Source organism: Pocillopora damicornis, chromosome 6 (assembly GCF_964200805.1).
Source record: "Pocillopora damicornis chromosome 6, jaPocDami1.2, whole genome shotgun sequence".
In the NCBI taxonomy this organism is placed as follows: Eukaryota; Metazoa; Cnidaria; class Anthozoa; order Scleractinia; family Pocilloporidae; genus Pocillopora; species Pocillopora damicornis.
Window position 1 is genome coordinate 10,557,558 of NC_142675.1, and position 132,443 is coordinate 10,690,000.

At 37.4% G+C, this 132,443-nt stretch overlaps 10 protein-coding genes and 3 pseudogenes across 17 annotated transcripts in view; 7 read left to right on the plus strand and 6 right to left on the minus strand.

The window, feature by feature from the left end:
- The first annotated feature begins 14,295 nt into the window (after positions 1–14,295).
- LOC149043892 (lachesin-like) lies at positions 14,296–19,473 on the plus strand. Its single transcript, XM_089209132.1, has 3 exons — positions 14,296–14,451; positions 14,590–14,934; positions 19,199–19,473. The coding sequence occupies exons 1-3, from the start codon at positions 14,388–14,390 to the stop codon at positions 19,471–19,473; spliced, it is 684 nt and encodes a 227-aa protein (XP_089065258.1). The 5' UTR covers positions 14,296–14,387.
- On the plus strand, positions 19,324–50,906 carry LOC113684745 (hemicentin-2-like). Its single transcript, XM_089208936.1, has 25 exons — positions 19,324–19,465; positions 19,859–20,119; positions 22,264–22,509; positions 23,239–23,505; positions 23,846–24,091; positions 24,445–24,711; positions 25,238–25,483; positions 25,837–26,103; positions 26,630–26,875; positions 27,387–27,653; positions 28,201–28,443; positions 29,283–29,546; positions 30,036–30,278; positions 30,449–30,691; positions 31,661–31,906; positions 32,383–32,493; positions 39,025–39,140; positions 39,511–39,566; positions 40,596–40,744; positions 41,071–41,139; positions 44,048–44,167; positions 44,671–44,701; positions 45,702–45,876; positions 47,813–48,133; positions 49,188–50,906. Exons 2-24 carry the CDS (start codon positions 19,882–19,884, stop codon positions 48,116–48,118), a joined length of 4,662 nt encoding a protein of 1,553 aa, XP_089065062.1. The 5' UTR covers positions 19,324–19,465; positions 19,859–19,881; the 3' UTR covers positions 48,119–48,133; positions 49,188–50,906.
- On the plus strand, positions 34,678–36,230 carry LOC149043893 (uncharacterized). The gene is made up of 2 exons (XM_089209092.1): positions 34,678–35,475; positions 35,696–36,230. Exons 1-2 carry the CDS (start codon positions 34,812–34,814, stop codon positions 36,106–36,108), a joined length of 1,077 nt encoding a protein of 358 aa, XP_089065218.1. The 5' UTR covers positions 34,678–34,811; the 3' UTR covers positions 36,109–36,230.
- LOC149043894 (uncharacterized) lies at positions 36,217–38,171 on the minus strand. Its single transcript, XM_089209125.1, has 3 exons — positions 38,056–38,171; positions 37,843–37,886; positions 36,217–37,255 (listed from the first exon to the last, which is right to left on the minus strand). Exons 2-3 carry the CDS (start codon positions 37,863–37,865, stop codon positions 36,517–36,519), a joined length of 762 nt encoding a protein of 253 aa, XP_089065251.1. The 5' UTR covers positions 37,866–37,886; positions 38,056–38,171; the 3' UTR covers positions 36,217–36,516.
- A 2,632-nt stretch (positions 50,907–53,538) lies between the features above and the next one.
- LOC149043895 (uncharacterized) lies at positions 53,539–67,665 on the plus strand. Of its 2 annotated transcripts, XM_089208972.1 has the most exons (16): positions 53,539–53,728; positions 56,933–57,322; positions 58,022–58,387; positions 58,891–59,157; positions 59,566–59,802; positions 60,290–60,390; positions 60,507–60,562; positions 60,878–61,086; positions 61,561–61,728; positions 62,549–62,579; positions 63,114–63,274; positions 63,980–64,253; positions 64,649–64,812; positions 65,060–65,230; positions 65,642–65,748; positions 66,343–67,665. In XM_089208972.1, the coding sequence occupies exons 1-16, from the start codon at positions 53,632–53,634 to the stop codon at positions 66,511–66,513; spliced, it is 2,970 nt and encodes a 989-aa protein (XP_089065098.1). In that variant the 5' UTR covers positions 53,539–53,631; the 3' UTR covers positions 66,514–67,665. The 2 variants fall into 2 exon arrangements, with proteins under 2 accessions (XP_089065098.1, XP_089065099.1); XM_089208973.1 differs by lacking the exon at positions 56,933–57,322 and having other exon boundaries at positions 53,554–53,728.
- A 2,309-nt stretch (positions 67,666–69,974) lies between these two features.
- LOC113670427 (uncharacterized) lies at positions 69,975–87,760 on the plus strand. Of its 4 annotated transcripts, none has more exons than XR_016187484.1 (21): positions 69,975–70,142; positions 73,948–74,265; positions 74,612–74,884; positions 76,384–76,677; positions 77,855–78,103; positions 78,595–78,891; positions 79,454–79,756; positions 79,871–79,900; positions 80,201–80,461; positions 81,023–81,175; positions 81,797–81,815; positions 82,152–82,188; positions 82,393–82,684; positions 84,240–84,350; positions 84,554–84,744; positions 85,390–85,512; positions 85,749–85,819; positions 86,117–86,279; positions 86,526–86,622; positions 86,962–87,061; positions 87,464–87,760. XR_016187484.1 is itself a non-coding variant. In XM_089208962.1 (21 exons), the coding sequence occupies exons 1-21, from the start codon at positions 70,019–70,021 to the stop codon at positions 87,527–87,529; spliced, it is 3,450 nt and encodes a 1,149-aa protein (XP_089065088.1). In that variant the 5' UTR covers positions 69,978–70,018; the 3' UTR covers positions 87,530–87,760. The 4 variants fall into 4 exon arrangements, 2 of the variants coding, with proteins under 2 accessions (XP_089065089.1, XP_089065088.1); XM_089208962.1 differs by having other exon boundaries at positions 69,978–70,142; positions 86,117–86,157; XR_016187485.1 differs by lacking the exons at positions 86,117–86,279; positions 86,526–86,622; positions 86,962–87,061; positions 87,464–87,760 and having other exon boundaries at positions 85,390–85,587; positions 85,749–85,812.
- A 510-nt stretch (positions 87,761–88,270) lies between these two features.
- Positions 88,271–106,024, minus strand: LOC113670428 (uncharacterized). Of its 2 annotated transcripts, XM_089209060.1 has the most exons (12): positions 105,611–106,024; positions 104,696–105,043; positions 94,687–94,941; positions 94,331–94,576; positions 93,635–93,753; positions 93,475–93,533; positions 93,176–93,366; positions 91,552–91,584; positions 91,261–91,320; positions 90,746–90,796; positions 89,746–89,772; positions 88,271–89,000 (listed from the first exon to the last, which is right to left on the minus strand). In XM_089209060.1, exons 1-12 carry the CDS (start codon positions 105,693–105,695, stop codon positions 88,897–88,899), a joined length of 1,578 nt encoding a protein of 525 aa, XP_089065186.1. In that variant the 5' UTR covers positions 105,696–106,024; the 3' UTR covers positions 88,271–88,896. The 2 variants fall into 2 exon arrangements, with proteins under 2 accessions (XP_089065186.1, XP_089065185.1); XM_089209059.1 differs by lacking the exons at positions 88,271–89,000; positions 89,746–89,772 and having other exon boundaries at positions 89,804–90,796.
- LOC149043896 (uncharacterized) lies at positions 100,559–101,886 on the minus strand (annotated as a pseudogene).
- Positions 102,367–103,529, minus strand: LOC149043897 (uncharacterized; annotated as a pseudogene).
- Positions 105,781–121,503, plus strand: LOC113670426 (fibroblast growth factor receptor 2). Of its 2 annotated transcripts, XM_089208996.1 has the most exons (20): positions 105,910–106,025; positions 106,133–106,230; positions 109,526–109,873; positions 110,312–110,569; positions 110,891–111,133; positions 111,224–111,342; positions 112,145–112,203; positions 112,623–112,831; positions 113,314–113,415; positions 114,293–114,311; positions 114,633–114,678; positions 115,204–115,501; positions 116,323–116,427; positions 116,554–116,744; positions 117,065–117,187; positions 118,634–118,704; positions 119,104–119,144; positions 120,256–120,352; positions 120,592–120,691; positions 121,052–121,503. In XM_089208996.1, exons 2-20 carry the CDS (start codon positions 106,182–106,184, stop codon positions 121,115–121,117), a joined length of 2,544 nt encoding a protein of 847 aa, XP_089065122.1. In that variant the 5' UTR covers positions 105,910–106,025; positions 106,133–106,181; the 3' UTR covers positions 121,118–121,503. The 2 variants fall into 2 exon arrangements, with proteins under 2 accessions (XP_089065123.1, XP_089065122.1); XM_089208997.1 differs by having other exon boundaries at positions 105,781–106,230; positions 114,636–114,678.
- A 1,321-nt stretch (positions 121,504–122,824) lies between these two features.
- LOC149043898 (RING finger protein 151-like) lies at positions 122,825–123,971 on the minus strand. Its single transcript, XM_089210803.1, has 3 exons — positions 123,910–123,971; positions 123,174–123,641; positions 122,825–123,063 (listed from the first exon to the last, which is right to left on the minus strand). The coding sequence occupies exons 1-3, from the start codon at positions 123,969–123,971 to the stop codon at positions 122,871–122,873; spliced, it is 723 nt and encodes a 240-aa protein (XP_089066929.1). The 3' UTR covers positions 122,825–122,870.
- A 4,278-nt stretch (positions 123,972–128,249) lies between these two features.
- On the plus strand, positions 128,250–132,413 carry LOC149043899 (uncharacterized; annotated as a pseudogene). Its single transcript, XR_016188021.1, has 3 exons — positions 128,250–128,455; positions 128,793–128,939; positions 129,094–132,413. The product of XR_016188021.1 is annotated as an uncharacterized LOC149043899 (transcript).
- The window catches only part of LOC149043900 (uncharacterized), a 2,349-nt gene continuing 686 nt past the window's right edge, over positions 130,781–132,443 (minus strand). Inside the window, exon 1 of the mRNA XM_089209065.1 lies at positions 130,781–132,443. This exon is cut by the window's right edge and continues 686 nt beyond it. Coding sequence (XP_089065191.1) covers positions 131,475–132,443 — 969 coding nt within the window. The 3' untranslated portion in view covers positions 130,781–131,474.

A 132,443-nucleotide genomic window follows, 5' to 3' on the forward strand; every position in this document is an offset into this window, starting at 1 on the left:
ATGAGAATTTTTGAGCGTCTCGTTTGCAAACAAGAAGTATCTCCCATCCTCAAGTCAGCGATTGGACCTGACCAATTCGCATATAAGGGACACAACACAACTATGGCCCTTATTAAGTGCCAACATTTTTGGCTTGAGCGACTAGACCGAGATGCGGCTTTTGTAAGAGCCTTCTCATTCGACTTCAGTAAGGCTTTTGATTCAGTCTCCCATCGAATTCTATTCAGCAAGTTGGCGTCGTATGACATCAATCCATACATTAAGAACTGGATAATAAGCTTCCTGTGTGATCGCCGACAGAGAGTAGTGGTTGATGGAGTGGTTACCAGTTTTCTCAACGTCAACAGAGGGGTTCCCCAGGGAACTGTGCTTGGACCCTTATTGTTCTCTATCATGGTGAATGATATTAAACCGGTCAGCCCCCAAACCCTACTGATCAAATATGCTGATGATATCACAGCAAGTGTGCCTGTCACAACTGGCTCTAATCTTACAGATTCATCACATTATGAAGTAGAAAATATCAAACGTTGGGCGGATAAAAACCTGATGACACTAAACATGAAGAAGACCTTTGAGATGGTTGTTAAAGGTAAAACCACAATGCCCCTTCCAGAGCCCGTGGACGGAATAACTAGAAAGAGCGAACTAAAGCTGCTAGGAGTTACTGTAAACGAAGATCCATGTAACTGGGACGTTCAATTTGAAAACATGTTTAGCAAAGCAAGTTCTAGACTGAACATCCTCAGAGTCTGCAAATACTACGGCTTCTCACTACAAGAACTTACACTGCTGTTTGACAGTCTAATTATGCCACTTTTCACTTACGCAATTGAGGTGTGGGCTTCTGCCCACTACAGTAAATATCTCTATCATATTGACAAGTTTTGTAAGAGAGCTTTACGTTATGGCTACACTAGCAAATACACTCCTATAATGGATGTAATTAGAATGAAAGACAGGCTTCTTTGGGACGAGATAACCTCTGACAGCGCAAATCCATTACATGAACTTTTACCAGCTCAGAGAGCTAGGAGCCTCAGGAAAAGAGGACATAATTACATCTTGCCTCCAGTCAGAACCGAACGCTTTAAAAGTTGCTTTTTCAATAGATGTCTTTTCGAATTTGTGTAGTTACTTAGTCTTGTATATACATAATAGATAGATATATGTAGGAAATTGTAAGTCCAGACGTTTTGTTTCTGGACATGTTTCTTTTTAATAAAGATCTTTATTATTATTATTTTTTTTTTTCTTGGCAAAAGTTATTTCTGAGGCAAACGGCCCCATGCAAGTTGACCCAATTTGACCTTTCGAAGGGATTTTGTTTCACCAGGAAATGTAAAACAATTCGACTAGCAAATAAAATATATTAAAGTTCGACTAGCCTTAGCTCGCTTTCTGAGCAAACCATTGAAAAGCCCTGCCATTTCCCATTGAAAATGCCCAGTAAGCCTGTGATAATACTTCGATGACAGCTTACCTTCCAAATGGGTGTTTGAAGGCAAATAACTTTGATGTTCTTCGCTAATTTTCCCGTGTCTTACTGCCGTGCTCAGCCACCGGCCTTTTTATACGGCTACGGCATTTTCTGAGTGTCACCTTTAGTTTCTCTGGTTTGTGCAATATTTTTGCGGGACCTGGATCCATGTCTTGCATATAAAGCCTCCTCTGAGTATATATTGAGTTTTGTATCGAATGTTTCTAATGAAAAGAGGCAAGAAGTGAAGGAACTAATTGAACTGAAAAATAGACCCAGATCGATGTCACGCAATCTTTACATCTAAGTGATCACGTGCCGCAAATACATCCGCATGGATATTTTTGTCTTGCTTTTGCTCATTTCTTCATTTTCTTCCTTACTGGCATACAACGTTTTCGTTTTGGTTTTTTTTTTTTTTTGTTATCACAAGCCTATTTTGAAGGAGAGTTCTTTATATGCAATACTTTGAAACGGTGTATACACACGCAACAAATTTACTTTTCCCATTTTCCAGTGATTGTGCAACAAACCAGAAATCCAATCTTGTTTTAGCTCCAAAATTCAAATACCTGGGTAGGTCCATTGCTAATGATTTCCTAAGGCTAGATAAAAGGGAATAGTAATGTATATCTGAAAAAGTTACTGGCCGCAAAGCGAGTTTATTTGTATTAATTATATTTACCAATTTGCCCATGGCTACGGTGGCCCACAGGGGACAGCTGCAAACAAATGTATATTGGTGCAAACAAATATATGTGGATGTAAACAAATATATATTGATACAAAAAGAATAAAACATTACGTAAAATTGTGGGATATTGATCAAATGAAGCCTTTAAGTGCTACTGTGGTTCTTTCTTTATTCACTCCGAGCTTTCGCCGTTCTACGGCATCATCAGGGAGGACGATAAAATATTTGCGCTATGGTTTTAAACGTTGGAGGTGCCACTGTAAATTAGCATAGTGTAAAACTAGCCAGTAGGACGCATGAAAACTAATGGCGTGATAAAATGTTCTAAAATATGTGTTAAAAACAGTTAATTAAAAAGCTCATTAAAATAAATCATTAAAATAAATCATTAAAATAGAAGGTCGTTAAGTTCAGTGCATTCCTCACGGGAGTTCAGTCCCGGCTTGTGCTTTCTGATATAATACGCTTCGTACAATCGCAGATTGACGGGGTCATTTTCACGCGTGATTACTTTGACTTCAATGTTATGGCTGTTGTTGCGATGGTGTGTTGTGAGATGTTTTGTTACCGACGAGTTGTCGTTGGTCAAGTGTTCTTTTGTTCGATCATGTAGGAATCGTGTCGTGCTTCCGATGTAATATTCGCCACAAGCTTTGCACGTGAGCTGATAAACGGTGTTTCTCTGTAGGCATAAATTGGTGTCTGCGATGGGGCAGTTTGGTCTGTTGCATTTCCTTTCTGTTGTGTTGTGTGAAAGGGCTTGTCTCAGAGTGTAGGACTTGTGGGCGATTCGCACTAGGATGTTTTCTCTCTTGAAGATTCCCGAATTAATGAATGTTGCTGCAAATTAGTTGAAGCTCCGACAAGTGATACCAAACGTTACGGCAAATTACTAAACGCTGCTGCAAACAAATAAATGCTACTGCAAACAAATAAATGCCGCTGCAAACAAATAAATGCTGCTGCAAACAAATAAATGCTGCTGCAAACAAATAAATGCTGCTGCAAATAATTAAAAGTTGCTGCAAATAATTAAAAGTTCACTGCAAGCAAAAACCAAGAATCTCTGCGCGCGCAGGAATCGGGAGAGAATGGCGCTAGCAGTTCAATTTCTAAAATGGCGGGAATGGCGATACTGTGAGGATCAGACCAAGTGAAGATGTTTTGTACCCATTGCGCTGCCGAGGTTCTTTCCAGCGCCGCCAACTTCTGTTATTCTTGTGGTAAAGAGCTTAATGAAAAAGTGGATGAGCCACAATCTCAAATTATCCAATGAAGACTTTAGAAAGCGTAAATGAGTGGTTCGAAGTTTTGTAAGAAGGCTAAAGGAAATGCCTTGAACTCCAAAAATACTAAAGCAAGTGAAGTTACAATACAGATTGGGGTGATGATCTGGAAAGATAGAAAGCTAGCGACAAGGAGAGGAAGCAGTTTTCCTTTGAAAGTACCTTCCAACGCGATTTCTGAGGTACTAAAAGATAAAGCAGTGGCGAAGCGAAATCGCTTCAATTCCAGTTTAATCAAGAGCGACAAAGCGTTAGGATACAAGCTCCTCTATCCCGACAATTCAGAAGTACTAAGAGATTTCACATGGCAAAAGGATCCCGAGTTTACACTTGGGAAATACAAAGAAGAACTCGGGAAACCATACTCGCGAATAAGTTTTTATCTCTGCAGCAACATTGACTACCTGAGTTACGTTGCGGATGGCGTTGATTCCTCAGATCAGTCTGAAGGTCAGTCAGTTGAAGAATCTGATGATAGTGTTGGACAAAGGTCTTCAATGATTTATATAGCGCAAAATACAGGGATATATGATCTAATGCGCTTATTTTATTCCCAGTAATATTCTGAATGAATCTTGCTCCTACCTCTCATCATTTGATGTTAATCATTTGCTCAGCAGGTTTTGTTTGTTTGCTTGTGTGATTTTTGGTATATCATTACAATTTTATAGTGTATGCGCTGAAGTGTAATGCAAATTAATTCGTTGCTAGTAACCTTAGGTTGATGTCCCAAGTTACTTACCTTATCCAAGTGAAAATACAAGTACAATTACTAGAATTACCAGTACAACCTCAAGTACAAGTACAAGTACAAGTGATGCACAAGATGCACAAGAATGTGATACAATTTGTGTTGAAGATGGTCAGGTAATCAACAGTTAATAATGCAATGTTTTTTAATTATAGATTTCCTATATTTTGCATGACAAGCTCAACCACTGGACCAGTAAGTGTTAAGATCTACTTTTTAATGAGTGCATAATACTTACTGTCATCCTAGAGAAGATAGCTAAAGCCAAAAACTTGCAGAATTTTAATTTCTTGACTTACTTATTTGCTCCCTCAGAAACATACCTATAATTCCAACCCAAGGTTCAAGACCCTAAGGGATCTGTTCCAAAATTTGCCTCTCAGATATTGTTTATGCATGGAAAGAAGGAAAGGAATCAATAAATGAATGTGCCAACATTCTCTTGAACAAAGTGATGTCAATGTCTGATGTCCAATAACTGCAAGATCAGTATGCATCTTGCCTGGAATCTGATATCCATGGTGGTGATGATGATTTTGATGAAGACAAAAAGTATTCCAATGTTAATACCAAAATAAATACCCTCATAGATGTGAGGATCCTAAAAGAGGTACTTAAACATAAAATGCACATGTAGATCTTAGTTGTTTTTCAGTGCATGTAGATTTTTGCCCCCCTATTTGTTTGTTTGATAAGGTTAGAAAATACCCTGTTTGTGAAAATTCCTTCAAGCCTTAGTCACATCAAGGTATAATCAATGATTTTCAGGTTTCAACTAGTTGATGGATTTGATTAATCTTACACAGGAACTTTCAAAGATGGCAAGTGGCTTTCACAAGGAGGAGTATCTCAGAGTGAAAGTTAGGAGAAAATGGGCATGGAAGGACTTCAAATCAAGCTTGCCAAGAGCCAGAGAATTGAATGTACATGTGAAGGTCCAATTTGTTGGAGAATTGGCAATTGATGAAGGTTGACCAAAGTGTGAGCTCTTTTGCCTTGTGGATCTTATGGTATCAAATGAGTTGATAGAAGATGGCCAAAAACTTTCCTTCATAACATGCTTCTTCTTCAGAAAAATGAGTACCATCACTATGGACAGTGTGTAGTAATGGCATTGCCACAAGGTTCACTAGGTCCTCAAGTTTTCTCCAGAGCTGTAACAATACATTTTGTATGGAGATTTGAACCAGGTAGACCCATCAGGAAGTGAAGTTCATGATCATGAAGAAAGAAAGAAGTTAGAAGAACTTGAAGGAATCACTAACTCTGAAATGTTTGTAAAGGAGGCATCTTTCAATTTCCCAGAGAGATTTTCTGCTGGATATTGTAAATCAGTCATCAATGTTGAAGATAAAGAAGAATTGATAAGATATGTGGCTCTTCACTATGTAGTTTCTTGCTGTCAAGCAGAGTTGGATAAGTTTATAAAGGGTCTGGAGTTGCATGGAGTTCTCAATCTCTTATGGGCACATCCCAATCAAGCAAAGAGAGTGCTACAAGGCAATCTGAAGTTACTAAGTGCAGAACTGATTGATGAGATTTTTTAACCTGTCCTTCCTCCTGTAGGAAACATCAAGAGAGATCATGAAGAGGCAATCATGGTAAATTTTAACCATTTTTAAGAAGTAGAGAATAGACTTGTTCATTACATTGGTGACAAGAATGACTTGCTTTTAACCCTTGGAAGTGTTCTTAGCCTCATTACTGGGGCAACAAACATCCCTGCTATGGGTTTCAGCACTGCTCCTAAAATTTTCTATGATCATGAAGCACCAATAGGAAGAAAGATGACAGCAAATACCTGTGGCAGTGTTATAACATTTCCTGCTAACAACATTTACTTGGAGTATGAGTTGTTTGAGAATGAAATGATCACCTGCATTCAAGACTGTCAAGGATTTGGAATGGTGTAAATAAGCTCTTAAACTTACTTCTAATTATCACTGACAGTCACATGTTGTAAGACTGGTTTCCATAAACCTGCAAAACTGAAACTAGATCTTTGTCATTGTGTACCAACAGTAGATCAGTTTTGCATATTTAAGATTAAAACATAGAGTTAAAATCCTGAAGGATAGAGAAGGTATTGTTAACCCTTTAACTCCCAATATCTCATTTGTTATTTTCCTTATTGTCTGTCATATAGTTCCTGTGATGTTAGCGTGGAGAATTTGGTATTGGATCTACTAATAATCCCCTTTTTAGGACTTTCGTTTATTCTCATCACTTGTCTGCTTGATATTGTATTGATAATTTGTAAGGAGAAATTCTGTTTTGGTCACTTGTGGGAGTTAAACGGTTAAGGTACACCACATCCTCGGAGACCCAAAGGCTGTGAGTCGATTTCAAGTCAGGGTGGAAGGGGGCTCTTCCACCTTGACTTGAAATTAACAGCAAATCACATTGATTTTTTTAAGCTGCAATACAAAATATTTTAAATTTAAATTACTAGATTGTTAAGGAATCGAAAGCTTTCTATTCAACTAATAACCTAAATGAAATGAAATAACTAGAAAACTTAGCTGTAATACGTAGTTCTTCCTATTGGACTTCTGATGTAAATTTAATCACTTGCTAGTATACTGCTTACCAACATGCCAGCAAACATTTGGTCCTGGAGATACATAGTTTCGTCTCATCAAACGTCTGAATCTTCTGTCTTTCACGCCATCTGGATCGATTTTTTCATCAAACAGGCAATCAAAAAACGAGGGATATGCACCTGGTGTCTTAAATGCCAGGCATGCCAGATATTCTGTAACCTGCAAGTCTTCCTACACCTTCGATTTCTCTTCTAATTAGTAATTCAATCTCGGATTCGTCCATTTCTGTTTGTCCTTTTCTTTTCAGTCCTATATCAATCAGCCTTCTTTTCTAGTGTTCTCAGGTTCATCTTGTAGCAGTTCTTCTCGAGTAAATGAACAATAACATCGTGACGGTAGCCGCGATGGAACATTGATGTTATTGAATCATTTGCTGACAATGCAGACGAATCATCACTCATCTCAGATTTTGGCTCATCCGTTTTTTTATTAAGCTCTTTGCCACAAGAATAACAATAGTTCGCGGCGCTGGAGAGAACTTCCGAAGTGCAACGGGTACAAAACATCTATACTTGTGTTAGTCATCACTGCATCGCCATTCCCGCCATCAAATTGAACTGCTCGTGCAAGTCTCTTCCAATTCCTGCTCGCGCAGAGCTTTTTAGTTTTTGTTTGCAGCAACTTTTATTTGTTTGAAGTACTAAAATTTATTTGTTTGAAGTGATAACATTCATTTGTTTGCAGCAGCATTTATTTGTTTGCAGCAGCATTTGTTAATTTGCCGTAATGTTTGCTTTTATATGTCGGAACTTTTGTTAATTTGCAGCAACGTTTTATTAATTTTACATAATGTTTTATTATTTTTGCATCCATATATATTTGTTTACATCCACATATATTTGTTTGCACCAATATAAATTTGTTTGCAGCTGTCCCCCGTGGGCCACCGTACCATGGCAGGTGGACACGCAAATAGGTCCTCTTCGTGGTGCATCTAACTTTATAGGAATTATGTTCAACAAGATACCTTTCGATGCAGAAGTAGATGCACGCTTTTATATGATTCTTCGACAACTATCCTTTTGGAAACTGAAAATGATTTGCTTTTGGGTTCGCACAAGACATGTTTCTTTTCGTACGACCATAGAGCACGTAAAACTGTTTTGAGGGTTGCCATCGAGAGAGATCTAAGTTTAGAACAGATAATTACCAAACGCAAATAGATCTGTGGCAAACGCTTTGTTTATCTCTAAAAAAGTTCTTACTATAGAATTCTCACAGAGTTCGAGCTGTTATCTTTTAAAATCGAACTTTTCGATCGCTTGCCCGCTAAGCGAAGTTAGCACGTGCGAGGCTCCTAACTTTTTCTTAAATTCAGCAAACCTTATTACGCGGACAAACTCCACTGGAGTAAAATCTTTACAACTTTACAAAGATATGTGCAGGAAAATGAGTTTAGGTCTGTTAAAGTAAATTGTATTACTTAAGCACTAACTTTGTCAAAATAAAATAAAAAATTAAATCAAACATTATTTACAATTCGGCATCCCGAGTAATTAGGACGCATGTGTTTACTTCTGCCGAAATTGAGTCATTTGCTCTGCGTCATCGGGTAAAGAATTGAAAAATTGAGAGAAATTGCTCGTTTCAGCGGCTAGTTGGTGGCCAATGCGGTCAAGACCGTCGAGGCACTAAAGTCCAAGATTTAGTTCCCTTGCTAACTTGTAACAAGGATATATCACGTCACAAAAGCTCTCTTGGGCTGATGACCGGTGTCCCAGCGGATTTGGACCCCCCGGTCCAAAACCGCTAGCGGATTTGGACCCCTCTCCGCGGATTTGGACCCCCCAATAAAACCGAGTGAAAACATCTTCCTTAACGTTCTAATAAAAATGGATGATACTTTACGTTCCAGAGCGTACTAAAGTATGTTTTCAATTCAAAACATGCGTATCGTGAATGCATACGAACTGGCACCCTGTCGGATGTTTCTTTTGACCAAGGGAAGATGGGCAAGAATTTAGTTCAATGTCTGAAGAGAGGTCGTTTTTGAACCTTTTCCGCGATAGTCGAACACCGTTAGATTCAATAAGAAACAAACATGTGACACTAATTTATTTTGTCATTGTTCAATGCTCGAGTGTTGGGACGACATGATACAGTGCGAGGGATTTAAGACTGCCTCGGAGGACGAGTGGCTTTGCATTGTCTGCAGATTGCCAGACTCTAGACGTCTTCGTAATTGTTAAAGTGTTATTTCGGATCCCTCAACAGTTAATAATCGTTAAAATTAGAAAATAAGATTGAGTTCGATGTGATAGTCTCCACTTTTGTTAAGACTTTGACATTAACGTTGATTTGCATCTGAAAATAAGCTGAGAGTTCCAATAGTTCAGAATAGAAACATTTTTACTTATCATAGGCTTTACGAAAGACTTGTAATACGAGTAGTTTCTTCATTCTTGTTCAAAAACTGTTTAATGTTCTTATTTTAGAAAATCAGACTGTTATTTTTGTGACTGGACGCAATAGTCTCCACTATTGTTATGACGTTTCGTACCAATGTTGATTCGCATCAGAAGAAGCAAAGATTTATGGCAACAATTTCAATAGTTCGAATGCAGTAGTTTTTTCACATCTAATTCTTGCGTATATTGTTCGACTCGCTATAATGAATGCGGTAGAATTGGAACGAAATGGCTGTTGTTGTTGTTTTTTTACCTTTATTGAGGAAATGTTGTATTGTGATTGAAAAGAACATCGACAAAAAAGTTTGCAAATAGAATTAGTTACCAAATATGATAAAAAGGATGCTTAAAAGGAAAGTTTGGTAGGGGGGTCCAAATCTGCGAAGGGGGGTCCATATCCGCTAGCGGATTTGGACCGGGGGGGTCCAAACCGCTAGCGGATATGGACCGGGGGTCCAAATCCGCGGGGGGTCCAAATCCGCTGTGACACCGGAAATAAATGAATTTCATATCGAGTTTACATGCAAGATAATTTAGCCTGTAAAAACGAGCATTTATTTCCTTTTTGTCTTTTACTTTACATGCATCCCGCGCTCCTAAAGAGGATTCATACACACACAAGTGTCGTGCTGCGTTTACATTATACAGGTACAAAAGGTCGTCCGGAATGAGTTTTTCGTTCTGGAATGAAAACCCTGAACTTATTCAGAAATGACTCGTTTCGAATAGATTTTACTCAGGTATCATGTGGCAACCGGTATGAACTCGTTCTTGAACAAAACTCATTCCGATATCAAGTAAAAGGCCCCTAAAAGTTTTTATTCCCCGAGCATCACGCTTTGCTCTCCCGTCTGAATACTATACTATCGTAGAAGCAACAACCCACTTTTAACCGCTTCGCTGCCAATGAAACAACGATTAGTGACTACAAGGAGCACATATTCTAAATTTATTCTAATATTTTCAATTCAACATAAACAAAAATCTTTATACAGGGTAAATATTTATTTGTGCCGGTATCAATTACTGCGTGACTAGCTTATGATATAAATGGGGGAGAGGGAAACACAACGAAAAACTTGGGATCCTGTCAAAAAGTAATACCCAAGCGTAATATAATAATCGAAACAGCTAACAAAATAATAAATAAACAAGGTAAGAGTGTTATGTAAATAAATAAACAAGGTAAGAGTGTTATGTGATTTTTTACAAATTGTAGTGATTTATGCCAGTTAACGGTGGCGACAAGTAGGTTCACTATGTATATTTCATAGTTGCTAGCAGATAAATTTGCCAGACTTTGCGTTCGTCTCAAGATAGAACAACGCAAATACACAAGGAAATTTTTACAGTAACCTTATAACCATTGTTTTGTCGTTAAAAAGCTTGAAGCTCAGTAGATTCTGTCATATCAGTCATTGTTAAAACTGTCTTTGTTTTGATGTTACTTTTTGACATAGGAAAAGTATGTCGGACAAAAATATTCACCAAAAAATAAATATTGCTTTGCCAGCTTCAATACTGACAGGGGATTAAGTTTAGGTGATAAAAGAAAGGATTATGCTGCTAGAAATACCGGAGGTCAAGTATATTCGTTACATGAGGTCACAACTCGGGTAACATTCACGGTGAAAATTTGCATATTTGAGCGGTCGAACGAAAAAAAATCATTTCTCGAAAACTAAACATATTTTCCTAAAAAACTACATCAAAATTATAAGGACGTATTGGGTTACAAAATATTAAAGTGGGAGTGAATCGAATTTTGGGCGACTTGCCAAAATATTTCAAATTTGTTCGATAGATGCTGACATCCTCTCTTAAATACATAGTCAAAAGATTTATCGTTTATTGCACCAGTGACCCCATGGAAAATTAAATAATTTAATTTTAAGTTTATTTCATTAAAGCAATAGACTGCACTTCCTATCGGTTTACCGGCGCTATAACCCACTTGCAAACTTTTCTTCGTGTTCTATTCTATGCGGTCTATTTCTTAATTATAACACTGGAGTGCGCTGCCTGATTGGTATATGTAAGCGTGGCGTAACACGTAACATTAACATGAAATCCTTGCACTTTTCGTAACGAACAATGCATATCCCAAAAGAGTGCAAGCTAAAGCCATAAATTCCTGGAAACATGCAAGTCAACAGGGCGAGCTCTCTGGTCATGTTGAAACTCATTTGATGCATTTTAATTGTTATAGGAGTGTTAGTCGGTCGTTTAGTGTGACTGACTCGGTGATGATGCTTGTAGGTCTGATAAGGACTCTGGCATTGATTGACGTTTAAAATCTGGGCGGAAGTCATCTCTGGTCGTCGTCAGAGCTAAAGTTAAGTCACATGAACCGTGGAGTTACATAAAGGACTTTGATTTTAAATTCTGCTCTGAAAGGAAGCTCTCACCACGATACTAACTGTTTTTTCGTTTTTGTTTTTCTTTGTTCGTGAAGGTTTTGAATCTCTATGCATTCATGCATCTGGATTAACCCGGAGATTGAATTGAGGGTTGACGAGACAAATAAATCTTTGCCACACGAAATTGCTGACACATATTGATCCCTGATTAGTCAAGTGTATCAAATTTATCAGATGGTTGCTTTGATCTAAATAAGATGCCAAGAGAGGCATTTTCACGCGATATTCAGTATAATCTTAAAGACCATCGATCCTACCTTAAGATAGGAAATCAACTGGCAAAGAAAAAGCTCATTCAACATGGACAAAGTTGAGTCCTCTGCCCGAGTTTGTTTAGGGCAAACCCGAACAAAGGAACGGGCTTCAAAATCCTGCTCTCGCTTGGCGTATGAGGAAGCTGTGTCGCTACTGTTCACTTTAGCCCGCAGACTTTCTCTGTTTTAACTACGTGTCGTTTTTATTTTTTCTCTTTTGGAAAGCAAGGGTTATTGACGACTCGTCAATTGTGAATTATACAGAATATGCAAAGAGTCTCCGGTTGATGCCTTGCCGTGCGAGGAGAAAAAACTTCATGAAGTTTGTGACGGCTTTGCCATGTGCTTTCTCAAATTCAGTGTTTTCCTGCGCCATTCTTATGACGGTGTTCGTTCATATTATTTCCCATTTACACAAACCTGTTTTGTTCAACTTAGTAACTGCACAGTCACCAAGCGAAGAACTTGTCACTCACGTCATCTCAGTTATTACCTATGCCATTTATGCAGTTTTTTTTAAATTTCCTTTCTCACAATCTACGGTTATTAATATCTATGGATAAGAGTGTCGTCCTACCTGCAAAGGGTAAAATAACCAGTGATACGAATAGAAATTTGACGATAGACATCATCTACTTCCTCTTAGTGAGCTTAAATGGCTTCCTGTTTGAGCTGGCTTGACCGCTGTGTAAGTTAATTTAATCGGCCTGTGAAATATTTACAATGTAGGCCAATAGGTCAATAAAAGAAGGTGCAGCCTATCAGTGTTCAATTGTTTCTGTCCTAACACTGCCTCACAAAAATTTCACTCTTTCACCGCCGAAGTAAGAAAATGATTAAGAAGTAAATAGGTAACTCGATACGTTCAGTTTATTTTCGAAAGTTGTATAGACGATGCCTTTGTTTCTATACACTTGGTTACTTCCTTGCTCCGTAAACTTTAGCAAAAACATAAGCATTGTTTTAGTTGTATTTCAAATTGCTGTAACGTTCTCGTCCGGTATAGCTGTGAGTTGGTGGTCTTCCCTTACTTTTCGATCGAGATAGACCTCGAGATACTCGGTGAGGAAAACAGTGAACATAGACGTTGTAAAAGCGTCGAAATTAGCTTTGGATTAGACGAAAGTTTGATTTCTATAGTGATACTGAACTCTGACACCAAGTAACCCTCAGTGTCATTAACACCATTCAATAGGTCGGTAAGCATTTTTGGTGTAAATGTTGATACGCAAAGCATTGTTCTTTGGAAGATTTTAAAAATGAATCAAATAACCTTCAACAATTTCAACACAACGCTACACAGTTTTCTGGCCGTCATGCATGGTAACCAGCGTTCCAGCATGGTGAACCTATAGTGCGGGTTCCGTATGCTCAGGATATCTGTAAGATTTCTACTTCTAACAGCGTATCTACCACTGCTTTGTCTCGACACATTTTAGTCTTGATAATTTTTTTAGTGCTTTCTGTTTAATTTCGGGTAAGGTGTGTTTATGGGCGGCCGCCCATATTATATGAACCCTTTCTTCTGTGACGATGAGTGATACAAATCGGTCCCTTAAGGAGTGATGCACAACCGATGATATGTCCACAGTTTCTGCCGGAGTTCCCGTGATCTTGCTTTTCCTAACAAGATCCCTCAAGGAGTTCGAGAAGAAAAGTTGCAGCTGAAAGACCTTTGGATTTTTCTCAAACAAACTATCACTTGAGCGAGGGATTTCCTCATGTTTTTCATCGCTTATTTCATCCTTTCAGAGAGCAACAGCTCGGCAAAAATATTTTCCATCTTCGAGGAAACGACTTCTCTCCTTAATAGAGGTATATTTTCAAACGTCGTAATTTGTTCATTATATACGTTAACAAGCATGGAAACAGGCAGTTCATATCTAAATCCAACTGAAAAGACTTAAATGAGTTATTTCCTAGCGATTCCTGGCTAGTTTTGTAATATTTCAAGACCATTGCGTCACAATAGACCTAACGCAAGGAGAGAAGTTTTTCGGTGTTTTTTATAACATATTTCGTAGTAATTGCAACAAAAACGTACACTACCCTCGTATTAACATATCTTTATCCATGTATGACAAAACTGCGGCATAAAAGTCATAATCTCTCGCAAAATCGCTTTTTTGGACGCCAAAACAACCTCTCGCCATACGTTCCTTTAGAGCGAGTTACAGTGTTTGCCCCGTGGCGATCCCAGGACTCTTTATGCAAACGCAAGGATCTGATTACTGGCAACTCATTCGTTGTTCTCGGTTACGCTTCGGGCAACTCTTTTTTGCGCATGTTTCGTACCCTCCCAACTTCCCGCATGTTCCATATCTGATAGTTGAGACACGAGGCGGTGCAGAACACATTACGCGGAAGAAGCCCGATGTAGCCGCTGGTTTACAGTTCGTGGGCCCCTAATTATCACGTCCGCTTATTATTGCTTTACTTCCCCACCGTCGTATCTTGAAGCGTGGTTCGCCTTCACGGCGCAGAAATTGCAATGTTTTCAGTCATATCCAATGTGTCTATATTCTTATGCTTGGTTTTGTTTATTCGTAAAGCAGGTAGGTACACGAATTCATCTCTACTGAGCGAGCGTTTCCGTTGGCGCGAAAAACAGCTTCGCAATGGACTGTCGGGTTATATTTCCAAACTGTTCAAAGGTCTGTGCTGTTTTCATAACTTTTTGGTTTGTTTTGTAGAATTAGTACCAAGATTTACGACAACTCCTCCAGATCCGTTCAATGTTTTGGAAGGCAACAATATCACCTTTGTGTGGAAGTACAACGTTAGTGGAACGTTTGACAGAGTTATCTTTCGGTTCATCAGCAGCTCTCCCCCTCGCACCATTGTGACCAAACCTGACTTAGACCGCGACGCAGTGGTTTCAAGTGATTACCGGGGTCGCATTCATGAAAACATCAATGCTACACGAGCAGAAATAACAGTCTTTGCATTGCTGCGATCTGAGAGTGGAGAATACGAAATTATCTTGACCAACAGCAATTTCGATACTACCAGCGACAGCGTGACTGTTCAAGTACAGTGTAAGTAAACCACCAAAAGTTTCACGAATATTATCTCTACTGGTTCCGTTTGTTAAAAAATTCTGAAATCATACCGTTAAGGTGAATGTCGTTTCGTTGTTGGATATTTCATTTCATTTATTCTTGACGCAAACTGCTGCTATTTTACGAGTTGCTTCAGAAGACATGAAGTACAAAACAGCGCAAGGTGGTCGCTGAATTGCTTCAAAAATAACTTTTAGCGCCGATATTCACCAAATATGCGGCAAGAAGTCGAGACTTGCTGCAGTCTCATCTCGAAACAGGTACGAGACCTACGTTTTTAAATTACACATATTTAATTTAGACAATGAAACGCGCAGAATGCGGCACTCTTCGGCTCCTCGAGCGGACATACCCCGTATTTTCGCTCTCTGTCTGTCATCATTTTTTTTGTGATTCGTAAAGGCTCAAGTTACATTTAAAAAACGCTTACAGGGCAAGTAATATCAGAGAAAGCATACCTTACACCTTTTCAAAGGATATGCAATGCCAGAATAGGTAAACAAATGTAAACCTGCGTGGCTATCGAATGCGGCTTAAATTACGTTTTAAACGACTTTTTCATCAACTATTTAATAAGTGGAATATTTTCAAAGTCGTCGCTTTTTTCAAAGAGAGGGCTAAGCGTACTTAAGCTTAATATCCTCCGTTATATGGCCAGTTCGAGAAAACTCACTTTCAGTTCATTTGCATTTACCGACTCTATACATGTTTAATGATTTCATCAGATAACTATGTAAAGTTTGAGAGGACGTCTTCTATTTATTGTTTTTTCTAATCATTCAAAGATTTGCGATTTCAAAAGCGTAATACTTTTCTCCTGTTTTTAAGTCAGTGTGTATATCTTGATAAGTTTCAAAGAGCTTAAGTTCTGTTTACAGGCAGCGAGTGGACGATAATGGTCATTTTTTTTGTCGCATGAATCATTCATATTGCTTCAACATTTTAAGTTGTTAAGTCACGTCCCGAAATAGCGCTCTGAATGTTATGGCTACACTATTTAGATATTGTTTGTGTAAATAACCAAAACCATTCGTTTTCAAAAAAGTATTTTTCCGGCGAAAGTGCAATTTTGGAAAACGGTGTTTCTAGACTGACTTCATTCCTTTAAGGCAGTGAAGGATAACAAATTTCGTTTCAGCGCATTGCATACTAATAAAGAGAGAAATAAATTCTCTAAACCAATATGTGGTTTGTTTCTAGATAGCAGTGTTTGCCAAAAAATACTTATATATTTAACAGAGAGTATGAGAATTCGTATTGTTTGTAACTCAACTGTTCTTAGGTTTGAAAACGAACTTCACTCTTAAAGTTATTTGTAACTTTGGTTCCTCTGGCGTAAACAAAAGCTGGATATTGGTTTGGTGATAGACATTTGCAGTGACTTAGTCCTGAATTAAAACAATTATTAGTTAATTTTTTTATTTCTTTTGTGGGAGGCTGTGTCCAATTTAGTTATAACAGACAAGCTAAAAACATCTTTTCATCAGGCACACAACCAGCATGTAGGTTTAGTACCTCCTTTCTATTGTGTGAAATCATGACAGCTTTTGAAGTTGTGCATAGTAATGGTTGTCTTGAAATACATGGAAAACTGAATTCTCAGAAAAATTATTTTGACAGTTTTTCAAGTTATCTTGGTCTCTAGAAAAATAGTTTATTTTCTTGTCTTAGTCAGCTCTTAGATGCTAGCCAGAGGTTTCAGAAAATCTGTGGATCATGTTCTTGAGAAAAATGCATGACAGCATTTGGAAAGTAAAACTGAAAGTAAAACAATTTGATAGGACTTTGCACCAATATGCTACTAGTGGTTGATGATACACTCTGATCTCATTAGCTGAGGCATTGTTCTAATTTGTAAGACCTCTCTGTCCCATTTCTTCGTGTATTTTACATCTTTGTTTAAAACCCCTAACTCAATTAAGGTTTACATTTTGTGAATATGCAAATCCTGGCAGAAGTAATGTTTGTGAATTCTGTTAATGCTTTTAAACATTATCAAACCAACTGTAGTCCACTATCATCATTGGAAACTGCAGTTTTTGTCCAAGATAATGACTTGTGTAATTTTACTGAATTTTTTCAGTTTTGATGATTAATTTTGACTCCAGCTGTCATAGTTCACTACTGTATGATCCTGCACATCCTGGCAACAACCGATTATAGGTTCATGCTTGATGCTGTCTATTAGAAAGATGTTAGCCTCTTTTGTGAACATTTATCATCCAAATAGTGCTTTTTATCCACTTGTTAGTGATACCCATCTTGGGTTGGCATGTAGCAACAAACAATAATATTGTTGAATCAAATGTAAACCAAAACTGCACATGAAATTTTTCCTCTAAGGAGAATTACTTTGAAGAAGTGAAGGATATCTAAATTTCTTACAGCACAATGGTTATTATGATGAAAAGCAATTTTTTTTCTTCAAGACTATTTTGGTCTTGTAAGGAAAACAATTTTGTCTTCATGATGTTATGTCTCAAAAATGCTCAATTGTTCCTTTTGACAGTGACTGTGCAAATTCTCATCATTTTTCCCTCCTTGTCTATTTTGGGTCTTTATGGGGAAATTGCTTAAGCTTAATGTTATTTGCATTTTTACTTCCTATGGTGTAAACAAAAGCCTGATATTGATGTGACCAACAGACATCTGCTCTGATGTAGCTAATATTACATTGACAGAAACAGTTATGCCTTTATTTTGAATTTCTTGTGAGGGAGCTTTTGTGCAAATTACTTTAATGAAAAGAGAAATTTAAAATGTCTATAGCCACAAGGTACCCATCTGTTAGAGGTTGCAGTGCCTCTTTTGTCATGTAGAGCAATTAAAACAAAAATTTTTCAAATTAATGACTAATTAACTTTACTGTAGGTTGTTTTCAAAAACTCCCACAAAAATTCACTCTTGGTCATATTGGTCTTTGGGAATAAATTTTTGTTGTCTCTCAATTTATGGCATATGATTCTAGAGCTTTCACAACATGTGGGAGTTGTTTATTGGAGACAAGTTGTTTACAGGGTGGTATTTTAGAAGAACATCTGAATTTCAAATAAATGTACATGAAGGACTTTGAACTAATATATTATTTGAGGTCATGAATCATATTATACTCACTTTGTATAATTCATTAATTGTTCAAAGTCTAAGAATCACAGACTTCATCTCTGCCTCTATCTCTCATAAAGTTAACATGTTTTCATTAAAACTTGAACTGAAAAACATTATATGCATAATTGCACAATGCACAATGTATGTGGTGTTGTTTTTTGAAAAGCCATAATAAAAGTTTCTGAAATGTTTTATTTGATATTTTGAAATTGCACCAAACCAACCACCAATGTTATATTAACAACACATTCAATATATTTTCTAATTCACAAGATAAATCACTATTAGCAGATACAGTGTGTACTAAGTATAATGTAGTGTATTTTACTAACTCTTGTCTCATGAATTGTGGTTTATCTGCCAGATGGCAAGATACAGTTTTTATGGATAGCCACTCTGAGTTACATGTACTACAGCTACATGTTGGCACATAAAGCATTGAAAAATAAATTAGTCTTTAAATCTTTAAATCATCAATCTTCAGTTACTTCAGGACTTTTGCTTTTAGTTCATTACTTAAGGTTTGTCCCTTTATTCTTTACCTTATCCACTGTACATATACACTGCTGTATACTTTTTTAATCAGTGATCAACATTAAAAAAAAGTATTCTTCATGCAATGAAGGAAAAAAAATATATATGTACATGTAAAAATATCCAATGGCAAATATTACTGGCAATTTTATTTGATAATTGAGCACATGTATTTGTGAAAAGTTATCTGGGATTGGACAGGTTTGCTGTGATTTCTCTCACATGCAAATCTTGTGCAATTCTTTCAACCAATCATTGGCAGATTTAAACATTCATGCTATTTGTTTGCTAAATAGAAGTTTCCATGTTTTCACATTGTATTCATTGTCAAAGACTTATGTTGGCATTTTCCTTTGTGCTGTTTGGTTGTTGTGGTTATGTACTTGAAGATTAAGTTTGGTTTTTGTAACACTCATCACTGGAGGAGCACTGTAACTTCAGTTGTTTCCAAGAAAGTTATGTGACTCTCTGCTTTAAACATCTTTGTTTTTAATAAAACTCAGGTTATTTTTGAAAAACACATCTATAGAAAGTGTATGTTATGTTATGTTACTCCAAACATGTGTACAACATTTTCTGTTTGTCATTTATTTAACAGATCCACCAGAATTCAACAGCTTTAGTAGTGATGTAGCTGTTGTGGAAGGTGACCCAAGTGTTACATTAGAGTGTATCGCAGATGGTGAACCAACACCAAACATTACCTGGACCAAAGTCTATACCAATGGCAATGACAGTGATGTACTGGGAACTGGGAATCAGTTTGTCCTTGAAACCAACAGAATTAACAATGGAACATATCGTTGTACAGCATACAATGGAATAGGAACAGCACCAAATCGCACAGTGAAAGTAGAAGTTAATTGTAAGTAGATAATTGTATATTGTACCTATTGTTGGTTTTTTTTTATTTTTCACAGAATGTAGGAATGATTGTCATGGTAGGTTAAGATAATGTAAAATGAAACTCCAAAAATGTGGGCACTTTTATTAGAGTTGTGAGGATGCAAGCAGGGTATGAAAAAGCCATGCAACCTGGCAGAGGGTGTTGTGAGATTCAGGGTGAATAATAATATTAAAAAAGAGCTGCAAGTCAGAATAAGAAAAAAAAAAAGGGAAAAGAAAGGAAAGGTGGAGCAATCAGTCACCTATGGCATTGGACTGGAAAGAAAAATGTTCGGCGCTTGCAACATGGTGTACAATGTCACGTGCTCTTATATCAATGCGTTATCAAATATTGTTGTTTTCTTCTCTTTAGTCAAACCAGAGAATGTCAAGTTAATGGTGAATGACTCAGTTGTATGTAAAGGTGATGTTATCAGTATCACCTGCTCAGCAGATGGTAAACCTGTAGTGCACACTTATCAACTGTTTGAGAATGAAATACCAGTTAATGATGGAAACAGCTCAGTTGGGGTATGGATGAGAAAAGATTTAATAGAAGGAGACTTTAGCTACAGTTGTGTGGCTAATAACACTGTTGGTACAACTGAGAAGACTGTAAATGTCACAGTGAAAGGTACAATATGAGAAGTAGTTGTTATCTGTCACAGCCATTAGCTTACATATGGTAAATGAATACTGGTGTAGGGTGTAATGCTTTAATACCATTTTCCCCATGATGTATTGTGTATTTAGCTGCAAGTGGCAACAGCAAATGAGTATTTTTGTTGGTGAGGTTGCTTTTGATATTGTGTATTAGTTCCATAGTTTCTTTTAGTTTACATTATAATGAAAATAATAGTTTAACTGCAGTACATGTAGGTGTCACTTACATGTGAGTCAAAAAAATTCAACACCTGTCCACTTCAAGTGGAAAGAAATCACTGCAATTTACAGTTTTGTCTTATGAAGGCTTTTGTATTCTTACTCTGTTGAAACAATCCTCTTTCTTCAACTGTTAATTGATGGCTGTCTGGACTCAATCCTATCCAGGGTTTTAATTGGAGGGCTCAGAGCAAGAACGATCCCTTAGTCCCCTAGTAGTTGACAACTACTTCTGAACACTTTCAAAAATGGCCGAAAAATCAAGGGATCGTTCTTGCTCTGAGCCTTTCAATTGATAATTGGTCACCATAAAAAAATAAGAAAAGAGAAAAAAAATTTGATCACCCCATCCACATTCCATATTATGCTGCATGAAAGTCTACTAGTCTTATGATACTGTACACGTGCAACACTTTTGTTTGCCAAATTGGCAAGTATGCTTGCTTGCTGATTAAGGGAAGAGAGTGAAGAATTTCAGTGTATTACTTAGCTGAGAAACATCTCTCATTTGAAGTGAGCTGAAATATTCATATTTATAACTACCATATTGAAAATAACAATGACAGTTCAATAACCTGACAGTTCATCACCAAACTTCCAAATGCAAAGTTGATGGTTAGACCTAAATGCTGCATGTACAGGATTGTTATATAACGTAACCAACGACATAAGTGCCACTTAATTACCACTCACTTTAAGTGTTTGGGTATTTGGGAGTTATGGAACTGCAAGAGGGGAAAAGAAAAAGACAGGGGATACAGGCATTTATTTCTTTCATAATTGGACCAACAATCAAGAAATTTGTTGTTTTTGTTTTTCTTTATCTGGTGGTCGCTAATAGACCACTTCTGCAGTTCAGTGATCTGGTGCTGAAATTACGGCACAAGGGTAAGGCTAAGAGTGAAGTCAACTGTATAACAAATTAAGTGCCATGGTGGTTAAAATGAGAGAAATGGGAGATGGTATGTCCAAGTAATAAAAATTTTTGATACTGGAAATTTGCCCTCACTTGTTTGTAATTTGTCTTTCAACAGCTTTTTGCAGTCTTGAGCAGAAGAGACTATTTTGATCTGCTTCATTGTTGTAGCTCTCTTGCTTAAATTAAAAAGTTCTGCTTTTTTTTCTTTGCCACCATCACTTGTAGCTGAATGTCTCTCTCCCACAAATAATTTTTTGCTCTCCCACAATTAATTTTGAGAAATTTTTTCTTATTTTCACCACCATGGTGCTTAATTCTTTATATGGATGAAAGCAACTTCTCACTGAGCCTCATCCTTGCACTGTAATTTTGGCACTAGATCACTGAACTGTGGGAACTCTGAAGTGGCCTATTGGTATCTTTTGTTGAAATTTTAGTCCAAAAGATACATTTATTTTCACTTAAAATAACTTGGGTGCATCTTAGGCCCTGTTTTAGTGAGTTTTTTTATATGCCATTTCCTTTATTTACATGCTATATTCCCATGGTACACAGCCCTCCCAATCTCATGGCAACTGTGGCTGAAATGCACATGTACAACTAGAAATCACATTTTTCTTAGCCAGTGTATTTAGCTGGAAGCCAGCACTTACTGAAAACCCTAATGAAGGAAAGAGAAATTGAAACACATCTGAGTCTTAGAATAAGTTACATGTAATCTCAAAAGTCATAGGCTCAAATTTTGATATTACATTTATTTTTAATTATTTTATTTGTTTGTTACTGGGACTAATGATCCAATAAAGAATGATTTTCTTCTTGTGAGCTGAACTCAAACTATAAAATTTCCTTATTTCTTTAGAATGCTTTTGCATTTTGAAAATGCATTTTAAAATAAATGAAGATCTGATGAGTGCATAGGTTCATAAACATGTATGTGTATACTTCTAATCATTTTTATCTTTTGTTCTGTGCAGTGCCCTCCAAAGTTTATCCATTGGAGAACATCACAGTTATAGAGGGTGAAAACAAAACTTTAACCTGTAATGTTTCTGGAAGTCCTTTGCTGAATGTAACATGGACAGAGGTTAGCAGCGGGAGTCTGTCCAGTGGAGTCATGCGTTATCTTACAAATATCAGCAGGAATAATGATGGTGAATACAAATGTGAAGCTACAAATGACTGTGGAAATAGCTCTGCCAGCACTTTCCTCACTGTGCTCTGTAAGTGATTGCTATTTAAATAATAATCATCAGGTAGTAATATGCATTAAGGTCTAGAGTGTTCATCTTGTAGCCCACTTTCCACTTGTTGCTAAGTGTGAAGTGCTAGATTCTTGAGCTGTCAGGTATTCCTTTCTCTTTTGAGATTAAGAAAGAGTAAAAAGCACTTAGGAGGCTGCCTTTTTTTTGAATAGATAATAAAACTAGATATAGAATTTCTATTGAAGTGTCCAACTTGATATGATTTTTATCGAGGTCCACATGAGAAGACAAATTTATATCCATAAGCAACCATGCTCTATTTTGTTTCTTATTTTAACAATCTCAGTTTGGTTATTAATCAAAAAAATTTGACAAAAAACCTTGGATTGAGAATTCTGAATGCTTTTTCAGTCATTTATCAACCTGACAGAATGGTGCAAAAGGCAAGTGATGTTTTGGCAGCTTATTGGCGATATCAAACATGTAAAAAGTTATTGTAAATTTACAATCATATACAGTTACAGCTTTCCCTAGGGCTAGAAATCGTTGTAAAAATCTGCAGTTTATGCAACAAAACATTTTGCCTGACAATTCTGGAGAACTCTAAGTGACACTTATAATGCAGTGAACTGTGGCATTCCATTTCTTACAGATAAACCTGAAATGTTCAAGTTCATATTAAGTAAAATTAATCAGCTGTGTGCCAAAGAGATATTGTTTATTAATGGTCTCTGTCTTCTATTCTAGACAAACCAGAGAACGTCCAGTTAATGAGTTCTGCCATGAATGACAAAGCATGTACAGGAGAAGTCATCAGCTTTAACTGCTCAGCTAACGCTAATCCAGGAGTGATGTCATACCAGCTGTTTGAGAATGGAACTGCCATTTTAAACACAAGTGCTTCGGGAATGTGGAGCAAGACTTTGGAAAGTGGAGGAGTGTTTGTCTACAAATGTGTGGCCAACAACTCTATAGGATCAGAATACAGCATGAGTGTTACTGTCACTGTGAACGGTAAGCAAAATAGTCCAAGTTATGTTTGAGAACAATTTGAAAAACTGCACACATAAAGACAGCATTTGCATGAATGCACAGACACTCAGGTTATTATGCAAATTTTTAGCCATAAAGATGCTGGGTCTCATCACTTTATTGCCAACTTTTTTTTTTAGTGTCAATGTTTTTGCAAGCGAGTGTATATGTGCGTATTCTTATGTTCTTATTTGTAAAAGGCAATGGAGTTGAAGAGGACTAAAAGCACATTTATATTAGGGAAGCTATGATCTATGTGCTTAAGCCCACAAGCCAATGGCAGGCTGCTATTTACACCTGTCCTCATTTTCACATTTTGCAGTTCCTTCTTCAATTGTCCAAATAACACAAGATCAGAATGTAACTGAAGGTCAGAATCTGACTCTTATGTGTAATGTATCTGGAATTCCTCCACCAATGGTTTCTTGGATGACACCTGATAGTCGACGTGTTAGTGGATACAAGTTGAACGTTACAAACATTAACAGGACTCAAGCTGGTGAATACAAATGTGAAGCCAGTAATGAATGTGGCAATGCAACAGAGACAGCAAACATTATTGTGCTGTGTAAGTTTGACAGTTCCTTTTCATTAAAAGGTTACGTTTATCTGTATGTTAAGTAAATCCATACACTGACGGTGGCTATTATTAGATGTATAATGTACATGTGCACAATTTGTATGAATTGTGATTAAGGTATTGGTAATTTTACAAAGATTAAGGGATGTAATTTGTATTACAGTCAGACCTCTCTTATGCAAACACTGAAGGGTCATTAAAAAGTAATCTCTTCATCTTACAAGTTTTATCATATCACATTCAGTCTTGTTCTGCTACTTAGTACTCCTTGGCTACTTTGTAATATGTAACTTACAAAGGCCAATTAAATTGTATTTATAAATTGTGTCTTTTGTCTTTAGACAAACCTGAGAATGTCCAGTTAACGAGTTCTGCCATGAACAACAAAGCATGTAGGGGAAAAGTCATCAGCTTTAATTGCTCAGCTAATGCTAATCCAGAAGTGACGTCATACCAGCTGTTTGAGAACGAAACTGCCATTTTAAACACAAGTGCCTCAGGGATGTGGAGCAAGACTTTGGAGAGTGAAGGGACTTTTGTTTACAAATGTGTGGCCAATAACTCTCTTGGATCAGAATACAGCATGAGTGTTACTGTCACTGTGAACGGTAAGCAAAATAGTCCAAGTTATGTTTGTTTGAGAACAATTTGAAAAACTGCACTCATAAAGGCAGCATTTGCATGAGTGTACAAATACTCGATTATAAAAATGTTGACACTTATAAGACAGGATCCATGATTGATGAGACTCAACGGCCTTATAGGAAATGTTTGCTCAGTGGCATGCCATTATTTATGGCAAGTCTCTATTGATGATGATTCTTTTCTTTCATGAAAATGTTAAGGCTTCTATCATTTGCTTCATGTAACAATATGTAAATAAGGTTATTATGCAAATTTTTAGCCATAAAGATGCTGGGTCTCATCACCTATTGCTAACTTATTTTTTGGGTGTCAATATTTTTGCAAGCGAGTGTATATGTGCATATTCTACTGTTCCTATTTGTAAAAGGCAATGGAGTTGAAGAGGACTAAAAGCACATTTATATTAGGGAAGCTATGATCTATGTGCTTAAGGCCACAAGCCAATGGCAGGCTGCTATTTACACCTGTCCTCATTTTCACATTTTGCAGTTCCTTCTTCAATTGTCCAAATAACACAAGATCAGAATGTAACTGAAGGTCAGAATCTGACTCTTATGTGTAATGTATCTGGAATTCCTCCACCAATGGTTTCTTGGATGACACCTGATAGTCGACGTGTTAGTGGATACAAGTTGAACGTTACAAACATTAACAGGACTCAAGCTGGTGAATACAAATGTGAAGCCAGTAATGAATGTGGCAATGCAACAGAGACAGCAAACATTATTGTGCTGTGTAAGTTTGACAGTTCCTTTTCATTAAAAGGTTACGTTTATCTGTATGTTAAGTAAATCCATACACTGACGGTGGCTATTATTAGATGTATAATGTACATGTGCACATTTTGTATGAATTGTGATTAAGGTATCTGTAATTTTACAAAGATTAAGGGATGTAATTTGTATTACAGTCAGACCTCTCTTATGCAAACACTGAAGGGTCATTGGAAAGTAATCTCTTCATGTTACGAGTTTTATCATATCACATTCAGTCTTGTTCTGCTACTTAGTACTCCTTGGCTACTTTGTAATATGTAACTTACAAAGGCCAATTAAATTGTATTTATAAATTGTGTCTTTTGTCTTTAGACAAACCTGAGAATGTCCAGTTAATGAGTTCTGCCATGAACAACAAAGCATGTAGGGGAAAAGTCATCAGCTTTAATTGCTCAGCTAATGCTAATCCAGAAGTGACGTCATACCAGCTGTTTGAGAACGAAACTGCCATTTTAAACACAAGTGCCTCGGGGATGTGGAACAAGACTTTGGAAAGTGAAGGGACTTTTGTTTACAAATGTGTGGCCAATAACTCTCTTGGATCAGAATACAGCATGAGTGTTACTGTCACTGTGAACGGTAAGCAAAATAGTCCAAGTTATGTTTGTTTGAGAACAATTTGAAAAACTGCACTCATAAAGGCAGCATTTGCATGAGTGTACAAATACTCGATTATAAAAATGTTGACACTTATAAGACAGGATCCATGATTGATGAGACTCAACGGCCTTATAGGAAATGTTTGCTCAGTGGCATGCCATTATTTATGGCAAGTCTCTGTTGATGATGATTCTTTTCTTTCACGAAAATGTTAAGGCTTCTATCATTTGCTTCATGTAACAATATGTAAATAAGGTTATTATGCAAATTTTTAGCCATAAAGATGCTGGGTCTCATCACTTATTGCTAACCTATTTTTTGGGTGTCAGTGTTTTTGCAAGCGAGTATATATGTGCATATTCTACTTTTCCTATTTGTAAAAGGCAATGGAGTTGAAGAGGACTAAAAGCACATTTATATTAGGGAAGCTATGATCTATGTGCTTAAGGCCACAAGCCAATGGCAGGCTGCTATTTACACCTGTCCTCATTTTCACATTTTGCAGTTCCTTCTTCAATTGTCCAAATAACACAAGATCAGAATGTAACTGAAGGTCAGAATCTGACTCTTATGTGTAATGTATCTGGAATTCCTCCACCAATGGTTTCTTGGATGACACCTGATAGTCGACGTGTTAGTGGATACAAGTTGAACGTTACAAACATTAACAGGACTCAAGCTGGTGAATACAAATGTGAAGCCAGTAATGAATGTGGCAATGCAACAGAGACAGCAAACATTATTGTGCTGTGTAAGTTTGACAGTTCCTTTTCATTAAAAGGTTACGTTTATCTGTATGTTAAGTAAATCCATACACTGACGGTGGCTATTATTAGATGTATAATGTACATGTGCACAATTTGTATGAATTGTGATTAAGGTATTGGTAATTTTACAAAGATTAAGGGATGTAATTTGTAATACAGTTAGACCTCTCTTATGCCAACACGGAAGGGTCATCACAAAGTAATCTCTTCATGTTACGAGTTTTATCATATCACATTCAGTCTTGTTCTCCTACTTTATCAAATTTTTCCTTAATTTTGGTTTTATTATTACACAGATTTATGTACATTTAATTACCGACTCAATGTTTTACATCATACAGAGCTGTAAAGTATGTTGTTCTATTCATTCCTTTGTCAACGCCCCATACACATATTCATATAAACAATAATAAAAAAAGCCGCAGTGAGCTTTCTACCGACCACAATATTTGAGACAATTTATGACTATGACTTTTGATTGTGTAACTCTTGTAGACAAACCAGACAATGTGCAATTGACAACATCTGTCATGGATAACAAAGCATGTAAGGGTGACATGATTGGCTTCAACTGCTCAGCTGATCCAAGTCCATCAGTGACGTCATACCAGCTGTTTGAGAATGACACTGCCATCTTAGACACAAACCCTTCTGGAATGTGGAAAAGGAACATGTCAAAGGAAGGAGTGTTCATGTACAAATGTATGGCCAACAACTCTTTAGGATCAGAAGTCAGTTCACCTGTTATGGTCACAGTGAATGGTAAGCTCTTAACTTTACTGTTTGGGCATTGCCTTTGTCCTTATCAAATGATCCTGATTAAAAGGAAAAAAGTATGTGATGTTGAATCCGTTCCTTTTCTAGTGATGCGTAGTTCCGCACATTTACTTCCACCACGGTTATCCGAGTCACCTAATCAAAGAAATGGAGCAATCTGAAAAGCTATGACACCAATTAAATTGTTTTTATTCCCAATAATTGCTTTAGACCAAAGAACGCAAAAATGACGGATGCTTTGGATAAAATCATTCAATTGAGCAATTTAAAAAAGCTATGACACCAATTAAATTGTTTTCATTCCAATAAATGCTTTCGACTTAAGACGGCAAAATTGACGAATTCCTTGGATGCAATCATTCAACCAGATTGTTACAAGGGACCCCAGCAACGGCGATTACACATTTATTTTAAGATGTCGATATAAATATGTTTGATAAATGTAAAGTTTGATGAATGGAATGTTTACACGAATATTTATTTACTGACTAAAGGTTTTGGTACAGGTATTTAAATTTGTGTTTGTCTGCAGTGCCGTCAAATATCGAATCAATTAAAGATCAGAATGTAACCGAAGGTGACAATTTAACTTTGACATGTACTGCATCTGGAATGCCTCAACCAAAGGTGTCTTGGATTAAGCCTCATGGTCAGCGTCGTAATGGACATGTATTAGAGGTTACACACATTAACAGGACTGAAGCTGGTGAATACAAATGTGAAGCCAGTAATGAGTGTGGCAATGCAACAGAGACGGCAACTATTTATGTGCAGTGTACGTAATTACATATAGATTGAATTTATAACTGGTGAATGCTTGTGAGTATTTAAATTTTGAAACTAAATTAGTCACTGAGAGGTTTTTTTAAGAACCCACCTGTTTTTTACTTGTCCTTGACGTGTGTACAAAGATATAAAGAAAAGTTAATGATATACATACATAGTCCACGTGTATCAAGTTGGGATTATTGGAAGTTTCAATTAATGTGACATATCAAAGTTCACATGGCAACCAGGTGGACAGTAAGACATGGTTTGATGCTACTCTGGTTTAAAGATTTAATGAATGTAACCGAGAAGTTACACTTCTTAGCCCTAACCTTTCAACACTCCTGTCTAGTGCCTTCATTAGGGGGGATCTAATCGCTGCAATAAGAGGCCCTTTTTATATGCTCACTAATTAGCTGCCCTTTTTTCTGATGAGGTGTAAATAGGCGTCAGGTAGTAAGCTGCCATCATCATGATTTAAAGGAGCGTGGGCGGAGTTGATATGCCAGTTGATCACGAGTATATCGGACTGACCAAACGTCAGCGTGGTACACGTATGAAAGAGCATCGAAAAGCGGTCTTCTTTTGCAAAATAGAAAATTCAGCTTTATCGGAGCACACATGCCTAACTAACCATACAATTGAGTGGGATAAGTCTAAAATTATCACCCTTAATGGACGTTAACATCAGCGCCATTTGTTTGGAAGCCTGGTATATCTACTCCGCCCACGCTCCTTTAAATCATTGTATATGTAACTTCTTGTTTACATTCATAAAATTTTTAAACCAGAGTAGCATCAAACCTTGTTAAATTAATGATTGTCATCTTTTTGTAACTCTTGTAGACGAACCAGAGAATGTGCGATTTACAACTTCTGTGATTGACGAGAAAGTATGTCAGGGTGATACCATTACCTTTAAATGTTCAGCTGATGCTAAGCCAGAAGTGACGTCATACCACCTGTTTAGGAATGACACTGCTGTAGACGTCAGCCTTTCAGGGATTTGGAGTGAAAACTTGACAAGTGAAGGAGTGTTTGTCTACAAATGTGGGGCTAAGAACACTTTAGGAATAGCAAATAGTACGGATGTTACTGTTACTGTGAATGGTAAGCCTTGATCTTTGTATTAAGTTATGCTAATGCTCTTGATTTAAAATACTTGCTGTGAATTTTATGGCAGCAATCTGTTCTGTAAGAAATGTTTCATGTGTCCTCTGGACCTTTTTTAGATTTCCATCCCATTTTCATACTTAATGGACCACTTTCATAGCTGTGAAAAGTAAGAAATTATCACCGTTTGTCTCATTTATACTCACTTTCGACGTTTCGAATGCACCCTACCAGTGCTCTCTTCAAAATACACTCAGCCAGTCTTCTGCGAGGAATACAGTTGCCTGGGCACAAAGTTATACACCTTATCAGGTGTCAAGTAGTGAACAGTCGTTATGATATCAGCCAAGCTCAGGTCCGGCAAGACTGTTATTTGCGCTTTTCTGCGTTAATGGTTTGGAGAAATGAAAAGAAGAGTTATTACCACAATCAGTTTATCTGCTCGTTGACAGACAAATGCTGATTTCACGTTACTTACCTTTACAGTGCCTTCATCCATACAAGCAACAGATAATAAGACGGTCACTGAAGGTGACAATGTGACTCTGATGTGTAATGTATCTGGAATGCCTCCACCAATGGTGTCTTGGATGATGCCTGGTGGTCAGCGTCATAGTGGATACATGCTGAATGTTGTAAACATTAATAGGAGTCGAGCTGGTGAATACAGATGTGAAGCCAGTAATGAATGTGGCAATGCAACAGAGACCGCAACCATTGATGTGCAATGTAAGTATGTGGATAGGTTATTGCTTTTACTATCGTTACTTTGAACTTGAGATCTTAATTGGCATACTTTAACATTACTGCTTCAGAAATCTGACAGCATTTGATGTTGTTTTGTATTGGAAATAAAACCCTTTACAATCTTATGACTTTTCGATTTGTTCCTTTCAAAGATGCACCAAGAATTACAAACATTTCTGGTGAGCAGATTGTGAATAAAGGTAAAAGGGTGAGTTTGTTTTGTGTGGCGGAAGGTAATCCAGCACCAAATATAACTTGGACAAAAGTTACTGATAAGAGTCGAGTGAACTTTCCTTTAACCGTCCTTGGTAGTCAGGATGAAGGACTGTACAGGTGTACTGCTGAGAATGGTGTTGGGAGCCCTGTGGAAAAGGATGTCAACATTACAGTGCATTGTAAGTGTCATAGTTATGGCTGTTATGATTCTGTTTTATTTGATCTCAAGCTTTCACTCAACATTGACCAACATTGGGTATCGTTCAGACTGATACTTGAGTTTTGACGTGGAGCAATTTTCAATTGAGTGTCGAAAGCAGTCCGGGGTTGAATTGGTTTTACGTAACTCAGCTCTCTGGTTGGTCCAGAAAATTCGCGCCATCCTCTCAACCAGTCAGATGCAAAACTAAAACCAATCACGACTTGGTCATTCGCGTTTTCCCATGCCTCAAGAAGTTTGCTTATTTCAATTCGTGTTCTCACTGGCTAACAATAGTGTTAACCTTATTGGTCGCTGTGATTATTTTTGTTTTGGTTTTTCGACACGCGATTGAAAACTGTTCCTAAGTAAGAAAAGCGCCAAGTCCTTTTTTGCCTGTTTTTGAGGCTCGTTTAGCTTCCCGGCGTAGCGATTAAAACTTTTGTTGTTGAATTATATACATGCACGTCTTTTGGTAGTGTTCTGGGCCCAGTGGTTTAAAGGTCAGATAACGTTATCTAACGGATAAATCGTTACCCAGCGGATAAGTGATAGCAAAACGTACTACGCTAGCCACCGAACGGAGATTTATCTAATGAATAACGTTGTCCAGCCTTCGAACAACCAGGGCCTGGTAAGTGTCACAGATACATGCAAGTGATGGTACGTTTGTATAGCGAAATTGTGGGCAACAGTCAAGTCACCACTTACCCAGAGTACAACTGGAAATCCAAAGCATATCTAACTGATAAACTCTAACTTGTGCAGGTACAGGTAGGAACTAATTCGAGGAGGGTTTAAGAATTGGAGCGGCAAAAGATCATGAGAAATAGTCCTATAATTTCTTTTCATGTATATGCAGGTTGTGTCTGGTATATGATTTTATGCTAAAACTGCCTTTTTTAACTAGAGGACTGCTAACTTTGAATCTTTGTAATGTGCCTTATAGTTCCAGCTGCAATTGTGGCCATGGGTAATCACACTGCCGTTGTTGGTGGAACTATTGAACTTTATTGTAATGTGTCTGGAACGCCACCTCCTACTGTCATGTGGACTCGTGTAAAATCAGGCGAAACATGGAACCAGAAAAAATGGAGTATTAAAGGTATCCAAGCAAAGGAACTTGGAGAATACAGGTGTAATGCCAGCAACAAATATGGAGGAGATATTAAAAGTACCTTTATCTTACTTGAAGGTGGGTGAGTCAAGTTGATGTGGAAAATGCTTCTCCTACAGAATTTAGAGAAGTTGTTTGCTGGTATTGCTGGGTGATAAGTAAATACTTGTTTGCTATGAAATTACTTGGAACCTGATTGGCCCGAACCAGGCATGGGGAGTGCTGGTCCCTGAGTCCAACATATTTTCGATGTGAATACGGCTCTAATAACTCAAAAATATTTGATACATAATTTAGACATTCCGGAGAAATATGAAGGTTATTCCAAAACTCTGTCAAAATTTTAAAATTAAATTACAACTCTAAACTGCTTCTTAAACTTAAAATAGTTTATTTTTATCAATTTAGAGTTTTGCTTTGTTTTGATTTTTTCTTCTTGAATAAATTTAGCATCTGTACCTCCCCTATGATTTTTACTGTCTCCAACGAACGTAAGCATATTTAGAACATGGAAATGTAATTTTTTCGTGATTTTCAACTCTCATTCTTTACAGGTGGTTTTTGTGAGAAACCATGTACTGATGGGAAATTGTGTCTTAAGTTTGGAGCCACGTACGTTTGTATCTGTCCTGAAAGGAAAACAGGAGAAAAGTGTGAGAAAACAGGTTGGAACAACTTTTAAATTTGTTGCAGAGAAAAAGCCACTCCCGTTGCATTTGATTCATTTTGCCATCTTCCCAACAACGCTTTCCAAGCTATTTTGTGTTTTCCAAAATAGCACATTTTTGGATAAATTAATGATTTTCCTCTGCAAGTTTTGGTAATCGCTTAAAAATAATCAAATCTAGCGGACAAAATTTAAAATAAATTGAAAATTTACATTTTCCTCTGCAATATTTAGCGTGTCAGTAAGAAACTATGTGTTAATGGACAATCATTAAAAGATGTAGGTGGTAATCCGTCTAATCTGCTAACAGTCAGTCACTGAATGTTGCAGAAATTCTGCGACCTCTCATGCACTGGGTGTCGCAGAAATTCTGTGATAACTCATACGCTGGGTGTTGCAGAAATTCTGCAACCACTCATTCACCAAGTGTTGCAGAAATTCTGCGACCACTCATTCACCAAGTGTTGCAGAAATTCTGCAACCACTCATTCACCAAGTGTTGCAGAAGTTCTGCGACCACTCATACACTGGGTGTTGCAGAAATTCTGCGACCACTCATACACTGGGTGTCGCAGAAATTCTGTGATAACTCATACGCAGGGTGTTGCAGAAATTCTGCAACCACTCATCCACTGGGTGTCGCATAAATTCTGCAACCACTCATTCACCAGGCGTAACAGAAACACTGTGACCGTTAATACACTGGATATTGCAGAAATTCTGCATCCTCTCAATCAATAGATGTTGCAGAAATTCACTCATGGATACAGGAATATAACAATCTTTCTCTAACCAGTCAATAACAGATGTCACAAATATTCTGTCAATTAACTTTCATCAGAAATTATGTTCCTAAAATAGCACATGCCTTAATGCCACATGATAAAATTCGAATATTAATATGTTAAAAAAGTAAGCGATACAACATACAATTTAAGTCATATCATATTCAGGGTTCTCCTTATCAGGCGGTAGCCGGTAAAATTTACCGCTTGTAAGAGCACTTATTACCGCCTGAAAACGCTCAAACCCTTAAAAATACGCATCTATGGTGATAGGTGATATGGCACATCTAATCAAGAAAAAAAAATTGTGTAATTGAATTTTTGTACACATTTAGGATGAGCTCCTAACAAATTTAAGATTCTTTTAAACGTTTGTTTTCAAGTTTTTTAAAATTTCGCTCAATCAAAGAAAAGATGGAAGTAATCCTGTCTTAGGATATGGAGAGCTCATCTGTTGCAGAATAAGATGATCTGTTCATTTTCAAAGAAATTTAAAATTAGATGACCTTGGAATGAGGACACTTAAAGCCGAATTTACGTCACCATCACTGAGTGACGATATCGTCATTAATTCATATGAGATAAATGGCATATCGCTGGAAAATCAGCGGTGTCAGCTACAAATCGCATCGCTATGAAATCGAATCACATCGAATAGCTGAATTCGTGTTCTAATCGTCTCAAATTCAGAACTTTTACGCTTTCAAGAGATTTTATTTTCAAGGCTTCTTTCAAACCGTTGTCTGAAACACATTTCAAGTAGAAGCCGGCGATTGTAGAGCTGTCAAGGCCGGTATTTCTGGCAATTGGCTGCTTTTCCATCGCTAATACGTAACCTTTGTTTTCTTTACCCCTAAAATTCTTGTGAAGATTACCAGCCACTCTCCGTAACCTCTTGTTACTGGACAGAAACGACAGCATTGTTTGCTGCCGTTTCATCCTGGACTGAAACTGAACAACTAACCAACACCACATTTGCACGTGCAGAGAACTGACAAATGTCATGAGATTTAGCAGAAAGCCCGCAAAAAATCCCCCTTGCTACGAAATTCGAAAGGTACCAGTCAGTGTTAGCTGACTAAAGCGCACGTAGATCTACAATAGTGCACACTTTTGGCTTGTTATAACACTTTCTTACCAGATTAGCTCACCATAGATGCGTATTTTATAAGGGTTCTGAGCGTCTGCAGGCGGTAATAAGTGCTCTTACAAGCGGTAAGCGGTTTTTTTTTAGACTTTATCGTTCCATTCTCAAACGTGCAGAGCATTATGTGCACTTTGACCAGATTTAACAACCAACGCAGTAAAAAATTTAATATTTGTATGAGTAAAATGTATCTACGTTTAACTTTCCGTTGAATTATACAAAATAACGAGCTTAAGATCCGACGACGGCAGACACCTAGGACGGCAGACTTGGTCGAGGGGGCTTGGGGAAAGGTCGCCGTTCCAATGGCGCGAAAAATAGCCTTAAGATAGCGCGCGCGACGGCGGCTGTAGTGGCTTTCCTCTTCGAAGTTTAGGAAAAGCGATGGCTACCTTTAGAAAGGCTCGTGAATTGTTGATCGCAAGTTTCGATGATGGTGACATTTCAGAAGATGAATTTTTACTGTTGTATGATGCCAACACTTCAAAGAATCTCGATTATCCTTACCAGAATTACGAAGATTTTTACCTGGAAGGACTCGGTGAAAGTGAGTGCTTGGCAGAATTTCGTTTCCGAAAAAGGGACATACCAATTCTCGCAGACGTAATGGGGCTGCCTGATTCGTATCGATGTGAACAAGGGACTGTATGCGATGGAATTGAAGGCCTTTGTCTTTTGTTAAGAAGATTGGCGTACCCTTGTAGGTACAGTGACCTAATCCATCGTTTTGGCCGCCCAGTACCAGAAATTTGTATGATCACTAATTATGTAATGGAAACTGTGTACAGCTTACATCATCACCGTCTGACAGCATGGAACCACACCTTAATGAGCCCCCCTCTACTTCAGAGATATGCTGATGCCATACAAAGGAAAGGAAGTCCCCTGCCGAATTGCTTTGGCTTCATAGATGGTACAGTAAGACCCATTTGCCGACCACAAGAAAACCAAGGAATTGTGTACAACGGACACAAAAGAGTCCACGGATTGAAATACCAATCTGTTGCATTGCCCTGTGGTATGATAGCCAACATGTATGGGCCAGTAGGTAATGGAAATTATTCCTTTCAAGTTTTAGCTGGAGCCCAAGTAATGGGCTCCTGGTTTTAGTCACATTAGAACCATCTGTCACGCGGTAAATCCAAACAGAATGATAAATAGGTGAAAGCAGTTTTTAGCGTGAAACATTTCAAGTAGTATAAATAAAATATACATTTTTTTAAAATTACAGAACACAATTTTCAATCAAAATGTGCATTTTCTTCCAGAGGGCCGCAAACATGATGCTGGAATGTTAGCTGATTCTGGCCTTCTGCAAGTCCTTGAACACCATGCTTTTTCGCCGACTGGTAACCCCATGGCCTTATATGGTGACCCTGCTTACCCATTAAGAGTTCACCTTGTTGTGCCATATCGTACTGCAGGTATCACTCCTCAGATGGAAGAGTTTAACAAGTCGATGAGCAGTGTCCGCATTTCAGTAGAGTGGCTTTTTGGGGATATTGTTAACTATTTTAAATTTGTTGATTTTAAGAAAACTCAAAAGATATCATTGAGTGCGTTGGGAAAGATGTATATTGTATGTGCAATTTTAAGGAATGCCATGACTTGTTTGTATGGCAATTTCACATCAAATTTCTTTGACATTGACCCACCAACCCTTCAGGATTATTTTTCCTAACAATTAAAACTATTTGTACCCTGAAATGAATTTCAATGATAAATTCATGTGAAATACACAACTAGTCAATAAGATGTAACAGTGTATGTCTGCAACCTGCCAATAAACTACTGTTTAAAGTTTTGGTATTTATTCTTTAGTATTTGTAGTCAGGTCAACTGATGTATAACAACAACTATAATTAATGTAAGAAGGGTTCAGAATCCATTTCAGAGGGTACAAGGTATAATAACACCAGGGTGAGAGCAGAGGAGAATGGGGAGCTTCCCAAAATATGCACAGAGAATGTTCCAAAACTGCAACAGACCCTCCCCCCACCCCCATATCAATCCTCTCTAATCATACAAAAACGTAGTCAAAAGGCCATAAAATTTGAACAAAACAACAGCATTTAACGCATTCAGTTACTCAATGCTTTTCTAAAAGTCTCAAAATGATTTGTGACTGCTGTTGTTGCATGGCAACAAACATCTGCTGAAACTGTTGCATTTGATTCTGTTGCTGCTGGACTTGCTGGGCCATCATTTGCATCATTTCTTGATGTTGCTTTTGAGACTCATCTTGCTTTCTTCTCTCTATGTCCAGGCGCTGCATGTGCAATTCCAACTCTTCAGCTTTCCATTTCTGAACCATATCATTCTTCTCACGCAGATACGCCACTGTGTCCCCACCACTCCTCCTTGTGACTTTTCGCTTAGGTTGTGCATTCTCTACATCCTCGACTTCATCACCATCCTTCCTTTTCTGTGTTGAACGCATGCTCTCCATTGCTCTATTCCGCATCTCGACAGCTTTGGCACTATCCTCTTTTTTCTTGTCAACTTCCAGACTATTTTCAGCATCAGCCTCCTTTTCCAGTATTTCCTCCAAAGCTTTCTCAACATCATTCATGTCAGTCTCAATGCCACTAGCCTTTTTCTCTTCTTGTAACTTTTTCTTTAATTTTTCAATGAGTAGTGTGTAACGCTCTCTCACTGAGCGCTTGTTAACTTTAAATCTTGGAATTTTCAAGGAGTTGAGATTACTGGCAATTTTTTCCCAGATCTGCCCTCTTGCGATACTTCCCTTTTTAGCTTTAAAGGGTTCTAGAGCCAGAATTTCTTGACAGAGAGAGTGGTCATGATCATCTGTCCATTCCATGTTAGATCTACATTTTAAGAAAATATAATATGGATATTTAAAAATCCTGGTGAGTCTGCTAACTAAGCTTCAATTCCAACTGCTTAGTTCAGTCAAGAACTCTCCAAAGTAAATCAGAGCAGTCTTGTTTATGTGTGTTGTGGTTAAAATTTTTGTTTGCGGGTTTAAAAATGCTCAAACCACGTTAAGTTTTTGTTTCCCTTTGTCTCAGGTTATGGTAATAGATGCGAGAAAAAGGATAATAACAATAAAAACAGAATAAAGAATGAAAAATGGTTTAAAACTTTTTAAATTGACACTGGAAAAATTTGAATCACAACATGGACATCTATGCAAAGCAGCATAATACAGGTATAAACTTATCATTATGATAAATGTTTAACCAATTTCCGACAGCAAATTTTTCACGCTTAATCTAGGACGTTTCTTTACGGCTTAAAAAACATCACCGAAACTGTTGATTATAAAAACGTTCTCAGATGATCCTTGTTGTTGAACTCGAGAAAAGACAAATGGAATAATATCATGGCCATCAATTTATGCACGAAGAAGTCTACGAATTTTTAATTGAAATAAAGAAATTATTAAACTTACTGGGTTGCTTTCTTTCTTGACATTGAGCCAATACTAGTAACGAACTGTTTATGAGAAAGGCAAACGAATAAAGTTAAAATTTCCTCGAACAAATAGTTTATTTTTGCTTGGCTATTTCACAGACATCCTCTCATAACAATAAACGGTCAAAATTGCCAACAATTTTCGCTCAAAGTAAGTTCAAACGGCGTTATTTTGCAAAAGTTTACTCACGTTTTAGCCGCGACGGCAAAATGGCCTCCTTCACGTCACAGACGAGGCCGCTACGGCGGGAAACCTCACAACAACGGCAGCCGGAAGTAATTCTGGCGGTAACTTCACTTCCGCTTGCTGTCCCAGATGTCTGCCGTCGTCGGATCTTAAGCTCGTTAATGTTGCTCTTTTGAAGCAACACATTTTCTTAATCCGTGAAAACTGAAGCATTTTCCTTTTATTACATAGGAGAAATTTCCGTGTTTTTTTGCCTAAATAGTGCTGCTTTGAAGCCAACTTTTCACTTTGTCTGGAAAAAAGCACGATATTTTGCGGAATCGATGCGAAAAATATGCCTAAAAGGTCCATTTTTCACGGAAAATGCTATTTTGGAAAACACAAAATAGTTTGGAAAGCATTCAACCGTAAATTAAATGCTTGTACATTTTAACTATACTCTTCTTCTACTGATATCTTCGTTTTACACGCGGTTGTGCCTATGTATTTAGTGATACCCCGCATGAAGATCATTGTTTTAGAAACTTGAGTATACCTGATATATATGCTACATTTACATAGACAGATAGACTGATTATTCGGACTTGATGCTGATCTCTAATGAATCAGTCTTTAACACTCCAAAGTACAGACTTTAACTTAGCCCAACACATACTTTGAAAATTGATGTTGGTCCCTATTGAATCAGCCTTGAAACCCTCCAAAGGATAGACTTATATTTAGCCATACGCATATTTATTTAAATTTTGTACATTTGGTTTTTGTTGCGACTACATGCCCAGTGGAAACCAAATTGCCTATCTTGCATTTAGCTGAGTAGGGGTATTTCGGCAACGTGGATAAGTTCGTTCGATTTGTCTGCTGTGCAAAGCTTTGAGATAAACTGAAGGTCTTCGATGTTTTATCCCTTTTTGAGGTGTTATTTTTTTACTTCGCTTTTTGTAATGTTCATGTTTCTCTTGCTCCCAACAGATACACCTAAGAAAGACTTTGTTGTGGGACTTAAACTCAAGGGAGAGTTCAAACAAGAGTATGAGAACTTGGAAAATCGAGAGACAAAAACGCTTGTCGAAAAGATTGAAAAAAATGTGAGTGCTTTGGTAAAAATAATTATGATTAACTTGAAGTTAGTATTGTAATATTTTAAGGAAAGAAAGAATTATTTTAGAACACAGCCCATTGCATATCATGATTTAAAATAGATTAGTAAGGTGTACGTATGCACCAGGCGACTGCAAGGCCCCATCCGATTTCTACACGGACACCTTCTCACTCAGAATTAGGCGAAGTGTGGTGCTTTTCATTTAGAAATTAATTTTTCTTGTATTGGGATAAAAATATATTTCGTATTAAGGGCTTCGCTCCTAATGTCGTTTTAAAACATCAGATTGGGGCATAAATTTCTCCTTGTCAGTACATAGAAAGTAGAGAACATAGAAATGGAATTTTTTTTTCCAGATGATGGAAGAATTCAAAGGCACTGGTCTCGCTAGCGTTAAGGTGCTCAAGCTGAGGTAATACGTTTTCAAACTTGTGTACGTTAAATCAGAAACTTCCAGGTTAATTTTGTTCATCGTGTAGTCTTTGCGGTACTGATGCACAAGAAGCGCTAAGGGCGCAAACCAATCATTATTTTTGCGTCATAAGATTATAAACTGACCGAACTATAATCTCTTTCTTAACTTACATGTCGTACAGGGGAGTACGTGTGATGCTGGATTATTTATAGATCACTTAGAACGTCCTTCTTAAAGCTGCACTTTAATTTGCGAGTAATATGTCGCAACTCAATGTATAGAACAGGGTTTGTTAAGAATTACAGTGAGTCATATGTGTACTTTAGACACCCAAGATAATGAGCTGTTCTGGAGAACAAACCTTTTGATAATATTTTGATAATAATCTACAGTTTGTGAGCCAGATCCTCCTGGTGATTTTTGTTGTTTTAAGATTAAAATAAATTTAAAATTCACGAGGAATTTTTTTAAAGACAAGATGATGACGTGACTCATGCCATCATCAGTTTATTGTGTTGTATCATTTAACTTATATTTTAGACGTTACATAAACAGTATGCCATCCGTTTTAATCGGTAGTTCAATTGGTACCGTTACAATAGTTTAAGTAAACACTCGTGCGCGCAAATGTAACACTTGGAACGTTAACTTATTTTTTTCTATTTTTTTGGAAGTGAAGAGAAGTTATTTTGCATCTGAGTATTCAGCTCAGGTTTCAAGCGGCTCATGTGCAATGCCTCCTTAATTTTATGCAATGAGTTGTTTTGGCTGAGTCTAGAATCTTAAATCACTCAGCTGAACATTTTTGACCTAGAACTAGGAAGAGCACTCAACTGCTTGTGAACACGTTTTACGATTAAAATGAAATATCAAAATTTGAGTATTGAAAGGATGGAAGACAAGATTGGAAGGAGGAGAGCTAGAATGTTTATTGAGGAAGTCCAGGTTTAAATTGCAGCGCCTAAACACATTACTATTTATTTGCCTTTTTATCTAAAAGCGTTTGACTTCTTGCTTACCTCTCAGGCAAGGAAGTATCATTGCTGACTTGAAACTAACATTTAACGATTCTGTCGGAGAAAGTAGTGTAAATGCATTGCTGACACAGGCAGCGAATAGGGGAAAAATTGGTGATATGGAAGTTGAAGAGTTTATCGTTGGAAAAACTTTCTCAGGTTAGTTCTTTTGTCTTCGTCAATCGCTGCTGTTTTGAAGATCACGGCACTTTGCTTAGTTACTCTCCATTATCTGACAAAGCCAGATTTTTGGAGACACAGTTGATGACTTTGTACTTTGAAAGCTAACTTTTTGAAGTGTTTTGAACCAACTCAGAGTTTATCATTTCATCTCGCCGGCTTAACCGCATTTGGAATTACTGGGTCCGGGATTTCTTTTCCCTTAAAGACCCGTAATGATGAGTGAAAATGTGCTTGGGTGGCTAAGCATTTAAAACTGATTGAAATGAGGCTTTTTTTTTGGTATGTTTGTATGTATGTTTCAGAGCCAACTACAACTTCAGTACCACCCGAGGACTGTGGAACCTTCTTTGAGGGAGAAGATTGTAAAAAAGGTAGGGATTAATTTTTTTTTTCCAAAATCAACCTATTGTGTGAAAATATTATGTTAGTGATAGTGTTTAGTAGATTTTAGTGAAAGGGGAGATGGTCATGATCTCGGAGCGGAATCACGAAAGACAAGATTGGCATGTAAATTGTCAACTATTATTTTAATGATATAGCGTACTGATTGACCAATCACAGGGCGCGTATTTCATTTACCACGTTGGTGATTTCACTCAAAAAGACATTCACCGATTGTATAACAAGTTCAAATGATTGCAAGCTTATAACGTTTTCCAAAATTTTTTATGTTTTCCAAAATAGTACATTTTTGGATAAATCAATGGTTTTTCTCTGCATATTTTGCTAATCTCTTGAAAAATCAATAGTCAAATTTTGCGAATAAAAAATTAAAATGAATTCAAAATTTATGTTTTCCTCTGGAAGATTTAGTATTTCCGTAACAAAGTTTGTGTTAATGGTCAACTATGAAAATATGTATGAGGTAATTCGTCTAATCTGCAAACAGTCAGTCACTGGATGTTGCAGAAATTCTGCGTCCACTCATACATTGGATGTCTCAGAAATTCGGCAACCACTGATACACTGGATGTAGCAGAAATTCTGCAACCATTCATACACTGGGTGTTGCAGAAATTCAGCGACCTCATTTACAGGCTGTCGCAGAAATTCTGCGACCACTCATACATTGTGTGTCGCAGAAATTCTGCGACCACTCGTGCACTGGATGTCGTAGAAATTCTGCAACCACTCATGCAGAGAGTGTAGCAGAAATTCTGCTACTACTCATACACTGAGTGTGGCAGAAATTCTGCAACTACTCATACACTGGGTGTCGCAGAAATTCTGCGACACAATTTCAGTCCTTTGAACAATTTTAAAAGATTTGTATGTGTCATGAATAGAGCACAAATATATCATTTAAATCTTGCATTGACTTGCATTGAAATCACAAGGGAAATTAATTCTCAACTAACTAATGAAAGCCTTAGACCCTTCACTATCCAGAGGAAAAATGCTAAATTGACAGAATCACAGATTTTAATTAATATCTCCACCAATGTTTACAATAGGGAATTATGTTACATGTGTATCTCAATTAAAAGGGCAAAAATAAGCTTTTAGAAAAAGTGATCCTCGTTCTCAGTTGGCTGCAACTGCTTCCAAAATAAGAAAAATCAAACCGTGCAATGTTGCTCAATAAGTCACAAAATTATGAAAGGGAAAGTATGCGGTAGACCCACTCTACAAAGCCATTTTGAGGGCGCCATCTGGTTTTTTCCGGGTTCTACACTGAAAACAACAACGGACTCTAAAATCTGGTCAACTCTTGTCGCTGTTCTCCGCCATTTCTCGAAAATAATCGGTGTCGAATCTTTGAAAGATATTCCTTTGCTGGACCCTTTGGAGTATCACCTCCTGAGAGGAAACTTAAGGTATGAACAAACTGGTGCATCTCTAAGGGTTTATACATGACTCGTGATTAAGACCAAAATTAAATACGACGCGTGAATTTTACTGAAAGGTTAACGTTATTCGTAAATTTATGAAACTGTGTAAGGCGAGATTTGATATCCTGAAGTATACTTGAACCCTGAAGTTTTTGTTTTGATGTTGTTGTTTTTTTTCCCATTACGTGAAAACCTCAAGATTTCATTAAACCTTGCACACAAGATGAGAAATTACAAAATTTCCCTTTTATATCCGTGACGCGTGAACTGATTTTTCGAAAATTCGCCAGCAATACCTTACCGGTCCTCTTTCAGCTCGAATTATTTCCAACGAATTCCGAATTGCGTTCCAATTTGTTTCAGTAAACTCATGGCCAATGCTATTTTGGAAAACACAAAATAGTTTGGAAAGCGTTTGATATGATACACACTCTGTTTTCTGTACCTTGCGCTCACTGCGATGTCATCATGATAAAATTAGTGATCAGGTACCCTGGATGGTGTAGTGATGAGAGAGCCTGCCTGTGGCCTGGGTTTGATTCTCGGAAAGTCTTGATAGTTCCCATTCGACAAGCAGGTTTTATTGTGTTTGCTGTGTTCACATTCGACATCGAGGTATATAAAAAGTGTAATTCGAACAGCTAAAATTTCGGGAAATTTTTCAGCTAGTAGCCTCATTATTAATCCATAAGTTTTGATTTTAATCAAAGTTTCGAGCCTGTTTTGTTAACGTGACTATCGAGAAACCGGAACCAAGTTTCCTTTTTTTGTTAAAAGTTTCGTTCGCCCTCATTCTGGCGAGGATACTTCTCCTCGTTCTCCTTCCTCCAATCCCCACGTCAAACTCCAATTTGACCTGGAAACAAGGAATGGGAAGGGCTCCCATGCTCATATCCACTCGGAACTTGATCGAATTTGATAATCAATTTATCAATTTTCTTGTAAGATTTACTGGAGCTTATTACGTCCATTTTGAAATCACTGGTGGTCCTGGTCGGCGCGATTTATTTACGCATCGCACTATTGTTTGCTCTAAATCGCATCTTTTCCTAGTCAATAAGAAAGCTCTCCTAAAACGCAATGACCAATCAGATTTCATGGCTTGTTTAAAGTAACCAATCAAATCGCAACAAAATAAAAAAGGCAACAATGAATCATCTACAAACCAATCATTTAAAGTAACCAATTAAATCGCAACAAAATGAGAGGCAGCATTGAATCATTTACAAACCAGCTCAGTACTGCGTCAGTAGAATATTGGTTACATTTTGCGCTTCATAAACGGATGTAATAGAGCTGCAATTGAACTCCGTGTTGTGCAATCTTAGTTGTGATTTCAAATGACGGGTACGATTTCAGACCAAATTGCACCCCATTCACTTCAATTACAATTATAAACTGTGCTAGGCCATATAACTCCATGCTATTTATTCGTGATCTTTTCCAGCGAAGCCTGGTTTGATTGTACTCTGTGTGATTGGAGGTGTGGCAGTTTTGGCAATCATCGTAGCAATAATAGCTTACGGTTTGCACAAGAAAAAATCAAACGTTGCATCCTTTTCAAATGGTAAGCTTATCAGAATTCTTTTTTTTTTTTCTAGCGGTGATTTTTTTTATTTATTTACTTTTTACTTTTATCATCATTTCCTTTTAGTTCTGGCCTTATTGTTGATGATGTTTCTCTTTCTCTCTTTTTTTTTTTTTTGAGGGGGGGAGGGGACAGAGGAAAAGTTATACTTTTTTATTCCCTGGAGAAATAATTCGGTACCGGCAATCTGTTTGAGATTTGGAACAAAATGCCAGAAATCGGACAAACGTGAGTGTTCCTAAGGGGAAATTAGTTCTAATAAACTAACTGGGATAGAAACAGCTGGTAAAAATGGGTAAGAAATTGTTTTCTTTTCCGATTCGTTTGGGTTGTTCCACGATGCCGAAACTGTAATAATGGATGCCACAGAATTTTGAAAAATAATAATTAAAAAAAAAATGAAGGGAGAAAAAAAAAAGAAACAGATCAATTCTGTTCTGGAAGTAGAAATGACCGTTTTTGTTTTTGTTTTTGACTCGTAGGTAACTATACACCACGGGCCGCTCCAGACGGGTGAGACATTTGTTTTGGAAAATGATTTATAATGTATAGTTGCCGCAATGTTTGTTAAATACGCAGTACTGGTAAAAACTGAAATCGTCGTGCTCTTTTGTTATGTAAGCCTGCTAAAGCAAAGCAAGCGCTCCTTTAGGCCGTTAGCAAGATCACAGACTGCGATATATTTTAGGAGGCGTTTGATCAAAGGTTCCTCTTCATATTCGTACATACAAACAAACAAGTCAACACCCCCCCCCCCTTCCTCCCTCAAAAAAAAAGAAAAAGAAGATTGAGCGACGAGTTTAACGTAATAATCGTTTTAACGTAAGATTGAAGACCACCTTGGGTTAATTATCTCTATTTTTGGTCTTGTTTTTCTACCAACTTTCCCGTTCTTGACATTTTGGATTGAACTAAAATGTTAGGGAATTAGGGACTTTATTGTTGTGAGAAAGGAATGCTACAATTAAAAGAACGACGTAAACTTACAGGTACATGGTAACTTGTGATAGGGGCAGTCACCTTCGATATGGCTCCGGCCTTGGCTTTCTGTGAGATTCTTTGTCTATTTCGTAGCTTTTCTTGATATGAATTGTGAAAGTCAAATACAAATGAATCTTCTATATAGTCAATTTCCATAAATCTTCTATCCTAAGTCAGTAACATACGTGGACTTTTGACGACGACAAATTAATTTCACTAGTTTATATATATATATATATATATATATATATTATGGGAGGAAAAAAGGACGTAACTACGTTTCCCGAGAAGCCTGTTTCGTGAATCGCTTCACTCTTCAGGGGTTTAATTAAACCCCTGAATTAAACCCCTGAAGAGTGAAGCGATTCACGAAACAGGCTTGTCGGGAAACGTAGTTACGTCCTTTTTTCCTCCCATAATATTTATTCTGCTCTACTTCAACGTATTGAGCACTGTCCCACGCGAAAATCGACTCGCAAACTTCCTATATATATATATATATATATCAACTTGCCTCTTTTTGGTATGATAGCACTGCTGGTTCAGAAGAGAGGACTCTTCAAGGGAACAATTATGGAAATGTGAATTCAGGATACGAGTATGACAAAACGAATGGCCAGAACCACTCCACTGAAATGGTAACATTTAAGGGGACAAATCCAGCGCAGACTCCTGGGATTGCAATCAACGACTCCAGTATGACAAAGGTAAGGCAAGCTCAAAGTCATGTAGGTTCTACTTTTGTTGCCCTATGTACAGCACTAGTTACTTCAATCTCATATTCGTGAAAAAGTTAATCATAGTGGATCCTTTTTCGGTTTATTTTAGTTTTTTTTTGTGCCTGTGTGTGTTCTCCCACCTTGAACAACAATTATTTTAAGACTCGTATTTAAAATGCCGTAACTTTGCGGTGACCTACTTATGCCCACGTCTGGTACACTACTCAGGGATGTCATAAAGCCTCTACTGCACGCTTTTCACTCCGAAACTCATGTTTCATTCGTATTCAACTAAAACCTTAATTTGCAGTTCATTTTGCAACAAACGCATAAATTGAGCCATGAAATGAAAACGCATTAACTTACATCTAGCGCTAGTCTAGTTTAAAACAAGCCTGGAAAAGTTGTCGTGTCCGGAAAATTTAAGCAATCAATAATCAATGAATGAATCAACGTTGTGCAACCGCATATTACAATTCTCGTGAATGACTTTTAATGTTAACTAAACTTCACGCTGACTTTGAAAACTTAAAATGGCTAATGATAGTAGCCATCTTTAGATAATAAGATATGCGCAAGAATAACGCTTCTGTGGTCAGGATCGCCTATTCCCAATCAAGTAAGAAACTTTTTACTGAATTGAACCCAGTCTTCGCATCCAAGCAATAATCAGCTGGATACCAAGGCACAATAATGGCTTATTGGAATTAAGAGGATGACAATCACCGAAGCAGTCCAAAATGTGTGACTCAAAGCCCCTAAGCACACATTTCTGAAGATAAAATGCCAGATTGGAGCACAGTTCTTTCTATTCCAAAAGCTGGAGGACCTGTTCTTTTCGTAATGCACAACACAGAAAGAAGACGAGATTCAGAGCCAGCACATAGGGAGCAATTCATCTTGTGTTCACAATGCCACTCGACAAGATTCAAGATTTGTTATCCACTCATGATATAACTTCCGTCACTATTTAAAAAAAATTGTTGAACAAGAATGAAGATAACATGTAACAGCTCTAACTTAAGTTTTGAACCATTAGATTAGCAATAGTTTTTAAAAATTCGATTAAAGTTATGAAAATAAATTTTTTTAGTACTAAAGGTCAAAAATCTAAATTCAGAAAAGTGCACTGCCTATTTACTAAAAAATGCTGAATATTACATTTTAAGTACTATTGTCGGATTCAGATTTTATTCAGGGCCTACGTGAAATAAACTGTTGTTTCTTTCAGTTTGCTGCCTCAATATATTGATAAATACTAATTGCAGTCGAGAGTCATCAGCTAATTGTGAAGTCTTGAAGTGCAACATAACTATCCGCCAAAGAATCTAATAAAACCATGCGTTTTCATACATTGTTCATTTTCATTTGTGTTCTTACTTGATTTCCGTCAAAAACATATTACATTTACTGGTGACCTTTTGAGTTTTTAGGTTGGTGTCGTAGGATCGAAATAAAGAGCATTAAAGTTCAAGCCCGCTTGCTTTTAGCGTTGGGGTTATTTCAGAGCAGTTTGATCACAATTTTGGATTGGCACTCAATTATATTAAAGGATCACTCATTGCCAAAGGCTCTGTTTATTTTTACCCTTCCAAATTCTACAGAGAAGTGAGAATTGTCGTTAAATAGTGCAGGTGGTCACAGTTTATAATTAGGAAAGGAGTAGACTACAGAAAAGTTGGAAGATGAAGAAGGAAGATATATTCGTGTAGCTCGGGCTCAAGATAGAGAAGAATCGCACCCTTGACCTTTTTTTTTTTTTTTAACTGTTTGGTTACTCCTCTATTTAGTCCCAGGGTAAGAGGAAGACCTGCTAGACCCAGAAAACTTTAGAATCACTGATCGCTATAGCTGTGTTGCGAAAACCTTTTAGCCAAAGATGGCCGCCAGGGGTCATATTAGTCCAACTCTGTTTTATCTACAGAAAGCGCAACCTGGTGAAGGGATGTACGCTGATCTTGGGGAATTTTATCAGAAGGCACCCGCCCCTCCAACCACACCGGTTAAAATGCCTCCTGAATACGAGACAACAGAATATGCAGAAATAAGTCAATTCCTTCGCGGACCAGTCAAGACAGATGAAGAGAAGGAAGACGAATCAAATAATGACGGAAACTCGTCCCCCGACAAAGATTCATCCCCTGACAAAGGCGAAGATCCATCACCTGATATGGGCGATGCTGGTGACAGAAACAGTAGCGGACCGGTAGAATTTCTCGTGGACATTTAATGGAAGATGACAGTGGTAAGATGTTGGAATTTGCTTCTCTCTCAAGTATTTCAGAGCTCAGTATCGACGTAACCGTTCTCCTGAGGGATGTGTTAGCTATTCCAACATGAAGAGCACTTGTGCATCTGCTATAATAAACCATAGTTAAACTGTCGGCATTGCTGTCGTAGCGCCTGCAAAAATCGCAAACCTTGTCGAATTTCTGTCATTTTTTGCTTTTCAGCAGCCGCTTGCCTTCCTCAATGGGCTCGAATTTAGCAGTGTAAGCAAATGACGAAAGCAGAATGTCTTCATAGCTCAAATTATAACTTTACCTTTAGTTGCCTTTTGTATCTCGTTTCAAATTCATCACGTTAGCTCAAGAGAAAGAGTAATTGAAATTCAGACTTAGTTCATTTTGAATTACAACACACCTAACGTTTCGTACATTTTGGTTTATGTTGACGTCCATCTCCTTCACTTGTTTATTCATGTGTGATTGTTTACTTTTGAGCCGGCGTTTGTCGGTCTTACTGATGAATTGTCATTATTTACTTGAGGTTGTGGCTGAATTTATACCCTTACTGGTACAACAAACCACTTTATTCGATAATTAACTTATGATATTTTTTGTTTTGTTTTGTTTTTTGTTTGCTTGTTTGTTTGTTTGTGTGTTGTTGTTGTTGTTTTTTTTGGCATTAATTACTAAGTCGCAAGAGTGTTGTGAATCAGATAATTAACGTACTGTAGTCCTGATGTACCTTAGCTATAATGACCCATTCGCTCAGCGTTCTTCTTGAAAGAACAGACAACACTTGGCAACCGATAGCAGCAATAACTCAGGGTGGCCTTGTTTGTTCTATTTTGTTCTACCATGTTGCAATGAGAAACAGATTACATAACAATGAGGAGTAAACCACGAACAATTGTCAAATAGTCTTTATTCTTTAGAGTGCAGCTATTGTAATTCTTGTCTTTTATGAGGTTTTGAGTGGCTCATCTTTTCAAAATTGAAGAAATATTTTTTCTTTCGTAAGCAACTGTTGTTGGGCGTTGTTACTTCTTCTTACACATTGTATTTTCCTTGCAGTGAGCAAGAAAGACGAAGCCAGTTCTGGCTTGGCAGATAAGCAGTTAACTCTTAATAAACCGATCTTTAGAGTAATATTCGTACACCCTAGAAACAATTTTTAGAATTTAAAAATGTTCTTAAGTGGTTTAGCACGTTTGCATAATTTTTACTTTTTGCAGAAATGAAATGCATTTTGTAACTTAAGTTAAGTCATCAGTAACGTTATTTCGAAGCAATGATATAGATAAATGTTGGATAAGAAGGCACATTGTTTGTTAAAAGTGAGAAGTACTTGCCTTGAGTAGGAATAACTTAAAACTAATGATTAGAAATAAAAGGAAAAGAAAAAAAGGACGTGTTTGTCGAAGTAGCGAGATAGAGTCGGGTCCTAGATGGACAAACTGAACAATTTGACTATAAATCGCAACTAAATCTACCGAGGTAGTATCCATATACGAGGCATCGTCTGAGAAACCTTTCTTGAGCATACTGAGATATTTTCGTAGCATGTGAGTAAGTATTTTTCTAGGTTTAGAATCTAAGGGCTTCTGTCTTAGTTTCGTTTCGCTCCTTGTGTTCTTTTTTTTCAAGTAAACATCAAATTACATCTTTTTGCCAAATTTTAGCACACGAAAATAATTCAAGATTAGTGTTTGTAGAGTAACCACTCAACTGTGCGGTGTGTGGTGAAGTTTGAGTTTTAACGAGCAAGCTACTGTATGTTGCATTCCACTTCATTCACAACTTTAGTTCTCGCAAATCATTGTCTTTTTCATGTCTTAAACTTGATGTTTTATCTAGCGATATAAGTGTTTTAAATCTTGTGGGTCGAATAAAATCTTACATGGTTAATTTTCATTGGCAGTCCAGGCCACTAAAATTGTGATCGTAAAAATTTTGAGATAAAAGTAGCTTGAACTGATGGTATAATGTCAAAGGAATAATGCCACAACAAGATAAGGTCTAGTTTTAACGATAGCAATATAGAAATAGCTTATTGCATTTTAATAGGATATTTATAGCATTTATTTAATGAGTGTCGTAGGTATTATTTATTCAACTAGTCGCTAGGTGGTAATCATAATTTAGAAGGGAACACGACATAATTTTTTTTCATTTACGTAACAGTTAGATTATGAAAGCTCTCCATTTCTATAGCGTGATAGTTGATGAAGGAGAGGTCCAAATCCATTATCGTGCATAGTAAACGATATTGTTTTGGTATCAATGTACCAGTGGTTCAAACCTTAATAACAAGTTAAGCTTATGTTTTCATTGTAATTTGTTTGCATTCGCGCACCAAAAGGCTTCGAACTGTACTCACTATCTGTATATCATTTAACAGATAGCGAGTATTGTAACCGATCAGATTGCAACATTTGCGATGAAACAGCAATAAAATTATACTAAAATGTTCAAAGTCGTAACCCTTTTTTAGCTGTATAGTATTTGTGCATCGGCACGATAACATTTGTGGTAGTTAAAACATAATCATAATTATGATCATATAATGATATTATCCATTTTTAGCAGTTTTCTCGGTGAATGATTTTTAATCCTAAGAGGAAATTATAAAGAAACTTACTGGTCGACGATTAAACATCTTTACAGCGTGGTGTGTTTCAAAAAATATATCAGAAGTATTGTTAATTCGTTAAACATCGAAGTAAGTATATTTAGCTGATTTTGTATCATTAAACTTGAGATTCGTCAATTAATTAAAGCAGTTTAAATGCATCTTTTTATGTTTATTTGTTGAGGGTTTTGGCATAGATGCTGTACCTTTTAAATGTGACCTGTGGGTCTGTAATTGTTGTTAAGCTCAGCACTGGCCATTGACTTCGTTTTTTTTGGTTATTATTTTGCATGCCTGTGTTCTTCGCAGAGCGTGAGTTAACCCTTGGACCCAAAGAGTGACAACCATTTAATTTCTCTTTGAAATATCACCTTTAACCACACAATAGAACACGAGAGGAAAGGAAAAGGAAGTGATTGGTTAAAAAATTCTCCTTTTCAGCACCATAGGTAATGTATAGAGCACAGCATAGAGACTATGCATACTGATGTTCGAGTATAAACGGTGACGAGTGAGGGGTTTTGAATATATGTTCAACTTTTAAGGAGGTGACATTTTGATAAAATTGAGTCTTTCATCAATCTTTTTGTTGCCTGTTTCAGATTTCACAGGCTCCGCATCTTGAGATTGTTTTTTTCCACCCTTCATTTCAAAAATAGTACGCGCAGTTACCAAAAGTAAGGAATTTTTTTAACTGTGGAGAAAGGGCCGTGTTAACTATTTAATTCCCGAGTGGCTAGTATCCAATTTCCACTCACGATATCGCCGTTGAATCCCAAGGAGGCTGTGTAGTTAGGGCGCTGGTCTTGTGTCTGGTGGTTTCGGGCTCTAGACTCCTGGCCCTCCATCCTGCCACTCACTGGATTTGTTCTCGGTTGCCCCAAGTTCAACTCCTTGGCTGCACTTTGTACACATGTACAGCCAACTGGCCTGCCTCCTTCCCGTTGGGGTTTTTTTAAATCAGCACGGTTCGTTTGCTTCCAATTTGTCCATATTGGCCCTTAAAAGAGGTCAGTTAAGTAAACTTACATATATACGATCAGGGTCTCGAGAGGAAACAGAATGAGAGCCATTTAAAAAGTTACGACTGCTTTAAAAAAACAAAATCTTTTTGTTAGTCACACAGGGAATGTGTAGGGAACAGTATAGAACATATACAGGTATGCAGGTTGACGTCAGGATGTTTAGGGTAAATGGATTTGACAGATCAAACAATTTCAACAATAGTATTTTCAACCATGTTTGGAGCTTTTTAAAACAGTGCGAATGGTAATCGCGGTGAGGCCGCAAAGTGGAAAAGGAGGAGAGGGCAAAGAGTTATAACATGTAATTTGCACTAAAAAAAAAAAAAATTAGCCTCCCCCCTGGAATCTTGTTAAAATTCTTGCAAATACTGTTGAATGTTGTTGATACAAAAGGGGCTTTCTTTATCCCTGTCCGGTGCTCTAGATCTAAGGCCAAAGCTTTTAGCAAAAGCTACACAGCAAACTCTCTGCTAATGGCCAGCTCTCTGCAGCCATCTCATTATGTCAAGTCACTTGTAGATTTACTTTTGGTATGATTCTGTTTCTCTAATATTTGTTTCTTCGCAAAGCTTGAAACGATTTGTGCACTACTTAAATAAGTCTTTGTCAGACTTTCTTAAATGGAGATATACGAAAACGACGGCGGGCGAAAAATGGTGGGAATGGGGCCGTTTCCCAAGATGACCATCTAGCGTTGTTTGCCCGCCACCGACGAAGGGTTTAGAGGAGATTATAACCTTGCGACAGTTGCCTGGCAGTAAAGCTGACGTGTTGCAACATGCGATACCCTGCGCGAAATTGAGGGTGATCCTTTGGTATCGTCTACTGTTCAGGTCGCTTTGACAAAGTTGGATTGATTCAATGCCTTTTGCTGATTCTTCACCACCAGTCTTCCAGTAGGTATAAGTCTCTTGATACATTGTTTACGACTTTACATAATAATGTATCTGTGTTTATGCTGTAGCGTCCTTTGTGTGGAAATCTTTGAGGCGCGGTTGTCGTAAAGGAGGTTGAGATTTCTTTCCCTTGGCCTAGATCCTTTGTCCATATCGATAACTTTAAATAGATAAAACAAAAACCTAGTTCATTACTTCATGTCAGTCCTCGTCAGAACTACATGCCTTCTTCTTTCGGTTAAATTACCTAACGTGTCTTAACACTTTTTTTCTATCAAGATAATCTGTTTTAATGGGATATGGAAACGTATGTGTAAAGCGTAACTAGGAGGAGAAAAAGCCAATTACACTTTGTTGGATGGTTCAGAACGACAATCAAAAGTTCTCTAAATACAACTACCTTTTCCATCAATGATGGCACCGGCTGGAATGATCTAGGAGTTATATGCCATCCTGGCGATAACATTGTGATACATGATAGAAATAATTAAAAGACGCTATTTAATATCAATAGAAGTGATGAGGCCACCCTGATAGTTTAAAAAGTGACTGAAGATGAACAAACGATATTCCAGTGCTAGCTCTCCACGCTAAGAAACTCTTGGACCTACAGGATTTTCCTGAACTTTACAAGTAGGTATCAGTTAGATGGAACACATCTTTTCATAGCGGTTTATTTTGGTTTCCTATGATTTGGACACACTTTTTAAATTTTGCCAGGCTTTTATTTTGTTAAGATGAAGGAAAACGTGTGCGAACGAAAAGTAGCGGAGATTTAGCCCTTTCACATGGAAACCACCAAGCATCGCTCACAAGCCACCGACCCAGCACCTTTGACAGGCCACGCGCGCCTACTCGCTTGACGCTGACGGTTGCCTGGCAGCTAAGCTGTTGTAAAAGTAAAATGTGATACGTTGCACGCCATTGAAAGTGATATGTCGTCTTGTATGCGTTTGTTGTAGAACATGGCCTCGGTTAACATAACTTCGGCTCTTAACAAAATTGGATTAACAAGGTTTGGTGGAATATTTCTCTGGCTGATTCTTCATCGACAGTTTGTCGGTAAGCTTAAGGCTTTCAATGCCTTGTTTATCACTTACATGGTTTTCGTATCTGTAAGTTTTTGTGATGTAGCTTTGATATCAGCGGGGATCATGCTCCAAACAGGGTCGCGAGCGTATGGCTGTTGAGACGGTGTAAAGCATATAATTCTCATCTTGTGTACTTGATTCATACATAAGATCGTAAATATTCGTAGATCACATGCATTTGCGATTCATAGTTTTCGACTTATCATGGGGAGATAGATTCTGTCGAAACACTGAGGATGTCTTAATGCAAGGTCCAATATATTTTGATAACAATTACATTCTTCAAAGCAGAAGAAAACTAGCTCACATATAAGACGCTTTTTCCTTTAATTGTATGATCGTTGAGTCATAAAGGCTGGCTGGCTTTGTATTTATGTTATCGGATTTCACCCGTGAAAGTCATGTTTTTGTTTAGTTAAAATATAACACTGACTCACAAGGAGATAATCTGTTTTATTTAACGGAATAAGGAAACCGAGAAAACTTAAGCAAAGGGGCTAGGAGCCGTAGATTGATATATTACTCTTAGTGATCAACTTGATCAATGATTCGAAATGACGACAATTTCGTCGAAACATTCCAGGTTCCTTTGTGCAAATTAGGATGCCATCTGTGGATGTAGACATAAATAAGGCGAAGATAGGCGTAGAACTGTTATTATGTTTAAATTTTACGACCAAAATATGACACAATCCGCTGTCTGGAAAGATTGAAGCTCGAAAAGGAAAAACGAATATACACATTGGGTTGTTGAGTCTTGCGTGACTGATGTTATGTTACGCGTGATTGTTGTCATGCTTTTAGCTTGAACACGATTATGGTTTCTGTGATCTGTCAATTTCCCTTTCTTCTATTGGGCGAATTGTTATTGTGCGTAAGATGATATGTACTCTAAATCCATAGCATCGCTCGCGATTTTGAAAGATGAACTCCAATGTTTGCTAACGCTTTCACATTTGTTAATGTTTGTTTATACTGAGGTTCTGCTTAGAGTTAGTGTTAAATTGTTACCAAAAATAGAGGTAAGCTTTGTTGTCAACTGCAGCTTTTCCGTGCTCAGCACTGCAAATGCTAAATGAGCCTAACATGAGTTTTAGTTTTCTTTTACTATTTTTAACTTTTTTGATGTTACGCAGAAGAGAATTGACTACGTAACGTGCTTTCATTTAGCACTCGCCTAAGGGAGGCTTACAGGCGGAAATGGTTCATTGGCTTTTAAGAGATCGACAACAATGTGTTGATAACAGCTAAATATTATTGTTTGAGGTTTCCTGCGTAATTGGAGGTGTAAACTTAATAATTAATTCTTAGAATCATTGTGGTCAGAAATAAATAATTTAGTTCTCTGGCGTCTTCACGTCGACCACATTAATATCCGGAGTGTTTGGTTTGGCGCTGTGTCACAAATGTGAAATGCAAAAGCAATGCCGCTAGCAATGTTTTAATGTGTCTGCCTTTATTGTTAAATTTGAAAAGATCCGAGGCTGTTCTTGATCAAACTGATAAGAACTTCAGACAGGCACAAGGAACTGAATTGCCCTTTGTACTAAAAACCAAAAGAGAACGTAAGCTGTCTCTACGAAAAGTTTTCCTTCTTTCGAATATTCAGAGCCTCAGTTCATTTTTCTATTGTTGTTATTTTATATTTTTTAACTCCTTGGACATCCCGAGGGCAAAAGACAAGAAAGGCTCTGGAATGCTCTTAATAACGCAAACATATTGCGAGGGCTTTTTTCTGCCAGAAAATGGCTTTATTTTTAATTCATAGATATATTAATTTTTGCAACGTCACCCTCTAAGTGTGCCTAATCAAGAAAAACCGGCTATTTTAATTTCCCATTTATGAAAGGCTCTTTGTCGTTGTTAAAGTGTTCTAGATCTTACTGATTGCCCCTCGATCGACACCTCTCGCAGTCTGAGATAATCGCACGCGATAAACGTCGAATAACTTGCCGTCGTGATTCTTGCCGTACCTCTTTAGTTTCATACAAGTTGAATACGATGTCGTCGCTTTTATTTGTAAAGCATAGTTTCAGTTATATTCAACTTGAAAGAAAAATGGAAGGAACAACATCCTCAACTTCTTATCACAAATCATTCTTCTCTCTACTAAAAATTCTAAAATTACTAAGCTATCGTTACAAACGAGAAAGTTGGTTTTTTCTTTTCCTTCTTCTCCTCTAAGGGCAAAATTAGTCTTCCTGCTAATGAATGTTTTCTTAAGTGTTTTATTCTTTAACCCCTGCCCGTCTTTAAACGTTCTTTCAGTAACGGCTTCATATTTTCCTTCACTCTTACGATAATTTTCAACTTAAATTTGTGAATTTTTTTATTTTTGAAATTGAAAAACAATTGCTGGACTGACAAGGACATCTCTTATTGGGGGGAAGGGGTGGGGGCTTTTGGTAAGAAGTCATATTGTATAAAGTTCTCAAAATGGTAGATAAAATTTTTTGGGCGTGCAGTGATATTACGTAATATCTTAAAAGTGGCTGCTACTTTGGCTTACAAAAAGGAAGCAGTTTAGAGATCAATAATTTTACCACCCCTCTGCTAACACAAGATTCATGGAAATCAAACTACACCATTCTAGAAATGTAGCGAACGAATATTTTAACAAAAGTAACTAGAAGTGATCGAATATTTTGCAAAAATAAGTGATATAGGGTTATTCAGTTTAAGTCCATTCTTCAAAGAACAGTTACCTCTTAGTTCAGGATAAACAAAATTTGGAGTGAGTGAAAAGTTATATTGGTGGGAACACTCTTACTGTTAATGTCAATTTTACGTTCGTGCAGCTGAGACAGGAAAAACGAGTACTTAGAGGGAAAAGAGGGCTCCCTTGGCACTGCCATAACCGTTATTGTATCTGTCAGCTTGGGAAGCATAGCATTGGGATTACTTCAAGTTGCTTTGTAAACAGGTCAATTGAAAAAGGAAGTGTGTTTACACTTTAACTCTCATGAGTGATTAAGACAGAATTTCTCCTTCTCCTTAATTGATCCAAAATTCAATTTTCCAAACTGACGTAAGGCAAACAATAAGGAGAATTCAGTCCTTATGAGATCTTGGGTGTGAAAGGGATAATAATATGGTTACCCTCTAAGGAGGGTAACCGTTACTCTTCTCTGTATGATAAATTAAAAGGATTATGTCTTACTTCAAAATGTTGTAGCCACTACAGTACTGTGGACAAAACCAGCCCCAAGTTGGACCCAAACGGATTCAAATGACATCAGAACAGTTGATATTCAAGTATTGAAGGGCAGCACCCACATACATCTCAGTTGGAATTACACTTTGTCAGAAGGTTCAGATCTGAAGACAACAACTTTTTCCATCAATGATGGCAGCAGCTCGAATGACATTGGAGTTATATACCATGCTGACAATGACATTGTGATATATAACAAAAATAATTACAGGACGCGATTTAATATCAGCGATAGTAATGTGGCCACCCTGATATTAAAAAAAGTGACTGAGGATGAACGAGCGATTTTCCAATGCAAGCTCTCCACGCAAAGTAACTCTTGGACCTATAGTATTCTCGTGAATTTTACAAGTAAGTGTCAGTTCGGTGATATCCATCTTATTGCATCCGACGCATTGTGTAAAACTGCAGTCTTAAATCACTCTCGTTACTTTTTATTGTTTAATTTACCAACCATCCCAACTGTGTCTCTTTGATAAAAATGTCTGGTTTTGGTATCCGTACTTCCCCTCTGTATTCAATCTGTCCCAAGATATACTATTACCATGACCCAACTTTCAAACCCAGTGTCGAGCTTTGGAAGGATTTCCTATTTTTGATCTACAGTCAAGACCCTTTATAGTTACAGTAGCTGGTAGCCCCACCAAAATGTTATGGGGTCTAGAGTTACCCGGAGTGATCAGCAAGCTACAGTTATAGCACGCACAGCTGTTCGCATGTCTGAGAAAGTTGACAGAAAAAGCGCCCAATTTTTCTTAAAATGACCCCAAGTGCCCCAAAACTATGCAAAACAGCAAAACCCAAAAACCAGCTTTAGAACATTCTTATAACCACGCCGGTAAGGCAATGGTCTTTGTATTATCTCCTTTAGAGAGATAATACAAAGAGTCAAAGAGTCAAAGAGTCAAAGAGTCTCAAGTGGGAGTGTACGTCACATTAAAAGTAGAACCATGTGCAATTTTCGCTTTAAAGGTGCAATAGTCTGATGTATGGGAAGAATGGCGGTTTAAATTGATTTAGAATTGACGATTTTGGGTTTTTTTTTGCCAGAACGACATCTGAATTGGGTGGAGCGACCGTTATCTGTTGTTGCTGTTGAACGTCACAACCTCACCCTTCGGTGGACCTATATGAAAACACTTGGCCTAGCGTCGTCATTTCGAGGAGCAGAATTTACTAATCTTAGCAGCAGGGAAAAAACCATTGCAGAGAAAGTGTTAAATACTGCACCAATCGTACATACAGCTTATAGACCTCGATTTCATGTGGATTATATACAAGATACTATGGCGTCTATAACAATTGTTGGATTGAAAAGATCAGACAGAGGAAGATATAGATTTGATGTTAAAACCCTCAGGGAGGACATCAACGAATTTAACACGCTCTCCAGCATCATGGAGCTCACAGTACATTGTAAGCAAACAAACAAAAGCTGTGTTTGGTCATGTAAGATGTGGCCTATATCTTTAAAACTAAGGTGTTTTTTTACTCAGTATAATGCGTATCATAACTAACGTAAGTTGCAACTTCATTGGGATGGATCATCATTATTGTGATTGTGATTATCGTTATCCTTTTTGCTTCGTTATTATCGTAAAGGTCATCGACATCATTATCGTTACTGTCGATTCTTTTCTGCATTCATTTTTTTGTTGTCGTCGTTGCTCAATTCTTTGTCTTCCTCCTGCAGAAAGTGACAACGTCTACATTTTGGGTGATACTTGTCGCTGTCAATTTAGGATCATTATATATATACGTAGCTTTTGCCAGACAGCTTGTTATATAACTTTCTCGTATGGTGTTCTTTAATTTTTGTGTTAAATAAGCGCGGTCGCAACGTGTGGATTTGACTTAAACGATAGTTTAGTCGTTCTCTCTCTACTTTTTCTACCTAGTAAAATGTGATTTATTTTCAGATGCGGCGAGCATGGCCAATGTTAGCGACCACCAAACTGTGCAAGAAGGATCTTATCTTCAACTGTTATGTCAAGCATTTGGTAATCCAACCCCAAACATAACGTGGACCAAAGTGCTTGAAAATAGTAACGATAGTAAATTGCTGCATCATGGAACCCATTGGAATTTAACAAAAATTAACAGAACTGCTTCTGGTTTATACAACTGTACAGCTAACAATGGAATTGGAAATCCAGTGTGGCGGCTGATAAAAGTCAATGTTACCTGTAGGTGTATCATACCTTGTCACCGCTTTGATTAGCATTGAGAATTTTAATTCCCATTATTTTTCCGTCTCCCAAAACAACTGGTAAACCAAAAAATGCCTCGGTTGACGTTCAAGAAGTATGAGTGATAAATATCTTCAATAAGGTACTTCAAAAACCTCTTGACCGGGTGAAAGCATTTGTGAAAAGTACTGTTGTCAGCGTCAAGGACTGACGTTTCGACGACATATACAGAAACTGAAAAGTTGCTCGTCAAAGATAGGTGAAAGGAATATGGCAAATGTTCGGCCAGTTTTACTGTGATCTTGTTTACTACAAAAGTTAATCAGCGTCGGTAATTCATCCTAACAGCAGACGCTAGCTGAAGTGGATTATTTTTACTCTTCTCTGCTTGTTTTTGTTACTTAGATTCTGCTAAGGTTGTTAAACTCGCTAGCGAACATCACGTTGCAGTACAAGGAAGTGTGCGTCTTCACTGCGAAGCCGAAGGAAATCCTCCGCCTGCTTACACGTGGTTCCCTTGTGATTCAAAGACCCAAGCATGTCATGAGAGCACACTTACTGTTTCCAACGCTCTTAACGACGCTGTGTACTCTTGCAATGTGGCAAATGTTTTGGGTAATGATACAAGAGAGACCAAAGTTGGTAAGTTTTAATTAAGCGATGCTAACTTAGAGTTATGAGGAATTTTTACATAGCTTCCTTTATGAAAATTTAATAACAACTTCACAGATCTCCTTTGGTATAGCAAACGATCACTGAATGCAACTTGTTCCTACATGTATTTAAACCTGATCATCACCTGCAAGTAATTATATATATTCAAGGAAAGTTGAATCATACTCAGCCAAGCACTGGAATAGCTAATATTATGAAATGATTAAGATTTCACGGGGTCATAATCAGTCATATCTTTCTTTGTGGAAACCCATAAGTCATCATGCTAGCCATACCATGCTGACGAGGCTCAGCAAGACTGAAATAGCTGACATAGTTGTTAACTCGGTGTCTTAATTTTCCCGCTTATTTTCTTTGAGAAAGACCTCACTTGACTTCCATTGTTGCCGCTGTGTCGCCTCCAGTAGCATAACACAGCTTTAAACTAATGTTGCTTGTTTGTTTTATCAAACAGTTATAGCAGGCAATGTGATAAATGTGACACTTTTCATCAGTGAACAGTGTCCTAATGAAAATTTATCTGAATCCGTGTTGTGGAAGAACCTCGAACAAAAGGTAACTATTAGGCATGTGACACCACCACACACGTAAATAGATACCTTTATTCAGCAGAACGGTGATGATGTGGATATGGGATTCGCACTGTATAATTTTGCTATCGTTTCCTGTAGATCGAAGACCTATTTAAAAATGAAGGATACAGGAGCACAGAATTAACAAATTACAGGTATGTAGTCGAAATGAATTATTACCTGGGTAATCTGTCCTTTTTATGTATTTAGAAAGATGTTGCTGTGGATTTACTGTGACTTAGGCAAAAACATGATGTATTACAATAGCTGGAATTCCTACCCTACTCTTTACGAAATGTGTGCAGGTTATTTTTCAGTCCTCTGTTGAACTTATTGCATTGAGGATGCACGAGAAAGGGGCCTAAGGTTTGCAGCCAGTTACCCTGAGATACTAGAAAGTCTTAGGATTTACAGCTGTTCTTATAAGTAGACCTGTTTTTAAATTCTTGTTTTTGTTCTGACCCTCCTAGGTGTGGTAGCGTGATTGTTGATTTGGCCTTGAAGTTCAATTCCTCTGTTAAAGAGGAGAAGGTGCTTTCAATGCTAAAAGATTCTGCAGAGAATGGAGGGCTGAAAGAGTTGGGTGTGAAAGCTTCAGAAATAGTAGGTTGGCGACCCGGAAGGCCAACTGAAGGACCCAACAGCTCAACGTATGGCACAAAAACTACTGAAAATGCATGTAAGTAGGAATGAAAAGCGAGGATATGACTAGGACCAGTCCAGGACATTATTAGTTGCTGTAAGATGTGGTGTGTTATAATTTTATTAATCACCTTTTAAAGTTGATAACTTACAAGTATAGATAAATCGATGCCACTATTGTCTCCGGAGGGGAATCGATTCGTTGGTAAGGCAAGCTCCTGACGTAATTATATTTGCCAGGATATTCCGAAGTGTGGCCAACAATATCAATTTTAAAAACCACTACATGATGAACGATTTTTTTTTTCTTCTGTCAGATATAGTAATGTTAAAAGTAGAAAACATGAAAAACTGCTGAAAGCTTTGGCTACTTAACCTTTTTCAGCATTGTGATTTGCGACTCGTGACTCTTTACATTCGCTAGCCAGTGAATTTAAACTTGTTTGTGCTTGCATTAAATTGAATGCCTCAGCTTTACATTAGTTACATTTACATTACTTCCTTTCCTCAGCATCCGCTGTACCTTCCGAACTCCCTGCTCAGAGCGGGGATAACCAAGGTCTTAAAGATTGGATGATTGCTGTTATAGCTGGTGCTTCTGGTCTTGTCCTCCTCTTTGTCGTTATTTTCTTACTTTGTTGGATCAGTAAAACTCAGAAGAAGAAGAAGGGCTCCGGAGGTAAGAAAATCACTCTATAAGTATAGGAAATCGTATGAACGCGAGTGCATTTCGTGATTTATGGGCACGAGTGATGTTTTGAAAGTTCTCAAAATTGCACGAGCCGTAGGCGAGTGCAATTTGAGAACTTTCAAAACATCACGAGTGACCATAAATCACGAAATGCACGAGCAGGTTCATACGATTTTTTATTTATTATATTCTCGATTTTTTTATAATTTGGTGTTCAAATTTGGCGCTTCCCCGGTGTTTCCATGGCAACTTCTCCGTATTGCACTCTATAACCTCTATTGCACTCTATAACCTATTTATGCATTCATCATTGACCAATCAGAAACGCGATATTTTGTTGAGTATATAATAAGTATTACTATTAGTGTAACACTGACACCACTATCGTTTCATTTCCCGCGATTTTGAAACCTTTTTAATTATCATCTCCCACCCCCCCCCCCCCTACCCCGAAGGTTCATGTGAAAGTAAAAGCCGCTACCCGGTCAAAGCTGCTTTCCTCGACGTTGAACATACATGTCCAATGTACTTGTATAAATCAAGTTGGTGTCGATTATATCAAAAGCTAAGAGAAACGCGACTTAAGTTTGTGCCTGGTTTTCTCTTTACTTTGGGTGACAATACGAGAGATGGTTCCCCTTTGCTGATACTCCACGACCACATGAGCTTCATGCTAATTACTTTCAGACCTCTTTTTTATTATGAATAATTTCTTCGAGTTTACGATGTAACATAGTTTAATCTGATGATAGTAACGGGCATGTCATATTAACAAATACTTATACATTTCTTTTTGCTTTCTTTCAAGATGAAGCCGTTGACATGTCGACTACTTCGAGGTAAATTTTACTTTTTTCTGTTGTGATACTTTTCATGCGAAAGAGCGCTGTCAAATCTGCTTTCGCTTTTTACAGGTAAGGTAAAATTGGTTACCGGGTTTGATCGACTAGTTTTATTAATTCACTAACAGACGCACCAAATTGCGGTAATTACAACGTTTGGCTCGCAATCAACAACTGATTACGTTTGTGTAGCTCCAAATAAGCGATCAAACGGATCACTAAGAGATGAAAAGTACGACCAGGTCGCTTAGCTAGAGTGACATTGGCGGCGTTGAAGGGTAAATTTCCCACTTTCAAAGGCGAATTTCATTTGGTGAGGAGGATCTCACGCTGATAAGAACACTCTTGAGGTTACTTTGTTATACATCATTTACTTCATGCAAATTGACGTTGGCGGAAGGCAATGTTTGACATCTGTGATTGTAGCTATTTGATACTGGAGAGAGCCTTTTTGTTGGAGTCAAACACATTCTCCAGTTTTTGTGATTCGCTTTATTCATTCGTCCGTTTCTTTTTTCTTTTTTTGTTTAGGTACGTAAAGAATGGCCCCCACCATTCTGACAAGCCTAGCTCTAGCAGGGAATCTATTGAGGATGATCCATTCATTGCTGCGTCCACTTATTCCCAGAATTCAGTCGATAGAAGGGACAGGAAGAGAGATTCCAGTGTCAACTATGGATACCAACCAGACGGTAGAGAACTTAGACTTAAGCCAACATTCTTGATCCATATGATGCCTTATAAGGCTAACCGTACAGAGTTTTCTTGGTAAAGTTGAATGTGGCTGTAATTAATGTAAAGTGTTTTCATAGGAACATAACTTAAATCGCAGCCATACTTTATTCCGGTTCCTAAAGCGTGAAGTTAGCCGGTTTGTTGGCTGCTTTCTGTGGATGGGATGTTAGCTCGTTGAAGTTATCCCCTTTACCCAATATTTCGTCTGGTTTCTCTGACTATTCACCGGTTATCCTGTGTTGTTATGTAGACAACTGCCTGGAGAGGGGTACCGCGTGAAGTACGTGTCTTACCTTAAAATACAACACATTGACACAGACCATACTTTGAACCCCAACCTTTTGATTCTCTTGGGTTTTTTTAAGCGTTACTAACGTGCCTAATGTAAACGGAAAAATTGGTTTGCCTGATCAACCATTCGCGTAAACAGACGGCTCTTGTTGCTGCCATCTCGACACTATATTTCTTTTCTTTCTTTCCCACGAGGTTGTCAATTTAGAAAATAGATTAAAATTCTTTATGTACAAATAATGCATCATGGTGTAAATACTCTTTTACAGTCGAATCTGGTTTTTGCTAAATATCAAATTCGCAAGCAGTTATAAATTTCTCTGTTTTCTTTCTCTCTCCCCCCCTCCCCACCACCTTTTTGTCAATCTTAGATTCAGATCAACCACAAGGTGAAATGCTGCTAAAATCAGGCCCCCGTCTCCCCAAAAATGACCGTCTTACGGAAAGTACAGGAGAGCTTGATGTGACCTCCACATATCTAGCGAGAGGACCACAGAGAGATTGCAGCACACTTCCCTCCTACCACAGACCACCCTCTTATGAGGAAGCCTCGAAACAGAAAGATCGAATAATGATGACTGAACCAAGGCCGAGTACATCCACAGGCGGCAGGCAGAAGCGACGGAAAAGTCCCCCGGAAGACAGGTTTCTGTATCACCATGTACTACATTCACGTACTCTGTATAAGTACCTCTATTCAACTCTCTTTTCTAAGACCACTCAATTTTTTGCGTCGCAGTGAGTGGCTTCATTCTTCCACGCTGTGCTTTGCAGTGCTTTGTTATGCTTTGCTGTGTTCTGTTGTGTTTGCTCAGGTCAGCTGTACTCCGCTTTTTCATGCTCTCTTGTGATGTGCTCCACAGGGCTGTGGTAGGCTGTAGCTACGTAAGCCAATCTGCTATCACCGAGACTCCCATCAATTTTAGAACATACCATCCCAATGATCTTCCAATTTTCCTTCACAGACGTTAGGACAACGTCTATCATCTCTTGGAATCCCTAATGCATATGTCGAATTATGATTGTCATATTGTACACAGGGCGGAAGAAGCCAGTGTAGCACCAAGTGAAATGAGGTCTAATCAAGACGGACATAGAAGTGACAAAGACAAAGGACCTCTTGATCCAACGGCGATATATGCCATGCCAGACAAGAAAAAGAAGTTGGATAAACAAAGTCCTGCATCCCTTGAATCGGTTTTTGGTAAGATGAATTGAAACTAAAAAAAAAAGTAAGATTAAATTGAAAATTAAACATTTTAATAGTGCTGGAAGGAGAGCCTACTACTCAAAGGTGTATGGCAGACGTCTTCTCGAATGCATCAAACATTTCCCTCTGCCTGGTGTTGCTTATTTTACCCACTTTTTACTTGGGTCGTCTTACTTACAAATCTTCCTTAAAGAATTTAAGATGTTCATGATCGTTTCCACCTACTCTTTTTTATCGCTAGACCCTTTCAAAGCGAAGGACAAATCTGCTAAAGGACCAATTCTACATAATCCTGGCAACTTGGATCTTGATGGCCCCGCTAATGCATCTACAAGTGAGGGGCCAAGAAACTTAATAATCCCCATTGAAATGTTACCTAGCAACCGCCAAACGCCCCAAAAAGATGATACAGGTAGGTAACCAAGTGCTAAATCTACGGGGTCGACTAAAGAACTAAAAAAAAAAGGGAGAGAAGTTCGAGAGTATATTTCCTGCGTCAAGAAATATCATATGATAACCTCGAGCTGTGGTGTTATAACTTAAAAAATCTTTTCCATGGCCTATCTGTTCTTTTCTGGAGCCTTCCGTGGTCGCGTGAGGGCTCTTGACCAACAAGGGTCAGTGTTATAAAGACGTCGTTTGATATCATGGTCACATATGACACAAAAGTGAAATTTTTCCATTAAGGAACGATCCACATTTGCAGTCATACTTCCGACTTTGCAACTACAAAGACACAGTGTGTGATAACTAAGTGTTATTGTTCTTCCTTTAGCCTTGACAACTGAAAAGTTTACTAACATCTAGTGTTATTTCCACGCAGAAAATGAAAAATCAGAGCCTTCATCACCTCTTAATTTCACTTTGGAAAAACGTCCACGGAACAGTTCAAGCGGTGCTGTACGTTATCAGCCGGAGCGGAGTAAACTGGTAAAGTTCATGGAATAAGATAGTTTCTTCATTTCCGAAGTTAACTTTTACTCCACATACTCCAAAATAATCATGTACTTTGAAGTTGATCAAACATAGAGACGATTCTCTCGTAAAAAACGACATAGCTTTGACATACGATGCTCTGATGTTTATGATATACCAGCCAAACAAGAAGAGAAAATTCTATTTCTTTCCTTCACCCACTGCGCAAAATCTTGCGTTTAGCCGGCAAGCTTCTCTATTCTATGGACCAGAGGAGACATACTTACCTTTGTAAAAATCAGTTTATGAAACATGGAGTGTATGGAGGAAAGGAACACCAATTTTCTTTTCTGCGCGTATCATAAAGAAATAGTTGGGGATGATAATTGTTCAGCCCTGTTATCCTCGTGAAGGGAAACGCCTCTTGTAATGCTTTCAAGGTTTTTCTAGATCCTATCACCTAAATTGTATCCGAACAATTGAGTCCTAACACTCCAGGTCAAAGTAACCCTTGTTCTTTTGTTGTGGTAGGATATCGCATAAATTTGCTTAATTATTGTTGACATGTTTTTGTCATAAATTCCGATCTTTTTCCCTCTAATACTGCAGCCATATAGGAATGTCCGTGGAGAACTTGTGAGACCAGATACACTATCACGAACTTCACAAGACTCGCACGACATAAAACCAGAAACACTTCCAAACCAGTCGAAGCCCGTTGGGTCCCAGACTCACAGTAGGGAATCATCGGATGCAAGCTACATCACCTACGTGGTCTGATGGCGCGGCAATCTGCCTTCCAAACAGGTCACTGTTGTTGCTTTGAACCCAAGACATCTAATTAACTTCCATACAAGTATCAATAACAGCTATGAGCCCATCTGAGTACATAGCTTTCAGAGCTGCAGAATGACTTCATTCAAGGAAGACAACTTACGTCCACATGGCCAGCCTTAAAATTCCATCTTTGGACCTGATTCACTCAACTGGCCCGATCTAACGAAGATCTAACGAAATTCAAAAAAGACTTAACAGTAAACTTAGACATACTTACGTACAATAGAGTTACCGTGGGAATATTGCTTGCCAATATATCCCACGTAAGTGAACGGTGAATTTCGTAGAATGGCTAAGTGCTGGTTACCGCTAAACATTCCGAGTGTTTGCCGTTACACAGACGAATACAGCGGCTTTGGGGTATCACATTTTTCAACCAAGGGGATACAATGCATTTTGACCTTTCCGTAAGTTAAAATGTTTATATTTGTGAAAAATGCTTTGTGTCGCACATAAATGCGTAACAACATCAAAATATACAATTAAGAAGGAAACCAACAACTGAAGAAAAGGTAACATTCATTAAGTCCATCAATTTATGGAATTTTCGGTTTCATTAAAAGACACATTCTTATTCTCTCGGTTGTCAATATTAAAAAGAAGCTTCCAAATATTGTTTCTCGAACAATTTGACTCGAATTTTGGTGCACTGTATGTTAATAGTAGAGAAGTGATTAACTTAATTTTGTAGAGCGTTTCTTTCTTTTGGCAGTTAGTATCAGGCTTTGGAGGCCGTGGTGAGTAGGGAGCAATTGAGAGAAATTCGACCAAGGGTTTTTTTTTTGTTATCCGTTTTGCTACTATTAAGTAGAAGCAGTATGTATTGAAACAGTTTATTCACCTCCATGTTGTTATGATGATGGATACATTCTTCACTTTTGGTATACATAATTTTGATAGGAAGCGTTCGAAGGCAAATGCCTCAGTAATATTCTGTCAGCTGCTGCTGAAGTTTGTTTCAATCACACTATCAGTTAGAGATAACCATAGGTAATTTTATGAGATTATATTGCTTAATAGGAAATCTTTATTTTTGATCAGTTCGAAAAAGGGCTATAAATTTTAATAATAGAAATGAAATATTCAGAGTAAAAATGTTGTCACCAGACTCTTATTAATAACCCCTTAATCCTCTAGAAAAGTGATATGAGGGAGGGACGTAGTTCAGTATGATTAAGTCATTTGTTTATCTCTAGTATTTCGATGCAATTTGAATTCAAAATATGAAGTTATTTGGGTTCAAGTTATCGCGATAAGTTTCCTGATTGCGACAGCCTTGTTGTGTTCTACGTAGAGAACGCATACCATTCATGTTCTTTTTCAGTGTCACAGGTTTCATGATATCCCGCAGGTATCGATCCGAAGCCAGACCGTTTCAGCTTATCGACGTCATTTTGGACCACCTCAATTTCATGCAAGAGCTTTAGATCACGCTGGCCAAGTGAGGTTCCGCAGGTTGACTCGCTTCGGTTTTGACGCCTTGTAGTAAAATTGCACCCATTTGATCAAACGACTAGATTCATTACAAAATTGGGCTTTGAGCCACGCCACAATTTGCTTTACGCAAGTATAATTCCAAATAAAACAGTAAGGAATCACACTTATCATAAAGTTCTTGTTTTGGCTGACGCAGTTAGAGATTTATCCGGTTGATTGGAAGCATTAAGTAAGTTGTTGTTCTTTGTTAGATGCTTGTAAAAGTCTTAGGGTTAGTGTTCTGAAGTCAAATTTTTAATGTTTTAAGGTCATTTGGCCAGCATGCCCACTCACCCACGGATAGTGAATACCAACGTGTGTACGTAAGAGTGAGTGGTCGGTGAGAATCATACAGAGAGAGTGATCGTTCAGAGTTATGAATCGGTCGACCAGAGTTTCCCGAAGTAAGTAAGAGATGAGGAGATTTTATCAGTAAGTCAGATTCAGTGATTAAAGGAAAGAGTGAAGCAAAATTTATGTAATTAGAATGGTATAGAGTATAGTGATTAAAAGCCTAAAAATGGCAGGTCGCGAGCATTCGGTGCCTTTTCTAGGCGTGGTGCGCTCTGGAGGCAGTTTCTCTCGTCAGTGCGACCCAAAACAAGTTAATAGTGAGGGAAAAAGGAAACTTTTGGATACTTATACAAAATCTTGTATAAGTATTTCTTTAATAAACAACTGGACAGTGCCGGGCTAACGCAAGGTATGACAAGCCTGTATACGTAATTGGAGATTCTGCGTGTCTCAAATGTACAGAACGGAATTTAAAATCTTTGATCATGAGAAGATGAGCAAATACTGAGAGAAGAAGTATGCTAGAAACTGTCTTCCCCTTTTTCTTTTGATTTTTTATTTTTCAGCTTTAAGTCTCCCTTTTTCTATTCTAACATTCCACCCGGACTTTGACCTTTTTGGGCAAAGTTTACTGTTTTCAATAAATTTACATGAATGGTTTTTCGGGAACAGTGATATGCCTAATTTAAGACCCGCACATCGGAATTTTGGAGGAGTGATATTGGATAATTGTTGGGTGAGATTCAAAGTCAAAATAAAATTTTTCCACACGGGATCCGAAGGTTTTAAGATCCAAGAAAGCCCTACTTAATGTACAGGAAAAATCAAGCTCTTAACTTAAAAGAGCGGAAGTGGCCGTTTCAGTTCAGTTTTCACATCTTGTGAGAGGTCTGGTCGAACTCACATATACGTGGAAGGTTCACCAGTTTGCAACACATTAGCCATAAAAGATCGTTCTTAATAAGTCCCGCGATCGAAGGAAATAAGGGACTTGTCAGAAATTAGCAGGGGGGGAGGGGGGTGGAAACAGAGGGGGGGGGGGTCACAACTTTTTGAGCCTCAGAAAAGGAAGGGGTCATGAAAAATGGGCAGTTAAAAGGGGGAGGGTCATGCAAATATATGCCCGTGATCATGTAGAGGTTCACCCACAGAAGAAAAAGGAAGTTCTTTTTTTGGAAGAGGTGGATGATCATGATGAATGTGAGGTAGATGAAGGGGATGAGGCATTACCCACTTGTTCTAGTGATGAAGACTTTGTATTGGGAGAAATAGGAGAGTCGAGTGATCAGTCGGACTCTTAATGCTGTCATCGAAAATGTATGTATGTAGCATGACAAAGAACAGATTAGAAATATATTTTGAGTTTTCATAATACTGACGCACCCTAGTGTATTGCAAGAACTAGATTTTATCATTTATACAAGAGGGGGAGGGTCATGATATTTTAGGCCAAGCTCAAGGGGAGGGTTAGCAAATTTCACTCCCATTGCAGGGATGGGTCACCTAATTTCCGAACCCAAATTTAAAATTCCCACCCCCCTCCCCCCTGCTAATTTCTGACAAGTCCCTAAATCGGACTCCTTAAGCCTTCCTTAAGTATAATGCGTAGCATAGCATAGCACAAAATCACCAAACCGAGGTCGACCCCAGGGTTCGTGCCGCAGAGACAAATATACGTATGCATGGTTATTTTCTTGTTGAAAGCAGCCGTAAACAGACATTCGGTAATCTAAAGCCTATGGAGTTCCTGACAGGAATATGCAACTTTTATCTGCTGTTACATATCCTTGTTCGGGAAGTATGTAAGTATCTTCAACTTGTAAAGCAAATACGTGCACGTAATGTGAGACCCTATTCAGACGCCAAACTTTCGATTTACACAAATTCAAAATGTAAGCCTTCTGACTCAGAAGCGAAACTTAGGAAGCGTTCCCCAATCGATCCTCATACATTTCTTTAATAACTGGATCAAATTATCTGCTAATTTGTGAATTTACTTTACTTCGACACATGAAAAGTTCAGTTTTAACTAGGCTTGGCCTGCTTCAGATTTCACTTCATAGGAAGTGACAAAAACATTCTCAGATACTTTATCGTTATGTTTCACATTTTTTGCAAGAAACACTATCTTATCCCGTGGAGTTTTTCTCAAATATATCACGCGATAATTACAAGTATGCGAGGTAAAGTAGGGAAATCGTTTTATTTTACTGTGGCAAAGTAGATGCGAAATAACAATTAGTGTCTTTTTATATCTTTTAACTCAGCATATTATTCCAAATAAATGATTTGCTGCAACAGGAATTGTTGATTATCTCACATAATCAATTAAGGCCATTCACAGAAATCTGTGTTCAAAACTGCCGTTCATTCGTGTGATCGTCGCGAAAGTAAACAGTGAATTATCTCGTATGGTCAATCGATGCAGTTCACAGAAATCTATTGATAGTCACGAAACGTCTCACAAGAGTTTCAAACATCAATCGAGTTTTGACGCACTTTTTCTTTTTAGTTAGTTTTGCTTTGCGCTTGGCTGATAGAGCTTCATCTATTGTAAAGTTTATTGGATGCATAAACGACACAATCTTTTTTTTGTAAAATGAATCAGACTTTCAAGACTATGACGTTCAGTACGCTCCAATCTTACGTGGTGTGACCAAATAGAATTCGTAGTTATTCCGTCCCGCATGACGGAAATACCATCGAAAATTCTTGGATTTTAAAGGCTAACGAGAGCATACTTTTATTTTCGTTGCTTGGAAAATACGGTAATAAATAGTCGCTTAGGGCTCTCAAGCTGCGTCCATGGTAAGCAAGTGCTTCGTACTTCAGTATCGAATGATCACTTACGGAGTGAATGTCAGAAATGTCAACTAAAAAAAAAAAAAAAATAGTCTTCGTCACACCATTCAACGAAAGGTGTCACAAATCGACTTTTGCCCATTCCATCGAAAAACCACGTTTTCCATCGGAATCTATTGGTGTGTATTGGAAATATATGGAGGAATGATGAATAAAGAGACGTAGATTCGACCATGAAAATATATTGTAGAAACCTAGAAGTAATACCTGGATTTCATTTGTCGCTCAATCTAAAACACGAGGATATCAAGAGAATATCAACTGTTGATATTCTCTTGATGTAAAATAAATTCTATTTCAGCCTCGACATTGGTGTTGCTGACAGATTTTCAGGGCCGGATATTTAAGGGAGGTCTAACCAAAACCACGGTTTTACAGAGGCAGTGAGCCTTAGGCCTTCTCTAGCAATAAGAGGGTTGATTTCATCAAATGAATGTCCCTGCTCTGTTAGATTTCGGCCCTCTTGACTCTGTTCATAAAAATATATGTTTAGGTAAAAGGTTCAGCTAAATTGAAGATTGTTTAAAACATGGTTTTGTTAAACCACAGCTAAACTTTGTTTAAATAACCGACCCAAGGTGTTTGGAAATGATGATAAGAATCAAATTTTAACCTACAAGCAGTTTCCCTCAACCAATATCTGAAAAGATTAAATTCCATTTCCGAGAGTTTTGTGACTAAAACTTTCAATTTGGGAAGAATGTTCCTGTAATTCAACTGAGACACTTTGTTTGTATTAATGATTTCAAATGGCACTCCATTCATTAAATATTTTTATCATGTAGTTTTGGTTTGTGGCCAATATAATGGCACTCTGATCGGCTAAGAGCAAGATCAGAGCAAAGCATTATACAGCGGTAATGCAGTAATGCCCAAGGGCCAATTATCGATTATGTAAATTAGGAAGAGCTATTCAGTGGCCATCTTCTGTTTCCTAAAATTTGAGCATATGAAAATAATGAGGCTCGATTAAGAGTGTGAGAGAGTAAATTTAATTACAGGTAATTGTGAATTTTGAGGAACAGGGTAGATACAGTTTTTAATTTCCTTAGAGATTGTGCTGTTTGTGGACAAGGTGGACAAATGAGGATACATTCAATCTCACATCTAATACTTGCATTGGAAAGCTGTCATGGACAAGATAACACTTCAACAAGATTATTGCTTAATACATTTTGTGATTAAGTTTTTTTTTGACTTACCAGCTAGTAACCTTTGCCCTGTTGTATACAGAGCCCCAATCACTCGGTTTATCTTAAATGTATTGTCCAGCAGTTATTTGTTTGTTTTAGATTCAAGAGCATCTCACTAAGTCTTCTTCAAACTTGCAGTGAATTTACACCGAGTCTATTTTGTATTTGCCTTATGCAGCGTGCCTTTAACAATAGCGACAAATTTAGCAACTGAGGAATAATTCGGTGAATAATTATATATTAGTTTATTTGAAAGTGTATGGCTAGTTTGATTTCAAAAGAGTCTTGCTCCAACATAAACCAAAACACAAGTGATTTATTCATGGTCAAAGTTATTATCATACAGAAATGTTACACAGTGAAAGCAATGGATCACTTGCCATCAGCTTCGGTGATCAGTGAACCGCTTACAACAAAATGCAATTTATTATTAATGCATGTACAACTGCTGCATGGGAAACCAACTAAGTCAAACCATTTTATCAAACACTTAAAACAAGGACCATGCAGCTGTTACAATTGCTCTAATGATATTACCAATTAAGTTTGGAATCTGATTAAAGTAAATTCAGGATTACAAACCATTAAATGTTTGGATAATTCTTGTAGGCTATGAAGAAATTGATCATTATGCTACACTAGTGCAAGATTCATTCAAGTCTGCTTTAACATATTTTATTTGCACTTCATTCAGCTAAAGGGACATTTTTTAGTCATCTGATGTTCATTTTGCACTATTCTTGCATAAATTGTTGAAATGTGGCACAGGGTACCCATTCAAGTCCAGCAATTCAATTTCATTCCAAGATGACTGACTTTCTTTTGTGGAATATTTTGATAAGTAAGCCTGCTTCATCTTCCCAATATACTTGTTGATAACAAAATAAAATGAGTAAAGTGTAGTAGTAGTAGTAGTAGTAGTAGTAGAGGGGACTTCTCTTGGTACAACTTTTAAAATACTGTGTTGAGGATGTTATTGAATTAACAGTGTCTTTATTGAAATAAAAAGCACTTGGAAAGTTGTAGAGAGTTCTCTGTTGTTAGGAGGTTAGAGTTGTTTTCACTTATGTAAGCAGCAACTCTTACAAATCTTTCAAGCTCTGTAAACTTCTAGAGTGCTTCTTATCTTCTTTTTTTTTTATCATGTCCAAGATCTTGTTAATAATTCTCTTTCTACCTGCTATAGAAATCTAAGATGCAATTTCTAAGAACTTAGTATTGAATCAACCAATAATACCCTAATTGAAATTTTTCTTTATTCTCATCTCTTTTCTACTTAATTGATTTTGTTTTGATGCTGTAGGGAGAAATTCTGTCTTGGTCACTCATGGGAGTTAAAAGGTTAAAATAGAAGAATGCTTCAACTCTTAAAAATTGTCATCTCCATCTTAAAAAAAAAAAACTTGATTAAAATTCTCTACTTACCATGTTTTGAGATACGAGTTCCTAATTGGCACTGTAGAATAAAGCACACTCAGGGAATTTCTCTTGATAGTCTTTTATCCTTTTACTGTCATTAAAACTTCTTTTTTCTTCCTTTGTATATTTCCAGACAGTCAAAGTTTCACAAATAAACCAAACAGTCCTGTGTATCAGTTAAAGGGTCAAGCTGCATCCTTGAAGTGGAATTTCAACAGAAATGGGAAAACAGTCAGTCAAATAAGTTGGTATCACAATAATAATTGGGTTGCTACTAAACCATCAAGTGGACAAGCTATTATTCTCAATTCACAGTATCAGGTATCAGGGGATGCAACACTTAGAATATCCAACGTTCAGACAAAGGACAATGGTGATATTGATTGTCAAGTGTTTTTCACTTCTGGTGTCCCCCCTGTGATTAAGGATACTGCTAAACTAGTTGTTGTTGGTAAGTTCTTTAACTAAGTTAAATTACTATTAATATTGGTGGCACAAATATTTCTTAGTTTTGATGTTTTTTAACTAAAGCTGGTGACACCAGATATCAGCAATCCTACATGCCCATCATAGCAATCCACGGAAATTGCCATTGTTGTGTCAAGCACACCTGGTAATTTTTGCTGATCATTGCAATAAGAATATAAAAATTGTCAAGTGTGTCAAGGCTTATGGACAGATTTGAACCCCAGTATTAAAACTCTTCTATCCGGTAATTCAAAACTATTTTAGGATGCTGTAATAATCTTATGATTATCTGACCTTTGTATTGATAAAAATTCATTTTTTTTACACAGTGAGCCCAACAATTACACTCCAAACTACAACAGCTCCAACTTTGGATGAAGGTACTACAAGAACATTGTTTTGTGTGGCCAGTGGCAACCCCAAACCCACTTACAGGTGGTATAAAGATAATGTAAAGATTCAGGAAGATCCAAACAACTCCAACTACACAATAACATCAGCCAGCAGGAATGATGCAGGGACGTACAGATGTGAAGCTGTTGTTAATGTTCCAACTCCTGGCCCATACAGTGACTCTTACACCGTTCAGGTTACAGTTAGATGTAAGTCAACTCACAATACCTACTTCTATTCTTTTCCCTGGATAGGTAATTTTATACATTTTGTTTAGTATTATTATACTGACAATGTTAAATAGATGGGTAGTAAGACTGAGGAAATTACCAGCTTACAGGGTATCATGGACAAATTGATAGAAATGCCCAACAAAGAAACGAGTGATAAACTGCTAAGAAAAAATACTGACTTGGAAAACTCACTTACAGAGCATGTACATGTACATCCAGTCACAGCTGAGCACATCAGTTGATAGGTGATGCAATTACACAATCTCCCTCATGGCCTGAAAAAGAGAAGCAGTATGCAGTTCAAACATCACAATCCACAACTGCAGTGACCACATTGTGAGACAAACAATCACATGTGTACTCCTCTTTTGAAAATGTACATGTATATCCAAGACTGAATGCAATAAATATCAGACAACATATATGTACAGTTGATATACATTATTTAGAGGGGATCAGGGACAAACTCTTAGATTGAAATGGCCAACAAAGACATGTATGAACAGTTACTTGTAGAAGACGTTTTGAACTTTCAGAAATCTGTTTCTTGTGAGTCCAGGTTTGAATACAAGTTCATTAATTTTTTTTCTGGTTTGTTGTGTAATTTCTGAACCAACCACATTTTCACAATACTTCAGTAAAAGGTCAAAATGATATGGTTCTTTGGTTGAATTTTTATCTATGAGGACATTTTGTGATATCTGTTATACAAAGAATGAATGTCGTTGACAATCAGTCCTGAACATTATCTCCCAGGACATGTGTTGAAATGTTTTCTACATGTTCATGGGATCATTTTGTCAATTGTTCATGTAAAGGTAATTTCGAGAAGGATCGAAAATTGTGGCGACTATTCCTGCTTATTAACCCTTTAACTCCCAGATAAAATTTGTAATTCTCCTTACTGTTAACCATACAATTCCTTAAAAAGTTAGTTCAGAGAATTTAGTATTGGATCAACCAATTATCTCCAAATTGATATTTTCTTTATTCTCATGATTTATGTGGTTGATATTGTATTGATATTCTAAGGAGAAATTCTGTCTTGGTCACTCATGGGAGTTAAAGAGGTAAATAACTGAGATATTACAAGTGCTGATTGATTGAAAAAAAACTATCAATTACTGCACCCTTAAACCCATAGAAAATTGAAACGTTTTAGCTTCATTTTGTGAAAGCAGTTTATCTAACTTTCTATTGATTTACTGGGCGTAATAACCCACTCAAGATGTTGGAAGAACACAAGAAAAGTTTGTAAAACTTTCACCTTTAGTTTGTGGTTGATAAACAATTCTTACAATTTTGTTATATTCTGTGTGGGTATATAATATTAGGCTGGGAAACCAATAGAAAGTCCAGTCTATAACAGAAGTGTACATTAAGGGCTGTAAAGTGTACTGTAGCTCTATCATTTAATCCTTATGTAAGCCAGTGATAAAGATTTCCCTTAATGTTTTCATATTTTTATCTTACAGTCCGTCCTGTGCACAAAACAAACAGTTTGAGCAGTAATCAAACTGTCGTGGAAGGTCGTACTGCCACATTTCTTTGTCTCACAGAAGCATTTCCCACTGCAACCACATACAAATGGTTTAAGGATAGCATTGAGATAACCAATTCACAAGATTTTGAAACTTTGAAAATTATTGATACACAAAGCAGACTGAGGATCAAGAATGCTAAGAAGGGAAGTGCTGGGCAATACTCATGTGATGGTACAAATGCGGTTGGAACTGGAGAAAGAAAATCTGCTTTCTTATTGGTCAACTGTAAGTTTGTATGTTTTAGATTTGTTAAATATGTTTACTGATTTTGCTATCCTGTGCAAGTCATGATACTGGTTTAATTAAAATTTGATCCCAATGGATGCTTTAGAATAGCTGGCAGAGAAGGCCTGGAGAGCCTCTTGTTGCCAAGGGGGTCTGGGCTCCTTTGGAAAATCTGGGGGTGAAGACTCCTGCAGTGTCATTTTCTTGCATCTTTAGGTTTGATCCAATTTTACCATAGTGATTATATTTAGTGCCCCCCTCCCCCCCCCCAATAAGTGCCCCCTCTATAATAGACGCTGCCTAAAATTTGTTTTTGTCAATAAGTACCACTATTCTAATCAGTGCCCATATTGAGTAAGTGCCCTCAATTCAGTGAGGACCTCCTTATGAAAAACTCCCTTATTCCAACAAGTGCTAAGTGCCCCTATTCTGTTTCAGTGATCGCAATGTTAAATTAAATGTGAATTGAGATCAACCATGCTTCATCTTCCTTTAATTGCTCACACAAAGTTTTGTAACAACAATGTTGGTCGTCTACTCAGTCTCTTAGCTATTACGTCCATGTGAGTACACAGTTTTTTTCAAAGGAATGAGGCTGTCTCAAAATTTTTCATGCTTGAGATTGCTTGGCTGGTTGTTCTGGCCAGGAAGGATCCAGGGACAACAAGCGCATTTTCTTTCTTGTGTTTTTGATCCTCCTTAAATGAATATCAAAGTTTTGTTTGGCACATTATGTTGCTGTTTCTCAAAAGAGAAATAGTGGCACATCAGATTTCTGTAAACTTTTATGCCAAAAAGTGCCAAACTGGTGTTAGTGAAAAACATGAAAATGTATAGGTTACTTGTGTATATTCAGGGTCTTCCTTGACAACACTCACAGTGTTATGAAGTGAAAGCAATTTGTTTATCATTTATATCTGTACAAAAAATGAAAGATAAATGGAAAGGTCAGGCCACAGAATTTTAGCCAGGCTGTTCGTGATTGGTTTTGGTGTTGTATCTGATTGGTTCAGAGAGTGGCACGAGTTTTTTTGTACCAACCACAAAGCAAGTCAAAGCAAAAGCAAAGTAATCTCTGATTTCTTTCGCACTTCGTGGAAAATTGTTTTAATAGCTTCATCACCTGCAGTAATTTTTATTTGTCACTTATCTCTCTTATTTTTTTGTTTTACAAAAGATCCACCAACAATCACCTTCTATCAAAGAGCATTCACAGTTAATGAAACAAACGATGTTACAATGACATGTCGTGCAAAGGGAGTGCCACAGCCAACAATTACTTGGAGAAAGATAGAAGATGAATTAAATTGCTTGGGTGAGCAGTGCATCATACGCAACATAAGTGGCAAGAATGGTGGAACCTACAGATGTGTTGCTAGAAATGAACTTGGCGAGGATTGGAAAGAAATCACTCTTAATGTCCAGAGTAAGTTCTCGTGCACGTTAGATGTGTTAGTCGTGTTTCCATGTAGGACTTGGGTGTGTGATCTTTGGCAGTAGTGGATGTATCATTAAATCCAGTAAACAGTGTCTTGTGTTTGAAACTAGGGAATCCAATTTCAGTGAAATTATCAGCCGGCGGACAAGCTTTCGTCATTGGTTCTGCAGTAAGAGCCGGTTTTTTGCCTGCAAATAAGTTTGATTCTTTGGGCAACGCTAGCCGGCAACAGGCCTGCAAGTGGTCTGCCAGATTCCTTGCAGACCGCTGGCCTTCTTGCTTTGCTCAAGGCTTTTAACTTACTTTTGGTCAAGAAACGCGCGTGCAGGCTAAAAAATTTTATGTCCAAAAAAAACCCTGATTTCAAAGGTCGCATAGTTGCGAAAATTCATGGTGATCACTAGAAATCAGAGACAAATGAACATTCAGAAAAATGTTTCTCACAGTTTGGATAAACTGGAGTAATTGCTTTCCAACAGTACGTCCGATCATTTCCACATCCACCCCTACAAGCACTCAAATACCTGGTGCAGCAAGCGAGCAAGTCGATTTAACCTGTATCGTTAGCGGAAAACCTTCACCGTCATTGTCATGGAAACGTAAACTTAATGGACAAGATCTGAGCTCATTGAACGATGAAAAAGTGAAAAGTATCATTAAGGAGAGAGACACCAGTGTATTGAAGGTTACAGTCAGTGCAATAGGGGAACATTTCTATTGCGTCGCCGTAAATCTTCTGGGCAGTGACAGCCAGCAATACACCATAAGGGAAAGAGGTAAGTAGGACCCTGGGGTTAACTTTTTTCTCAAATTGTCTGTGTGATCCTCAGATTGTAGTCTCACGAAGGAACAGAAAAATTGGCGACTATCATTCTTTGAGGTTTGCATAACATTTCATGGCGTTATACCAGGAAAACTATGAAGAAATTGGCCGAAGTATACAAAATGTCTGTGTTAACAAATGTGAATCCCACCTTCAGATCATCACCAGCAAGTATTAAAAAAAAAAAAGAAATACATATCGTTACATGACCGCTGAACACAGGATTCAAGGATCCTTAGAGATCTTCGTCTGTAAGAGTCTTTGGCAGGTGTTTAACTGAGGACCCTTCTGTAAACCACTTCGTGACGTGGGCATCCTCTGTAAAGATTACTACTACTTAAAGATCCTGGGAGGTTTTCCATTAGTGTGATCATGCAGCACTTAGAAGAGACCAATCCAGCGCCACCCCAGTTCATCCATCGCCAGGGAAAAATTATTTAAAATGTAAACTAAGTGGGACTATCTTAAATAGATTTTCACCACCCTAAACTGAAACTGAGTCACTTTCTTGGCAGGGGTTCCAGATAAACCAATTAATGTAGACGTGAAGTCGTTTCGAGACCAAAATTCGAAAACTGTAAGTGTCATTGTGAGCTGGACACCTGGATACAGTGGAGGATATGATCAAGAGTTCACAATCCATTATCGCGTCAAACAAAGCAACCGAGACTTTGTGGAACAGTTTGTTGGTCACCCAGATATTAACATGCACACTATACACGGACTTTACCCGGAAACAGTGTATGAATTCTCCGTTCAAGCTTCCAATAATATTGGCCAAAGCCAACTGTCAGACCCAAAGGAGTATAAAACACCGGGTAACAATAACTATATATAAACAAAGTAAATCATAGAATGTTTGGGAATGTTATGAAATATTACGTGATGGCAATGACAATTGTTCTTATGGTTTTTTGTTTGCTCGTTTTTAGAGTCCCAGATACCTCCGGACAGAGGAACTGGTATGTTTAGAAAATATTTCAGTATTAGCGATTGAAATCTGTCAATTTGTAGGTCTAACGGTTAAAAATTGGGTCGTTTTACGGCTAACTGTTAACGCCATTGACACCCTCCTAGAAGGTATACCAGGTTTACAGGTGTACTTGGAATAAACTACAGCTAGCAGGACAACTTGGCATGCATGCAGACTGTTTACGCCTTCATAGCTCGTAGTAGAATTTTCCTTAGGTGCAGCGTGGAGGGGGGGGGGGGGGTACCGCTATACGTAAGCTAAACTGTCCTTCTTCCGTCCTTTCTTTCAGTGAAAGCTTTCAGAGCATCGGACGACGCCTCTATCATACTGGTGGAATGGACGATAGCAGATGACAAAGTAACAACTGCGACTGTTGAGATTCAGCAGGGAGGAGAGGGCTCTTGGGAGCTTGTCGAGGGAGCCTCTCAGCTGAAAAGACCTGTATCAGAGTTTAAAGTGAGCGACCTGAAAGCTGGCAGCTCATATAGATTTAGAGTGGATATGAGACGACCAGGAGAGTCTGCTCCGGCTTATGTATATAGTGATACAGGTACGTGGTACAATTTGATTAGCGTGCAAGCAGGTCCTAATTATGAGAGCTTCAGAACGCGCGTTTCTCCGCCCTTGGGAAGATTGGAAACGTGTCGGGGAGAGGTAATACCAGCACTGACTAGCAGGCTTCTTTTCAGTCATGCTTGCCCGTAAGTCACAAGGTTTGTATGGGTTCTGGAAAACCTGGATAGTCATGTAATTTGAGTTTGTCTTTTTCCAGGACTGGAAAGTCATTGAAAAAAATTACAGATCCTTGAAAGTTCTAGAAAGTTCCGGAAAGTCCTGGAAATCTGCCCAACTCAAGCGATAAAGTTTTCAGAGTTCACTTTGTAGGAAATATCTGTAGACAGTAAGGAGAATTGATTTGGAAATCTTGGGAATGAGAGGATTTAAGGTGAAGTTTGGAATCGTTGAAAAATAAATCTGAGACCTGGAAAAGTCCTTGAAGATTGTTTCTGAAAAAGGGAACAAACCCCGAGTTACCCATTGTACAAGGATTGCATGCGATTTCCTATACACATTAAGAAGGATTTTTTATGCGTTTGTCAATGTTTTTTAGTTCCAGCTGGCCCTATTCCAGGAGCAGGAAGTGATGGTGAACCGTTAAAAGGCTGGATGATTGCTGTCATTGTTTCACTTGCTGGTCTTATTCTCCTGGGCATTCTCGTCCTGGCATTCTATTTCTTTAAGCTTCGAAAGAACGAACATAGAGGTAAGTATAAGACCGTGTAAGCAGTGGTTATAAAAAAATTGGATACAATTGGGTATTTTTGAATGGTAGGCGGGTAGTCGTGAACGCCTAATGGGCTTTCTCTTCCGAGGGAGGTCTGGGCTTTCTAGGGAAATTTTGAAGGTTAAGACTGTTTCAGTTGTATGTATTTTCCTGAATTTTAAGGTTTATTCCAATTTGTGTTACTTCGTATTTCGTAGAAGTCAGCCAATTTGACGAGAATTTACAATTACCCCTAAGCTTGCAGTAGAATGACGCTTATGAAAAGGCTACGAGCGGGTAGCTAGTGAATACATTTACCCGCTACCCAGCTGTTATTATAAACAACTACCCAGCTGTTATCATTAACAAGCTTTATGTACGATGATTTGTCATTAGTATTAGAGCAACATTTTGCCTTGCGTTGCTATTCTTCATGCTGATTAATGGCTTGTACATAGTTTCAAACATTTACGTACTGAGACTTTATGAGGGCTTTTCAGATATCATCAATTTAAATTTGTTTCGTTAGATCGCACTACCTCGTTGTGTTTCTCCCTGTGCCTTCATTTCTTTTGTTTATTTATTTTGCATCTCACTGACTTCCTTTTTTTTTTCCTCAAGGGACAGCAGGAAAGGAAAGGTAAGCCCGTTAGGAAGGTTTATGACTATATCCTCATCGTGAGGCAGTGGAGACGTTTAAAAGCATTTGCCAATTGAACTAAAATTAAACCATATGAACCACGTAACCATATAACAAATCCTTATATGCTTATTAGTTACGTTTACATACGAGTTAGGGGTCTTTCCCCGTACTAAGGATCATATTCAGCAGACTGCTTCCTATTACTACTTTATTGATCACAAGATGTAAAGAACGCAACCGTTAAGCATGATTCTTTAGATCAGTTCTACTCAAACCAAATAATATGTAGTTGATTATCATAATTTTTTGATCTAATCTGTATTATTGTTTTAGCATGTATAAAGAATCAACTAAACAAAGAGGAGTGAAAGTGAGTACATGTTCCATTTTTGGTAAATAAATTGCATGCATATTTCAGTTTAAAAATCCTTTGCTCGACTTGTAAATTGCTTACTTTTAAAATAAATATATCATTGTATGCACCACTGTTCGTGGAAGATAGTTCATTTAAAAGTTTATCATGGGAGACAGGTTATCTTTAAAGTTCGAAAGTTAAGTCAATTTTGTTTCCAAGATGGAACTTGAAATAGATGAACCTCGCGAAATGCATTATATGGAATTGGATGACAGAACTCGTTCATCATTCATGATGGATGCCTCACGACAGAACAGTCCACACAGCACTGAACAATACAGCGAGTACGCATCTCTTGATCCATCATCACGCTCCTGGGAGATTCCGAGAGAACACGTGACTATCGAAAAAATCGTTGGAAAAGGTGCTTTCGGTCAGGTTGCCAAGGCAACAGTCAAAGGTCTACACGGAGGATCGGAGAAGACAGTGGTGGCAGTTAAAATGTTGAAAGGTGTCAAGTTCTACTTCTTGCTTGAATTTGTCGAATCTCTTTGTTTAAAATTGTATGCCTCTGCATAATATTTTTCTGTATGTGTATGGGAATCATGGCCAATATTCAGCCACGTTCTTAGCTTGAGGCCAGAAGCACTATAGAAATACATTTGTGTTCGTTCTTGTTTTTTTAAGAGCTCAAATGTCTTAATGTGAAATCTCACTCCCAATCAATGGGTTGCCAGTAATCGAATCCTTGTGTTTGTGCAAAGATATCTGGAATCGTCTCGGGGAAAACATTACAACTCGCTAGAAAGAAATGTATGGTGAAAGGTTGTTTCGACGTCCAATAAAAACATTTTGGTGAGAGATCATCGCTTCTTTGCCGCTGTTATATCATAAGTAGGTGTGCGTAATTTTGATACAAGGGTAGCGCAAGGTTTTATTTGAACAACCGTGAAATATTTAGTAAAATCTAGCGATTACCTTTTCTCTATGCGCAAGGGTTTAGTGAAATTGACATCGCGTAATGAACGCGAACTTTAGAAATATCAGATATAAATCGCCAAGAAATGACTAACTAAGCCTTGTCAGTTTTATTTACTTGTGTTAAGTCTAAGTCTAGCTTTTTTATAGGCTTGGTTAAACAAAAAAACGTTACAAACAGCTACCTCGAGGCAGCAGGAGATTGAAATTGTGTGCTTGAGCATTAAATATTATGGTGATATATGAAGTGATTAAACACCTACATTCCCTCTTTGTTGTGATCAATGAGAACGAACCATCGTTGATAATCGACTTAAAACTGAATCCCTTCTTATGCAACGATGAGTAGATCTAAATGGGTCCTTGAGGGGCAATGCACAACTGAATAAATAAACGTCCACATTTTCTGCTGGAGCTCCCGTGACCTTGCTTTTCATAACCGGCAAGATCCTTCATGGAGTTCGACGAGAAAAGTGGCAGCTCGAAAAACTTTGGATTTTTCTCGACAAATTATCTCTTGGCCGAGGGATTTCCTTTTGTTTTTCATTGCTTATTTCATCCTCCCAAAGAGCAACAACTCGGTAAAACAATTTCCATCTCCGCTGACGACGACTCCTCTCCTTTGAGGAGGTATATTTTGAGACATCGTAATCTGTTTATTTGATACGTTAACAAGTATGAAAACAGGCTGTACATACAATAATACAACTGAAAAGACTTAAGTGGGTTATATCCGTCCGATTTGAGTTTAATTTTGTATCATGTCGAGACCATAACGCGATGACGATTCCACAATTATATTACAGATCGTACGCAAGGAGAGCAGTTAATCGGTATACTTCATAACATATTTAGTGGTAATGCTGACAAAAATTTCTCTTCCCCCGTATCAACATTATCTTAATCCATATATGATAAAACTGCAGCGAAAAAGCGTTAATCTCTCTCAAAATCGTTTAGCCGGCAAGTCATTCAATCATGGTTAAATTCCATAGCTCCTCCGCATATATCCCCGTTTGCGAAATAATCAACTGTTATCTTTTATAAATTTCCGAAAAAAAATGGTTTGAAACTTAGCAATCTTTCAGACGAAGCTACTGATTCAGAGAAGAAGGATTTGCTGTCTGAACTAGAGTTCATGAAACAACTCAAACCTCATCCGTACGTCGTCACACTTCTGGGGTGCGTCACGAAATCAGGTAAATTGAGAGTAGTTTAACATTTGGTTGGTTTGGATAGTTGTAAGAGTTTCTCACGTGCATATCAAGAGTATTTCTCTGTATCGACCTTTTTTTTTCTCAAATCATGATAAACTTAGAATTATTATTCTTGAAAAGCGACATTAAAGTTGAAAATGGAAGGAGATTAACAAGTTGCTTTCAACATATTTTTCTCTTCTGAGGACCGTTGTTGGTGTTAATTGAATACGCTCCCTTTGGCAATCTGCTCGGTTACTTGAGGAGGAGCCGTGGATTGAATGACACTTATTACATAGACCCGGATATCAAACCACAGACAAATCTGATGTCTGAACAGCTGATGAAGTTTGCTTGGCAAATCGCTGATGGAATGAGTTACTTGTCATCGAAATCTGTAAGTAACCAACTCATTGCTAAATTTTTCATGGTGTCACAATCGGCAAAGGCCTCCACTTTCCGATTATTCATTTCAGCTGGCTTTCATTCGGGCTCTCGATTTGCATATTTTGTTTACATCCCTTCTTGCACTGGGGAGAGGATGGTAATATTTTTGGCAAATTTCGCCAAACGTTGGGAATAAGAGTGTTTCTCATACGGCCCACAATAGAATAGCCGCGAGAGAACCCGAGCTGGAGAAATCGAAGTAAATATTTTCATTATTCCCTAGCTTGCTTTGCCCACTTTTCCTGGTTTTTCCCGTTAATTTTTGGATTTTGCTTAATCCACTGTAAATTCGTTTGCCTCACTATAGCTTATTACCTGCTTAACGATAAGGCGCAGTTTGCTTGGAGGACTGCGGTAACGCAGAGGCAGGCAGTTCAATAAAGCAAACACCGTCAGTTTTGTGTTGTGTTTAAAGGCTCGCGCTCGCCTATCCCAACAAAAACTGTGGAACTTTTGTTATTTTTATAGTATGTACTTTATAGGTTTTATGGTGCTATATAACTGGATCCATCTTGCTATGAAGTTGATATTTTTTAATTAGTCCACGCTAATCGTCTTTGCGGGTCGAAGTCATATAGACATGGTTTCTTCCTAGATTATTCACCGAGACCTTGCGGCCCGAAATGTGTTGATGGGTGAAAAAGAAACGTGTAAATTGACAGGCTTAGGTATGGCCAGAGATGTGCAACAGGAAAGGATTTACGAAAGAAAAACAAAGGTACTAAACCATTCTCCTTGAGAATGCAAAGTGATGAAGAAGGCTGTGCAGATATTACTTTATAGATTCCCAAAGGTGAATAACTTGGTTATCCAATTGCTCTGCTATTCTAATTTAGGACTGTCTTGTAAACTTAGATATCAGAATCGAAGTTAATGTACTAATTTTTAATGTTGCAACATAACTAAAAGCCTTTTATTCAGGTTTTAAGCCAGTTCGTTGTGACGTTAATTTAGGGGCCTCTTCCAGTAAAATGGACTGCCATTGAAGCTCTCTTGTATGGAAAATATACTACGAAAAGTGATGTGTGAGTATACGCTTGAGTTATTTAGACCTAATGAAGACTTCTCAGGGTGAACCGTATTCCTTTGGCGGGAGTAAATTTATGAATGCGAGTAGTGGGGAGGGGTGGTCAGTGACGTTGAAAGTCATCTTATGGGGGAGAGTAATCACGTGAGACCACGAGGATCTAGTTTGTCCTTACTTCCTGCATCATCCATGCTGTGAATTTTGTAATACTTGTAAATAGTTCGCTAGGCCGAAATTTTCAAAGATTTTCCATTGAAAGCCTTAAATCTCAAAATTTTGCGATTTTTCTGAACAGGTGGAGCTATGGGGTTCTTCTCTATGAGATTTTTACAATAGGTGAGTCATCTGGGTGGTCAAAGACCATGTCATTAATGAAGCCGCCAAGTTTCATTTTAAAGCTGCGTTAACTCTTGGAATAACAATGGCTGGCATTTCATGTGCAATTTTTTAAGGCTTGGGTGAGTTTGCCTGAAGTTCTTACCTTAAGGAAATTAGAACAAAGAATATTTACATACTTCTATGTTGTGACCAGTCTGTAGCTTGTACGGGTTGGTCGTTTCCATGAAATAAAAAAAATAATAAACAGTTCAGTATGATTATGGATGTGGTGTGTATGGCTCTATTTCAACCAAGAAAGATCCAAAAAGGAATACGCTTGGGTATGTGTTAGTTTGCTTTTAGTAACAGCAAACGGTCTCTTTCAGGTGGTACACCGTATCCAAATGTGGATGGCACGAAAATTATCAAGTCACTACAAGAGGGATACAGAATGCCTAAACCACAGCACGTGGATGATGATTTGTATGAGACTCTTATATTGCTGTGATTTCATGACGTCAGTTAGGTTGTGGTGTTCTGCTGCGCGCATGATCTCGTTTTTGATTTTGAACCTATTTTATTTCTGCAAGCACCTCTGAGATTCAACTATAAAAAAAGACTTGAAAAGTGTACAGAATATTCCTTTACTTGAAAATTGTACAGATTTCTTCCTCCTGTCGGTACATTTTAGAATGCGCTTTACAGATTTAAGTCTACTCAAACTGAAGACTTTCAGAGTCAGTTCTCCCTATACCAAGATATCAATGAGCCATACGAGACTGATTGCATTCATTGCATTCATAATTGCACTCGATGATTTAGATTCGCAATTATGACAAAGTGTTGGGAGGACGATCCCGAAAAGAGACCAACTTTCCAAAGTTTGAAGAACGAACTCAAAGAAATGGAAAACCAACGCAAGGTATGATTCTGAAATCTACATTAGAAGTACTTCATTTCAATGTTGGAAGCGTTGGCCTGGGGATCAGGTTTTTGGGGCCAGGTCAAAGTGTGTAACATTTGAACAGATGCAAATCATCTAGTATCAAGATTAATCTTCCAGATTTTTTTTATACTCTGGTCCCAATCCTAACTAACTCGTCATGTCATCCCTGGTAAATTGTGCATGTTAAAGCGAGAGGGCAAAGTTGTAATGTGTTGAACAAAGAACCACGCTGCACCCATGAAGACGGAAATAAATCTAGTATTATTTGATCTAAACATCCACAATTTTCGCCGTTTGCTGATTGAAAATTGGTGTTTGTTCGTAGTTTTAGAGTATTTTTAGTTTTAATTAGATATCGGCTCTTATTGTACTATACAGAGGCTGCCGAACTTGGAAACTTACGACAACCGACTCTACGAAAACGTCAAGGATTTAGAAGCATAGTCGAGCAGGATATAGAACTTCTCCTAAAATGAAAAATGAACCAGATCTTGCAGCCCTGCGTCCTACAGAGGCCTTGGAGAGATATTGCTGCAGAGGACTTCAATTACATTTTTAGCGAAGACGTGGAATTAAATAGAATTAATTAGTTAGGCAGAATTTCTAAATGTGCAATGGTAAAAGAAACTTCCGTCATGAAAAAAAAAAAAAAACAATAAAAGATAAATTGTCTAATCTTTAAGTTAATTTTTTTTAATTCCTCTTCTTTAGACCTCCCGAAGGTTATCTGATTAAGAGAATTACTAATTATAGGGGAATCTTAAGCTGACTCGCTAAGATTGCGTTGAGCATCCCTATTGCACGCAGATAATTGAATGCATAATAAATTAAAATGGGAGCTTTTACTCTGCCCAAACCTGTAACAAAGGTAAATTGCGAGGTTCCAGTAAACGAACATGATGGTCCGCCTTTTTGAGTGTACGATAAATAGGCAAAAACTCTGATAGCAGAGGTTTTACCCTTGACGTTTTATTAAATTGAAAGTATCAGTTGCCGAGGAGGAGTATGAGACGGTCCATTTTTCTAAAAACATCGATGCAAGATCGGGCAATTTGAAATCAATGTAAAAAAGAATTGTTTCAGTTATATTCGGAATTCTTATTTTACAATAACAATTTTTTAATGGTTATAAAAAATTGAACACTTCCTGCGCATATTAGAAAGGAACAATTAGAACAACAGGCATTCAGGGCGAAAACAAGCTCGATGACCCGAAGTCTTTATTGCGTTTTTCCAGCGCTTTATTCATGACTTACAACTGTGGCAAGTTTGATAAAATCTGAGTCATAAATCCCTGCCGAAGATTTTACCCTATTATGGAGAAATACAGCATTAACTCCACCAGTCAATGTTATGGATGGCTGTTCCCTTTTCACAGATGCTATCTCACTTTAGGAGGTTTCAATGCCTTTGAAGGATTTTTCTGCAGACAATTTTGCCTGATCACCAAGATTTGTGTCTGAAACTAAAAAGCAACTCAAAGAAAGTATGCATGAGTAAAATGTTAAGCACATTGACCTTTCCCTAAAAGTGTTTTGATGTTTTTGGCACATGGGCCTTTGTACGGACCTGATTGGTTGGCACGACTCCAGATCACGTTAAACATTTGAGGAAAGCCTTTAAGGAAAAAAGCATACCGTCTTGCTAAAATTTTCAGTGTTCTCTCATTCTCTATTTCCAAATCATCTTCAATCATTTCGTCTGCTTAAATTTCTCACATTTTGCTATGATTCGATTCCATCACTATTATTCAGAGAAAAGAGGTAACGGTATTTCAATTTTTTTTCTGTCATCCCTAAAGGACCATGCTATTAGAACTGTACTTCAAACGATTCTTTTATGGTCTCTCCATGATCAGAAGTCCTTCTTTCACATGTATACTTTGCACTTTTTGCACCTTTAAGAACATTAGGATCTGCAAAGGGAAATAAAAAAAAATTAATCATCATTCTTTCTACTTCCCTCCCAACTAAGGCGATAAGTTTTTTTTTTCTTGTCCGTAGAGGTCGTTCTGAAATATCTAAATCATAAGTCGAGTTATGATCTTTTAACATTTGTAACGAAATTTGTTACAAAAATCAGATTTTTGACTTGGGATCAAACAGAAAAGAAAATATCTCTTGGAATTCTCTTTGTTAACTCTCTTAAAATTACAACTCTCTTAGAGCCATATTGACCAATTTGAATTGCTACCACCAGTTCTTCTAATGTTTGCTGTTAAAACACCAAATAATCAACGTGTTTTTGTCATGGCTGCCAGAACTGGTGCGGAGTAAAACCAAAGTTTGCAATGGCTCAGTGGAGATCAACACAATTGGTTGAGAGGAACCTCAACTAAGACTGCGAACCAGTAAAAGAGTAACTTTTCAAATTAATATCCACGTAGATGTGTAAGTGGCAATTTACACGGGCCTATAATGACGTGTATAAACCAGTACCCTCCAATTTTGATATCTCTAAGATTTTTTGGCAAGTTGGTTACAGTAAGTGTTTGTCGTCGGAGATTGATAATTATTCTAGGACTTAATGACGATTTCAGCCTTGAATTCCGCTCATTTATAGCGTAGTTGTAAAAAGTCAAACCTTAATATGAAGGGTTCACGACGGCTAATGTATTGATAACACTCGTCATAATTTACGATTTTCGTTTTCATACGTACCTATCGTCTGCAGGATCCCCTTGTTTCCTATAAGTACAACAAAGATGATTTTAACGATTTTAATTTTTTTCTACGTTACCCACTAAAATACGTGAATACCAAATAGTCTATTAATAAAAGTATTTTGATTGTAGAAAAAGATAAAACAGGTGAGAGTTGCTATCTGCAGGTTAATTCCATTGCGATGACAACAGATTTTGAAAACGAGGGTCCTCCCCAGTTTACAGGGAAACAAATTCAATTCCAATTTGTCTCACTCGTGGCTTAGACAGTAAGAGCACCTGTATCTGGGTTATAAGAGGGATGATGTCAATTTATGTAAATGTAAATCTGTGGAGATCAATTTGTCGCTTGTTGATGTTATTGCCTAGAAGACCTACGGCGCTAAGCACACGACGATTTTTATAAATAGAAACAAATTAATAGAATAAGAAAGATGATTAGTTTTGAGCTCGGTAAAGAAATGGAGAAATTTTTTTTTCGTTTTTTCAAGAGCGCGGGAACAAAAAATCGAGGTCTCCGCGTGGAATCGAACCTTAGAATTTCGTATTCTGAGCTCCGATGCTGTACCACTGATTCACAGATACATTAGCTATGATGAGGAAGGCGGTTTATTACGAAGTTCATATATGACACGCGTCCTGCAGATTTTTCCCTTTGTCCCCCCCCCCCCCGCGTTGTGACAAGACGAAAGAAATATTTTTCTACAACAAATCAGTTCCTTTTGAAAGAAATGTCAAGTTAAGCAAAGGGGTGATTAACCTAGCTACTTACCAAAACCTTTCACCCCATTAACACGTTAATATTAACTTCTTAAAAAATATTACCACTTTTCCCCCTTTTTTTCTATGGATATTTCTTTTTCAGTATTCAACTACACTGTCGAGTTTTCCTTCGAGGGCGAAAGCAAGGTGGATTTTAGTTAAGGGGGTGAAACAAGGTCCGAATATGCCAGCGGTTGTTGAAATACACTCATTTAATGTACATCTTCGATCCTTACTACAAGTCTGTAGACTTTTCTCATTTCCATTCGATGGTTCATGTCTTGTATCTGGTTATGAATAGAAGAATAAGATAATTAAAATTATTTTGTTACTTCTTTCCAAGCATTCTTCATCAACGTTTGGCCCGCGCTAAATCACTTTTGAAAAAAACACTCGCTTTATTTTTATTGGACAAAGCCCTAGATAGAAAAACACTTTTTTTGACAACAATCCTAACCTTCGCTGTTCCTTGCTAACTACTTCTTTGTTTTTTCGAAAATTATGTTGTTTCGCTTCGTTTTTTCCCTCGACGAATGTTTATTTCTTTTTGCGTTTAAAAAAAAATCAGAAATGTAAAGTGATAATGAGCCCGTACACCAAACCCTCTGAACCTACAACCAGGTTATAATCCTTTTAAAAACATTCACTTTTTTGCCGATTTCATTTCAAGATAAACATTCTAGTACTACACTTTTATAAATGCGGGCGAGGGGGGGCAAATACTAACTAAATGTTTGTCTTCGATACATACCGCGGATCTGTAGACTTTTTTCATTTCCATTCGGGTGTTCAACTAACACTTCTTCAACTTCTGGTTACAAATAGAAGAATTTGACATTAGACTCGTCAACGTTAATTTAGCTCTAGTTCTTGATCACTGTTGAAAAATCACTCGCTTTTCTTTTTCATTAGACAAAGTCCTGGTTAGTGTAAAGAGAAAGAGGAAAACTTCTGGACGACTTGCAAATAAAAACTTGATATACTTGGTAACTCAAGCTGAAAAAATGATAAAAATTGTAGTGCAAAGAAATTGCTACTTCACCATTAGATGGATCTGAAGTACTTGGTCGATGGCCTGAAAGCAAAGTTAAATGTGAAAATACTACTTCGTTCGTTTTTTTACCCTCCAAATATTTTACTGCCTTTTCTCTGAAAGAACACAGAGGAAGACCAAAATTTACCCTCTACGTATTTTTCGGTCAATGGGGGTATTGGAATAAAAGATATTGTCCATTTTTAGTTTGTTTATTCTCTCTTAACCCATTGAGGAATTCATTAACGGAGAAAATTGAACAGCTCTTGGACTCTGGGAATGGGAGCATCACTAAATTTGGATTCTATTTTGCTCTGCTGAATAAAAAGCGAGAAAGGAATCCAACTTTTCTATCACTTTTCAATTTTTTCCCCATGAAAATTAAGCAAAAAGATGAACTCTTCAGTTGTACCTGTAAGTTCGCATACTTACGTCGTTTCCTTCGTCTCCGACAAAACCAGAGTATACAAATACAGATAATGATAAAAAGCACAGCTCCTGTCGAAGCACCGACTATAGTCCATGTGGACCCTGACGAAATAAATATTTGCTGATGATTTGTAAATTTCAAAAACAAAATTATGCATTTTTTTTCTGAAGCAGAAACCTCCACGAACCCACTCCAACCGCCTAAAGGAGGGTATTTAACAATTATTCGCTTCAGGCTCGGTGAATATTCAGGTGCCTTCTAATTCCGTTGTAACTATTCATTTTGCTCTTGAAACCATTCTTTTTTCATTGTCTTGATTACTCTTATCGAGATAAAGAGCCAGTTTCCACTCGCATTTGATAAGTTCATTTAATTCAATTCGGGACTGAATTTTTTGTATCCAGTTCATCACTTCCTAGGTAACACTGACAATACTCGAGTAAGCTATTTTGAAATTTAGCGCTTCTACTACAGTCACCTCGCGCTGGGTGATTATCGCGAGATATGACGCAATCCTCGACCAATCAGAGCTCGCGCATCTTTCTAATCACCGCAGCAATTATGCTAAAGATGTATATTCCATTTCGTTGGTTAAAGAGTGGAAAGCTGCTTCTGCGATACCTTTTTGTAATCAATGATAAAACCACTTATCCATAAACTACCTGTAGAGTAAAAAAGAACCGCTTTTGGCTCTAAGATGGGACCAGAGCTCAAGTTGCATGGATCTAGTTATAAAGTCTACATTGTATGCATTACCATGTAAGTGATACCATTGCTATTTTTTCATTTCTAAAAAACGAAGGCTCTTATTGGTTAGTTTTGATCCCGCAGCTCATCTGTGCGGCAGAAATACAAAATTTCAATAACTGCCTCAGAAATTTTGCTAGCATTCAGCAATGCATTGCAAATTTTCAAATGAATAGTGCCTACCAGAAGTGGGCTCTTCTTATTACAATTAGATTACACGACAACTAAAATTGAGGGGGGAAAGGTTTATTTGCATTAAATTATCTATTCTGCAACGATTAAGCTTAAATGCCCAAAGGCGGCCCGAGCTCACGTCTCAACACCGAGTCACACAACGCGTGACGTTTTCATGAATTAATTGTTTGCTTTTTCTCGAGACGTGAGATTGGGCCGCCTGTGAAATGCCCTGCTTGTGGGGTCCAGACCCGGCCACTTTACAGAATAATAGTCAAATACCTGAAGAGGATACCCTTAGCGATCTTGTCGTTTGATGAATGTAATCTTGAAGTGCCGCTATCGACGATGGGTCTATAATCAATTTTCCAAGTTTTCTGTCTCGTGCGGCGTGTTTCAAGACAGAGATGATCCTGTCAATATCCACTGCTTGCTCGAATCTTAAATTGAAAATTACAACCACGCTGCCACTTCTATTAAAAGAAAGAAAATTAGACACAAGAAAAGAAAAATAAATATACGTAAAATCTATAGTAAAATCTATATTATAGGGATTTTGGAAAAAGCTAAGAGTCACCCACTCGAAACGTACGACTTCAGTGCTGTTGTAGCTGTTATCATTTCTAAAGAGATCTTCAACCTAAAAAATAAAGAAAAAAAATTTGTCAACACGGATTTGTAATCTTTTTAGGATCATTAGGATATGTCATTCTTTAGCATGCCAATAAACTAAAAACTTACCGCTACAATAACCTGCTTTGAGAGGTTCTGGTATTTTCTGCCTTCTTTGTTTCTGAGACTTATGTCAAATTTCTCGTTAGTGATTGTCATCTTTGCATTAACCAAATTACTGGCTCTTTCTAAAGAGGAAAAACAAAGCTCTCAGTCCTCTCAGCAAATCAAAATATAGAAAGAGCAAAAAACAACAAAAACCAAAAAAAAATTAAGGAGGAATTAAAGGCAGTAGTGTTGTTATGGCAACCTTCTAAATACAAAAAAAAAAAAAATAGTCGCAACTTGTACATAAATAATTGAACCTTTTCCAGAGTCACATTAGAAAAAACAAACGCAAAATTGTGAAATCTAGGATCCGGCAAAGAAATGGAATTTAAAAATTAATGAAACCATTTTGGACAATGCTTAAAAAAAGACTTTTGAATAGAAATCTTTCAGTCAAAAGTTATCATAACCATTCTCTGTGCCTGTAGTACATGTTTAAGTAGAAATATTCTCATCAATATTTGCCTACTTATAAAAAGTAAAAGTTGAGCTGTCAATTTTCTTTAGACTAGAAAAGAAATAAGAGGAACTTTAGTAAAAAGCAACAGAATTGTTTTCGATGCTATATTTCTGTTTCAAGACACTCGGTAAAAAAAACAAACAAAACACTTTAAACTGTGGCAAAATTAAATGTCATAAGAGAGCAGATCTACTTACCCGCAACATCAAGATATAGACGGGCAGTGGCTGGAGAGCCAATTCCATTTTTTGCCGTGCATTTATACCATCCTTGGTCGCCGAGTCTCGCGGAATCAAAATAAAGTTCACTTCTACGTCCGACATTTTTTTCGTGATTCCAAGATATAGTCGGTACTGGATTTCCAATCGCACGACAGTAGAGGGATACCTTTTTACCCACCTGAACTGTCTGATTGCTAGATATATCTGTTATCTGGGCAGGATCTGTTGAGAAGCAGAAGTTCAAGATTTTCTTTTTCTATGTTGTGATAAGTACTTGCAAGGAATTTGTTGACGTGAATTAGCCGGGCACCTTCAGTTACCGTATTACTTACAGTTTACATCAATCATGCAGAATTCCGTGCTGTTGTTTCCAATTCCATTCCAAGCAAGGCACTCGTACCTGCCAGAGTCACTGCGTTTGATGTCTTTTAAAAACAATACTCCACTGTTTGAAAGTGTCTTTCTTGTATCCGCTCTGTTCCATGCAACACTTGGCAATGGGTCGCCGGTAAAATTACATAGAAGTTTGACAGTATGACCTTCCGTAACTGCACTAGGGCAATGCTTTGATGTTTTACTTGGCTGAACTACAAGAAAAATAGAAAAACAAAATCAGAGGAGAAGCTCATCAGCTTTTCGGATTGGCCTTCTGAACAGCAGGGGAAATCATAAAGGAGCTGAGGAATACAGATGTAATTACAAGAAGAAACGTCTAACCACAGCCTTTTATTTGGGTACAAGATGAGAAAAAGGAGAACGAGAAAGAAGAAAAAAATAGAGTTCGATTGTTAGTTCTCGTAATCTCATCATAACAAAAAGTCAGTCTCCAACCAAGAAAATTAAATAAAATTAACCACTTCTCCTCAATTTTATCTGCATTTGTTGAACTAATTATCCTTTAAATTGTCGGCTGTAGGGGTCTATATAACACTTTTGTATCTTATGTTTTTTACAGATCGGCACAAGCTAATGACACTTTCCAAATCTAAGAGCACGTTACAGCTACTGAATATACTTTGAACAGAATACGAAATCAAAAGACACGACAGAGACATAAAATTCTAAGTGTCGGAAGTATGAATAAAAATACTACTAGGGCACTTCTCCGCTAAAATTTAAGTTATTTGTCCATATTTTAGTCCACAGAATGTATAGCACAATAAGATTTGATACAGGTTCGTTTAAACTGATCTTTAGAAGATCTTGGAGCTCGAAACCCGACGCAATAACAAATATTAATAAGGAGATAAAATACCACTAAAATAATACTGCGATAATAAAAATGACAATTATTATTTTTATTATTATTATTATTATTATTATTATTATCATTATTGTGGTAATCATTAATTCATAATTTGATCATAGGGTGTTGTCTACCAGCTCATATAGCGAATCACCTTCTATGATAAATAATTCACCCAAGTGATGCTAGGCTGAAGATTTTTTTTCGGCTTGAAGCAAAAGCTTCTCCTGTGCAGTGGCAAGGAGACAAAATAAGTATAGTCTATGTCATTTTGGTAGAAAAAGTAAAAAAAAAAAAATGCCCAAGGTCATGTGATTCAAGTTTAGCCTCTTAGGCGGTCTGAAGTAACATTGAAGTCCGGTCATTTTTTACTTGAAAAAAATGTTAGAGATTGAAAGAAATTTTAGTAAGCTTTCCACAGCATTATCGTAAAGTGGGATAGACATTGATTATAATTAACCAACTCGGCGCAATGTGCATAGTTGACTATTTATAATCTCAAATCCTACGCGCGCTCATGGAATAATGAAGTTAAACAAAAAAGGCACAACAAGTAAGAGAAATGTGGATGCTGGTAGAACCTACTTACGAAAATTGAATGCTACTCGTAGTCGAGCTAAGTTGTTATGGTGGTTGCGATGCCTTGACATACTAGAAGGAAAGAATTTAAGTTATTTCACATCATATAATGCCTTTGCGGTTTTAATTAAGGGAGCGATTTCGTGATAAAGTAGCATAACCCCAAAAATTGCCCTGCAAATTACTTCCATTACATTTTTGGTTATGGAAATATCACTAGCTTTCAGGGATAGAATGTTTTTTCATAAAAAGTAAAATTAATCGGCTTTCCAGTGGAAAAGCCCAAGTTGAAAATTCCACTGTGGTCCTCGCCTATCTTCCAAAAATAAAGGGGTAAGTTTCTAAAGAAACTGTGTTGCTGCGTTGGTGGGAGAGTATAACAGGTAATTTAGAAAGTTCTCAAATTTCATTTACGCACCAAACGATACCTGAATGTAAAAATAGGTACGCAATACGTTTATGTGTCTGCTATTTGGAAACAAGAACGCTTATTAGCGTTTACTGGGCTACGCGCGTAAAGCATGTGGAAAGGTAATGTTGTACTCAGATCACACTGAAGGTTGTTTTCTGACCGTGGGAGATCTGAGTACGAGATCGGTCGAAATGTTAAAGAGGGTGGTTAGACCGTTGTCTTTTCTGTGGACGCGGGATTGAGGGAGAAATCTTGATATTCTGAGAATATATAAATTCTGGGAAGAATAGTGTATCAGGTCAAGTTAGAAATAATCAGCACAGTTATGAATCTTCTTTGCATTCTTCAAGGCGAGCTTTCATTCACGTTTGCGCGAGGAGTAACAAGCAACACGTGCTCTGTGGAACGCAAGGGAAGAAAAGTTTTTCCCGATTGATGTGTTAATTGCTTTTAGTCAACAAAACACTTCTGTATGTTTATGAAAAGAAATAGGAACGTCGGTCGGAGGGTTGTTTATCCACACATCCTAGAGGGTGCGAGGAAAGACCTACATGATCACGCTGGTCATGAGTTTGAGCGTGAAGACAAACTCCATCAGGTCTCTAATGCGCCGATGAATTCAAACTTTCAACGCCCCATTTCCACCTAAGCTCTGCCAATATTTTGGCGCAGGAGGCGACAATTGTAATGTTCAGATCTCAAATGCTTGGGAGGGGAGGGGTTGGGGGATGTTGAAGTTTCGAGTTAATCGGCGCATAGCTGCAAACAGTAAGTGATCGAGTGAAAAATCTCAAACCTTGAACAAAAAACATTTTATTTTGAAAGAGATATTGAAAAACTAAAACTGTGATATGGCGATAACTGGGCAACTGGAAATACAACTGACATGAACAAGTTTATTTTGCCAAAACAGTTTTAAAACAAATGTTGCGAATTTCTCCCACACGCACGAACCAACAAGGACTAATCAATACACGGTTAAATGTGGACTGTTGTTCACCAAAAGTAGAAGCGTATATCGCATTTTATGATAAAATCATTTGGAACTAAAACATCGGCGATGGGTAATGTCCAGAGGACAATTGACAAATGCAAATTTACAACTTGGGTTTGAAAGTGTAGAACACAACTATTGACAGCTTCTTCGAGTGTTCAGTTACATGATGCACAACTACCACTGTAATATTGCCAACACTGTATTACAATAGCAACATAACTAAACAACATAATGTTCTAGTCAAGGTGAACTTTAAATAGTCCGTCTCAGGTGCACCTGTACTTTAATGTTGTTTGAGAGTTGAAACCTTCCATTGGATCAGGAATTTCAACATGGAACAATCAATTTTAGTATGACAGAATCAGCAGATTAAAGTTAGAAGATTTTGATGGAAAGAGTTGTGCATTTGTCTTTGACAGGTTTGATTGATTGAGGTTGGTGGGGACATTGATCATATAAAACAGACCTATGATGGGGCACTTATTAATGGTCGTTGAGAATTTGATCACTTAAAAACGAAGAATTCACAATGTTACTATTGTACGGCTACTGAAGGGTGTGTTGATTCAGGTAACAGTGATAGTTTTAACAACTTTGCTTCTATTGTGAAACATCACCTCGACAGCTGGAGGTAAAGAGAGTAATATTTCTGTCAGGGAAGTTTCTGTCATAGTTTCAATATCAACAGCTTGTGGAAGCTGATGAATAAGTTGCTTAACGCAATCTACAAACAAAGTCAAATTGACTGTCTGATTGCTATACTTGAAAAAAATTTGAGCATACCACTGCTTTGCACAGGAAGACTGTTTTTGCACGAGATGACAGTTTTGACATTTTACAATAGCAGATTCGGTTAAGGTAACTTTTTTTGAGCACTTGCAGCATAATACTGGTAATACTGCACTTTATTAACACCTAAAATTTCACTTGTGAGTGTTGTGCTATTGTGTTCATTCGGTTTTTCTGCTGTTATGTGCAGGATTTCTGTAAATGGGTCGGATGGTGTGATTTTAGTTCCTGTTTTCGCTGTATTCACATAAATCTCATTCGTATAGTTGTCTTTCTTCACTCTTATGTCAGAAAATATAAATGTATTTCCCTCTGCAACTGCACTCACAAACTCTTCCCATAACACTATTCGTATTGTTCCTGAAGGGTCCACAAGGTGTGCCTGATTCAATCTCAGTTTTTTTTACTGTAAAACTTTGATTGGGGACAGGTGGACGACTTTTGCTTTTACTGTAACAAGTTGCCCAACGGAAACATTGCTTAGTGTGGCCAAAGTTACACTGCTTGGTATTTCAACTTTTGGAAAGTCTATGTTTGGATAATATTGTACTGCAACATTATTACCCATCACAAGATCTTCTGCATTTGAGTTAGTATCCACTTTAAACTTCTTTATTTCCACTGGAGTATTGCTTGTACTGTACTCACTGAAATACTTTCGTTTTGGTGGAGAAAAGCAGACAGCCCTGACAGTCTTGTGCTTCATTTGCAATTGAAAATCAAAGTACTTTCCATTTTTAATGGGTGATACATTGTGAACATATCCTGTAGCAACACCAGGTTGTAGAATTTTATCCACAGTGGTCTCAGGAGTTGGGTGATTGATGCATGGACCTTCATTTTGTGACAAGCTGGAAGAATGAAGATCAGGTTTGAGGTTGGTGGAAGTAATTTCGGGTTTTTCACTGATTTGTGCTGTTTCCTGGTCAGAAGTGACATGACCTTCATTGTTACTGTGCTGTTCCTCATAGTTCAGCAGATGCGACTCATCGATAGAGTTGTCAAATAATTGTGACAGTTCATTCTCCATGTCTGTGTCAGATGAGATAAGCAAATTTTCTGCATTTTCTTCATCTTGGATATTTGAAGCCATTTAAGGTTAGAAGGTATCAGTGAAGTTTCTTTTCTTTGACACTGAAAGGAAGGAAGCAAAAAATTATTTGAAACTAGCAGAAAATTGGAATGTGTAGATGAGAAGGATAGTTGGCCCAAATAATAATAACAATATGATTCCTTCATGTTGTACATTATTTTAACTAAACTAACAAGATAAAAGGTGATAGAAATATGTTATTTCTGGTCACATAAGAAATTAGAGATAAAAGTATGAGGTCTTGAATATTTTTATAATACTTACCTTGTTTGAAACTTTTGATAAGATTTTCACATAGAATGAGCGGAGTTTAGGCTGAGTGTTCAATATTACATGTAGGTTGATCTTATATGTTTATGTCCAAAAACTTAACTTTGATAATAGATTGAAGTGCTGATAACTTACAACAGCTATGGCATAGCAATTGCCCTTTATAAATGATTTCAAGTGGTAGGTTTGGTCTTGATTAATGTAGAAACTAATTTAAGGTCAGGAAAAAAAAATGTTCCTTAAATGAGATGTATGATGAAACATTGTTCATACTGCTAGTAAAGATATGATCAATAATTATTAATTTGTAATCGGTCATGAAGTTTTTCACTTGTTTTTCTATAGCTGTGTTCTCTGTTAAAAAAGGAATTCTCTCTGCATGACTCAGGCAATTAATATTAAAGTCTTGCGGAGCTGTTGCACTAATGCTGCACACAATGATCTTTTAAAAACACTTTTACAAGACTTACATATAATTTAATAGTTAATGCTATTTGGTCTATCACTAGCTGATTTGAAAAGTCATTTTAAAAAGATACACAATCTATGGTGTCACTAGTTTCTTAATAGAGCAATAATATTTTATTTTGCACTGTAACAAAATAAATTTTTGACTGACAAAATTATTCTTTCTGTACCTTACTACCAGTCAGTAAGGTACAGATGTCTTGCATCTACTTTTGCAAAGCATAAAAGAAATGATGCACTGGCTTGTACATGGGGTGGGTTGCTGCTCATTTGACCTTGACAGAGTGTGTGATATCTCAAATGAAAGTAAATGTAGTTGAAGTGTGTTTACATGGAATACTGGTGCATCTTCAAGCCATATAAGCATATGTACATATGTGAGGTGAACCTCTTTGCTGGTATTCCACTCTGTAGAACCAATCAGAAATGTTTCCTAATGGTTGAGCTTTACTTAAAAGAAAGTTAGTAATAAACTGACTGATTTGATAGTCAAAATGTCTAGTACATGTCACTGGGTAACTTTGAATTAGTCTGCATTTTTCATCCCAGTTCTCGAAATATGGAGGTGACCCTCTAAGTGCTCTCAGAAATTGAAATCCTTCATCAAGATGAATTAGTTGTTCTATTGCTCCTTCACTTTTAAGCCGTCCTGTATTTAAGGATCTGCTATTTCCTTTGCATTTTCTAAGGGCAACTTGTGATTTTCCCAAAAGAATTTTCATTTGAAGTTTATTGGCTTTAAAAAATATGTTTTCAACACACATTGCAGCTCTTCTATCTGATCGCCTTAATTCAGATTTACAAATATCACTATAATGAACACTAACAAGTCTATCTTTATTTTCTGGTTGTTTTTGACCAAGGAATATACCAGGATATGCTAATTCTTCAGAATACTGATCTCTGAATATACCCAGAGGCTTGTTTCCTTCACCTGGTGCAACACTTAAAATGTATTTTGTTTCACTATCTTCAATGAAATCTGTCTTTCTCAACATGGTGTCAGTAACTCCAGCAGGTATTTCTGCTTCATCTTCACTCCACTCATCTTCACTCTCAAGGATTTCATTACAGTTGGTATCAGTTTGAATATTACATCTGCTGCTTTTATCAACATTTTGTAATAATACATAGCTGGTTTTTATCTTCAATAAGACTGTCATCTATTAAACAATTGTCAATACATTGCGTTCCCCAGTTTTGATTCAGTGTTATTCCTTCCTGCCTGTACAGGATACTGTTACTTATAAGCCAATTGGCTGCTTGGACAACTTTATATGGTCTTACGTTGAGAGACAATGCTGGACTTTTATACTGTAATCTTCTCTTTAAATTTACCTTCATTGTACCAGTTTCACTGGGTAGCCTTGGCAACATATTAACAGTATCAGAGACTTCAGCTGGTACATTTACAACATTTCCATGGGTTTTGAACTGCCTTCCTCTTGGTGCTTGCATTAGTTTTTGAAATGCGAGTATTGGAGCGAGAAGTCTACATTCTAATTCATTGAGGTCAAAAAACTCTGGTTTTAATGGAAATTGCATTCCATTTAGAAGAGCAACAGGTGGAACTTTATTCTTCACCAAATAACTGCGGCATGTTTTACACAACCACTCTTGGTTGTTGACACTTTTTCTTTGATGTAAATATCTTTCAGCAGCAGGATTTGAATTGGTTAGTTTATCAGCTGGAGAAACACTGTGTTTATACCATAACTGGTCACAACAGCTACAAAGATATAATGGGCCATGGGACACAATGTCATGAAACTTTGATATCAAATTTTCTATCTTTTTTCTCTTTGCTTCTGAAGTGTTCATTCCTTTGTTATATTCACTCTGACATTCAGTATTTTGATTCCTCTCACAACTTGTCAATTGGCATTTAAGACTTTCACTGGTCTTAACCTTTTTCCTGTATTTCCTCATACAAGCATTGCGTTTTCTTTTTGGACTGCTGTTCCATGGTTGTTCAAAAAGAACATCTTGTTCTGTTGACCTTAAATATGTACTGTGTTGATTTCCTAATGCATCAGAACCACATGTCACTGCTGCTGTTGATACATAATGCAATTCATCCAAATGACCTAAATATATTGTTGTTGGTGGATGTTGTGCTAAATAATGTGGCTATATCAAAGTTTCCCCAGAAAAATTTTCATGAGATTCTATGATATGAATTGCTACATTTTGACAGTCTGCAACTGCTTGTACAATCAGTGCATCACACCATCACCTTGCATTGACATATTATTTATATATTCATTCCATGAATTCTCAGTATTGCTTTTCAATAAAACGTTCTGGGTTATTGCAAAGGTATTGAACACCAGCTTGTCTAATGAGTAAGTGATGATTGGGATCACCATATAACTGATGAGAAACTGCTCAGAAAAAACAGTCGCCATCACCACCAACATCAACAGGTCTCAATCCTAGCTGACGTAATCCCAAGTTTAACAACATAGTGGAACCAACTGACAATATAGTTCGACTGTTTAAATTTTGTCAAGGGCCTGGATTTAACTCGATATCACCAGATGTCAAAAGCTTCATTCTTGAGACACAGTGCCTTTTGGTACTGCTGGTTGATTTTGTTATTTTGTGATTATTTAAGCAAGAACTAGTTACTTGTTTGTTATTTTGCAAAAGTTTGCTTGCTGTCAAACTTTTTAGTTTTAAAAAGTTACTGAAAAAACATTCACATTTGTGCAGATATGTTACATACCATAACTTATAGTGAGTCACTAAGCCATACGATCTGGACGATTTAGGAGTATATTTTCTGAGAATACACTTCAGCTTGCACCTAACTTTTCTCTTTTTCATAGATCTTATAATCTTTTTCGGTAATCTAGACGGCTCTCGGTCTCTACTTCGTTTCACTTGTTTAACTAGTTTGGAATGGCCACGAAATTCTTTCACACTAGATGGCGGCAAGGCCACAGCAACGTTCATCATTGCACGGAAAGTTTTGCTTAAACGTTTCCTCAGATAATAGTTATAAACAAAACTACTAGTTCTGATATCAAGGCTAGGTTCGCTAAAAATTATCTTTAGATAATAGCTATCGAGATGATTACTAGTTCTTAAACAAATTTGTACGCATAAACTGTCCACAGCTTTCGCAGACGTTCGGGCAATGATGGATGTTTTCGCCTCAGAAGCGGCAGAGCTTATGACAAAATCTCCCAAATAGGGCTTGTTTATTCCCTCAGCGGGCTTTGTAATCCCCAAAAGGGGCTCAATAATCCCCCAATGGAGCTCAATAATCCCCAAACGGGGCTCAATAATTCCCTTGAAGGGCCTTTGTTTCCCCATATGGGGCTGATAAAACTTTAACGTTTGTGTCTTCGCAAGCACAGGAGCAACTTTATGGCGCCGAGCTGTGCATAGATCGACAGCTTGAAAGCTTGAAAGCATCTGTCAAAGCCATTTATTCGGCCAGGTTGACCCGTACTTCGAAAGCTGTGACATATTGAGACAACACCTTTTAAGAAATTCATGACAAACTTAAGAAAATGAAAAAAGCTCACTCACGTACCTCGCTTTCCAACGTCCAGATCGTGCAGCCAAAGCAACGAAGACAAAACACAAGTATTCTTCGTTCTCGAAGCGGTGTGCTGCCTTCTTTCCCACGTGATCTTTGACGCAAATGCCGACTCATTTCCTCGAATTCTACTGGTTCCGAATGTTGTTTTGAATTCGTAATTTTCTCACAACCAATGGTAAGGATTACGATAATTCCCGATTGAGTGACGACATTCATCGTGGTTCACGACAGATTCACGACAAATGGTCACGCTTTACCTCTTATTCATGTAGTTGATCACAAAATGGACTTTGAATGAAAACCTCAGTCAAACCTCTATAAAATATTTTCACACTTGTACTATATGAAGTAGTGATCGAAATTTCTACAGCTCTGCATAGTGTCTGTATTTGCATATGCAAATAGCAGACAGAAAAACCGCAAAGATTCGGAGAATTATCTTTCGGAGAAAGAAAGAGCCAGTGTAGCTATTTCTTGTAATTTACCGAAAGTAAACTCCATAAAAGTATCTCAGTGCACTTTTCTTTTTGTTTTCCTTTCACCTTTTTGCGAAATGGTTCTACAGATTTAAGTTCCTGAGAAAAAGGAGCAGGCGACCTTTCAAAACAATTCAAGGCCGGCGAAGATCCTAGTGGACATCAGTTTAAGCGTGACTCTTACGTCAACTGTAGACTGCACACATAAGCTCTGATTCTGTTCTCGCTATTCCTGTTATCCGTAGTTAGACGGTGTACAATCTAACTTTAAATATACACAAACAGCTATTAGCAGACAGCAAAAGGTTTTTTAATTCTTTTTTCCGTTTGCTCTTAATGTCATTTTTCGACTCGAAAAGGCAGTTCTCAACTATTGTTTACAATCGCATGACATGCATCAAAGCTAAGTATTAAATGGATTCGTTTGCACTTGATTAAGCACAATGCGGTTTACTTACATAGGACTCTGATCTTCACATCTTTGTCGATTTCAAGCAGATCCTGGTTGGCTATCTGAAGGCGATATGTGGCACTGTCTGATCGTTGCACAGCAACAAGTGTAACCAAAGCTTGATCATTTGAAATGTTAAAAATAAATCGATCGCGAAAGGCTGAATCCACATCGACAGAGCTGTTAGACGATGATTTTAGAGCTATTAGCTTCTCTGAACGGCCATCACCGATTCGAAAAAACTTGGCAAATGTCAGTGAACCATCAATCTTGTAGCTCCATTGTAGATTAAGGTTCTCATTTTCGATGACAGAGGTTGGATTTGGAGGAGAGGAAATCCATACAGACTGTAGCTCTAAGGAAATTCGAACGATGCAAGTTAGGCTAAATCAAAGTAATCTTAGCATTAGGAAATTCTTAAAGAATGAAATGCATTATAAGTTTCATTGCAGGACAAATGTACGCTTACGCACTATAGCAGATAAAAGTGAAATCAGCGAGCTGACGCCGCATTACACCACGTGGCAAACAATATTGTTGGGCATTTTGCCGAGCATATCTCGCCTAACAACTGACTAGCGTCAGGGACAAATAGTGGAATGAAAGTAAGAATTATTATACATGTGCAATCAAACTAAGTGAGGTCAAATTAAGGCCGAGTAAAAGGAGAGAGCATAATTTTGAAACATTCATTGAAGATCGACGATGTCGAAGAAGCCTGTTTAATAATTAATTTAACAGTGTATGAAGCAAATTCTCAGGTTAACTTTGAATCTCAATTAAGTAGCTTTGAAGTCTTGACATTTCCCCGAAGTATATTTCACAGGCATTTAGGCCTTGCTCGAAAAAACAGAAACTGTACACTTCGTCAAAGTAAGGAAGTAGCTAAGAACCTTAACAGAAACAATCTCCACCAACTTGCCTGCTTTTTCCAAACTTGTTAGTATCCACAAAAGTAGTGTACATAACGACGGTTTTGCTCTCAAACTCCCGAGGAAGCATCCCATCCTTGGCTTTTTCTGTCCCTGTATGAGCAAAATGTTGATCAGATGATGACGTCTTCAATATTAACGTGCCTTGAGTGTTCCTTAGGAATTCAGTTTACGAAAGCGAAACATAAGCTGACTCTCTCGAAGACGCCCACAATTCATTTCGAACCGAGACAGGGCGGAAAAAATGAAAGGAAACTGATAGCACATGTACGAGTCGTGAATTCATCGGGTTATACGGCTGCTGACGAATCAGGCTGTACTTCGAGATCTGCGGAGTTATCTAGATAATTTCTCTCGTGAGAAATTTAGACCACAACTTGCGTATTCCTTGAGGCACGTTCGCTGGTAATCGGATACTGATGCAATCGGCTTGTTTTATAGATCATTGTCTTGAAGTTAGAAACTGAAAGGTCACCTTCTGGGAAATACACAAAAATTCATTTCTGCTTTAGTTAGCGATTCGTTTACAAGGCCATCTTTTTATGATCTCGCTACTTTTTCATGGATGGAATTCAGTTCATGGCCATGATGCTTTTTCCGGCTCTGGCAGGTAAGCAAAGCAGACAAAAAAGTTTACTAACATAGATGTCGAGTGACGGTTTCCTATATTCAGATCATTTTCGTTCCTACTGCTTAAATTCTTAATTACATTCTATTTACCATGAAATTTAAAAGATCTTTTCATTTAAAACAAACGTAAAATCGTAATTAATTTAAATAATTTATCGCTCGGTGAACTGCTTAGAGTAACCGGAAACTTCACAGTGCAAACACAAGTAGAAAACTAAGCCGGAAACGCCATGATCAAACATAAACAAAAGCTAGGAATCTAAAGTTTTTACTTTAGCTTTATTTAGCTAAATCAAAATCTCATTTAAAACTTCTAACGAATCACTCTTTAACATTGAAGATTAAAATTTAATATTTTGCGAATATTGAGGAAACTACATATCAAATAATATGTTGTCAGTAAATTTAATTTTCACTTATTTCGTTCGAACCAAAAATGTAAAAAAGAAAAATGCCTTTATTGTAGAATGAGCAGTTTCAGTTTTTGACCATTTACTTAGAATGAATCTTTTTGCTACCTTCGGCTGATTGAAAATGTTGTTGGGTCGCAATGATGAGAGACACTAGCTGTAGAGCGCACCGCATTTATCGAATGGTACCAATGACTCTCGACCTGTCCCTTTTAGCCTTCTTTAATCTCTATTCGCTAATACAATACCGATTACAGTGCATTCATTTCAGTCTTCTATTTAACTTCTCTGACTTTGACCGAATGATCGACCTTGTTTCACTCTTAGTTTTTTTCGGGAAACTTTAATCGACCTACCTCAGCCCCGATCGATGACCCTCTTGTAAGTGTCAAATATATAGAACTCGCTAATATACTCACTATCAGTAAGCAAGGTCAACTGGGCATGCTGCCTATTGAATGAGTTGCCAGTAATCGGATCCTTGTGCTTGCGCAAAGATTTCTGAGATCGCCACGGGGCAAACATTGCAATTCACTAAAAAGAAATTTATGGCGCAAGGTTGTTTCGACGTCCAAAATAACAATTTTGGTGAAGATCATCGCTTTTTGCCGCTATTTTATCAGAAATAGCTGTAGGCAATATTGATATAGGGGTGGTGAGAAACCGTGAAATATGTAGTAAAATCTAGCGATGAACTTGAACTTTTCTCCATGCACAAGGGTTTGTGAAACTGACATCGCACAATGATCTCGATCTTTGGAAATATTGGTGATAAATCGCCAAGAAATAACTAAATGAAGCCTTGTCAGTTTTATTTACTTGTGTTAAGTCTAACTCTAGCTTTTTTCTTGATTTGGTAAAACGAAAAAACAAAACCAAAAAAAAACGCCACAACAGCTACCTCGAAGCAGCAGGAGATCGAAATTGTGCGCTTGAGCATGAAATGTTATCGTGATATATTGCGTTGTTAAACACCTACACTGCCTCTTTGTTATGATCAATGAGAGCGAACTAGCGTTGATAATCGGCTTAAAACTGAACCTTTTCTTATGCGACGATGAATAGGTACAAATAGGTCGCTTGAGGAGCGATGCACAACTGAATATATATACGTCCACAATTTCTACCGGAGTTCCCGTGATCTTGCTTTTCCTGACAAGATCCTTCGAGGAGTTCGCGGAGTAAAGTGGCAGCTCAAAAACTTTGGGATTTTTCTCGGAAAATTGTCACTTGACCTGGGGATTTCATTTTGTTGTTTATCGGTTCTCTCCTTTGAGGAGGTATATTTCAGACATCGCAATATGTTTATTTAATACGTTAACAAGTATAACAACAGGCTGTACATACAAAAATAAACTGAAAAGTCCTAAGTGGGTCATATCCGTGCGATCACTTAAGGCTAATTTTATAATATGTCGTAACCATTACGCGATGACGATTTCAAAATTATTTTATAGACTTTACGAAAGGAGAGAAGTTAATCGGTATTTTATAACATATTTAGTGTCAGTGCTAACAAAATCCATTTATAATAAAACTGCGGCGAAAAAGCGTTAATCTTTCTCCAAAATCGTTTTTTTGAACGTCGAATCAACCTTTCGCCTTACATTTCTTTCCAGCAACTTGCAATATTTGCCCCGTGGCGATCCCAGAAATTTTTGGCACACAAGGATCCGATTACTGGCAACTCATTCATTGACCTTGGGAGATTATACGTTTGATGTAACATTTTTCCCAACGCTTTTACAAGAAACTGACAAATGAACAGTAACGTACTTGACACTTCCGATCAAACAATCAATCTTTCACTGGCAAAGCCAAAACAAGAACTTCAGTGTAGGTCTAGGCAAGTACAGTAGGTAAACTCAGCACTTTCACTTATGGAAGTTAGACAAGCAGTCACGATTAAGAATCTCATCGCCTTATCTTAAACCCAAATAAATACCGTCTTCGAATTCAAATAGTAAATAAATAGAGAATAATACATGGGCGCGCGTAGATATGGAATTTCTCTTCGAGTTGAACACGAGAAGATAAATTCCATATCTACAAGCAACCATGTATTATTTTGTTTATCATATAAACGCAATAGCTCTTTTACGGGAAGACAAGCCGACTTCATCAATGAATGAAAATAAATGAGTCGACAATCCTTGAATAACAATCGTAGAGTGCGTTAGCGCTGACTCTTAAGATGGAAAAGGGCGTTGAATCTTAATACAAAGTCAACAATGGTCGTAATTTTCAATTTACAAATTCTCATTTATCGACTTTGTCCTTACCGAAAGAAGAATTCTTTCAGGTAAACGGCCAAAATCGGCCAGAGGCAAATCTTCCAGTTGTCGATTTTCATTCTCAGCCGTCAGAAATGCTAACGCCAAAGCCATTGAATACTCAACTTTCGGTTTGTCTTTTACTATATTGGTTTTCTACCCTTTCTAGGAAAGTTTAAATATCATTGTCCGTCAGCGATACGGATTTTTTTTAGTGTCTTAGATGAATGTTAAAACGAATGCAAGGAGAAAGCCTGCAGAAGTACATACAAACGAATGGTTTTGGTTTTTTTGTCTACCAAAACATCGTGTAGCAATCTTTAATGATTAGCCGTCTAATGTAATGAGTATGTAATCAAACATGGCAAAACTTCCCGAAAATGTTTCAAAAATTATCGTGACTTCTTTTAACACTGAGCGAAAATCTGAAGACTCAAAGAAAATATAATGCACCTACAAGACTTGACTCCAGTGAAGCAACTCGAACAATTCTCTGTACCATAAACTTGCGGCTTGCTTTGATGAGACTCCTCAAACATTTGGTATAAAATGATAAACTTTTACATTTTTAAAATTTTTTCCTTTTAAAAAGGAGCCTTACCAACTTGGACCGTTCAACCCGTGAACTTCACTTCTGTTGTTCAGGGAAAGAACATAACCCTCGCGTGGGAGTATAATGTTGATGGAAAGTTTGCACAAGCTCAATTTTCCGATTTGAAGAAAGCTGGGAAAGAAAAAACGGTTGCTGTTAAGTCTTCAGCGAATGGAAACGTAGTCGTTGCCTCTGATTACCAGGAAAGATTAATTGTGCGTATATCAGCCTCACAAACACTAGTAACAATTCTCAGAGCACAGAAAGCTGACATTGGAAAGTACAAGCTGCAGGTGATAAACCGGAAATTGGAAACAATAAACAACGTGGTGGAGGTTTCAGTTCATTGTAAGTACTATTGATGCACAGACACGGGAAAGACTAATAAAAAGATGGACAGACACACACACATCTTGAAAGACATGCAAACACACCGCCCAACAGTTAAACAGACAACTTGTTGGAGTTGAGGTACTTGTTGGGCCCCAGACCTCCGATGATCTACTTCTGAGCTACAGAAAACTTGACCATCACTAAGTTCGTTGGTGACACGTGACCAGCAAAGTGCTATGATCAGCATTGTCAAAAACGTTGTGCGAGTGAAGGGATTAAGAATAGAGATGAATTTTTAGATTATGATGTTTGGTCAAAATCAACTAGAATAGGCTTCCGCGTTGTCTGCAAACGATTTTAACCTAATAAATACAATATTCTTCATCACTGATTCGTTTGGAATTCCAAAAGGAAAGAGAGGCTTGAAAATCTACCATTTGTTTTCATTCTCAGATCTACCAACCAACACTGTTCTCTCAGTATTTCCAGACAGCAGCGAAGTGTTTGGAGGAAGTGTCTTATATGAGAAATGCAGCACAGATGCCAGACCTGATCCTCACATTTTTCTCTTATATTTCAATGGAAATTTTATCAGTAACAGTAGCTCAGGGGAGTTTAATGTCACAGTTTACAACGATGGAGTATACACATGTGTTCCCATTAACACAGTTGGTTCGGGAGACAATGCATCGTTTAGCGTCACTATTTTTGGTAAGAATCCATCAGCATTGTTGATAGGCTTTCTTAATGAAATCTACATAATGCGCCAATTACAGCTTTACTCCACATTGCAGTATGTCTGGTAAGTGATAGAGCAAATGTGACTTGAAATTGTGGTTCATGTTAAAATGTGGCACGAATCCAGTGTGCCTCTAGCATTCGTATCTTATTTGGGCGTCTCCTGTCTTCTCTTGAGCAACAAGCAGTCTATGCTACCTTATGCTTTCAAATCGTCGGTAAAAGCCATTTAAAATTTGTCTCAATTAGCCTGTAAAACACTTTGTAATAACTTTCCATTTTCACCAAAACCAGGCAAGGCTACGATAGGTTTGGAACCCAGAAACGTCACAGCATTGGTAGGTGAGGCCACATCGCTGAAGTGCCTTGCTCATGGGAATCCTCCGCCAACTATTACGTGGGCTCGTCACGGCATTGGAAATGGTTCAGAGCTCTTTTTTCCTTCAGCGAAGTTCTCTGACAGTGGGTGGTACAGATGCGTAGCTACAAATGCTTATGGAGTCTCTTTTAGTCCACTTGCATACCTCGATGTAACTGGTAAGGTATTTGACCCTTCTTGCGGCAGAATTAAAATCGTTAGATTTTAAGCGGTTTTAAGCAATTTGATCGGCTCTTTTTACTCCTTAGACAGTGCCAGTACCTTCATAAATGGAAGAATGACAATATTAAATGAAAATTTTGATAATGGCTTGGAAAATCCTTCAAGCGCAAGATATCAAACCCTTAAGAGGCAGTTTGTTGAGGCGGTAAGTGTTTAAATTATTGATTTTATTGTTAACCCTTTCACTCCCAAGATTGTATTTAGAATTCTCCTAACTGCCTGCCATACAATAATTATGATGTTAGTTCTAAGAATTTGGTATTGGATCAATCAATAAAACCCTAACTTATATTTTTCTATATTCTCGTCACTCATCTGCTTGATATTGTAGTGATATTGTGAGGAGAAATTCTGTCTTGGTCACAGATGGGAGTTGAAGGGTTAAACAACGGGCTGCGGTGTCAGGTTTTGAGTCCTCTCATAATGGCATCATTACAATGATTATTAGTGCGAACACAATCTCAATCGAATACCATCCCAAAGGCTCTTTTTTCTTCCAGTCTCTTTTGAGGGATTACTTTGAACCGAGTGAGGGAAACTTAGATAAAAGATGAGACGAGGAGGGCTTTTTTTAAGTAGTGGTAGATGAAAGGGAGTAACATGATTATTTTGCTAAATGGGAAGTTACTTATTTAGCGGGAAGCTTCTGGAAAAAAAATGCTTCACATTAGACTCTACAGGAAATTACAACTATGCCACAAATCAATTTCGAGGCCTGAGGTTATCCTAAGTTAGCGGAGACAAAACTTCTAGCGCCAACGATGTTTCATCTTCAAGGAAAAACTCTGCCGAACTCAACGATAAGTCGCGTTTCCAAAAGCATAGCAAAAACTTCGCGAGATGTTGCTGTTGAACTCAGACACGTACTGTTGCTTTGTAGTATTGCAATAGTGGTGTTTGAGTTCTTTCATGAAAAGTTTTAATAACAGTTCATATTCATAATTTAGGTAAGGGAAGTTTTCAAGAGTGACAGTACCTTCCACAGCACGGATGTCACAAGATTTGAGTAAGAGGCAATTGAACGAATTTAAGTAGCCAAACCACCCATTACCACCTCATGTGATGGCATTCATATATTCATCCATCCATTAATTCCTCCATTAATCTATCCATCCCTTACTCCCTTCGACTATCCACTCATTTACCCGCCCATTAATCCTTCCCTCCCACCCTCCGTCTGTCCTTGCCTAGTTCCCACCTTTCATTCATTCATTCATTGATTCAACTATCCATAAATCCATTCATTCATCCTTCCTGTCTCATACCCATTAATCCATCCATCGATCTTTCCCTTCCTTAATCTATCACTTCTTGCCTCTTTTCATCCATCCATCCACCCATCCATTTCGACATCGATCCAGTCTTGTCAGTCAGACTCAAGTTTGATCATATTCTAATTCCGTTTGATGACGTTTTCATCTGCAGAAAAGGAAGTGTGATCATTCTTTTCGCGCTAACTTTCAAAGAAGTAGTTCGAACAGACAGAAAAATCACTATTTTAAAAAATGCTGCCAGTGACGGAAGAATTGGTGTCTTAGATGTTGATCCAGTCTCCGTCATGGCTATCCGTGAAACTAAAGAACCTGCCACCAGTAATTTAGGATGCAGGCCGTCAAGCTCACCAGAGAGCTCAGGTATTTTTTTCTGCCCGTTTGTAGAGTACTGTGGGACGAGGAAAAGTTTATAATCTCACTGAAAGGTTGAAATGAAACTAAGATCAGTGCTATAGAACTTTTCCGAAGTATTTTAAAGGTGGTACGTTCTTAGGTAGGCGAAGCTTGTTGAAAACGACTCTAAAAGCATATAGGGTAAATGAATTTTAAAAAAATAATAATAAAATAACAAGGTTCTCTGATGAAACTTACGTACTTTCCTTCAGTGTAATCTCTGACATCAATGAGAAATAATCCTGTGGCAAATAGATGGTTACTTAGCTCGTGTGATAAACTAGTTTAAAAAGGCCTTGCTTCCTGAGGTAGCTGGTAAAGGCTAACAGAGCGGTTTTAGCGTAGTAAGTGTGAAAGATTTCTATTAGAGACGTTTATACTCCTATGGCAGATAAACGAGCCTGGTAAGCTTTAAAAAATAATCAGCGATTTTCTGATTTGCTCCGCAGCTTGCTCAAGTGACAATAAAATATTTGGAGCAGTAATAGGAGTTCTTGTTTTCGTAATCATTGGCCTGCTTATTTTTATATTCTTCCTGCAAAGAAGATCAGGTAACTGTAACATAAATTGTAGCTGAACAGATAACAAACTAAACTGGGAAGATTCCATGACTGAACTTGAAAACAGTGTGGAGTCCCATTGTTTTTCTAACGATGTCATGTGAACTGCGACACCTACTCTGTATACTGCTTGTCTTCTTTAGGCGATGAGGCTGAGAGGTAAAGGGTCATCCCATAATAAGCATATTCCACTGCCGTTTTTACTTGGTTTCACGTGACGTTAGTCATGTCTTAGTCGAACTTGTCTCATTCACACACGCCCTTTAGTTGAAGGCGGCAACGAAGTTGTCCAGAGGCCGAACTATAATACGAAACCAAGATCACCCACTCATTATCTGAATGTCTGTTGAAAACTAACCAATCATCTCGGAGCTTCAAGTTTCCTATGAGGTGACTCATATCCATCCAAAATGTTCGCCTGATGAAGAATAACAGTACACCTCGAACTTAAGCATCACAATCCATATCAGATCGCACTTCACAGTGTAGCATAAACGATTACACTTTCCAGTATAACCAAATCTAAAGAAGCAGCATTTAGGACTTTAAATTGTTTCTACATTGCCTTTCCTTCGTTTTGTGTTAAAAGATACTACAACCTAGCGGTGTTTGCCCCATAATTCCCAGAATGGTTAAACTTCTGTTATAGTTAAAGGATGGACACCACTTTTTAACCAAAACTGCGTCCAATTTAAAGTTGGAGTCTTAGTTTTCACTTAAATTCAGGTTTAATGTTCATATGGTATTTTGGTTGAATTTTCGACATTCTTCACAGCCGCAGAATTTCTATCAGCTGAACAAACAAAAAAGAAAAGTTCAATATAGATTTATTATTTGTTGTTATAGTAAGTTTCGTTTCTTCATTTAGGAATTGAATCCAAGCAAAGGTAAGTAAAAACTTTCCCGCAATTATTGTTTCTAAGCTGCCGATGATCTTTCGTATTTTTTTAACAATGTTTGGTTCACCTTTGTCACCATGTAAGACTTCAATATAAGCCTTTTCAGATAAATTATGAGCCTTCCACACTACATTTCTCCTTAATACGATGCACAAAAATATAACGCAACTGATTTACTTGGAGTAAGTATTAAATGTTTATTACAAAACATTTGGTAAAAGAAAAACAATATTTATCAAAAAAGCTAGTCTTATTCGACAGAAATCGATGTATCAGGAAGGTGTACCTTTGTCTCTACTTTCTTTCAAGGAGATGTGAAATGGTCAGAGAGGAGACTCAGCCCAGACCTCTTAGCGTAAGTTAAATATCATGGCTGCATTTAACTTCGGATCAAATTTAAAGAATCTCTGTCTCTCATATTTCCTGCTTACAAGTTGCCTTCTATCAGCGGTCGTCGCTGTGGATATTACTGACCAGAGCATAGTTGAAGAGACTACTATCGGCAGAAAATTTTTCTTGAAAATTTGTTGAGGAGGGATTGTGACAAATTGAAATTCTGTGTAGAAACGATGTCTTGGTTATAACTGCTTAGTGAACTCCTGCAACAATTAAATACTTTGTATATCAACATTTTTCAATTTTCCATAGAAACACTTCCATTTTTCTCGCACAGTTAAGCCTAATTTTCCTAAAACGTGCCTAAAACCCGACATGAAGGTGTCAATTATGCCCTGTTTTTACATTTTAGATTCTTTGAAACAGCTTTAAAGGCCCTTCTTATGAAAAACTTTGAAAACGCACAATTACCCAGGGTGGATTCAACTACCTAACATCGTGTTATCAACCTCTTTAATAACGTTGTTCTTCTTTTCCTTTGAAGTATGAAATTTCCATGTCTAGACTTGAACAAGTTGTAATGCAGACAAACCGCGTAACCGTAGAAGGATCTTTGGCAGAAACATCGGAAACAGAGGTTGATACAGAACTGATAGATACTGGAATCGCTGGATACGAGTCGGCCTTGCCGGTCACCAACTCCTCTTGGAAAGTTCCACAAGAAAATGTGTCTGTAAGAGAAACAATAGGCAAGGGAGCCTTTTCTCAGGTGGCCAGGGGAACAGTTAAAAATCTCCAAGGGGCTTCTGAAGTGACAGTGGTTGCAGTTAAAATGCTGAAAGGTAGAAACTATCACTGTTTGAATCTATGGACATTTCTCTAGATGGCTTAGACGCATCCACCGCCTTTCTACACCACCTTTACATGTATTCCTTTCGGGAATGTCATTCAAGCCTATCATGTAAACTTCAAGTCGATGGCTTTTGTTTAGTCGCCATGTAGGGCCTAAGATTTGTTTTCCATAGAGCCAGAATACTTTCTTCAATTTTTATTCGAAAGACTTGTTTCCTCTAAAGCCAGGAGACTTTCTTCAACTCCTACCGCGGAAACAGACCTCAAGAGCAGAAGATAAACGGAAAAGAACAAACAAGCGAGTGTTGAAAGAATGTGACAACTTCTAACCACAAAGCAAATGTCTAACAAATAAATTTTTAGCCTCATTTTCTATAAAATAGAAAAAAAGGAACCAGCGTATTTAATGGTAGGTTAAGAATGATTGATCTTAAGTTTTAAGACAATATTTTACTAGCATCAACAGTTTAGTATAAACTCGACTGCAAAAGCGTTGACACTTAAAGAGGGTTTACAATAAACAATGAGACCTCACGGCTTTATGGGCCAAATGTAAATAATAGCCACCACTAGATACCCGTGGCGAACGATAACAGCTATCAGGCTTTCGTAGATGAAAATAATTATCATGGAAAAAAGAGATTTCGCATGAAAAAGGGGGAAAAGAGAATCACTTATTATGTATCTGTGCGAAAATTTCCCATAAAGCCATTAAGTTGGGTCTCATTACATTTAGGGGGGAAATATTTTTACAATCGAGTATACTTTTTATCCGGCTTACTCCCACATTTTTTCTACTTTTGAATAACAGAAAACGCTCCTACCTCTGATAGGAAGGATCTGCTGTCAGAGCTTGACCTAATGAAGCAACTCAAACCTCATCCATACGTCATCAAACTACTAGGATTTGTTGCTGGTAACGTATAAAAAAATTGAAAAAAAATTGAAATAAATAAAGTAAAAAGAAAAAAGTCTCATAGTGCAAGACAGACGAAAAATTCACAAAGGGTTAAATTTTAAAACGCATTTTTTCCATTGACAGAACCGTTATTGGTGTTGACTGAGTATGTTCCATTTGGAGACCTGCTCGGTTATTTACGAAAAAGCCGAGGACTAAACGACAGTTACTACAGCAACCCGAAGTTCACAGCAGAAACCAGTTTGACGGCGGATAAACTGATGAAGTTTGCTTGGCAGATTGCCGATGGAATGAGCTACTTGTCCGCTAAATGTGTAAGTTAGTTCACAGGCTGTCGTCAGTTCACTCTGCTATCTAATACTCCTTCAGTAGAACCGCGCCAAGTCATTACTTCGGATTTGACCCCATTTTTCCAGTCCTGCATTTGACGGCAATTGAAGCAATTGCTAATGTAAGATTTGACATCAAAATCAGTCACCCTCTTTTCCCGGTAAATAAAAAAGCTGTCTCAAACCAGTTGTTGCATTGGCTGTTTCATGATTTATCATAAGGATGTACAGAAAATGTGTAAGCATTGTAATTATGCATGCTATCTCAAATCAAGCATTTGGCTTTTCTATATCTTTCGGAGCAGATAATTCATCGAGACCTGGCAGCACGCAACGTGTTGGTTGGAGAAAATGAGACCTGTAAAGTGACGGACTTTGGAATGGCCAGAGATGTGCAGCAAGACAGCATATACGAAATGAAAACTACGGTACAATAAATTATCATGTGATTCGTTTATTGTACAACATAAAGTCAGCTTAAATCCAGGATAACCTAACTTACACGGAAACACTATCACGTTTTATAACATAGCTAGCAGAGCCGCGCAATCAAATTCAGTATACGTAAGCGTGCTCAAAATCCCGATAGTGCACGCTGATAGCGTGAGCAAATCGCTTCGCCAGAAATTTTTTTTTTCTCGCACGAGCGGTCATTGTTAGCGCGGGGAAAAATAATATATTTCGTGACAATAATGGATATAAACAGAGACTCGGCCCACCAGTCCCAAAACGAAGACAATTTTCCGACCTTTTCCCTTGGGCTAGAGTTCTTAAATGAGGCAAAAAAAGAGGAAAACAACGGAAAAGGAGACTCGGCATCAGCACCGTCACAATTCGCTTCACTGTCCGAGGGTGAAATGCAACACATTTTGACAGAAAGACACTCTGGTAAAACCAAACAAATGACAAACAATGGTCTGTTTCAACCTTCAAAGGTAATCTTAAATTTTTCCGTTTTAAGTAAAATAAAAGTCGAGCTTTCAACTGAAATTTGAAATTAAACCAATTCCTAGTTTGCTTAATATTTCGCTTACCTCGAACAATCACTTCTGATATTGCTGTCCGTTTTTCGCGTCGGATTTGATGCACAATTCCACCGGCTATGTTATAAAGCAATTGGTTCATGCTTTTAGCTGTGCTCCCTTACTCCCAAAGAGATGATTTCCATCTTTCTTCTGCTTCAGCGTGCACTATCGAGTTATGGAGCACGTAGGAAGTTTGGAGAGCATTCATGAAGCTAGAGTTGCCCTCGGTTATTGCCACGGGCAACTCTTACGCTTCTTTCGTGCTCTCCATAACTCGATAGTGCACGCTAAAGCATGAAAAAATTGTTAAATGCAATGCACGTATATTTGTACTGTTGACCAGTATGTAAAAAAAGAAGAAAAGAAGATGGAAAGTAAGAGAGCCCCTACCGTTATGTTGTTAGTGAAAACCTAGTGCCATGTGCTCATTGTTTTCCATATTATGATGACTGAGAATTTACGGGTTTAGATAAACTCGAGCACCAGAATATTTATGATATATTGTTTATATCGGCAAGCTAGTTTTTAACTGACATCAATTTGTTACAGGTTATAAATAAATGACAAAGTACCCAGTTTTAAAAATCAAGATGAAGAAGTTAGAAGAAAGCCCCTGTTATGCTAAATTTTATCAATAGATGCTGACTTGTGAACATTGAAAAGAGTCATTCAACAAAATAAAAACAGCTTGTAAAGAACAGAATGTAGAGGGTGGTTTTCCTGTAGCCTGTGGCTAGTGAAGTACGTAAAATTCACCTGAAACTCCTTAGCTGCTGCTTTTTAGAGAGCAGTTGACTCAAATTGCAAAAAGAGATACATGTTTATTATAACAATTTCATTAAACTTCAGGGGCGACTTCCTATCAAGTGGACTGCATACGAGTCGCTTTTCTATGGGACGTACACCACCAAGAGTGACGTGTAAGTATTGACTGATCAAAGTGCCAGTTTTACCGAAACAGCGTAAACGTGTAACGCTAAATTGGAATTTTACAGCGTTGGTAGTCATTACTTGAACTCAAGTATTGAGAAATTTTTATTCTGATTTCAATCATAACATATGCGGTAAGAGAAGCGCAAAAATAACTTCTAACAAGATGGATACTTCTCTGTTACACAGCGCACAAAAAGGAGAAAACGATCATCATTTCAGTAACTAGAATTATCTTTTCCACACACACACACAAAAAAACAAAACAAAAAAAAAAAAACTGGTACCACCAAGCTACAAGAATTATATCTGTCCCTTAAATGATTAGGGCTCTGCTCATCTATAGAAGTAACCATGATAAGTGAAACTAAATGTTCACATTTTTACAGGTGGAGTTACGGGATTGTCCTCTATGAAATCTTTACACTGGGTAAGATTTTTTAATGTGATTTCCTGTACCCTGGAAGTATTGTAAATAACACTTTATAGCCATCGAGAAGAGCCATCTTATCCCATCCGTACTAATTGCAATACAATTAATACTAGATAAAAAGGTATTGATAGTAGCCAAGGTTTTGATATCTCACGTTATAATCTACCAAATAACTTGTCTCACGCGCGATTGGTTTAACTCATAACGTATTCGAATATGCCCCGAAAATGAAAAAGCGTTCAGCTATTGTTACTGAAGAAGGGAAATGTTTGTTTGTTCATTAAGCCGAACCAGACAAACACTGAAAGGTAAATATCCCGCGCAACAGACAATAAGCTGTTCGTAACATTTTTACTGCGCGTTGCGTAAACATTTTGAAAATGATAAACATAATAGCCTCCAATTGGCGCGAAAATATACTAGTACATTTGTCCTTCGACATTGTCTGGTCGTCATCATCATCATCATCATTTATTAGCCATTTGAGATACAATATTTATACCGGTTTAACAGTATGGTAGGGCGAAGTGACCTCCAAGAAACCACCAGGCTTTTAGGGTAGGCCACCTCGGTTGTCAATATGTTTGTAATTAAGATGTGGATGTAGATGTGTGGCTTGGCCAATTCGGACTCATTTCATTAAAAAATAAATCATCTTTAAAAGTGAAAAGCCAGTCAAACCGGTAATCGATATTGAGAGAGAATTCCATATTTTAGGACCTTGGTAGAGTACTGTAAATTGTTTAAGATTATTACGAAAGTCATGTGGTCGATAGCAATTGGCTATGTATCATAATTGCGTACTTGCTTATTTGCAGAGAACCAGCTGAGAAACATCGGGGGCAATGGTTGGTTATGATAAAACATAAATTCAGCTATTTGCAATGCGTTGACTTGGGAAATATCTAAGATGCCCCGTTTAGGAAATATGAGGCAGTGTGTTCTCGATAGCCTTCGAACCTTACAGTTTTCCTTGAGCTCCACCCTCGGGAAACTGTTTGCATATCTGAACGGATGATGTCCGTGGACAAAAATTCGCGCACATTTTCGCGTCAAATGGGGGCTATCGTTTACATTTGCTGTAATTTAGATTGCTTATCACTTTTAGGTGGATCGCCATATCCTGGTATGGAAGGAAAAACGGTTCCAGGTTGGCTCAAACTTGGATATAGGATGCCAAAGCCAGTACACATCGACGACAAATTGTATGAATTTCTTCAAATATTATTAGATTTTAGAACAGTTTATGTTCACCTCAACATAGCCTTGATACCCTCGTGGTGTCCTTTCTTTCGAAACTTCCTGGCGCTGATTAAAACGAGTACAATAGTTTATTTTGTTTCAACCCACGCCAACTTGTTTTCGATTATGTCAACATCTCCCTTTTCATGATGAGAACTAAGTACCGCTATACGATTGAAAACAAACCTCTTGTTTGTCTCAGATATCAAGTGATGTTAGAATGCTGGCAAATAGAAGCGAACGAAAGACCGACATTTTCTAACCTTACAAAGAAACTTAAACTAATGGAAAACCAACACAAGGTATAAACTTCTAATCCAACAGTATTTTAGCTACAAAAACACTAGGTTAAAGCTATTTCAATTATGTTTACAATTTTTGAAATCTGGTTGATTCCTAAAAATGCTCATTAAGCCACCAAAAATGTTCCGTGTTTGTTACGAGCATTTGGCAATCAGACGACAGTTCATGTTTGTACTACGTCCGATGCCATAACGTTGCTGTGGCGTCAACTAACTAGGATCAATGGACATTTTTTATCGAATTACAACATAATGTGGAGGGTAAAGTAAAATTACAGTAAGGGTTTAACGTTGAATCTTTCCCTCGTTATTTTATTTTTATTTATTTATTTTTCATCATTTGCATTTTTTATTTTTCAGAAGCTAATCCAGATGGCGAAGTACGACAACACACTTTATGTGAATGTCGACGATTTAGTTGTCTAGTATTGAGACGAGACGTTCATTTCGAAAAGGGACAAAAGGAAAAAACTCAATTCATTAAAACACATGAGCAATTCAGTTTTGAAGCTCTTTAGATAACCTTTAGATAATCAATAGGAAAATCGTCTAATTAATGTCGTTTGTACAAATGATTTTCGTCAGATATTTCTTTTAAGATTGATTCAATACCTTTCTAACCTTTTCCACTTCTTACGACTCACTGATATTCTTCTTGTTAGCGTTCATTAACAGTATTAAGTTCGTAACAAGTTCATATTTAATGTACAGCTCTTTCGAGAAAGTTTTTCGGAAAAAAGGGCAAAAGTGCACCTGACAATCTCGAATGGAAAGCTGGGTATCTTGTAGTCAATAAAATTGCTTAAACCGTGGTGCCTCGTCCTGACAGTGACATCTCCGAATACATTAACATTAATGTCAGTCTGCTTTTCAATTTTATCATACTGTTTTACAGACACTGGAAATTCAATATCAAGTTGAATATATAATAATAACAAAATCTAATTACATTAACTTAAGTGAGCACTAACTCTGGAAAACAAACAGTTGCCTATACAGAAACTACTCTCGAGAAAAAATCTTAGTAGACTTAAAACACCTAAACATCCTTAATCTCTTTCAAAAGAAACCTTATCTTCTGTCATAGCAATACTCCGAACTGTGTTATAAATATTATTTTAAAACTGTAAATCCGTAATGTACGAGAAATAATAAAGTGGAGTAAAAGTATAGGGGGCCTATACTGCATTGAGATCATGCAGAAGGGAGCTTTTCGAGTCAACTAATGTTCCATGTAAGAACTAAGAGAGCTATTAAACACAAATGAGAAGCGGAGGAATTCCTTGACAAAGTAATGGACAGGTTTTTTTGATTGACAATATTTCTTAACTCTTTCTTAAATTTTCTCAACTCTTAGTTCTCTGCCTATCACACTGCCGACGACCCTTTTTATTTGCTTCCCTGATTTCGGTTATTCGCATTTTTATTCTCGACCCAGTTACCTCTCCTAGTTATTACATAGAACATTACGGATCCTCTTTAAAAAAAAAGAGTCGGTCAAGACAGACTTGACAACCATCAAGTCTCCTGGGTCCATTTCATCCAGTTCGGAGAGTGGGACATTTGCGACGACTTCCCCTGCACTTATTTTCTTCGTCGTAAACACCTTCTCTTCGCAGGAATCAGGCATCAATACTATTCTTCAATACTATTCTATAGAAATGAAGCGCAAAGTAATTAATTAATTATCTGTGGTGAATCAATAAAGTGCTAATTCCATTTAAATTATTTCATATTCAAAGTTCCAGTTTAAACTTGTAAAAATACGCAATTGATAGTTGTCGTAAATAGATTTAGAGAAATGCAAGAACTTTGACTTGTTATCACCAACGATCATCTATCCTCTGCACCGCATTTCAGACTCAAGAGCTAAAAGCTATCCCTAATTTTTGAATGATTCCCTAGCCTTTTTCCCATTATCATTGGCGCCACTGCGTACACCAGCCCCAAGGACAGTCCCGCAGATCTTAGATGCACCCTCCATTGTTTCCATTCGGGCAACTGTACTCGGTGCTAAACAGGTTTGGCCCTCTGATAGAGCTCCATCTTCCTCCCCTCCAGCGGAAGGACAAAACACTTTTCTCTTCGAGAATCCAGTTTGGCTTGGTTTTCTGAAATGAAAACAAACGATCAGTACATATTCAAATCATTTCAATTTTTTTTCATTTTATTTTTTAATTCAAGTATCTCCCTGGAAATGCATCAGACCCCGCAGACGGTGGACCTCTCCTTCCTGGAGAACAGTGTGGGTCAGGGCTGCATTTATCGTGTGCCGAGGCACATCCTTTTGCTTTACGATGGCAGTGCATCCAGCCACCATGCACTTGAGAGCTTTTCCTGAGCACTTGTCCAGATGCAGCGTCAAGTAGAGCCTTTAAAAGAAATAAAGTGGAGAATAGAGATAAGCTGGTAACTCCACCTTTCAATATTGTTGTTGGCCTTAAATAACCATTTACCATTTAACTGTTGGTTGTTAACTTACCGTGGAAGATTTGTTCCACAGCTTAGTGGACATGAAATTCTCACATTCAAACAAATAAAAGCAGCATGCTCTTCAAAACATTCCCTATGCACCTTCCTTCCGCATTCCTGGCAAGGAACTTTCTGCTTTGCACAATGCGAAATGTGCGCTGCTATCCCCTCCCTAGCCAGTACCTTTCTGCAACCTTTATTTGCACACTGCATTTCAAATTTTCCACGTATTTTGAAGTGTTGTTCATGTGCGTGGAACTTTCCTGTCCACAGAGAACCGCTATTGTTACAATTAACATCAAAGTTTCCGATGTTGTCGTCGAGTGCTATGTTGACGTGAAGAGCAGCGCCTTTCCCAATTGGTGCATTGCAAAGTGGACATTTGAGGACATTCTCAATACCTACAAGTATCGCAAGGCAGTGACGACAGCCCAAATGCCCACAAGCCGGAGCTACAGGCTTCACCATTGTCAATAAGCTTCAAAGTAAAAGATAAACGGTTACGTTACTGGAGCGGCAAACGTCAAAACGTCACTCTATAATCTCTTGTTCCCAAGAAACGCAAATATAGTTCTACAGTTAAAAATAACTTCTGCCTGATAAATGACCCGAATGCTGTTGGTTGTTCACCATAAACGTCGTGTTGAGCCTTTTTGTTTCAGCGATTTCTATTATAGAGGCTGCGTGGCTTTTTTAGCTGTATTGCAGAAGGACAAAAATTATCCTAAGGCAACAAAAAGACTTACCACAGAGAAAAGTTGAATGGCGCGCCGGGAGAAGAAGAAAACTCAAAATGATCATGAGACATAGCGAATCTGACAGTGAATATAGCTGCAAAGTGATTGGGTCCAAGCGAAATTTGCCTTTTAGTGAAATCACCAAAGACCAACTGATAAATAAACTATTATCATAACCATGGGACCTTCATATGTAATTTGTATTTCCTGGATAATTTGCCGCGTATTCATAAATAAAAATAAAAATAAAAACTGATCTGACAGCAATCGACCCGTGAAATGACAGTTTTTTTATTACTATTATTTTTAATGAACTTTATTCTACACACATCAGTTACAAATGACAATACTTACAAAAAATACTACAAATAGAAACGCACTTTACATACACTATTTACAAAAGGAATGGCTACTTACATTTACACTATCAACGGGAGAATTTACATTACTTACATGATATTTGCTTGATACACATACACAAAAAAAATAACTAATTGTACTTACGTCTCAAAACTTGTTCAGTTTCTTGTACTTACAATTACTTAACTTAATTCCTTACTAAAACAAAAGATTGATTTGTTACATTACTTACGAAACATTGGTATAGGATATTATTTACTCTGTTCACCCCATTTAATTGATGCTATTTACACTATTGGTTTAAGGCTAGAGCAGCATTCACTAGTTATACTGTACAAATTATAGTAAATATTCATCGCGAAGTTTAGGAAGTAATTTGTTCATAAATTCATTAAAGTCACACTTTTTTTAACTTAGTTTTTGACAATATAAGAAGTATTTGGCGAAGAGTAAGCAATAGTTGAATTTAGGTAGTTTTTTTAGGTAGTTTTTTTTCGAATTGTTTGTTTTGTTAAACCAGAAAATAACTTTATCAAAGAAGGACATAGCCTCTTCACAATCAACAAAGGAATGCAGAATGGAGTCGGATTCATTACAATAAAGACTTTTACTGTCTCTTTCAATTACACAGGCATATAACTCTTTCCTGGTGACTAAGTTTGTTTTCTTTGCATGTTTTGCTTATTTGAGTGAAGGCTAGGTTCCAATTAAAATTTTTCAGGTTAAGATCTTTTAGCCATTTCTTTTGACCGGTGGGTTCGATTTTGGTCGCATTAACGTACAGCTGGTAGTAATCTTTGCTATTAATTTTCTTTAAATCTGTGACAATGGAGTCAGAGACTTTGTAGGAAGTGCTACCTGAGAAATTATGCATGTCAACAGGAGATACGATTCTCACCTTCTCAAGTAGATATTTTGGTATCACTGAAAGAAGTTGAAGATAATTTTAAAAATTACATTTTATGTTATATCTTTGTTGGAATGTTTGAAATGATAAGAACTTTCCATTACAATGGAGAAGATCCTGAATTGACAAGACCACCTTTTCTGACCAATTTGAGTAGAATATTGAATTGCCATCGATTTTAATTTCCTTGTTGTTAAACAAAAGCAGGTCTGACAAGTAGTTGGGTCTGTATAGGGTCTTTAGTTCAAGAAAGTTCATCAGCATTTGCTGGAAAAAAAATGGAAGGCCGGATTTCGCTAAAAGCTTATTGTCATAGTTACAGAAAAGGAGAAAGTTGAAACCGCTAAACTTTTCAAATAAGTCTCAGGCGAGTGTGGATCGACTGTCAAAAGTTTAAAGGTCCAAGCTAAATTTGAAGACTTAAACAGGATTTCGATGTTCGGAGCACATAAACCACCTTTGGAATAATCTCGGTACATAACATCCCGTTTTATTTTGTCTTGTTTGTTATTCCAAATAAAATTGAAGATAGCACTCTTAATCGCGAGAATGTAGGTATTAGGAATTGTGAGCATCCAGGCCGTGTATATCAGATGAGAAATACCCAAACATTTCACATTGAGGCATTTACCAAGTAGGGACAGGCCACGGACCCTCCAAATATCCAATTTTGTTTTCATGTTGTCAATTTTCCGGTCTATTTTTTTCTTTTTGTTTTCTTTCTCATTCCAAGAGATAAAAGTTCTCGGGGCTCTTACTGGATCAGCTGTCCACTTTGGTTCAAAGGCTTGGAGTTATTAAATCTCCAGGGCCTACCCATATCGCTTTTGTCTTTTCCACATTTAGCGAAAGACCCGGGATACTCCTGAATTGATCAACCAGTATCATCGAGTTTTGTACCGAATTTAAGTTACTTAGAAATAGCATGGTGTCATCTGCGAATTGACTGACCTTGTGTTCTGTCTGGAATAGCTTAATCCCCTCTACTTTGTTATCTTTCCTTATCTCAGGAGCCAATATTTCCACCCCTAAATAAATAGATACGGGGAGGGAGGGCAACCTTGTCTAACTCCCCTTGATACTTTTAAAAAAATTATGTTGTAAATCCATTATGCAAGACTGCACATTCGGAATTCGTTTAGAACGTCTTAATCTACTGTTTTAACCAAGGTCCAAAGTTGAAAAGACTCAGAGTTTGCTGGATGAAGTTCCATTCTATTTTATCAAAGGCTTTCCTAAAGTCCAATAAAAGAAGTATACCGGGGATATCTTGTTGTTCCGTTTGTTCCATTATATCATTAATTAATCTAATATTTTGCCAATGTATCTGTCTTTCATGAAGCCCGTCTGATTGCTGTTAATTATGTACGAAATAAATTTTTCTATTCTTAATGCGATGGCTTTTGATGCAATTTTAAAGTCTGCATTTAACAAAGGTATATGTCGCCAGTTTGATAACTCGCGTAAGTCGGAATTTTCTCTTGGGATCATTGTTATTACTCCCCTAAGTTGAGAGATAGACATCTCACCATTTCCATACGCTGCCTTAAGGCTGTTTAGGAGATCATTTCCTACAATGTCGAAAAAACACTTATAAAACTCAACGGTAAATCCATCTTCACCTGGAGACTTTCCACTCCCCATTAATTTTAGAGCTGCCCATCATTTGTGTAAGGTTAATTTTCCTTCGATTTCATTACATTGTTCTCTTGATAGCTTTGGTATTTGTTGATTTATGTTGGTTGTAAACTCTTGGAAGTCCTCGTTTGTACCGTTATTGGTTGAAGTATACAGGTTTTCATAAAAAAGTTTTACTTCCTCCATAATTTTACTCTCATTGACAGTTACGTGGCCGTCAGCCATTCTGAGCTCAGAAATGACCTTCTTATTGAAATTCTTCTTTTCCAGATTAAAGAAGTATTTTGTTAGCTTTTTACCTTCCTGGATCCAGCATACTTTTGAGCGAAAAATTGCACCCTCGGCCCTTTTTTCATAGATACGACGAAGACCAATTTTCAAATGTTCGTATTCTTTTTCCTCGGATTCTGAAGTTTCTTCACCACTGTAAATTTTCCGATCTAGAGTTTCCAAGCGCTTCTAAAGCTCATTTTCAATTTCCCGTACTTCCCTAGCCGTGTTTTTAGTATAAGGGATAGTGATACCTCGAATTTCCATTTTGATGAGTTCCCATTTTAGTTTAGGGTCCTTGATATTTGAGTATTTTTGGATAATGTCAGGATAGCTGTCTGTTATCAAACGAACATAGGTTTTATCTTTCAATAACAAATTATTTAATTTCCAAAGGCCTGGACCGTGCTTGCTATTTATAAGGCTGAGGCGTAATTTAACAGCTTTATGGTCCAGGGCTATTGAAGTTTTTGTATCCACTTCAGTGACTTGACAGGCGATAGATTTGGCAACCAAAAAAACTCAATCCGTGATTTTAACTTTTGTGTGACTGATTCATAAGTAAAGCTCTTTTTATTTGTATTTTTTTTCCTAACGACATCTGTCAGATCAATTCTTTCATCATCAAAATAATTTACGGTGGTATGCAGTCAGCTTCCACTGAATACCCCCTTTTTTGTCGATAGTTTGGAGTGTGGCATTCCAGTCACCACCTATGATCAGATTTGACAACGATGATTTTGACATTAATGACTCTTTAAAAGTTTGGGCAAATTTTTGCTGACCTAAGAGAACGTTTGGTGCATAAATATTACAGATGGACAAATTTATTGTTTTTAAATAGGTATTAAAAGAAAGTTCGTTTTAAATAGGTATGAAATGACAGTTACCCAGGGTCGCATTTTCTCTTCAGAGTCGAGTTTCCATTCTTTTTTCATTCTTTCTGTTCTCCTCGAAAAAGGGTACCTGGCCTTTTTCATCTATTCAAAGCACAATTAAACCAATAAAACGCTCGCCTAGCGCGTTTACGGTTAATGATCCCAAGATTGTTTTGCTTTTAAAGTACATGTCCAACAGCGATGGGCCAAGGTGACATGGGTATGCCATAAAACAAAAAATAGCGGTCTCTTTGAGTTCAGCGAGCATATAGGTCTTTATGTTATAACTTTTAGAGATGAATCACAGCAAGCGCACGTTCCAAAGATCTGTTGTCATTTTGGATAAACGACCAAGAAGCATGCCAAACAAATCTGAGGTGAGCAGGCTCACCACCACCAGGCAAATTGCTTACATATCCTCTACAAAGAACCACAACTCATCGCAAATCGGCGAATTTCTGGTAAGAACATCTACGCCCCTGGCAGGAAAAGACCAGAGCAGGTAAGTGCTGCTGCCCACATAATCTGTATTAAAAGCTAGTGAAATGGATGGTAAATTTTGTAAAAGATGAAGATAACAACTACCTAAGTTTGGATATTCTCATTTGCCCTTTGCTGGATAATGCATGAATATTAAAGGGAGAAGTTTCGTGTTAATCACTTCAGGGAGTTGAAGGGTTAAATAAAGCTCAAGTATATATATCTTTAATTCGCCGGTAACAAAACGAAAAAGGGCCTGGGACTGAAACTGCGATCGCAAAGCATGCATGGATTGTTTGGCTGGACAGAAATCAAAATGGCGTCCATTGCGAATGATAGTAAGCTCTCAGAAACTAAAGAAGAAGGCTTTATTTAACTGAAGACGATATACCTGGGGCTGTTTTGCCAAACAGAAATGTAGAGGCATGCAGTGTGGTACAGCTAAAGCGCTGGCTGATTTGTAGGGGAGCGAAAACAAGTGGTAAAAAGTCAGCTTTAGTCAGCAGGTAAAGGGTCAAATTCAGCTTTTTCGTAGCTCTTTCTTTTGCTTACATAAAAACCATTAATATTTCTGATGGAAAACATATTCACTTAAAGATTTTATACATTAAATCGTCTGCTTAGAACTCCATTAACATTATTTAAAATCGTTTTGCATAGGGTAAAACACTATGTAGAAAATGGCCTTGACAAGAAATATCTTAGAGACCCCGACAACGGCGCTAATATTATGAAGAAAAAAGCAGATCTTGGTTTGCTTGATAAGAAAGAGCCTCAAACAAATGGAAAATTTCCAAAAGAAGGTTTCAACTCTGATCTCAATGCTCTCCCTAAAGTATCATTTGGAACCATCTGGCGTTACATGATCGACTCAGTTGACTCAAAAAAACAACTCTCAACTGCTAAACCTCTTGTAAAGAGGTTCAATTTTTATAAGTCTGGGAACGTACATTCTATTCACCATTTAAAGGAAAGTGGGAAGCACTTTATAAAGAGCCAAGTTCTCCCATCAATGAAAAAGAACTTAATATACCAATGTCAAATAGTAATGTCAAGTATTGGAGGAGTACTCAAAGCATATTTGTGGTTGCCCAGCAGGAATAGACGGAAGATGTAATCATGTGTCTGCAACTCTCTTTCCCTTGGATGAATATTGCAAAGAAAGAGAAAAGATCTCCATAGAATCATGTACTTCTAAACCATGTAAATGGAATATCCCAAGGAAACGAAAAGGTCCTGTATCACCAATCTCAGCCATGTCATTTCATAAACATGACTACAGCAAACAAATTAAGACTGACAGAACACCAAATATCAAGAAAGGGAAAGATGTTCGAGCTATACATTAGAGAGAGTGGTCAGATGCCAGAGTGAACAATATGTTACAAACTATCAAAGACTATCAAACCAAAAGTGGTAACATTGTTGGCTGGAGTCACATACTGCCACACGAGGTTAAAGAAGAAGACACCATTGTTTCGCCGCTCAAAGTCCTTCCACCATCCCTAAGGGAAATAAGTGAAAAATGCAAAGAAATTGAGAAAAAGTTGAATCTAGAAGAAAAGGAAATTACCAAAGTTGAGCAAAAGACTAGAGGACAATCAAAGGACAAGCTTTGGAATTATCACAGAAAGTGTAGAATAACAGCTTCGAAATGTTACCGGGTTGCCTCTTTGAAGCCCACTACATCACCAACAAAGGCACTTGCAGATGTCTTACAGTATAATAAACAGTATCAGAGTTTTGCAATGAATCAGGGTTTAGAGAAAGAAGAAGAAATTGAAAGATTATATGTTACATCTAAGCATAACTCAGGCTACAGGAATCTTTCAGTTGAGCCATGTGGGCTTTTTATAAGCCAAAGCCATGGTTTCTTAGCAGCCACCCCTGATGGTCTAGTGTCAGATCCTCATGTTTCCCAACCACTTAGACTTCTTGAAATGAAATTGATACAGTTAAATGACAGTGAGAGTCTTAGACAAGGTCTGCTTCAAAGAAGAATATGTAAGGACTGTGGTGACAACCATCTAAAGATGAACACTGGACATAAGTATTTCTATCAAATACAACAACAGATGTTTGTAACCCAGCGTAAATGGACAGATTTTGTAGTCAAGGGATCAACAGGAAATGAGCTATACATTGAGCGAGTCAACTTCAACTCTGAGTTTTGGGAAAGTGTTCTTCCTAAACTTTGCAATTTCTTTCAACAACAAGTTTTACCAGAGATGTCATATCCTCGAGTCAAATATGGGTTAGCAAGATGTCAGTTGAGATTTGAATAGACTGTGCCTAAATTGATTTAAATGAATTCATTTAGAACAGTGTAAAAGAAAACCTTGCAGTCTTGAATATAAGTTGCACAATTTTAATTATCTTGGACATAATGGGTCTACATGTAGTGTAACCTTTAAAAAGGCTAAAATACTAACAACAATAACAGGCACTATTTATTGAAATAAGTGGCTTTTAAATACCTGTGCAGTTATTGTAATTTCAAAGTTTAATAAACCACAATAGTTGTCACTGGACAAAAGAATACAAAAGAGGCAAAGTATAATATATTTAGTTATAGTTAAAGTTAATGCATCAAAGTGTAGACTGCACGTGTGTGGAAAACAATTTAAAGATTTATCAGATCAAAACGTCAAGCAAATATATTATCATTTAATGTATTATATTCTGCAGCTTTTGTTCATGTTTAGAATAAATAGTTTTGTTTCATTTTGCTTTGTGCTCAATCCTGAACAGTTTAATGACAGTACCATATATTTAAAGTGGTCTCTGTCAATTGCATTTGTTTTATAGCAAGACTAAAAACTATTCTGGTCCAGTGATATCATTAATTTGTCACTACATACTAAATATTTGTCAATAACTATTTAATATCATTTCAAAGTTCGTGTTTTTGCTCTATCTTACACCTTGGGTGCATTTCATTATAAGAGTGAAACATGCACTAATTTGCACAATTTTGCTTTCAAAGTGTTTCACACATCAACAATGAAATGCACTCTACCATGAACATGTACAAAATCTAATTAGTCTATTAAGGGAGGAAGAAAATTTGATAGAGCAGCCACCACAATTAATATATCAGAGGCAACAGGTGACATTGAAATGGGAATTTTACGATCAAAAATATGCCAGTTTTTAATACGTTCCATTAACCTTTCCACGTGGACACGGAGACTTGCAATTGTTTTATTATGTTCTGTTTCTTTGGTAGAAAATTGCTTTTTGTCATTTAGAAAATTAGGTTTAACTAGCACAACTCCAACTGATGCTAACTTATCTTGACAATTAAACCCCTTATCAGCCATTACCTCGTCACCTCTTTTAAGTTTGCCAAGAAAGCCACTTTGCATTGTTATTTCTAGATCAGAAGTACTTCCTGAAAATAGTTCACTAACAAAACAGACAACTCCACTTGGTGTGATTCCCAATAAAGCTTTCATTGTGTTAGTGCTCTTATAGGATGAATAGCAGGCAGATTGGGCATCGAGTGACGATGGCTTTTCCATCTGGAACTCAGTGCAGTCTACAATGACAACAGTGTCAGGACAGATTTCTTTGAAGACTTTCGGCATATGAAATTTCAAAACATCATCAGGTGGTATCTGTATAAGCGGCTCGAACTCTGACCTCAAAAATCTCAGCCATGAGTTAGTTATCCTTGAAACAGACATGTGAGAAACATTAAACCTATGGCCCAAGTCTCTCTCAAACAATCCCAGTCGTATTCGCACCAAAGTCATTATGAATTCCTGGAATGTTGAAAGTGCTCTAGGTCTGCCAGGTTGTTTTGTACTTTCTAAGTCACAGTATATTCTTTCATAATTGTAGCTTATATTCTTAGCTGAGTTTTTCACTAGGTTGTAACACATCATTAACATTTCATAATCAGAGAGTCCAGTGTAGAATGCAATGTCATCAGGATTATCTTTGTACTTCTCAATATTAAAAACTTCACTATTACTTGAAATAAAGTTCAAATGTTTGTTTTCTTT

Excerpts from the sequence above, each read along its gene's own strand:
- LOC149043893 (XM_089209092.1), top strand. The coding sequence starts at position 34,812 with ATGGCTACCTTTAGAAAGGCTCGTGAATTGTTGATCGCAAGTTTCGAT. Across the intron at positions 35,476-35,695 it reads CAACATGTATGGGCCAGTAG|AGGGCCGCAAACATGATGCT; the intron begins GTAATGGAAATT and ends ATTTTCTTCCAG.
- LOC149043892 (XM_089209132.1), top strand. The coding sequence starts at position 14,388 with ATGTTTTCAGTCATATCCAATGTGTCTATATTCTTATGCTTGGTTTTG. Across the intron at positions 14,452-14,589 it reads TTTGTTTATTCGTAAAGCAG|AATTAGTACCAAGATTTACG; the intron begins GTAGGTACACGA and ends TTTGTTTTGTAG. Across the intron at positions 14,935-19,198 it reads CGTGACTGTTCAAGTACAGT|ATCCACCAGAATTCAACAGC; the intron begins GTAAGTAAACCA and ends TTTATTTAACAG.
- LOC149043894 (XM_089209125.1), bottom strand. The coding sequence starts at position 37,865 with ATGTCAAGAAAGAAAGCAACCCA. Across the intron at positions 37,256-37,842 it reads TCAAGAAAGAAAGCAACCCA|ATCTAACATGGAATGGACAG; the intron begins GTAAGTTTAATA and ends CTTAAAATGTAG.
- LOC113684745 (XM_089208936.1), top strand. The coding sequence starts at position 19,882 with ATGGTGAATGACTCAGTTGTATGTAAAGGTGATGTTATCAGTATCACC. Across the intron at positions 23,506-23,845 it reads TGTTACTGTCACTGTGAACG|TTCCTTCTTCAATTGTCCAA; the intron begins GTAAGCAAAATA and ends CACATTTTGCAG. Across the intron at positions 24,712-25,237 it reads TGTTACTGTCACTGTGAACG|TTCCTTCTTCAATTGTCCAA; the intron begins GTAAGCAAAATA and ends CACATTTTGCAG.
- LOC149043895 (XM_089208972.1), top strand. The coding sequence starts at position 53,632 with ATGGCCTCGGTTAACATAACTTCGGCTCTTAACAAAATTGGATTAACA. Across the intron at positions 62,580-63,113 it reads GACATGTCGACTACTTCGAG|GTACGTAAAGAATGGCCCCC; the intron begins GTAAATTTTACT and ends TTTTTTGTTTAG. Across the intron at positions 64,254-64,648 it reads AAAAGTCCCCCGGAAGACAG|GGCGGAAGAAGCCAGTGTAG; the intron begins GTTTCTGTATCA and ends TATTGTACACAG.
- LOC149043898 (XM_089210803.1), bottom strand. The coding sequence starts at position 123,971 with ATGTCTCATGATCATTTTGAGTTTTCTTCTTCTCCCGGCGCGCCATTC. Across the intron at positions 123,642-123,909 it reads CCATTCAACTTTTCTCTGTG|CTTATTGACAATGGTGAAGC; the intron begins GTAAGTCTTTTT and ends TTTACTTTGAAG. Across the intron at positions 123,064-123,173 it reads TGTGGAACAAATCTTCCACG|GCTCTACTTGACGCTGCATC; the intron begins GTAAGTTAACAA and ends TTTCTTTTAAAG.
- LOC113670428 (XM_089209059.1), bottom strand. The coding sequence starts at position 105,695 with ATGGGATGCTTCCTCGGGAGTTTGAGAGCAAAACCGTCGTTATGTACA. Across the intron at positions 105,044-105,610 it reads AACAAGTTTGGAAAAAGCAG|AGCTACAGTCTGTATGGATT; the intron begins GCAAGTTGGTGG and ends GAATTTCCTTAG. Across the intron at positions 94,577-94,686 it reads CTGCATGATTGATGTAAACT|ATCCTGCCCAGATAACAGAT; the intron begins GTAAGTAATACG and ends GCTTCTCAACAG.
- LOC113670426 (XM_089208996.1), top strand. The coding sequence starts at position 106,182 with ATGGATGGAATTCAGTTCATGGCCATGATGCTTTTTCCGGCTCTGGCA. Across the intron at positions 116,745-117,064 it reads GCTACTTGTCCGCTAAATGT|ATAATTCATCGAGACCTGGC; the intron begins GTAAGTTAGTTC and ends CTTTCGGAGCAG. Across the intron at positions 117,188-118,633 it reads TATACGAAATGAAAACTACG|GGGCGACTTCCTATCAAGTG; the intron begins GTACAATAAATT and ends ATTAAACTTCAG.
- LOC113670427 (XM_089208962.1), top strand. The coding sequence starts at position 70,019 with ATGCATGGTTATTTTCTTGTTGAAAGCAGCCGTAAACAGACATTCGGT. Across the intron at positions 78,892-79,453 it reads ATACACCATAAGGGAAAGAG|GGGTTCCAGATAAACCAATT; the intron begins GTAAGTAGGACC and ends CTTTCTTGGCAG. Across the intron at positions 82,685-84,239 it reads GGCAGTTAAAATGTTGAAAG|ACGAAGCTACTGATTCAGAG; the intron begins GTGTCAAGTTCT and ends GCAATCTTTCAG.